This window comes from Capra hircus, chromosome 6 (genome assembly GCF_001704415.2).
Source record: "Capra hircus breed San Clemente chromosome 6, ASM170441v1, whole genome shotgun sequence".
Taxonomy (NCBI): domain Eukaryota; kingdom Metazoa; phylum Chordata; class Mammalia; order Artiodactyla; family Bovidae; genus Capra; species Capra hircus.
In genome coordinates, this window is record NC_030813.1 from 26,009,796 (window position 1) to 26,135,640 (window position 125,845).

General features: G+C 40.1%; 3 protein-coding genes across 3 annotated transcripts; 1 reads left to right on the top strand and 2 right to left on the bottom strand.

Annotated features, from left to right (window-relative positions):
• On the top strand, positions 4,029-20,145 carry LOC102186197 (alcohol dehydrogenase class-3). Its single transcript, XM_018049293.1, has 9 exons — positions 4,029-4,218; positions 6,799-6,900; positions 8,466-8,607; positions 9,120-9,207; positions 16,149-16,368; positions 16,519-16,779; positions 17,528-17,663; positions 19,575-19,713; positions 19,849-20,145. The coding sequence occupies exons 1-9, from the start codon at positions 4,207-4,209 to the stop codon at positions 19,871-19,873; spliced, it is 1,125 nt and encodes a 374-aa protein (XP_017904782.1). The 5' UTR covers positions 4,029-4,206; the 3' UTR covers positions 19,874-20,145.
• METAP1 (methionyl aminopeptidase 1) lies at positions 26,920-83,677 on the bottom strand. The gene is made up of 11 exons (XM_018049294.1): positions 83,501-83,677; positions 60,485-60,536; positions 54,368-54,480; positions 53,356-53,416; positions 48,163-48,254; positions 47,359-47,442; positions 44,091-44,229; positions 42,454-42,585; positions 39,477-39,620; positions 34,368-34,433; positions 26,920-31,636 (listed from the first exon to the last, which is right to left on the bottom strand). The coding sequence occupies exons 1-11, from the start codon at positions 83,612-83,614 to the stop codon at positions 31,473-31,475; spliced, it is 1,161 nt and encodes a 386-aa protein (XP_017904783.1). The 5' UTR covers positions 83,615-83,677; the 3' UTR covers positions 26,920-31,472.
• LOC106502180 (40S ribosomal protein S27-like) lies at positions 120,280-120,657 on the bottom strand. Its single transcript, XM_013964499.2, has one exon. The coding sequence runs from the start codon at positions 120,639-120,641 to the stop codon at positions 120,366-120,368; it is 276 nt and encodes a 91-aa protein (XP_013819953.1). The 5' UTR covers positions 120,642-120,657; the 3' UTR covers positions 120,280-120,365.

Genomic DNA, 125,845 nt, shown 5'->3' on the forward strand with positions numbered 1-125,845 from the left:
TTTAACAAAGCTGCATACCTGAGATAAATCCCACTTGGTTGTGCCATGTAAGTTTTCTATTAATTACTGGATTAAATATGATAATATTTTGCTAAGGAGTTTTTCATGTAGGTTCATGAGAGATATTGGTCTCTAGTTTTCTTTTTTTGTAATGGCTATGTCTGGTTTGGGTATTAAAGTAATGTCGGCTTCACAGAATGAATTAGTAAGTATCTATCTTCCTCTGTGTGTCTCTCTCTCTGGAAAAGACTATAGACAATTGGTATACTTTCTTTGTTAAATAGTTGGTAGAATTCACCAGTGAACCCCACTGAGCCTGGTGCTGTTTGGGAAGGTTATTAATTATTGATTTGATTTCTTTAAGATATAGGCCTATCCAAATGTTCTATTTCTTCTTGTGTGAGTTTTGGACAGATTGCCTTTTAACGAATTGCCCATTTAATCTAGGTTATATAATTTGTGGGCATAGAGTAATTCACAGTATTATTTATTATCTTTTGGATGTCCATAGAGATTTATCATGATGTCCCTCTTTTGTTTCTGAAATTGGTAATTTGTGTGCCTCCCTTTCATTCTTTTTATAAATTTAATGTTTTGACTGTGCATGCAGCTTGCAAGATCTTAGTTCTCTAACCAGGGATTGAACCTGGAATCATGTCAGTGAAAAGTACTGAGCTGTAACCACTGGATTGCCAGGGAACTCCCCTCTACTCTAAATTTTACTATTTCTTTTCTTCTGCTTACTTTGAATTTAAAGTGATCTTTTTACTTTCCTAAGATGGGTTAAATGATTAATTTTAGATTTTTTCTTTTCCAGTACCTGCATTCAATGTCATAAATTTTCCCATAAGCACTTCTTTCATTACATTCCACAAATTTTGTGTTTTCATTTTCATTAAGTTTAAAATATTTTTTAATTCCTCTTAAGAGTTCTTCTTTGACCCATGTATTATTTAGAAGTGTATGGTTTGATCTCATATAGTATTTGTAGATTTTCTAGCTATCTTTGATTCCATTGAGGTCAAAGAATATACTTTGCAAGATTTTTATTATTTTAAACTTATTAAGATGTGTTTTATGGCCCAGAAGGTAGTTTATCTCAGTGAATGTTCACTGATGTCAATTATGTCCAGGTGATTGATGACGCTGTTGAGTTCAACCATGTCCTTACTGATTTTCTGCCCGTTGGGTCTATCCATTTCTGGGTCTATCCATAGAGGGGTGTTGAAGCCTCCAACTGTACTAGTGGATTTATGTATTTCTCCTTAAAGTTCTATCAGTTTTTGCCTCATCTACTATGAAGCTCTGTTGTTGACACATACACATTAAGGATTGTTATGCCTTCTTGAATAACTGACCTCTTGATCATGCAACACCTCTCTTTATACCTCATACTTACTGCTTTGAATCTGCCATCTGAAATTAATATAGCTATCCTAACTTTATTTCAAGTAGTGTTAGCTTATCTTTCTCCATTCTTTTACTTTTAATTTATATGTACCTCTCTATTTAAAGTGGGTTTTTTCAGGAATTCTCTGCCAGTCCAATGGTTAAGACTCCATGCTTTCACTGCTGAGGGCCTAGGTTCAATTCTTGTTCAGGGAACTAAGATCCCACACTTTGTGCAGTGTGGCCAAAAGAAATTTTTTTAATTTAAAAAACTAAAGCAGATTTAAAAAAATAAAACATATATTTGATACTTGTTTTTAGATTCACACTGACAATTTCCTTTAGTTGGTGCATTTAGACCATTGACATTTTAAATGATTATTGATACAGTCAGATTACTATCTATTGTATTTGTTACTGTTTTCCATTAACATTGGTTGCCCTTCTTTGTTACCATTTTTGTCTTTTCTTCCTTTTTGGTGTCAACCCAATACTTGATTCCATTTTCCCTTCTTTCTTAGTATACCAATTGTACTTAAAAAAAAATTATAGTGTTTGCCCTAGAATTTGCAATATATATTTATTACAACCAATCCAAGTTCACTTTCAAATAGCACTATACTGCTTCACTGGCAGTACTAACACCTTACAAAATCAATATAATCCTAATTCCTCTCTCTAATCCCTTGTGTCATTGCTGTCATCCATTTCAATTATACATACTTCATAATCATGAAGCAGTTTTCTATTATTATTTTTGAATAATACTGTTTTGAGTATTTTTATTTTGAATAAAACTGTTATCTGCTATGTTCTCTGCTAAACCAATAAAGAAAAATAAAAGTTTTTATTTTACTATCACTTATTCATTCCCTATTGCCCTTCTTTTATTTGGATGAGTTTCTGACCTGACTCACTTTCCTTCTCTCTGAAGAAGTTTTTTAACATTTCTTCCAAGGAATGTCTTCTGGCAACAAATTTCATCAATGTTTATCTAAGAAAGTCTTTATCTCTCATTCACTTCTAAAGGATAAAGTTACAGAACACAGAATTCTAGATTGGAAGGTTTTTTTCTCCTCAACACTTATGTTTCATCCCACTACATTTTTGCTTAGATGATTTCTGAGGGGAAACTGGATGTAATTTTTACCTTTGCTCCTCTTTTCATAAGATGTTTCTTTCCTTCTGGCTTCTTTCAAGATTTTTTTCCTTTGATTTTCTGTAGTTTGAATATATTATGCCTAAGTGTATTTTTGTTTGGTTGGTTTGGTTTTGTGTTTTGGCATTAGGCTCCCTGGTGTTCCCTGAGCTTCTTTAATCTGTAGTTTAGTATTTAACATTGACTTGAGGAACTTCTCAAGTCTTGAGTTTACCAGAAGCCATCCTGATTCACAATCTAGAAGTTGTCTCTATATAAATAAAAGTTAAAGCCACAGTAAAGATAAATGGATGATGTGAAACATTTTGGACATACTTGTGAGAGCACCAACCCTTAAGGTATATACTGAGAAGGAGTCACTAAAATGCTGTTTAAAAAAAAAAAAAGAGCAGCGAGAAGAGAGTGGTCTGTCCATTAAAGGCATTTTAATAAAATCCAGCATCCCTAACAGAGTTTAAGAGGAAACTAGCAAATAATCCATCCTCTCTCTCTCTCTACACTCTGCTCCACTCTAAAAACACATCACCTGCATCCATTTCCCCGAGATTTTTCACTGCCCCGTTCTCCTCCTTGCATAGTTCTCTCCCCATGTTCTATGAACCACCACCATAAATCCTACTTACCCTTCAGCAGCAGCTGGAATAGGAGCCTGGCTTAAACTGAAGAATGTTGCCCACCATTCAGTTCTACAAGGCCTGAGTTAATTAGCCACAGCAATCACTGACCTGCAGTACACACTGAGAGGAATTCTGGGAAAAGATCAAGAAAGAGGTACTCTGTGCTCTGGCAAAATAGGCTTAACAGGCCCTTAGATAGTTAGAAATATTTCAAGAGAAACATTTTTAGAACCTAGATTCTCACATCCTCCTATATTTAGAAAAAAACACAAAAATCATTTAGGTATCTGTTCCTCAGGACTAGCAATAATCCTCCAGGAGATGTATGCTTGATTACAACCTGGCACCCCAAAATCACACGTACACTAGCCTTCCCCCACCTTTTCAGAATAGTTCCTCAGGATATCTGAGAGGCTGTCTCCAGGCCACAGTCCTCAGTAAGACACTGAAGAAACTCAACTCACAGGTCTTCCTTTGTGCTTTTTTTTTTTTTTAAGTTGATACTGGGACTTTTCCCAATAAGCCCCCGTTTTGGGGTTGCCGTTTATCCTCCTTCTCAAAGCTCAGCTGATGGAGACTCTTCTGCAGAGCTGTATCTCACTCATCTTGAGCCCTCAAGACGTGCCCACAAGGCGCGTAGAAGGTGCAGTCCCCTTACGGTTTCTCACGTACTTCCAGTGAAATTCCTGGTTCCTCGCCCTCCACATATCACCTTTATAAGCTTTATCTACGCTGCGTGGGCTACAGTTACACGGGGAAACCCTCATCTGACAGATACTTTACAGACAGTTACGTTGCTCACGCAGCGGCCGCCGCCGCTGCTTTCCAGCCTACTGGAAACTCCAACTTATCGCGAGACCACCTGGTATCAACTGGAGCTCCGGCCTTGCCAGGCTTCAAGCCCCACCCGCCGCGTTCCAGCCCCCGCAACCCCCGCCTCCACGCTCGCCCCGGCGCAGGCGGACGCATGCCCCGCCCACATCCCCGACCCTGCACGGCTGGTCTCAGTTATCTGCTTCACGCTCACTGCGGTCTGAGGAAATGGCGAACCAGGTATAATCAGCTGTTACACTGGCTGAGTCCAAGAAAGGGGGAGAGGGAGGGAAAGCATGGAGCTGAACCTGGCCGCTGGCTTGAGAGGAGTGGGGGGCGCGTGGGGCTTGGCCCGGAGCCTGACTCTGGCTGGTGGAGCTGAAACGCAGCCATGGGGAGCTAGCAGCTCAGCAGGGAGGAAGGGAGGAAGCTTTGATTCGGCTCTTTTCGTGGCCGGGTTCTGCTGCTTCGGGGGCAGCCGAAGCGGGATGGGGGTGGGGAGAACCGGAGAGTGGGGGCGGGGTGGGATCGGTATCCTGGTATTTTGGAGGTGGTTTAAGAGTCCCCACGCTTTGCGTACATAAAGTTACATCACTTGCTGTGGATCATACTTTCAGGTAGCTAAGCTGCAGCTGGAGCCCGTGCTCCTAACCCCTAGGTTGTGTTTCACCATAGTAGTTCATAATTGAGCTATTTTTCTGCCTCCAAGGACTGTACTTTTGGAAGGCTCCGTAAAGTTTTGGAGCACTTGGGCGCCAGAGCTTTATACACACCCTACTTTAATCCTTTTGTAACACGTATGCAAGATAGTACCCCATTTTAAATAAAAAACTTGAGAGTTACAGGTTAGTCGCGATTAGTGGTCACACTAAGGATAGTGAGCCGAGGTTGCACCCTGTGCAACAAACTATTAAAAATTCCTGAAAAACACATTAGCCAGTAAAGGCAGAAATGCGCGAGTAACAGGATTAACCTAACGTCGCTGTTCGTTTTAATGCTTTACAAAGTTAAGAAATTTTCTTGAAAGATTTGAACTTGACTAGAAATGATAAAATCTAAACGACCTTTAAGATTTAACAAGTTGGCAGCTGTTTTTCCTGTGATAGTTCAGATGTTGAAGAAGGGCCGTTGCCTGCGGATTTAGAGTGAGGCCTTGTTTTGTTTAGAATTGTTATTGAAAGGAAAACGTTAAACTTTCAGATATGCTTTAAAAGGGGGGAGGAGGGATTTAAAGCTTACATTGTGAATGTATTATTTATTCTTGTTGCTTTAGATCTCTAGAATATGTGATTTCATTGTTAGTATTTTGAATTTTACCTTTGGAGTTTGGGATTTATGGTACATTGAGGTGAAAAAAGTTTCTAATGCAGTGTATCAATTTTTTATCAGCATTTAATATCTACATTTTAATTTTTAAAAGTGATTATTTCCAGCCTCATAAGTTTATGCAAGCCACTCATCCCTCTGCATAGGTCAGCTCTTCTTTTCCTCCACTCTTTGTTATCTTGCTACTAATGGCTACTGACTTATTTCTGCAAAGCTGCATTTTGTTAAGGACTGTATTAGGGCCTTCATTTTCATATCCACAGCTCACAATCGTTCTATATGTAGATATCTTATCTTTCTGTAACTGTTGCTCATCTTTCATCCCAGTTAAAAGTGACACTTCCCCAAACCCACCAACCATAGTTACACTGTTACACTCTTTCTCCACATTTTGCATTCTGTAGCACTTTGTGCCTCTCCCTTTAAATCACACATTTTGTAATTATTGGCTTTCAAGTCTACTATAAACTCAGCACGACCTTTATTCCATAAACATGTTTCATAATCATTCTGTGAACTAATCAAAACCTTCCTCATGACACTTGATTCTCTAGTAAAGGAGAAGTATACCAACTGGAGTCTCTAAAGTGCACTATACTGTAGAAATACAGTATGAGTCATGTATATACAGTATGAGTCATGTATATAATTTTAATTTTTCTATTAGCCACATTAAAATGGTATTAAGTTGGATTAAAATTTAACCCAATATATTCAAAATACCATCTCAACATATAATCAGCATTTTTTTAATAGTGAGTCTTCAAAACCTGGGATTATTTTACAAGTACAGTTTATCAGTTCAAACTGGCCATTTTTCAAGTCCTCAAAACCTACATGTGGCAGGTGGCTACTGTATCGCATAGCACAATTGAAAGGGATAGGTGTGGGTTTTTTTGTTTTTTTTTTTTTTTTAGATTCCCCATTCTGATTCTCTTCCTTATACCACTTCCTGCTGTGCAGTTTTACAGCAAACCAGTGTTACTTACACCAGCCTGAGCAAAAAAATTTCATAGGGCACATCTTAAGCATTCAGAGCCCTTGGGCCCTATACCAGACTACTGAATCAGACTCTCTTGGAACCTGTATTCTTAACCTTCTCCTGCTTATGCGTTGTAGAGGGTCATTAAATATTTGATGAATGAAACTTTTTTTTGGTCATGCAGCTTGCAGGGATCTGAGTTTTCCCCTCCCTCGCTTCCCCAACAGGGACCCAAGCCCCAGCAGTGAAAGTGCTGAGTCCTAACCACTGACTGCCAGGGAATTCCTGAATGAAACTTCCACATGTGATCATCTCAATGAAAATTTTTTAATGAGTACTACTTATATAAAGTATAAACACATGCCAGGAGATTCTCAATATCACTTGGAGTTGTGTCATTGTGAATTGGTGATATACTCTCTAAGATTAGCATTCATCATCATCTAAATTAACTAAGTAGTTGTGATTAGTTCAGGAGGATAAGCATCGTGCTCTGTTTTCCCCCACTGCAGGTTATCAAGTGCAAGGCTGCAGTTGCCTGGGAGGCTGGGAAGCCTCTTTCTATAGAGGAGGTAGAGGTGGCACCCCCAAAGGCTCATGAAGTTCGAATTAAGGTAATGAAACATCTAAGGCACTGGAAAAGAAGGCCTACAATTAGGTCTCTAGATAGATGAGTCCTCTGAGGTCTACAGAGGAGAAATCCCCAAGGGCAGGGTCAAGAAGAAGGGACTGAGAGTCATCCAGCCTTGGAATCCCAGCTCTCAGTCCATCCCTCCCAGTTTTGCAGTGCTCCTCTCCTCTTTTCAGCTTTGGTGTTGCACTGAGCAGCCTTCTCCAAGGATCAGTGAGCGAGTGCAATTGATCTTCTGTAGCCTGGGTTTAGGGTGACTTTATAGGATGTTCCCCTTTCTGCTTAACCTATAACTTAAGATGTATTCTTAAGATTCTTTGGATTATTGGAAGAAACTTCAAATAAGATTTGGGAACAGGTTCCTAACTGACTGGATCAACAAACAAGTGAAGCAGGCTTGCTTAGAGAGCTTTAAAATGTACTGACCTTTGCAGACAAGTCCAAGGTTCAGGGAATTCATTATTCCAGCACCTCTTAATCTCTGTTGTGGCAGAGAAAGTGAAGTTACCCCTGGAGAGAGGCATATTGCACAAGGCAGCCAGCTGGATACTCTGGCATTCTACTCTGTACTTGTGATGTAAAATCAGTGCTTTAAACTAATGACCATTGAGTAAACTGAACCTTCTAGAAAAAATAACCATTTTTTGCTGTGAATTGGAGTATGCTTCCCCCATCCCACCTCCAGTTCTCATGCTTCCGGGGATCACATTTAACAAGTCGAGAAGCCAGGGCCAAATAACTTTTTCAGATTCTTTTAACCCAGGCTCAGGAATCTGAAATCTTTACAGAAATCAACCTGATTGTGATTTTGCTGCTAAAGAAAAAGGTGATCCTGGATATGCTAATATGAGCTGTACAGGGCTACCAGTCTTCCCCGGGAAACTGCTAACAAACAGCTAAGAATGTTACATTGTAATCAGGTTTAAATGTGAGAAGCAGAAAAAGGGACACCCCCAAGACTTTTCCTTTCTGTGCTTTTGGCAGTTTGAAAAGAAAAGAGATACTTGAAAGCGAGAAAAATTGGGATAAAGGGCTTATTTAAGCAGAAATTCTGTGTGGCTGCTGAAGAGGGAGTTGGTTCCAATAAAAGCTCTTGAGTTTTGTCACAGACCAAGCAAGCTGGCATATGTCTTTTTAGAAATCTCATTCCCCAACAGTCAGGAGAAGGCCAGCAGTGAGATGGGCTGTACCTGCTTTTGCACACAGGTGGTGTTCCTCTTCACACCCGCATAAAGCACCATGCCCATAACATGCCTTGGTTTACCTTCTCCTGCTAACATGTATTGAAAAGGAGAATAGATACACTATGTTTCATTGCCTATAAATGTACCATTACTTTTATGTACCACTAAGAAAATGCTGCCAGTTCCAATTGTTAAGATGCCATCGGTGATGAGCACGTGCTGATTTTAGAGAGGTTAAAATATGAAAGAAGTGTATGTTCTAATCAGTAAAATATGCTGTTAAGTAAAAATGTCTCTGCTTTGCCCTATGTGTCACCCTGAATTGCATGTGCATACCCTCAGACGCTATTTAACATCCTGTTAGATTATTGCCACTGCAGTTTGCCACACTGACGCCTATACACTGAGTGGGGCTGATCCTGAAGGGAATTATCCAGTGATCTTGGGACATGAAGGTGCTGGAATTGTGGAGAGTGTTGGTGAAGGAGTTACTAAGCTGAAGGCAGGTAAGGAGGGTATTAGAACCACTTATTTTACAATTTTGGCTTATTTTTATACAAAATTCTATTTCTGATAAACTGTACATTGTTTATTTGTGAATAAGTTACGGCCTAAGTAAGTTGTCAAGATTGATTTTATTCCTTATCTGGAAAACACAAATATTTGAGAGCTTCTTCCTTTCTGATTATGAGACTGCTACTTATATGACATGATTTTTGCCCAATTAAGCAAGAATTTTTGAAGATGCATCAAATCAGTATATTGAAGCACATGACTTCCTTGTTCTCCACTTGTTTTGAAAGTTTCATTTAGATAAGAAATTTGAAGCTTGTTTTTTGTTTCTTTTTTTGCATAGTCAGGCAGTGTCTGATGTTATGTACGTAAAATTCTAGGCCTTAAAGTTGTTAACCTGCAAAGCTGTGTGAGTTGACAAGAATGGGAATTTGTAGGGGCTGAAGTATTTGTTTAGAATCAGGTGCTACCAATTCAGGATAGTGTCCTTGCATTTGTTTTCTAGGTGATACTGTCATCCCACTTTACATCCCCCAGTGTGGAGAATGCAAATTTTGTCTGAATCCTAAAACAAACCTTTGCCAGAAGATAAGGTTAGTATCTTTTTATTTTATTCTTAAAACAAGAGGTAATATTAACCATGATAAGTAATTACGTGGCAATTTATACAGAGCATTCTACGTGCATTATTTCATTCTGTCTTTATGGCAACCTGTCATTATCACTGGTATCACTGTATTTTCATAGATGAGGAAATTTAGACTTGGAAATTAAGTGGTGTGCTCAGCATCATCAGCTGTTGGGAGAGATAATGCAATTTTCTGAACCCATTCTCTTTCCATAATACTAGGCTAAATTTGCCAAAATAGGTAGTAAGGAGGGACATGGTTATGAAATTGAATGAAGGAATTTTTATGAGCCATTTTATTGTCCATGACACTGAAGTAATAAAACTTAGCTCATAAGGTTTTGGTAAGACTCCAAGAGATAGCATAACCCTTTGACAAAGAAAAGGTGGTTATTTTATTGTAGCAAGGTTACACACTTAAAGAACTTCTTTGAGGCATTTAAGATCTTGTGTCTATTTTCCCCCTTTTGCTTCTTTTTTGTCACTGAAGTAGAACATACATATAATGAAGTAATTAAAGTGCACAAATACTAAGTGTACAGCTCAATAGATTTTTATGCCTAAAGACACCTAATAGTTATAACCTTCACTCAGATCAAGATAGGAAACCCTTCCAGCTGCCCACAAAGTTCTTCATGTCCCTTACAAGTAAACACCTACCTCCCTCAAAGGTAACCACTACTGTTATTTTTCACTGTAAAACTTCATATAAACAGAATTATGCAGAATGTGCTCTTTTGCCTGGTTTCTTTCATTCATAATGTCTGTTGAGGTGGCCACGCTGCTATATGCCTCTGATTCTCTTTTGTTTCATTCCAAATATCTCTGTTTACCCTTTCTCCTGTTCATGGATATTTACATTGCTCCCCACTTTGACCCTGCTATGGTTAGTGCCACTCAGAGCATCTGTGTGTGACTCTTGATGGATAGCTTGATGGACACTTATGCAACTTTCTCTTGGGTATTTCCCTAGGATTGAAGTTGCTGAGTCATGGGATATACTCCCATCCAGTAATATTTGGGAGATCTGTTTGTTTTTGCATTGTTTTCTAAAGCCATTGACAAAATTAGTTTCTTTTTTTGGAAGACAAAATTGCATTTATTTTATCACATAAACACAGTTACAAAACTAGAACCAAAAAAATGAAACTATAGTCATTTTGAAAGGGAATTCCAAACACTATCTGAAAGACTTGTGACATACCAAGTAGAATAATGGTTGTAGGCTTTTTTTGTGGCTGTCTGTAAGCTTTTAGAAGAACAAGTTCTTTCAAAGCTTAAAATATATCCCTTACCACCTTTTGTTCATGAGCCTCTTCTGAGAGCAGAGCAGGTTCTGACATTGAGAGCTAAGCAAATTTAACCTGCTCTCATAAAGATATGAATGTTATTGGGGTAGAGCTTTGTCACCTGTTTGTTTGTTTCTGGTCATATTTACATTTCTCTCAAAGGAAATGTTCTTGAATCCACAGGCAGTTGACTTTTTCTTCATCTGTATATATTTTATTTATTCATATATGTTCCAAAGGTTTATCCAAGACTGTACATCAAGTTCTAATGTTTATTTTTATTAAAAGTAACCTATTTATTAAGCACTCTGTGCCAGGCACAATGCTAATTTACATAACCTCTGATTTGATTTTTTAGCAATCTCTAAGAAAGATGGTTTCTCTGATTTTCTAATGATAGAATGAAGGCACAGAAGTTAATTCACTTGACAAGAGCCACATGGGATTTGAACACAAGTGTGTGTGACCCTCTGGAACTAACACCAACAGAAGATGTCCTTTTCATTATAGGGGACTGGAATGCAAAAGTAGGGAGTCAAGAAATACCTGGATTAACAGGCAGATTTGGCCTTGGAGTACAGAATGAAACAGTCAGCAAAAACAAGACCAGGAGATGACTGTGGCACAGACCATGAACTCCTTATTGCCAAATTCAGGCTTAAAATGAAGAAAGTACGGAAAACCACTAGACCATTCAGATATGACCTAAATCAAATCCCTTAGGATTGTACAGGGGAAGTGAGAAATAGATTCAAGGGATTAGATCTGTTGGGTGTCTGAAGAACTGTAGACGGAGGTTCGTGACACTGTACAGGAGACAGGGATCAAGACCATGCCCAAGGAAAAGAAATGCAAAAAGGCAAAATGTTGTCTGGCGAGGCCTTACAAATAGCTATGAATAAAAGAGAAGAGAGTGTGTTTGCTATGACCAGTGCATTTTCTTGGCAAAACTCTTAGCCTTTCCCTGCCTCATTCTGCATTCCAAGGCCAAATTTGCCTGTTACTCCAGGTGTTTCTTGACTTCCTACGTTTGCATTCCAGTCCCCTATAATGAAAAGGACATCTTTTTTGAGTGTTAGTTCTAAAAGGTCTTGTAGGTCTTCATCGAACCATTCAGCTTCAGCTTCTTCAGTGTTACTGGTTGGGGCATAGACTTGGATTACTGTGATACTGAATGATTTGCCTTGGAAACGAACAGAGATCATTCTGTCATTTTTGAGATGGCATCCAAGTACTGCATTTCAGACTCTTTCGTTGACCATGATGGCTACTCCATTTCTTCTTAGGGATTCCTGCCCGCAGTAGTAAATATGATGGTCATCTGAGTTAAATTCACCCATTCCAGTCCATTTTAGTTCACTGATTCCTAGATTGTCGACGTTCACTCTTGCCATCTCTTGTTTGACCACTTCCAATTTGCCTTGATTCATGGACCTAACATTCCAAGTTCCTATGCAATGTTGCTCTTTGCAGCATCGGATCTTGCTTCTATCACCAGTCACATCCACAACTGGGTATTGTTTTTGCTTTGGCTCCATCTCTTCATTCTTTCTGGAGTTATTTCTTCACTGATCTCCAGTAACATATTGGGCACCTACTGACCTGGGAGTTCCTCTTTCAGTATCCTATCATTTTGCCTTTTCATACTGTTCATGGGGTTCTCAAGGCAAGAATACTGAAGTGGTTTGCCATTCCCTTCTCCAGTGGGCCACATTCTGTCATACCTCTCCACCATGACCTGCCTCTACACATACACATCACCAGATGGTCAACACCGGAATCAGATTGATTATATTCTTTGCAGCCAAAGATGGAAAAGCTCTATATAGTCAACAAAAGCAAGACCAGGAGCTGACTGTGGCTCAGATCATGAACTCCTTATTGCCAAATTCAGACTTAAATTGAAGAAAGTAGGGAAAACCACTAGACCATAAGGTATGACCTAAATCAAATCCCGTATGATTATACAGTGGAAGTGAGAAATAGATTTAAGGGACTAGATCTGATAGATAGGGGGCCTGATGAACTGTGGACAGAGATTCATGACATTGTACAGGAGACAGGGATCAAGACCATCCCCATGGAAAAGAAATGCAAGAAAGCAAAATGGCTGTCCGGGGACGCCTTACAAATAGCTGTGAAAAGAAGAGAAGCAAAAAGCAAAGGAGAAAAGGAAAGATATAAGCATCTGAATGCAGAATTCCAAAGAATACCAAGAAGAGATAAGAAAGCCTTCCTCAGTGATCAATGCAAAGAAAGAGAGGAAAAGAACAGAATGGGAAAGACTCGAGATCTCTTCAAGAAAATTAGAGATACCAAGGGAACATTTCATGCAAAGATGGGCTCGATAAAGGACAGAAAGGGTATGGAGCTAACAGAAGCAGAAGATATTAAGAAGAGGTAGCAGGAATACCTGTACAGAAGAACTGTACAAAAAAGATCTTCACGACAAAGATAATCACGATGGTGTGATCCCTCACCTAGAGCCAGACATCCTGGAATGTGAAGTCAAGTGGGCCTTAGAAAGCATCACTACGAACAAAGCTAGTGAAGGTGATGGAATTCAGTTGAGCTATTTCAAATCCTGAAAGATGATGCTGTGAAAGTGCTGCACTCAATATGCTCCCAAATTTGGAAAACGCAACAGTGGCCACAGGACTGGGAAAGGTCAGTTTTCATTCCCATCCCAAAGAAAGGCAATGCCAAAGAATGCTCAAACTACCACACAATTGCACTCATCTCACATGCTAGTAAAGTAATGCTCAAAATTCTCCAAGCCAGGCTTCAGCAGTACGTGAACTGAGAACTTCCAGATGTTCAAGCTGGTTTTCGAAAAGGCAGAATAACCAGAGATCAAATTGCCAACATCCGCTGGATCATGGAAAAAGCAAGAGAGTTCCAGGAAAACATCTATTTCTGCTTTATTGACTATGCCAAAGCCTTTGACTGTGTGGATCACAATAAACTGTGGAAGGTTCTTCAAGAGATGGGAATACCAGACCACCTGACCTGCCTCTTGAGAAACTTATATGCAGGTCAGGAAGCAACAGTTAGAACTGGATATGGAACAACAGACGGGTTCCTAATAGGAAAAGGAGTGTGTCAAGGCTGTATACTGTCACCCTGCGTATTTAACTTCTATGCAGAGTACATCATGAGAAACGCTGGACTGGAAGAAGCACAAGCTGGAATCAAGATTGCCAGGAGAAATATCAATAACCTCAAATATGCAGATGACACCACCCTTATGGCAGAAAGTGAAGAGGAACGAAAAGGCCTTTTGATGAAAGTGAAAGTGGGGAGTGAAAAGTTGGCTTAAAGCTCAACATTCAGAAAATGAAGATCATGGCATCTGGTCCCATCACTTCATGGCAAGATGGAGAAACAGTGCGAGACTATTTTGGGGGACTCCAGAATCACTGCAGATGGTGACTGTAGCCATGAAATTAAAAGACACTTGATTCTTGGAAGGAAAGTTATGACCAACCTAGACAACATATTAAGAAGCTGAGACATTACTTGCCAAAAAAGGTCCATCTAGTCAAGGCTATGGTTTTTCCAGTAATAATGTATGGATGTGAGAGTTGGGCTATAAAAAAAGGTGAGCACTAAAGAATTGATGCTTTTGATCTGTGTTGTTGGAGAAGACTCTTGAGAGTCCCTTGTACTGCAAAAAGATCCAAGCAGTCCATCCTAAAGGAAATCAGTCCTGAATATTCATTGGAAGGACTGATGCTGAAGGTGAAACTCCAATATTTTGGCCCCCTGATGCGAAGAACAGACTCATTTGAAAAGACCCTGATACTGGGAAAGATTGAAAGCAGGAGAAGGGGACAACAGAGGATGAGATGGTTGGATGGCATCACCGACTCAATGGACATGAGTTTGAGTAATCTCCAGGAGTTGTCTATGGCCAGGGAGGCCTGTCATGTTGCAGTCCATGGGGTCTCAGAGAGTTGGACATGACTGAGTGACTGAACTGATTGACTGGGTCTGTTTTTAGGGCCCATATTCCTAAGCAAGATGTTACAACAACCATTTAGAATATAAAAAATAATTTTGAAACCATTGCAAGAGAGAAGATAACTTGAATCCATAGGGACTATTACACTTTTGAAATAGGCCTCCTAAGAAACCTGAATTAACCAGTTGGGACATCTTCTTTTATCTGCTGATCTGGATCAGTTCAGTTCAGTCACTCAGTCGTGTCTGATTCTTTGCCACACCATGAACCGCAGCACGCCAGGCCTCCCTGTCCATCACCAACTCCCTGAGTCCACCCAAACCCGTGTCCATTGTGTCAGTGATGCCATCCAACCATCTCATCCTCTGTTGTCCCCTTCTCCTCCTGCCCTCAATCTTTCCCATCATCAGGGTCTTTTCCAGTGAGTCAGCTCTTCGCATCAGATGGCCATAGTATTGGAGTTTCAGCTTCAACATCAGTCCTTCCAATGAACACCCAGGACTGATTTCCTTTAGGATGGACTGGTTGGATCTCCTTGCAGTCCAAGGGACCTTCAAGAGTCTTCTCCAAGACCACAGTTCAAAAGCATCAATTCTTCTGTGCTCAGCTTTCTTTATAGTCCAACTCGCACATCCATACATCACCACTGGAAAAACCATAGCCTTGACTAGACGGACCTTTGTTGGCAAAGTAATACCTCTGCTTTTTAATATGCTGTCCTGGTTGGTCATAACTTTCCTTCCAAGGAGTAAGCGTCTTTTAATTTCATGGTTGCAATCACCATCTGCAGTGATTTTTGGAGCCCAGAAAAATAAAGTCAGCCACTGTTTCTACTGTGTCCCCATCTATTTAGTTGCCTGTAATGTCTGCTGTGTGGATGCTATTTTGGCTTAATGGTGTTTGAAGTTATATTTGCTCACAGTTTCATGATGGTACTTTTTTTCTTTTTTAAAAAATTAATTTATTTAACTCATGTACACCTGTGGTGGATTCATGTCAATGTATGGTAAAACCAATACAGTATTGTAAAAAAATAAAAAAAATTTTTTTAATTAATTTACTTTAATTGGAGGCTAATTACTTTACAGTATTACAGTGGTTTTTGCCATACATCAACGTGAATCAGCCATGGGCACACATGCGTTCCCCATTCAGAACCTCTCTCCCACCTCGCTCTCCATCCCATCCCCCAGGGTCATCCCAGTACACCAGCTCTTAGCACGGTGTCTCATGCATGGAATCTGGACTGGCGATCCCCATCACATATGATAATATACACATTTCAGTGCTACCGTCTCAAATCATCCCACCCTCACCTTCTCTCACGGTCCAAAACACTGTTTTTTACATCTGTGTGTCTTTTGCTGTCTCACATATAGGGTCACATGATGGGATTTTAAAATCATTTCATGTGATCCATAAGTTGTACCTGTTAAAATTATTTCAGTACCCTTGACAGGTAATCTAGAAGGGTATTGAATGTTGGAAAAGATTCGTAAGATTATAATTCTTTTACAAGTTTTCCTAATCAGGCATTGGTGAAAGGTGCTAAATTGATTAATGAATACTTTAGAAATTAGAGTTTTGGTCTTAGCACAGTCTTCTAACTATTTACTGGTCATCATTTTTAAAAATTGATTTCTTTTTCTTTAGAGTCACTCAAGGAAAAGGATTAATGCCAGATGGCACTAGCAGATTTACTTGTAAAGGAAAGACAATTTTACATTACATGGGAACCAGCACATTTTCTGAATACACGGTTGTGGCTGACATTTCTGCTGCTAAAATTGATCCTTTAGCACCTTTGGACAAAGTTTGCCTTCTGGGTTGTGGCATTTCAACTGGCTATGGTGCTGCTTTGAATGCTGCCAAGGTAAGTGTTAGCCTGGGTTTTAGCTTCCACCTTCTAACTTCATACAGCAAACCTTTGCTGAAATAGTGAACTTGGCCCAACCTGTAAGAAACCTAATGATTTCGCTGACTCTTACGGAATGAGTACCTTATAGGCTGTCTTTAATGTTAGGTGGAGCCTGGCTCTACTTGTGCTGTCTTTGGCCTGGGAGGAGTTGGACTGGCAGTTATCATGGGCTGTAAGGTGGCTGGTGCAACCCGGATCATTGGTGTGGACATCAATAAGGATAAATTCACAAGAGCCAAGGAGTTTGGGGCCTCTGAGTGTATTAACCCCCAGGACTTCAGTAAACCGATCCAGGAAGTGCTCATTGAGATGACTGATGGGGGAGTCGACTATTCCTTTGAGTGTATTGGTAATGTGAAAATCATGGTGAGTATGCCTGGTTTCATTCCATGTGCTTGTGTGTGTGTGTAACTGCATTTTAAAATGTAATTTCCTTTATTAAGATAAAAAAATTGTTTTGTTTTGCAAAGGAGAAGTCTTAAATTCTCGGATAAGAATGGTTGCTGAAAGAAGGGAAAAATAACTATTGAACTATACAAGGGAAAGATGAAAGAAAATGTTTCTTTGCCTTTCAGTCTATGCTAAATCTTGGAAAGTGCATTTCATTAAATGAAAAGGCAAAACGATGCAGTTATAGAGAACATGGGCTTTGGAATTAGATACATATCCCCTTAGTAACTCAGTAACCTTGAGCAACTACTTAACTTCTCTAAATCTGTTTCCCCAAGTGTAAAACACAGATAGTAATCAGGTATAGGTATTGTAGGTATGTACTTGACAGAGTAGACACTCAGCAGAAGTATTACTGTTACTTCTCTGCTGCTGCTTTTATTAAGGTCTTTAGAATTTTGTGCTAAGACTTACTTTTTACAGTAGACAACAAATAACAGCTTTAAATTCTTTCAATTTGTGTTAATATTTAGCCAAGTTAGCAAATTCTTTTCAAAGTACCTGTTAAAATTGTTCAACAAAATTAAACAACTTAGTAAATACTTTGATCATTTTGTTGCCATTTTTCTAAAAAAGCTCTCTGTACCACTACCCTGTCCCCCGGCAGTTGCTGGGCAGTAGATCTTCTTAGCAAAATGCACTGACTTCTGTGGTTCGCCTGCAGAGAGCAGCACTGGAGGCCTGCCACAAAGGCTGGGGCACCAGCGTGGTAGTGGGCGTAGCTGCCTCTGGTGAAGAAATCGCCACTCGTCCATTCCAGCTAGTCACGGGCCGCACGTGGAAAGGCACTGCCTTTGGAGGTAATTTGATGGATGAGGACATTTTCTTCTATTATTTCCTTTAGCAGAACTGTAATCCCAAAGAGTACTAACCCTGGGGACTGGGGAGGTGCTCAGCTTCTGAAACACAAGGCTACTTTTTATACACTGAGAAAAAATACTAATAATCCATTAATGAAATAGCTGGGACTAGGTCAGAAGCTGGATACAGGATAAACCAGGCCAGCCACCTTGTGTCATCTGGTAGACTTATATAGGTTATTGGCTTTTTTTTTTTTATAAATTTTCCCAGAGAGTGCAGTGATCCCTGGATGTGATCATGCTTCTCTCTAAACAGTACTGATTTCAGAAGTAACCAGTCTGAATAAAACTTTAAGTTAGACAGAGCCTTATAACAAAATGGAAAAGCTTGCCAGACTGATCATTTTTCCCTTGAGTGATCTTAAAAGTATGTGGTTACCTGGGGTTGCCAACTACCAGGAGAATGCTAAGAAACAGTTTCTCTTTCTTAGGGTTGCTCACCTAGGGAAGAGAAAAGACATCAAAACGTGTTTATATGTCCCAACTATTGTGAGTGAAGGAAATCTTAAGTTTTTAATAGATTAAAAAAAAATACATTTGTCTCCTAAGGAAGAAGTATTACATAGCATGAGTTTCAAATGAAATGACCTGCGTCTAACAAAGTGTCTCATTCCCTGCCTCATATCATGCCACATTTTTTTCTCAAGGCCAGAAAATTGGGAAAGTATGAAAAATGAGGGGTTTGGCCTAAGTTTTCCTCTTTATACTACACAATTTGTCCAGGAAAATGTCAAGCTGACTAAACCCTCTTTTCAGAGCCCTAGACACTAGTATGCCCCACTTGAGTGTATTAGAATAGACTTGCAGAGCCATACATGCAGCTCAGGGGCATCAGCTGAGGTTCCAGAGCTATATTTGAGAATGTTCTAAAAATGTCTGGGAGACGGAGCCGGGGGGTTGGAAGTCACTTCTAACTGAAGCCTTGGGAAATAAGCTGGAGCCTTGGGGCCCCATGGGTGTTGCTAACCCATGACTCACAATGTAAATAGAAGTTTTGGTGTAGGGAATAGCAGTAGCTGTAGTTGTCTGTTACCCGGAGATGAGGGGAAAGAAAAAAAGGCACCGGTTTGGAATAAAAAGGTAATCTGTTGAGGATGTAAGGACGGCGATTTGGAAAAGGGTCAGAAAGATCCCCTGGAGAAGGAAATGGCAACCCACTCCAGTATTCTTGCCTAGAGAACCCCATGAAGAGAGGAGGCTGGTGGGCGGCAGGCCATGGGTTCACAGAGTTGGACACAACTGAAGCGACTTAGCACACACACAAAAGAAGCTTGAGATAGAGTCCAAAGAAACCCTAGTTTAAAAAGGGGGAAGGCTTATTTGTACATACACTGCTTCTTTTAATAATACAAGTGAAATACTGAAGGATCTGACTTTGTTTAAAATCTCAACATATAAGTAAAGGTCTTCTACTTTGCTTTTCAGTTCAGTTTTTTATTCTGAGATGTCATCTTTATTGTTGAAATTAAAAGCATAGAAATAAAGTCATGTATCACATCAATTTTGTTCTTCCTTGAATTTCATGTTTATAGAAATTTTGCTGTTTTGGACTTAAATAATCTTGTTCTGAGACTTCTAGAGTTCTGTCCTGTATAGTTTTAAAATCTCCATTAAGGTTTAATGAGATTTTAGTAAATCTTAACACAGAAAAAAGAAAAGTGCTCAAAAGGCATCTGCTTTTTTCTTAACTAAAGATGTGTGTTAAATTCTTGCTCCTCTCGTTTGATTCTGAAGTTTTTCATTCCTCATTATGAAAAAATTAATTCTCCTAGATGTCTTTGTCACCTACTAATAAGCATACTATAGAGATTTGTTGGGAAAAATAATGAATAAATGTATGATTTCCTTTAGGATGGAAGAGTGTAGAAAGTGTCCCAAAGTTGGTGTCTGAATATATGTCCAAAAAGATAAAAGTTGATGAGTTTGTGACTCACAGTCTGCCTTTTGACCAAATTAATGAAGCCTTTGATCTGATGCATGCTGGAAAGAGGTAAGCTTTCTCTTTAGCTGTGTAGTATAGACTATGGTAATGATTTAGGGCTTACGGAGGAAGAAGTATTAAAAAAAAAGTTTTAGTGGTGTTAAATGACTCTGAACTTTTGTTTATTGTTTTCTTCTCTTACAGCATCCGAACTGTTGTAAAGTTTTAAGTTCAAAAGAGGAGAATTCTTCCATCCTTGTAACTAAGTCTTGGGGTCTGATTGGAGCAGCCACAAAAGCAGAAAGGAGCTCTTTCAAGTTCACAGCTTGTTAGATCTTCACTAACCTACTCTAAGCAATAATGTTTTGTATGTAAATTCCTACATGTCTAATCAAGGATAAGGCTAATACTGTCATAAATCTGTTTTCTGATCTGTTCTTCACATAAATAATTGCTAGCTCATTAAAGAATATTCCTAACATAATAAAAGGAATGCCTGTATATGTGTGGGAGTTGTCAGCTGTTTTATGCTCAATTCATTCTCATGATTTCTCTGCCTGTTATCTTCATTCTTTAAAGGAAAGACGGAGAAGGCACAGCAGTGGTGAGTGTATGCCATTGTCTTCCCTGTCATTGGTAACATTCTTGTAACTTTTAAGGATCTCAGACCCATTATTAAAGAACAGATTTCTCCAGCCAACCAAAATCTGCTTCGGTGAGACTATTTTTTTTTTTTTGGCTGCACTGGGTCTTTGTTACTGCGCCAGCGCTCTCTAGCTGCGGTGCGCGGGCTTCTCACTGTGGCGGTTTCTCTTGTTGCAGAGCACAGGCTCTAGGGTGCTTGGGCTCAGGAGTTGCCACACGTCGGCTCTATAGAGTGTGCGGGCTTAGTTGCCCCAAGGCATGTGGAATCTTCCCGGACCAGGGGTAGAACCCATGTCCCCTGCATTGGCAGGTGGATTCTTAACCACTAGACCACCAGGGACATTGAAGATTATCTTTTTGAGGGCAGGTACCGTGCATTGTTCAAACTTAAAGATTCCCAGTTCCTGGTATGGCATCTGGCCCATATAGAGCACTAGAATTCATTACTGAAACTACCTGTTAAGTAGGTAGTTTTGTGGTGTTGATCACTCTGAACTTATTTCAAGTATATGGAAAATATTTACTTACTGAATATCGAAACTGAAGCACTTATTTTGTCAAATCTTAACATTTTACTCTTCCAGACCCCATTGCCTTTCCTCTGCTGTGGTATACTCAGCATCCAGAATCGTGTTTATCACTCTCACCCAGGTCGCCATACTTTTACTATACATACCTGTAAACCCGCCAGTCTTCAGTGTTGTCATACATGTGCTAAACTGGCTGCTATCTTACTCTGCAGCTTTTGCACTCATTACTGTGTGAGTAATTCCTGTTGTATGTGATGCTCCCATTCATTGACTACTATGCAGTAGTAGTCACCTGTCATCACCTATTCATCATTTATCTGTCTCCAACTGTGGCATATAGTTGTTTCCCAAATTGTTTCTGTATTGCTAACAACACTGGTGGAATATCCTTGTACATCGTGCTCAATGTCAGTCACGTAGGATGTGTATCACAGGATAACATTTTAAACCTTACCAGAAATTGTCAAATTGCTTTTCAAGTTCACTTCAGTTCAGTCGCTCAGTCGTCTCAGACTCTTTGCGACCCCATGAACTGCAGCACGCCAGGCATCCCTGTCCATCACCAACTCTGGGAGTTCACTCAAATTCATGTCCATTGAGTTGGTGATGCCATTCAGCCATCTCATCCTCTGTCGTCCCCTTCTCCTGCCCCCAATCCCTGCCAGCATCAGACTCTTTTCCAATGAGTTAACTCTTCGCGTGAGGTGGCCAAAGTACTGGAGTTTCAGCTTTAGCATCATTCCTTCCAATGAATACCCAGGACTGATCTCCTTTAGAATGGACTGGTTGGATCTCCTTGCAGTCCGATGGACTCTCAAGAGTCTTCTCCAACACCACACTTAAAAAGCATCAATTCTTTGGTGCTCAGCTTTCTTCACAGTCCAATTCTCACATCCGTACATGACCACAGGAAAAACCATAGCCTTGACTAGATGGACCTTTGTTGGCAAAGTAATGTCTCTGTTTTGAATATGCTATCTAGGTTGGTCATAACTTTTCTTCCACGGAGTAAGCATCTTTTAATTTCACGGCTGCAGTCATCATCTACAGTGATTTTGGAGCCCAAAAAAATAAAGTCTGACACTGTTTCCCCATCTATTTGCCATGAAGTGATGGGCCCAGATGCCATGATCTTCATTTTCTGAATGTTGAGCTTTAAGCCCACTTTTTCACTCTTCTCTTTCACTTTCATCAAGAGGCTTTTTAGTTCCTCTTCACTTTCTGCCAAAAGGGTGGTGTTATCAGCATATCTGAGGTGATTACTTCTCCCGGCAATCTTGATTCCAGCTTGTGCTTCTTCCAGTCCAGCGTTTCTCATGATGTACTCTGCATAGAAGTTAAATAAGCAGGGTGACAATATACAGCCTTGACGTACTCCTTTTCCTATTTGGAACCAGTCTGTTGTTCCATATCCAGTTCTGACTGTTGCTTCCTGACCTGCATACAGGTTTCTCAAGAGGCAGGTCAGGTGGTCTGGTATTCCCATCTCTTTCAGAATTTTCCACAGCTTATTGTGATCCACACAGTCAAAGGCTTTGGCATAGTCAATAAAGCAGAAATAGATGTTTTTCTGGAACTCTCTTGCTTTTTCCATGATCCAGCGGATGTTGGCAATTTGATCTCTGGTTCCTCTGTCTTTTCTAAAATCAGCTTGAACATCTGAAAGTTCACGGTTCACGTATTGCTGAAGCCTGGCTTGGAGAATTTTGAGCATTACTTTACTAGCGTGTGAGATGAGTGCAATTGTGCTCTTTAAAGTGGTTGTCAATTTTTACAAATCACATGGGTATGAAATTAATTTGCATTTCCCTTAATTACTGAAGTCTTTCATTCTTTCGGTCATTTGTATTTTTTTTTTTTCTTCTGAGCTTCATTAGGTCCTGAAACCAGGTACCATGGGTTTTTACTGGGTTTCAGTTCCAGCCATGTAGGTTCAAGTCCCATGCAAGGTTTTGGTGGGGTTCAGGTCCCAAGCAGGGTTTTGGTTGGGTTCAAGTCCCAGCACATGGGTTCAAGTCCCAATCTGAGGTAAATGGTTTCAGTACCTTTATTCATCTACTCTCAGAAAAGACAAGATTATGTGGTCAAAGTGAAAAAAGAAATCTAAGTGTATTGACAACATTCTTCTCCCCTCCCCTCTAACCTGAAGATTCTCTGTTCCTTGCCTGCCGGGCTTGGGAATACAGAGTGGAGGTGCCAGACTGAAGAAACCCAGGTAGAGGATGGATCCGTTTCTGTAGAAGGCACACAGAGGAAAAACCAGGAGGGGAGGGGGTTGGAAGGAAATAAAGACATCAAGCATGAGAAGATACCTGTCTTTCTCTGACTAACTTGGATTATATTCCACTAAAAGTTGTTACTAGACAATGGCTTTATTTCCCTGTGCTGTACAAAGTATCTGCAGTCGGGCAGTTCTGACTGGGACTTGACTCCACAGCCATTTAGGTGAGATCACACACCCACCTAGTCTCAGGACTTAATGTGGCTCAGGTTCTTTTTTCAATTGATTGAACATTTTTTTAAATTTTGTATTTTGGTATAGCCGGTTAACAATGTTGTGAGTTTCAGCTGAAGTTCAGGTTCTTGATGTCTTTTTGCAGAAAGAACACACTGAGAGACATAAGAAATGGGTTTATCTAGAGAGTGGCACATCCACAGACAGGGTGTGGGCCATCTCAGGTGACAGCTCATCTATTTCCTTTTTTGTAAGGTATCTCTTTACATCCTTTGCCCGTTTTTCTATTGGATCAATTCTTCTCTGATTAATTTTTTAAGACTTCTTTATTCTAGATGCCAATCCTTTGTAAGTTTTATATTTTAAATAAATTTTATTATTTTTAAATTTTTATTTTAGTATGGTCAAGCTTATCAGCGTTCTCCTGGTGCTATTGTTAAGTAGCATTTAGGCTTCTTTACCTTGAGCAGAATAAAGCAGCAAGCAAAAATGGTGCAGTCTTAAATCCCAGCAATCCGTTAACACAAAAATAAATACGTAAGAGCAATACATGCAAGAGTCAGAACATTCAAATAGTAGAGAAAATTACATGGGAAAGAAAAGTTAAACTTCCGTCTGCCCCCCAAAACGGGTGACTGCCGGTAAGTTTATGTACCTTTCCAGAAGTTTCTATGAATGAAATAACATGTATACATATATCTTAATTTATACAAATGAATACTAATTAACACTCTTCTGTGCCTTTCTACTTTTTCCACATTATATCTTAAGACTGTTTTTGTGATCAGGACACTGATATATATATCTTTGGTTGAATTGAAAGCATGTGCTTTTTCTTGTTTTAATTCTTCTGAATGATGTGGCTTAATTGCTCCCAAAATGAAAACAGAAAATGGCAGTTATGGTCAGGTCTTCTTTTTGGATCTTCGGTGCATTTGAAGGACAAGGCAGTATAATCTAGCTTCTCTCATTTTATCTAGAGGGCTAGAGACTCAGTAGGGGCCCAAAGGGCTCCAACCTATTGTCCTGTGTAAACTGGAAGAAGAAGAAATTAAAACTAGCTTCTACCCCAGCTATAAGAAATGTACTTTAATCTGGTTTGTTTTAGCTCAGCCTTCCAGGAACAAAGTATATTTTACTGCCTTAAGCAACTGCAGTAACAAAGAACATAAGAGGGTAATAATGGAGAAGAGCTAACAGTTCTTTTAAAATACTCTTCCACTCATTCATGTATAGTTATACATGAATGTATAGTTATACATGAATGAGAATGGCAAACATTTTATGTTCACCAATATGAGAAAGTAAAGCCATTTTAAGATAGTAAAACAATGTAACCCCAATTCTTGTAGCTGGTCAATTAGGAAGTTTACTTTTCATTTCTGTCACAGTGAAGTGTACATAGTCTTGAGCCAGCTAATTCAGTTTAACAGGTATGAGCATTTCCTGGATGAAAGCATAGTTGCCTCTTTGAAGGAACCAGTATCACCACGAAGATTCTTGGATCATGGGACTATATATAGGTTTAAAGTATTTCTTGTTAAGATCCTTTCAAAATATCCTCTTGGATAGCATCTAGGCTGTTATGTATATTGTGGAACCAAATAGTTTTTGGAAGAACATAGACAACACAGGGCTAAAAAACATTAACTATGTGCATGTAAGCAGATCTGTCCTGGCTGTTTAAAATTAGAATTCTGCCACCTTAGAAGTATTATTGGGAATTTTTTGAAGTTTAAACTGCTTTATTGGATAAATGGTATAAAAGTTTAACAAATGGCTAATCTCTCCACTGTATATTTTATGAAAGCTAGTGAAAAAAAATTTTTAAGGATCTAAAATTTTACAATACTACCAACTTTTAACAGCTTTTTGGTTCTCATTGAAAATGTTCATATACTTGGCATTTTTCAAATCTTGCCAGCTTTTCCATTTTCAGCATGTTGGGCTATTTTGCTTTCTATTTAACCCACCTAGTGATGTTCACTGTAAAAAATAGGGCATAAAATATATAGGCATGTCTGACTTGGAACAAGTTCTTTATTACGTGCACAGGGGACTAATATAAAGTGGAATGATGAGGTTTTTGAGGTGAGGGGACAAAGTTGCATTATATCCCAACTTTGTTACAGTGGAGCCAGTTAATGTGTGTACAACTTAAAAATGGCTATACATACATAATGCTACTTCCATTTGTCTCATTTCAAAGCAAATGTAGCTGGTGATTCTCAAACGTTTTGCTGACCTGGGGAAAAGGGAGAATATTTTACATGTGCAGAACGCTTCACAACATCTGCTTGGCTGCCAGTCTCCCAAGTAGGCTGATCAAAGCCTTCAAGTAACTAACAAGTCTTTGGCCCTAGAGATACTGTGTGACCCAGGAAAAATGATGATCTCAACCAATTTTGTTTCAGTTAACATGCAGGATCAGATTCTTTGTCAGCAAATACCCTTTAGAAAAAATACACCACAAACCATATTTGGAAAACATTTAAGTATATTTAAACAGTTACTCAGATAATAAGTGCATAGAACTATAACAAGAAAATCATATCTTTAAAGAAACAATTTATGAAGTGAACTGGCACAGTGAACCAGTACATACAAAGTCCTCTATTATACAGATTTCTTTTGGTGGAACTTTGTAAGAACAAAGCGGATGGGATGGGCTTTCTACTTGGGGCCAGGGCACGGCGGGGAAGATGGGCTTTTTACTTGGGGTCGGAGGGTGAGGGATGGGGTGGGGGGGGGGGGGGGGATAGGCTTTTAAAGCACACAGAGTTTTATCAAGCCGGACATCATAAAAGAATTCACTGAGATGAGCAAATAGGCACATGCTCCCTTCAGGAAAGGAGTTCACCACAGAACTACCCTGACTCTGCTGCTGCTGCTAAGTCGCTTCAGTAGTGTCTGACTGTGCGACCCCACAGATGGCAGCCCACCAGGTTCCGCTGTCCCTGGTATTCTCCAGGCAAGAACTCTGGAGTGGGTTGCCATTTCCTTCTCCAATGCATGAAAGTGAAAGTGAAGTTGCTCAGTCATGTCCGACTCTTAGCGACCCCATGGACTGCAGCCTACCAGGCTCCTCTGTCCATGGGATTTTCAGATCTAGATGGAAGACTGGAAATTTGCTTTCAAATACCTGTTGCTTTTTTTTGCAAATCTACATCTTAATACTAACAGTTCTTATCCTTACCTATTTTGTTTCCTCAGAACCACCCAGGGCTCAGATGTACTAGTAAAATTTGAAAAAATTCTAGTCTAAATTTTCTGTTGACCTCTGACCCAAGTACTGAAATAAAGTGAATTTGACTTAGTCACATTATATATAGAATAAAACAGTTGCTAAGCTCTGTGTCACTGCACAAATAGGATACCTCCTTAAAGAGATGGAAATTTGTCCAAGCCATGCAACTAGTTTAAAAAATTAGAGAACTCAGCCCTGGTGTCCTGCTTGTTGATCTTGTGATCTTCTGACACCACGATGCAAATGTGCCTGCAAGTGTGTGGGAGTCAACACTACCATGTGTTTGTTGTTGGAAGTGGGATGAGGAGGCTGGAGTACTAGTAAAAGGGCCAAGCACCCAGGAGTCAGAAACAATTATAAAAGCTCTGCGACAGTAAAAAGGCTGGACACGCACAAGAGAGATTATTTAAAACTTTACTTTGAACTCTTAACATAAGTGGTAAGTGAAAATCTTTCCAGGAAGCCCTTCTTGAGTGCTCCACATAAACTGATTTTTGGCATATTTTTTGGCAATATTGACACATATTTTAATATAATAACAGAATTACCATATACAGACAGCTCTGCTGTTGCTCACTTAAGTCCCCAGAATGAAAAGCAGCAGGTAACAGGTCACCAAGGCCACCTTACTCCTGCCTTTCCTTTGTAAGATGACCAAATGCAAGCCATTTTTTTTTTAATACTTGGCACCAAAAGGAAAAAGATGTAAGGAGAAAGCTGCCTACCCTTCTAAGTTGAGACTAAGTGGGGCCACAGAATTTCAATGCATGGAGCCTGTGCTGCCTTTCTTTAGATGTTCATTTTTCTAAATAAAGCAAAACATGTTAATAACTTCTAGAATATCAGCATAATGCAGCCTGTATTGTAAAACCATATCCACATGTTTTTTCCCAGTCTATTAGAAAATGGGCTATACATCCACATTACAAGTGGTACAATTTGCTCCTCTGGTAGCTAGAGAACACACACCATCAAATGTAGACAAAATCGTAGTATCACACTATCTCAATCAATTCCAGTGTTTCCAACTCTGAGGCCACTAAAATATCTCCACTATCTCTAAAGCATGCTTTAGCCCTCAAGATCACTGCATTTATTATTAAAAAATAGCTCATGGGTTTATGGGCTTCCCAGGGGGCTCAGTGGTAAAGAATCTGCCTGCCAAGCAGGAGATGCAGGTTCGATCCCTGGGTCAGGAAGATCCCTGGAGAAGGAAATGGCTACCCACTCCAATATCTTGCCTGGGAAAGCCCATGGGCAGAGGAGCCTGAGGAGCCTGGCGAGCTGCAGTCCATGGGGTTGCAAAAGAGTTAGATACAACTTAGCAACAAGCAGCACACACATGATTTATGCAATTTAGAATACAGCAGAATCAAAACAAATTACTTCAATTAACTTTTAAACCAGTACCCTCCTAGTGAGATATACTCCAAGAACAGGAGCAACCACAAATTTGGCACTTAGGTTTATTGTTGGTAGTGATTTTGGTGTTGTAATTCTGAAATTATTTTACATGTCATGTAGAATCAAGCAAATAAGTAAATATTAGTGTTGTTCAGAACCAAAATTCTCACCGTGGGAGAAGGAAAATACAAATATGAAACAGGGAAGGGTTAGGAAGGCTAGTATTAAATATGAAATCAAAGTATCAGAATGAATTCATGATTTATTTTTTAATCAATTTTTTAATTGGAGGATAATTACTTTACAATAGTGATGGTTTTTGCCATACATCAACATGAATTTATAAAAAATGCAGTTCCTGGCTCTGTTCCCTGAAAGGGCCAAGGAGCAATTAACACCCCAGCAGTACCCAGATCTTGATTTCCAAATACCATTCCTCATGAAGAGAAACCAGGGCTCCTTGGAAAAGTAGCCAGTTCCCAATCTGGGGCAGGAAAAGTATATGACAAACTGAGAACATATGGTGAAAATCAAGAACATGCCCTAAGACTGATAGGCATAGAGCAAAATGACCCATAAATAAGCTTAAAGGTGCTTCCACTGGCCAAACATGGAACATTTAGAGTGACCAACACTTTTAGAAACAATCAATAAGCTAATGCTGATACTCAAAAAGAAGTGGGCAGAGTGAGGGGGAGCCTACTTTTTCAAGTGTCAGTTTCCTGAGAGATCAAAAAATGGTGGAAAAGGGTTGTTCTACAGTTTAAAAAAAAACCTACAGATGACAACTGAATGCCATGGGTTTGGACTCTGCATTTAAAAAAAAGAGCACTCTGGAGAAAGCTGACTCAGTGTGAATGTGTACTACACATTAGACAGCTCTGAACATTCAGTTCCTTGGGTGTGACGACTGTACAATGATCGTGCAGGAAATGTCTTTACGTTTTAAAAGAGTTGTGCGACAGTAGCAGATAAAGTACGATGCCATTCCTCGCAAAAGGAAAACGCTTATTTTATCAAGAGATGAGGCACGGTAACAACTGCTGAATACAGGACAAGGTATGTGGGTATTTCACTGCACTATCAACTTTCTGTAAATTCGAAAAATCTTCAAAATTAAAAGCTGGAAGTTAAAAAAAAAAAAAAACGGGGTGGGTAAGGGGGCAGAAATAGCTTACAGACACAATTCGGGGGCTTCAGCAAAGTGGAACATCCGTCTCTCGAATTTAATCGGACTCAGTGAAAAGCCAGAGCGACGACAGGACAAACTGAGAAGTCAAGCTAAGATGGCAAATTCCTACACATCTTCTTCCTATCAATTTAGACACGAGGGTGACAAGTAACATAAAAGCGTTGGTGAATGGGTTCTAATTCGCCTTTACACATTTTGTCACCAAAAGCCATAAACTGAAGATAAAATGCAAACATGTTTCCCTTCTAAATTATCATTAAAAGGGGGCTGAACAACTGGCAGGGGGAAAAAAATATTTTAAAAGTTAATACAAAAAATAAAAAGTTAACACAATGACATTTCTGAGAAGTTGGCAGAATGATAAAACTACCCTAGATGTTTTCTTATCTAAATCTAATAAACATTTGTAATTAGACATATACAATTAGACTAGAGTCCCATGCTGTTTTTACATCTCCCGAACTGAGAAAAGCATCATCACCAGTGTGGTGTTTTAACAACAACAAAAAAACCATCCCACCAAGATTTTTTTCCTTGAGCTTGTTTTCTAAAAGTAGACACTGAATAAGCCCACACCGCTAATTCCATGATCAGTACATAAGATGCTGCACTACCTGTGTGGCAATCTTTGTCTTAAACAACTCTCAGAAACATGGTTACATCTCAAATACTACACAGGTACTCCTGAACTAAACACAGGACTGGAATTTTTACACAGTCATTCAACATTAAAAAGTATTTTTACTCAAATCGTCATGAGTTTATTTTAGATGGTGAAATCAGCCACTCCATTCCCATCACTTCTTTCTAAAATCTCAAACAAAATGCAGCAAAGTTAACGACCACATGGCAGAATAATCATTCACACTTTTTAATCTCCCTTTACACATTATAAACATTTATATTGCAAGGCATTCCATTCACAAATATTACAGTTTGATAAAAAACTTCACACACATACCCCCAAGAGTCTATACCAGATTCAGCCACATTACTAAATCACCAAAATAATAAAAAGTAATGAAAACATTATCGTGATTCCTTTAAAGCAATAAAGGTCTGAGGCACTCTGGGAAAGATGTTCTCTTACAAGTGTGACATGTCAGTGGACTCCAATTATCTTCGCATACAGTTTCCAGATACCCGGTAATCAAGTAATCTCCAGCGACAATGACTCTGATCTGTCTTTACTGGACACTCTTCCATTTGGGACTGAACTACTGAGAGCAGCACAGATGCTGGGCAGCAGAGGTCATTTCTGATGAGGCTCCCAACTGTGTGAAGGAGCAGTGTGGCTTCAGCACACCCAGGACAGCGCATCCCTACTCCTAGGGAACTGCCCAACCTCCAGAGACGTCCTTCTGCCCCACCACCAGCTTTGCCAGAGGTTAGCACTTCCAGACTCTGCTCCCTGCTGGAGAGGCTTCAGAACTGTCTCTTCCCCAGCTTCCACAGCGCAACCTCCAGCCTTCTCTGAGTATCTCTCCAAGGTATGCCCTTGAAGGAGGACAGAGAGGGGAAGGGAGCATTTTTCCTCCCATTATGACCAAAGAGAGGTCTGAAATAGCAATGTGTTACAAAAACATCATTCTCTACAACAGCCAGCTTCCGCTTGGAGCACTGCTGTTTCTGCCATAAACTTGACTTTTAAAAACCCAACCTTTGTCCAAAGTGGATTTTGCCACATACATTCACTCACACAGAGCCCACATTGGAGGGTCTCACTGACCGAGTGCTTTCTTATGCACAATTATAAGCGTAAATCATTAGCAGGGGAAGGAGGGAAGCCAATTTCGAGCTGGGAATTAAATCACTGCAAACGATGGGTCCGTTTATGACAGCACAGAACGCCATCAGGGCAGAATCAGTACAAACCCCAGGTCACATAGTATTCAGTAATTACATACATGGAATCTAAAATGTATATATGTATACTTCCACACATACATAATAATAAAAAAAAATTGGGAGCAATGTATGTCACAGGTCTCAAGGATTCTCTTCCCCAGCACTCACCTGGAAAGCAGCTGGCGGTGCTGGCCCAGCGGCGGCAGGGACAGAAGCAACTAGAAGCAGGTTTAAGTAAAAGTGCTCAAAGGGCAAGGAAGAAAAACAGGGGTGCAGAGATTTGGGGGGGGGGTGAAGAGGGGAGTTGAGAAATGCTTCCTTTCTTCTTCTTGACCTTTTCAGACCCAAGACAAGTTCTTGAGGACACACGTCAGATGTTGCAGTCCTTCCTTATCGATAGTCGAAACAAAACAAGTAATAAAAAAACTTCCTCTTCCATCCTGTACTCTCAATAAAATGCGGAGTACAGCCACAAAGTGTAACTGAGATGTGCCGTCTTGGGGGAAATTAAAACTGGGACATGAAGTGAGGCTGCGCGCTGTCAAGCCGCCGGGTCAGGATCTCACAGCCAGTGTCCGTGACCAGCAGAGTGTGCTCGAACTGGGCAGACCGCTTCCCGTCTCTCGTCACCGCCGTCCAGCCATCCGGCCAGGTTTCGTCCTGCCATCCGCCTTAAACAAACAAACAGCATCTCTCAATTCTACCACTCAGTCCGTTTTCTAAGTACACTCTAGGGAAATGTACTTGCCCGTGCCCCTCTATCCTTGGGTAGCTCAGAAAACTAATTTTACAATTCATTATTAAGATTCCTGCGTACATGTCATCTGTTTAAGCTAAAGCCTTTCCAACTTCATTTTGGTCTTTAGTTCAATGAAGCAATAATAACGTTTAAATTTTACAACTTCACGTTTTGTATACTTCTCAACTACTGAATGAAGATGCTGTTTCCAAAAATAAAGGCACTCAGCTTCCTTTTTGTAAATGTACTGATTACCACTCATCCCACGACTACATTAAAGAATTTAGCTCTCTCCTGATATAACTTTGGTATCTGACTAAACCATGGCCAGTGTATATTGTGAAGGAAATAAGGTAACTTTTTATACTTTTATTATAACATTTAATTCCGGTGTAACTTTTAAATGGTAGGCACACAGATGGTGAGAACAGATTATACTGTGAAATTTTTGTAGGCCACACCCCTGTAACCAGAAAGAGGGCAAAGGGAAAGAAACAGGAGTTTGGCAAGAGAATTTAAAAATTACGATGAGGCAGAATGGGTTAGAAAGGAAATGACAGTGAAAGAAGCTGGGAGACAATGAAGGAAAGTGAGAGAGAAAATGAGCATGAGATGTAGGGCAGGGAAGACAGCAGAGGAATTACAAGGTTCTACAACTCCAGACACTACCAAAAAAGCGTACAGAGATGTTCCTGTCTCCAAATTAGATGTTAAAAAATAATAGTAATATTCTTTATTTTGAATACTCTTTACCAAACATTAGATCTTACTGCCTCAGACAAATCCCAGAGTATAAAGTAGTGAGGTAACCTACTTCTGCAACATTAAATCCCAGTCTAAGAAGAAAATATGAGGCGGCTTAAAGAAAGTTAACTCATGCTTTGTCAACCATCTAACGATGAGTGAATAGACAGTTTTCAACGTAATGAATGATCTTTTCATAAATGGATTTAAGACATTAATACTTCTTTAATTTTACTGTTATCTACTGAAACAGATTCTTTACTAAATGTCAAGTCAAATATATTTGACTACTATTCTGAAGAAATTCCTCTTCAAATTAGACACTTTCCACTATGGAGCTGGGATTTAGCCTAGCTTAGTTACACTGAAGTATATCTCGTATAATTTGATGATTATCTGAACCAGCTCAACATAATGTTATTTGCTTACTCCAGGAAACACCACTTGGAAGTGAAGAAGTAAAGTCACTCAGTCATGTCCGACTCTTCGCGACCCCATGGACTGTAGCCTACCAGCCTCCTCCATCCATGGGGTTTTCCAGGCAAGAATACTGGAGTGGGTAGCCATTTCCATCTCCAGGAGACCTTCCTGACCCAGGAACTGAACCTGGGCCTCCCGAATTGTAGGCAGACGACTTACCCTCTGAGCCACCAGGCAAGTCAAGTGCCTGTTAATGAAAATAGGTACATAACCAAAATACACTTTCCTCTTGTCCTTGCCTTTCTCTGCCATCATACTTACTTATCTTGCAACTCTTACACAAGGTCATTGTTCTTCTGGGGAGTAACAAAAAAACAGTATCTTACATTTGTAGAGCCCTTTAAAGGTACTTTGTGTTAATATGAATCATCTCACTTAATTCTTACCACAGCCCTGGGCATTCAGATAAAAGATAAAGGTTATAACTTCCATCTTACAGAAAAGGGAACAAAGGATCCGGTTAAGAAGGCAGCCTCTAAAACAACCTCCAATGCTTCCCTTCAGTGTGGACTGGGTTTAGTGACTCACTTCTAAGGAAGAAAATCTGGTAGAAGTGATGGGGTATCACTCTCAAGATCAGGTTATAAAAAAGACTGGAAGGATCCTGAGGGGACCCCATTACCACAGGGGACGGGGCGTAAGGGCCCTACGACCGCTGCATCACTCTGCATCCCCTAATCCCAACAGAGAACTGGCGAAGGAGGCCCCGTTATCGCTCCGACAGCCTCGGTGAGGGCTCGAGTCGTGACACTGATCATGGCTGTCACGCGCCTGTCACAGCGACCCACAATGGCAGGGACAGAGAACTGCCAGTGCAAAGCACGTCCGGGCTGGGCCTTCTCCACGGCAGTTGTCTGATGACAGCGCCTGACGATCAAAGTGCAGGCCCTGAAGAGGCAGGACAGCTCATGACTTTAGAGTCCCACAAATTCTGCGACATAGCTAGCTAAGTGACTCTGGGCAAGTTATTGAACACTTAACCTCTTCAAAATTCAGTTTGTTCTCATGGATAATGGGGACAGCACCTCTACCTCATAGGCTGTGGACAATTAAACAACTGTGTCTGCCTCAAAAAAAAAGGCTCTAATTTCCTTTTCGCCCCTCTTTCTCACCCACACGAAGACACACAACAATTTCCACACTGCCTTGATTGATGGAGGCAACTAGTTATTACAACACACCCTTTGACAGAAGCTTTATGAAAAGGGACCAGGACTCAAGTACTTCAGCTTCTACTCACAGCAGACGAATTACCATGGAGAAAGTACCGCTTTCTTGCCATTACAATTTTCGGTTCTCTACATGATACTGAATCGAGTTCTAGAGGGCACAGGGAGGGGAAATGAAGCAAAATCGAGCAGACTACTAATCTGATCATGAGTAACCAAACGTAAATAAAAATTCAATTACAGAATGTTACGGCATCCCTTTTTCCTCACCTTCACAAATCATTGGCTCAATCGTAAATACATGACCAGCCTTCATCACTCCAACTGCCTTATTTTCTGAAATTAAAGAAAAAAAAATCTCAGAACACAGCAAAAAACCTACAGCATATTGTTAAACACTCCCCTGGAAAAAGTACACAACTTACATTCCCATAAGTGATTCTTATATTAATGAATTTCTCCTCTCCTGACTCCCCTTTCTTAAAGAAGATCATTCAGCAAACAGAGGTACTCTGAAAACCACTTACTCTGGGACAGGTATTGTCCTAGGCATACTTCATTTTGCTTGTTTTCTCTAGGAAAATACAGAGATGCCCTAGACTGGATTTCAGATGTAGTTAGCACTTCTATGAAAGCAAAAATACCTCCATTTATGTTATAGCAGGGTTAGAATAGCAATTATGTAACCAACAAAGTTCCATACTTATCCAAGTATAAAGGAGAACAAGATATTTCAGTCTATGCCAGAAGTTACGAATCTCCTGGCTGGGATAGGAGTGGGTGTGGATGTCAGGGTGGAGGTAGGGGCACAGCCCACAGAAACAACTGTACCATTTTTAAAAAGTTTTGTAAACTGTCTTATCTTGGGAAGGGAAAAAAAGCCCCTGCACACTAACCTACTTTTTTTTTTAATGCTGGCAGGATTATTCCCTTTTTTACTGGAAACAAAATTTCCATTTCTCCCTCCTATTTTGTCCAAATTTGCCAATACATATTTTTCAGGATCATCATGAGAAACTCAACTGTTGGTGTCCAGATTTGCCATCTCCCCAAAAAGGCCAAAAATTTGAAAGAGGTATAAGTCTTTTAGGACAATCTCAAAAATGGAGAAAGGTTAACTTTCAGAATAAAAATCAAGAGCTGGTAAGAGCATCAGTAAACGGGTGGCTGCACTTTCTAGGCCTGACCACCAGGTGGCGAGAGCATCGGCTTTCAGGCTTCCGTGATAAGATTGCTGCGCTTCCAGATGGTGACCCATGTGTCCACTGGGTCTATTCAACAGGCTGATTCTATTTAACAGCTCTGCCTAGGTTTGTTCTAACTTCACCCTCACGTTTATATTCCTGCCCATCTTTCCTACTGAACAGCAATCATGCTGCTTTCCACTATCTTAGGTACTGGCAAAATAAACAACCTACAGATTCCAAATTAGGAGTTTCTAAATTATTATAAAAATCTGAGGGGCAAAAACAATTTTGACTTTTTATCTCTAATTTCATGAACTTTCCCTCCATATGACATGCAATTTATTACATATATAGACTTGGTCATATGCCCTTGGGGATATCAAAACAGTCAGTGCAGTATCACAGAAATAAAAATGGATAAAGGAATCGAGAACTGTACTGGCAGATACAGCAGCACCTGGGTGCATGAGGCTAAACACTTGGAAAGTGGCAAGTCAGAGTGTACATGTAAAACATACGCCGATTTCAAAGACAAAAAAAGCATGTACTATATCTCAATGATAGTTTTACACTGATTAAACGTTCAAACGCTAATATTTTAATGTAATAGATTCAATTAAATGTAAGATTAACTGTTTCTTACTTTTGAATATGACAACTAGAACTTTTAGTATTACATGAAAGTGAAAAAGAAAATGAAGTCACTCAGTTGTGTCCGACTCTTTGCGACCCCATGGACTGTAGGCTACCAGGCTCCTCCGTCCGCACTGTAGGCAGACGCTTTCCTGTCTGAGCTACCAGAGAAGTCCTTAGTATTATATATGTGCCTCATATATGACTTCACTGGACAGCGCTGATGAAGAGAATCCAAGTTCCACTACTGTTCCTGACACTGATTCACTGTTCAAGAAGTCACAATTCCCAGCTCACTCTGGCTCATGGTTTCAGTTTCTCAACACAGCTCACTCAACAAAAACACACCCTCCGAGTGTCTACACCATAGCAGATGATACTGCTGAGTCATGCAACTGCTCTGCTCTCTGGCTCACAGTATGAGGGTGATCTATATTCTCAAGGTAGGGCAGTATCACCTTTACTTCCAAACCATAATGGTAAGGAAGCACATAAGCGCTCATCTTAACAAAGACTCTTTTATACAGGACGTGGAGGGAAGTTACACAATTTCCTGGTTTCACACTCAGTTGCTGAGGAATACAGAGTTACAAGTTAAAGAAGGGATCATTTTCATTCAAAAGTCTCTGCTGTACAAAGACTCCAGTAGCTTCCTTTAATGCTTCCCTAAAGAGACCACAACATATTTTATTTTAACCCGATTAACACTTGACTTTTCATAAATACAGCAAAGTGGATGAAATGAAGTATACATGGGTCCTTGTTTCTTTTTTCAGAATTGTTTATCTCTAATTAAGCAGCTTAACATGAAACTCAAGAGGCATATCTTATATATCAGTGGGGCCATACTGTGCTGACACTATCATCACTGACCCGTATCTCCTCCTCCCATAAATTTTATTTTCTTCAAAAAAATCTCTGTTCATGACATATACCCACTACTACACATAAAACAGACAACTAGTAAGAATCTACTGCACAGCACAGGGAACTCTGCTCAACGCTCTGTAATGACCTACATGGGAAAAGAATCTTAAAAATGAGTGGATATATATATATATGTATAACCGATTCACTTTACTGTTTCCTTGGGGGCTCAATGGTAAAGAACCCGCCTGCCAAGCAGGAGATGCCAGTTTGATCCCTGGGTCAGGAAGATCCCCTGGAGAAGGAGATGGCAACCCACTCCAGTACTCTTGCCTAGGAAATCTCATGGACAGAGGAGCCTGGCAGACTGCAGTCCATGGGCTTGCAAGAGAGTCAAGACACGACTTAGCGACTAAACAACATTAACTGAGTCCCTTTGCTGTACACCGGCAACTTGCACAACACTATAAACCTACCATATCCCAATAAAAATTAACATCAGTAAGTAAAGCCTCTCTTCATACAATCCATCCCTAAATCTGAGTGATACCTCTGCAAGTAAGGGTGCTTTTCTCATTCTCTCCCTTGCCCACACTTTTTCCACACGCAAAGCACACGCATGCACACGTGTGGCACACAGCAGTGCCATCCGAATAGCCACTGACACCCTGCTAAAGGGAATGCACAATAGGTGGCCAGGGCTGAGCAGGAAGGAACAAAGTCGGCTGCTTAGCATCTATCGCTAGCTTTTACTCTGCGCACAATTCCAGCTGAAATAAAAAGGACCCTGTGGTCTGCTAATAAATGCTTATTGATTCATGTCAAATGCTGTGCTCAAGTGACTTCTCTAGCTTCTCCTGTTGAGAGGTTTCTCACTCATTTCCCCTTCTCATCGCAACTGTCGTTATCTTGGATTTTACCACCTCGCACCTGGATTTACGGAAACAACTGCCCATTAGGCTGACAAGCCTGGCTGGCTCACACCTGCAATACATCCCAGACACCACTGGTCAGTTTATCTTCTCAAAATAACAATTTCACCTTGCCATTCTCCTGCCAAAAAATCTTCTGCAATTCCTTAAAAATGAAGTCAGATATCTTCCATCTGGCACTGCCCATTTGTAGCTCACATGTAACTCTAGCCTAAGTTTGTCTCTGTTCAGTCTGTCAACCTGAAGCACCTATGCATCTTTCCCCACCTGCCTGGAAAATCCCATGGATGGAAGAGCCTGGTGGGCTGCAGTCGACAAGGTCGCTAAGAGTCGGACACGACTAAGCAACTTCACTTTCACTTTTCACTTTTGTGCATTGGAGAAGGAAATGGCAACCCACTCCAGTGTTCTTGCCTGGAGAATCTCAGGGACAGAGGAGCCTGGTGGGCTGCCGTCTCTGGGGTAGCACAAAGTTGGACACGACTGAAGCAACGCAGCAGCAGCAGCAGCAGCAGCAGCAGCAGCACCATATGGAATGCTCTTTCTCATCTTCTCCAGCAAACCAAAATCTCATTCTTTATTTCTCAAACAAGACTCAGGGCCAAACTGCTTACATCCTTACTAGGCACCAAGGGAAAGACTGACTCTAAAAAGGCAGACAGAACCCAGGTACCAATCCTACCCCTGACATTTATTCACTAGTTTGTGTGGACCTAAGTAAAACAGACTCTGCTTTTTAAAAATAGAGCTAAGAAATTATTCATAGAGTTGTGATGCCCAAACGAGATAACACAAATCATCACCATCATCTTCATTCTAAAAGTTAACTTTAAGTGCTTTCCAAGCAAGATTTCCCTTAATCGCAGGAACAGTTCTAGAGTAGGTACCATTCCCTGATATAATGTATGAGCAAACCTAAGCCCAAGAAGGTACATGAAAGTCTCTACATAGCAGTGGCTCCTCTATATTTACTAAATTCCTTATGTTACCTAATGTGGATAGCTTTCATTTCCAGCACTAAATAACAAACTTACTCCCGTGTGTCTTATCTCTTCAAGAGAAAAGGTTCTGTAAGACTAATCATCCAACACTTCCTTGTTAATCTATCAGACAGCACTCAATTTGAGGAAAGGATACTTTGTCTATTCTCCTCTATTTATACCAACAAAGAACTCTGTATCTGACATGTATTAAGAACTCAAATCAAACTTAGTGGAATCAGTTTAACCTAGAGTCAGAATATATATGGCAGGAAGTGTTGGCTGTTCACCAAAATTACTGTTTTCCTTTTCTTCCAGAGTACTCAGCTAGATCACATTTCCCCACCTGCCTTGCAGTTAGTGTAGCCATATGACTGAATTCCTGCCAATGAAAAGTAAATGTGAGTGATCTGTGCCAAGTCCACGTTGGCCCACTAAAAGCTCCCAAGCATACCCCTCCATGCTTCTCCCCTCCTCCCCAATGTCTTTAAGATCAGAAAAGGAACCCCCAAAGTGACCCTGAAAGCTATGTGTCGAAAGTGACAAGCGCCTGCATCAAAGAATAACTGTCCCACCCACGCCTCACAGTGACCAAACACATAGGCTCTAGACTATTGTGAGCAAGATATGCGCAGAGTATACACATTTTGGGGAGCTATTTATAACAGCTAATAGATTATTTTAATAGATACAAAACAGTGGGTCCTATTAAATGTTTGGGAAAAAAAATATCTGCTAAATAAACAGTCAGCCAATACAAACTCTTTGGACAGTACTTACTGGCATAGTGGGGTACATTGGGGGCTGTATGAAAAAGCTTGTGGATTCCATGCCCACAGTAACTTCGAACAACTGAAAATCCATTTGCTTGTGCGTGCTTCTGGATAATGTTTCCCAATTCTCTGTATCGAACACCAGGCTTTACTGAAAGGAAAAGAGAAGATTTGTGGCAAAGAGAAAGAATAACTGATAATTACTAAGCAACCACTATCTATGCCAGGAACCATTCTGAAGGTTTTACACGCCTACACATAAGACTTTCAAGATGAGGAAACCAAAGCTCAGACAGGTTAGAGTGCCGGGAAACAATGAAACTGAGAGTCAAGCCAGCAGCACCTGGTTCCTCCGTTGCTGCAGAAGAGGAGGGTCTGTGCAGCAGTCAGGGGCTGGGAGTGGCACCACTTGCTCTCTGAACGAACAAAGAGATTAGAAAACACACTTCTCTTCCTCACCTTCTCTAAGGTCAGTGGGCTTCCCATTAAAGCGAGCAGGAGAGAGAAGAGAATAAAGAGCATCAGGAGAAAAAGGAACACTCATGAAGGAAACTGACTTGTCTTTAGCTGCAGTCTGGTCAACTTTTCAAAGAACTGCTTCCCCTGGGCATCTTTATCCCCATATAAGTGGTTCTGAAATTATTCATTTGTCTCTCAAGAAAATCTTGGGAGTAGGATGTAGAAAGGTACTTCTCACTATATACTTCCTGCCCTGTTTACTTTTTATGACTTTTACCATTGTTTAAATAAAAACCAGAAGCAGTGGTTCTTATTGCTGCTATGGCTCTCCTAGCACTGAGACCCCAGGATTTGGGTTCTGCTGGATTCATGGGGGGTCCAGCCACGGTACTGGGAGTCCCCCCTCCCTACAGTCTCTTTCTCTGCTGGCTGAGAAAGAGGTTTCAACCTGGGTTCAGACACACCATATCCTCTCCAGCCAATCACATTTCTGAGCAAATGGCTTAAGGAATCATTTTCGTAACGTTTACTTGCTCTTAACCATATGGACCAGCTTGGTTGTTTTTTTATTGGGAGGGGGGCGGGGGAGATTAACGATTTCTGAGGAACATGCTGACTTGCATAATGATTTTCTTGCATTCCCACCCAAGCCTTCTTACCAGCCCCAGTCAGCAGGGAGGAAAGCAAAATTTTAACCCATGCTGCACATACAATAAAGGAATTACCTGTTCAACAATAATGATGCAGTGTGAGAATGGAGACTTCTCCCTAATTCTCAAGCCAGAGGCAATTCTGGTCCCAGGGGTACACTTCATAGACTCTGGAGACATGTTTTTGGCTGTCACAACCTGGAGAGGTGGTGCAACCGGCCTCCAATGAAGACAGACCAGGCATGCTACTAAGCATCCTATGGTACACAGGACAGGCCCCCACGACAGAGTGTCACCACACTCAAAATGCCACAAACGTGCAGGCTGAGGAGCCCCATTCTGGAAAGCTAATTTCACAGCTGGCTCAGCTCTCCACAGCTCTGAACCAGGGTGGGCCAATTATCAGAAAACAACAGGCAGGAATGACCCATACGCAGGAGCTAACAGCGCTTTGCAGAGGTTAGGCAGCTTCTACTCTTGGTTGTCTACTGTTCTAAAGATTTTAGTTCCTTAGCAAGTTTCATTCCTGTGACTTTGTAAAACAACATTCCAGCTATCTGGTTATTTCGATCAACTCATAGAGAAGCAAAAGGGGTACAAATATTGAACACAGAAACTCTAAAAATTATTTAAACCTAAAGCTTCCGAAATAAGATAGTAAATATTAAAGTTCTCATCTCACAGTACCACCGTGAATATCAAAGGTTTCAAGTATAATCTACAGTGAAATAAAAGGAAAGGAAAATCTCACATACTGACGTATAAAAATAATCACATGCTTTCACTTTTCATTCCTCTGACTTTATTAAATTAGTAAACAATTACACCATCTCCTCCATTTGCCTAAGAACGCTGTCCTGTATACAGCGGTGTATATACACTGTAGATGACACATCAGATCTATTCAATGGTGGGGCAGGGCTAGATAACACACTGACCAATAATGCCGCAATGCTGTGGGTTCCACCTGAAGAGCGTTGGCCCTCAAGCTGTCCTTCTAATAGTCTGTTTACATTTGCAACAAGCCTTTCTTTCTCTTTCCTCACAAGACATTGCATAAATTTTTAAAAACCATGCATGAACTGTTTGTATGAACAAAGACAGACACAGTCTGAGAAAAACCCCACAGAAATACACCTCACCAAAGACATTATTCACGATAATAGCAAGACATCTGGAAAACACCCAAATCCAGTAGGGGAATAGTTGTAGACATTTTTATACTGTGGAATAAAATATAAAGCAATGAAAAGGATGGGCAGATCTATGCACGCAGGTATGTACATATTCTAATATGGAAAGATCTCGAAGATATTATTAGTTGAAAAAGTACTAAATTACAGAATACTACAAATATTATGATTCCATTTAACCTAACTAAACACATACATACAGTTGTGTGTAATAATGTACTATGGAGAAAAAAAACCCTAAATGTTAAAAATGGACACCTCTAGAAAAAAGACATTTTAAAAAAAAAAGGAAAGGCAAGTATAAAGGAAAATCACTCATGTTTTCCTCTCATAATCTGATGCAGGCTTATAGTTTTTTTTATAAGAGAACAGAACACTTATGAAAGAATTAAAAAGTAGAAGAAAAATTACAGTCCAGAACTATCCACACATTCTTCCCCATTTATCAGCGAATGAAAAGGAAGATAAATCATAGAAGAGACAAAGGAATAAGCCATAATCCAGTCCATCTTCATCAAGGGAGTCTCAAGTCATCTTTAAACCTACTGCTGCCAAACCCAAAGCTAACTCAGGCAGGGCAGAAGCACAGCTGGAAGGGACAAGGCATGCACGGTGTAATGACAGGTCACTCGAGGCCCACACTACTCAGCAGCTTCAGTGGGTGCCCAGCCCTGAGCCTCACCTGCGTCAATGGCTTGCATCAGGCACTCATACGTGGTCTGAACCAGTTTCCGAGCTCCCTCATCCACGTCACCAACAAAAAATGTCTCATTCAGGTCCCCATGATAACCATTCCGATAAAGAGTGATGTCCACTGCAAAAGAATACGCAAATAGAAAGACCACATTCGTTTTTATCTCAAAATTCAAATTTTGCTGACACGACAGAATCAAGCAGGTTCATGAAAAAGATAACTTCTAAGCAACACCAATGAACAAGTAACACCCAATAGATATTTCTTGTCTATAACACACGTAAACTCACTGCAGAGGACAGGTCCATGGTCACATAGCACAAGCCAGACGGTGGGCTTCAATGCTCTTACAGCAGTGATTAGATCATTTATGGCAAAAGAATAATGCATCCCCCAGGATACATTCCAGCAAGATCAATAACCCAAGTTAATAATATTAAACAAAGGACTCTGCCACACTGTGACATCAAACAGAAAGTACCGCTTTCTCTCATTATCTTTAACAAGTTTTTCCTCATCCTAGTCAACCAATAAACAGAAACATTTACACTGTTTTACAATTATTTTTCAAAAACTCATTTGCCTTTCACTTATTTGCGACTATTCATACTTCTCTTTGTCTTCATATTTAAAAATACAGATTACTACTACACCACTAAGCTACACTAAGCTAAATGTATCCTCAAGAGCACATTGAATTAGTATTTTTAAACCATAAATCTTCAATCAAGTTATAATATCACAGTATAGGTGTACTGGCTCTAGCACAACACACACATTCCTGAAAAACCTCATATAATATGCATGCAAAAAAAAAAAATAGAGCTTATATGTAAATTAGCATTGGGCAGACCCCTCAAAATCTAGGGAGTTTTATAAACTGATACTCCAACTGCAGCAAAAACAATTCATATAAAAACAGTGTCAGTCAAGTCTCCACTACCATTCACAGCCAGCATCACAGTTGGTCCACTCTCTAAAGTCTTTAACACTTGGGCTCATGCTTCCTTGTTTAACACATAGATTCTTAAAGGTATCTGATTATTAAAGAAACCAAGTTCATAAATATTAAAAATATCATCGAGGGGAGCCTAACTCATCAATTTATTTTTTAATTACAGAGGGAACCCACTTGGCAGCTTCTTTCTCTGCACTCACAGTTTCCCAAAACAGCTGAACACAGTGGTCCCTAAAGCCACTTTCGAAACTTCTTAACATCAAGGACAGTACTTCTGCAGAATTTTGAGGCTTTTTTCTTAAGGTCTTCACATATTACTATTCTCTTCACATATTACATATTCTCTTTATCTGTAATAGTGGACTAAAAGGAGTAAGAAAACAATCCCACTTGAATCAGTTATTAGTTCCACATTTCATTGACATCCTCCACTTACCAGTCACATAGTAAAGTTCTGCATTAGAGAACCTGTAACAAACACATTATACTAGAAGTATCTTGAAAGCAGTTAATGGAAAACCACAAAATAGGTTTCCAGAGATTTTAAATTTAAGTTTTAAATATGAAAAAAAATAAGGTAAAGACAAGTGAAGACGATGCAAGTCACTATCAGACTCCCAAAACCTTGTTTCTCAGCTCACAGCAACAAAAGCCACACATTTCTTACCATTAACAATATCACCTTCTTGCAAGGGCCGTCTGTCTGGAATTCCATGGCAAATCACTTCATTCACTGAAGTACAACAAGACTTTGGGAAATTATAATAATTCAGGGGTGAAGGATAGCAATTTCTTGCAATGCATGCCTATAATAAATTAAAAATAGAGTAATTTGGAATGTGCAAAAGAAAAAGCTAGTATGCATGCAATTAATCAGATTTTTAAATCTGAAAAATGTGGAAAAACTTGTTGTACAGATGTTCCTAATGAAAAACCCATTTAATATTTTATTTTAGAAATAAAAATAGATACTACCTTTAATATCAAACAGTAGGGTTTCTAACAGTCAGCAAACCAGTTTACTGATAATTGCAAAAGAAAAGCAAATTCACGCATTAAAATATTTACAAATATATACAAATGTCACTATATGAAGATTTTAGAATTACCAACTCCTTATGAAAAATATATTAAAATAAATATTAATGTGCACAGTTAATTTTAATTGCTTATATAAATGCCTCTATCCCTATAACCAAAAAAATGAATACTAGTAAGAACCTGCCAATCTGCCTGCAACATGGGAGACCAGTGTTCAATTCCTGATTCAGGAAGATCTCATGGAGAGGGGAATGGCAACCCACTCCAGGATTCTTGCCTGGAAAATTCCATGGATAGGGAATTCCATGTGTACTGGAATTCCTGGTGTACTACAGTCCATGGGGTCTCAAAGAGTCAGACATGACAGAGGAACTAATGCTTTCACTTTCAAAGTATTTCCAGAGACATTCATATAGAACATTCATGCGAACACTCACACGGAACAACAAAGCAATCACTAAGAAAATGATCTAGTTCTCCATAAATGAGTCTTACATTACTCGGATGTTTTTATACAGTGGTAGTCACAGCACACATGATTTCTCTTTCCACACTGCTGCAGTCTTCAGACTAGTAATTTTTAAACAGCTGCCTAAAATACAGTTTGTGAAATGTACTATAATTTTACTGGTAATTCTACTATTACTGAAAATTTAGTTTTCTCAACTGCAAATATTATAACCAGTAACTACATGCCTATCATTTTTCCTTTGGCAACCTGCTTCTATAGTTCTCACAGCAGTACACATAGTAGTTAAGAACACACAGAAGCAGACTGCATTGACTGAAAATGCCAGCTCCATAACTTTTAAGCTGAATAGCCCTGGGCAACTTAACCTCTCACTGCCTCAGTTTCCTAATCTATAAAACAGAGATGAGAGTAGTAACTACCTCAGAGTTGTTAGGAGATGAGATGAGTTGGTAAAAGAACCACGTAAGAGTGCCTGGCCTATAGGAAGCATTCAAACTGCTACTGGTACATAACCATATACAACCCTGGGCCATGGTGGGTGGCGGGGGGGGGGGGGGGGGGGCAGTGAGTGGGCACAATGATCCCCTCCCTGCCTAGTCCAAAATCCACATAAAACTTGACTGCCCCCCAAATTTTACTAACACACTACGGCTGATCTTACCAAAAACAGAAATTAACACATACTTTGTATGTTATATGTATTATATACTGCATTCTTACAATAAAGTAAGCTAGAGAAGATATTATTTTAAAAATCATAAGAGAAAATTTATTTACAGTACATATATATATATTTAATGAAAAAAATTCACATATAAGACCCATGCAGCTCAAATCCATGTTGTTCATGGAATTTATAATATACTGAATATCCCCAAATTGGGATTTATAATTTCAAATAAAAAAAATGTTACATACATTTTTATAGCTCAAGACACATTGTCAAATATCTTTCCAAAAGGATAGTCCCGATTTAAATACCATCACCATGAAAAAGAGTACCAGTTTCACCATCTTCACAGAGGTAATGGACATAAATATCTTTAAAATGCTTCCTAATTTAGAAGGTTTTATGACTTGCATTTGTTTGGTTATGACAGCAGGTTTAATTAGCCTTCCATGTAATTTAGTAACTAGTTCCTGCTCTTCTGTTATGAACAACCTAACCATATCATGTGTGCACTCATCTACTACAGGCTTTTTAAGGTCTCTCCTTGGTGGATAAGCAATCTTTCTTTTAAAGTATACCTGGACTTCCCTGGTGGTTTAGCGGTTAGGAGTCCACCTGCCAATGCAGGGGACATGAGTTCAATCACTGGTCCGGGAGGATCCCACATGCCATGAGACAACTGAACCCATGTGCCACAACTACTGAGCCTGCATGCCTAGAGTCTGAGCCCCACAACAGGGGAAGCCACCGCAGCATGAAGCCCGTGCACTGCATAGAGTAGCCTCCTGCTCGCCAGAACTGAAAGCGGCCTGTGCTCAGCACCAAAGACCCAGCACAGTCAAAAAAAAAATACATTAAAAAAATTTTTTTAATATCCCTATACTATATTTCCAGTGGTCATGTATGCATGTGAGAGTTGGACTGTGAAGAAAACTGAGCACCGAAGAATTGACGCTTTTGAACTGTGGTGTTGGAGAAGACTCTTGAGAGTCCCCTGGACAGTAAGGAGGTCCAACCAGTCCATCCTAAAGGAGATCAGTCCTGGGTGTTCATTGGAAGGACTGATGCTAAAGCTGAAACTCCAGTACTTTGGCCACCTCATGCGGAGATGGAAAAGACCCTGATGCTGGGAGGGATTGGGGGCAGGAGGAGAAGGGCACGACAGAGGATGAGATGGCTGGATGGCATTGCCGACTCAATAGACATGAGTCTGAGTGAACTCCGGGAGTTGGTGATGGACAGGAAGGCCTGGCGTGCTGCAATTCATGGGGTCGCAAAGAGTCAGACACGACTGAGCGACTAAACTGAACTGATACTATATTTACCACAAACATGTATCTGGTCTCTTTGTAGCCTTGTTATTGTAAATAGATTTAAAAAAGGAATACTTTTTACCACTAGTTTCAGAAGTTATATTCTTTTTGACTTCAGAATATTTGACACACGCGGTAGCATGATTTACCTAAAGCAGTAATAAATTAATCATCCTGTAAAAGCTAAACTAAAATGTTATAAAATGTGAGGTTTCAGAAACAAGGTACTTCGGGCTTACCTCAGACCCCAATATTGGATACTTACAGATGGGATAATGTCTGTTGAATATTTTTTTATATTTGAAACAAAGTGAAAAATTTGCCTTCAATTAGTTTTTAGCCAAGTGTAGATATTCAGAACTTAGGTTTACTTTATTTATAAGTCTAAGACATCTAACAGTATAAAAAATTTCTCAAAGCATAAAGGTAAAATTCTTACTAAGTGTACAGCATGATCTATTTCTTCAGTAGTTACACCTGGTTTAATCATCCCAGCGGCAATGTCCAATACTTCTCTAGCAAGCTGTAAAAGAGAAACACTTCATACATCAGAGAAGAAATGAAGTAGCATTAGAAACTGTACCCTCTGTACTTAGATTTTCGGGATACTGACAAAATGAATCTCACCTTGAATATTATAATCCTGAATTTTTATAACTATTTACATGTATTTCTAACATATTTTTACTACTCATTAATAAATGTGTATGTATGTCTGTGTAAACATAAATAAAATTGAGCTAGCTAGCAAATAGTTTAATTCGTACACTTGACGACTTCTATGTGAAAATGTACATCTCAAGTAATCTAAACAAATAATGAAGTTTGAGGCTTCTCACAATTCTACGGTGGAGAAGGAAAGGGAGGGAAATAAAAGAATAGATAAATGATTTTCATCAAAGAACCATAGCAAATAACTGTTACATAAGGAATGGATGGAGAACAGGGTCCTACTGCGCAGTACAGGAAACCATGTTCAATATCCTGGAACAAACATAATGGAAAAGAATATAAAAAAGAATGTATGCCTAACTGAATCACTTAGATGTACAGCAGAAATTAATACAACATTGTAAATCAACTATATCTTAATAAAAACTTTTTTTCCAAAAAAAATAAAATAAAATGGCCAGTCAGTCTTACTGTGTAACATCTGCCACCTTTGTACAAGGGCAAATCATTGACTTCATGTGTTGTAACTACTTAAACAAGTCCTATCCTAGAAGGAGGGGAAAACTCTTACCCTACATACAAGCCGCATCCCTTCTATATCTTCAGATGAGAGTAACTTAATTTGAGAAGTACCTTTAAGAGCTTGCTCAGATTCGGACATTCCTGGAAAAGAAAATCACTAAGTAAAACCAAAATGAACAAAAAGATGTAGTATATAAAAGCATAATTACTCCCCAATGATAAAATAATAGTCAAGTCTATTTCACACAATGGTATCTCATAATACGGGAGGGTCCAGGTCAGGGTTTCTGAAAAAATACTTTCAACATGAAATTTGCTGAACAAACTGAAGGAAGAATTCTAAAGAACAAATTTTCAGATTTATTAGAAATCAGTCAAGATGGCCTATTTATTATCTGACAGGCAGTGTGTTAATAAGGTCAATAAATGATCTACATTTGAATAGCACCATCTAATTAGTTTCTATCTGTTTTCATGATCATCTCCTATGTAGCAAGCATATACAGCACCTGATGAATTAATTACACTCATTTATTTTTTAAAACTGGAACCTAAGTCAGTATTTTTCAAACTGCAACTTGTGATCATTTAGTGGCTATTAGAGGGCTATGACTTAACATTTTTTTTTTTAAGTAAATAAACTGAATAGAAAATAGACTATATACAGGCTGTTGTGAAACGTTTGGCTATTAATTTACACACACACATATATACAGATTATGTTATAAAATACAGTTCTCACTCTGGTTCACAATCAAAAAAAGTTTGAAAAATATTGCCCTAAGAATTTTCACTAATAAAATCAGCTTAATTTATTCATATACTGAAAAGCATTAAAGTTAGTACAATAATAATTTCAAAATCTGACAAAAAGACTATAACCATAAACTACTTTTTATAAATGCTGATATAAAAATCCCAAATGAAATATTATCTAGCAAAATCCAAAAAACACAGCACACCATGAACTGAGTGAAATTCATATTGGAAAGACAGGTATAATTCAATATTAACTATCAATATAACTTGTCAGAGTCATAGATTAAAGAATGGAAAATAAATGATCATCTACAAAGACAGCTCTGATAACACAGCCAGCTATCACCTTTACATGATAAATACAAATCTCAAGCCAAGAACCAACATCATGGAATGCCCACTATCAGCGCTAGTATTGTTAGCACTGTTCTGACAATACTGCAGATATACTTAACTAGAGAAAGAAATAAGACATATAAACTTAGAAAGAAAAGGACAAAATCTTTATGGATTTCAGATATGATTATATATCCCTAGAACAAGGGAATACCTGGAAAATAACTAGAAATAAGAATTCAGCAAGTTGGCAGATTATAATATATAAAAATCAATAACTCTGCCATACACAAAGTGAAAGTGAAAGTTGCTCAGTCGTGTCTAACTCTTTGCGATCCCATGCACTATACAGCCCATGGAATTCTCCAGGCCAGAATACTCGAGTGGGGAGCTGTTCCCTTCTCCAGGAGATCTTCCCAACTCAGGGATCAAACCCAGGTATTCCCCACCACAGGCAGATTCTTTACCAGCTGAGCCACAAGGGAAGCCCAAGAATACTGGACTGGGTAGCCTATCCCTTCTCCAGGGGATCTTCCCAACCCAGGAATTGAACCAGGGTTTCCTGCACTGCAGGCAGATTCTTTACCAACTGAGCTATGAAAACATCAGATCAAAAAATACGGAAGATACTATATTCACAAGAATAACTTAAAAAGATAAAATATCCAGGAATAACTTAATGTTAAAAGACCTAATGAAGAAAATTTTAAAATACCATTGAAAGACATAAAGGAGACAAATAAAATAGAAAAACATACCCTGTTCTTGGATAGGAAGACTCAATATTGTAAAAGTGTCTATTCTTCCAAAGTTAGTCTATAAATTTAATACTATCCCCATAAAAAATGGTAATAGGACATTTTTAGAAACCAGACAAGCTGATCCTAAATTTCACATGGAAAAACAAACATGCAAGAAGAGTCAGGAAAATTCTGAAGAAGAGGAAAGATGGGCGCAACAAGGCCTGCTACTGCTAAGTCACTTCAGTCATGTCCGACTCTGTGCAACCCCAGAGACGGCAGCCCACCAGGCTCCCCCGTCCTTGGGATTCTCCAGGCAAGAACACTGGAGTGGGTTGCCATTTCCTTCTCCAATGCATGAAAGTGAAAAGTGAAAGTGAAGTCGCTCAGTCGTGTCCGACTCTTAGCGACCCCATGGACTGCAGCCTACCAGGCTCCTCCATCCATTGGATTTTCCAGGCAAGAGTACTGGAGTCGGGTGCCATTGCCTTCTCTGCAACAAGGCCTACCAAATATTAAAACACTCTATGCTGCTGCTGCTGCTGCTGCTAAGTCGCTTCAGTCGTGTCCAACTCTGTGCGACCCCATAGACGGCAGCCCACCAGGCTCCCCCATCCCTGGGATTCTCCAGGCAAGAACACTGGAGCGAGTAAAACACTCTATAGCTATAATAATTAAGAGTTTGGTGATGGCATATGATTAGACAAGTAAGTTAGTGAAACAGAACAGAATCCAGAAACAGACCCAAAGATATATGAAAATATAATACAGTGATATAGGTTACATCTTATACCAGTAAGAAAAAGACTGATTTTTAAAAACAATCACTGACGTGACAACCAGATATTCTTCTGGGAAAAAATTAAGTTGCAGCCCTACTTCACTCCTAATAATAAATAAGTTTCACATGGGCCCAAAATTTTATCACACACACAAAGAGTAAAATCACAGAAATAGTAGAAGAAATCATAGGAAAATATTTTTATTATCTCTGAACCAAAAAGGTCTTTCTAGGTTGTAAAGCCATAAATACCTTAAAAGAAAACAGACAAATTTTACTACAAAATAATGTTGAAAGTTTGTCATAAATGTAATGTTATAAACAAAGACAAAAATGTAACTATCTGCTTGGGAGAAAACATTTTATAGTACATCAATATTTTCCTCAATATAGAGATTATTTTCCTCAATATAGAAAGAAAGTTTATAAGTCAGTATGGAAAAAACTAAGTAATCTGAGAGGGGGGAAATAAGGCTAAGGATATGAATAGACAGTTCAAAAGGAAAAATACAAATGATTTTTAAAAGTAAAGAGATGGGGACTTCCCTGCTGGTCCAGTGGCTAAGACTTTGAGCTCCCAATACAGGGGGCCGAGGTTCAATTCCTGGTCAGGGAACTAGATCCCACATGCTGCAACTAAGACCTGGCACAGCCCAATAAATAAATTAAATAAATAAATAATAATAAAAGTAAAGAGATGCTCAACCTTACTCATAACTTAAAAATGCAAATTAAAACAAATGCAAAGTATCATCTTTCATCTTTCAGATCAGCACAGATCATAAAACTTGATAACATACTAAGCTGAGGAAGACAGAAGAAAATAGAGTCTCACATGTTTTTAACTAAAGAATCACTGAGATTTGTAATTATCTCTCAAAATTTTTTAAATGCATGTATCCTGTGATGTAGCTGTTTTACTTTAGACAATTTGCTTACAGAAATACTCTTGACACGTGCACAAAGATGCACATGAACAGGGTGCACAAAAACAGTTCCTGTGGTCAAACTGGAAGAAATAAAACCTGGAAATAATCTAGAAATAAATTGGAAAAAAAACCCTAGAAATAAATTAATAGGAGTCTGGTTTAATAAATTATAACACGTACACACAGTGGAATATTTCACTCATTAAAAACAAATGGTTTTATGTGAACTTATATGGAATATTTACAACATAAAATACAGTAACACAAGGTGAAAAGCTGTATATGCGTGTTCATTTTTTGTATAATTGGATGGACGGTGCTAATGTGTGTATGCGCAACAAAGACTGCTGAAAAGTTCTGCAAGAAGTCATTAACCATGATTATTTCTGGGGAAACGTACTCACTTTTCCCCTCATAACATTTTATCCCACCAGAATTTACCGTATCTATGTTCTTTTTTGTTGCTGTATTGTGGGGGGTGGGGGGGGAATGCAGGCTCTTTCGTTGCAGCATGTGGGATCTAGTTCCCTGACCAGGGATTGAACCCTGTCACTCTACACTGGGGGCATAGAGTCTTAGCCACTGGACCACCAGAGAAGGCCTTATCTGCGTACTTTTTAAAGATGCGATTTAAAACTATACTCTAGAATATGAAATACACTGTAATAAAATTAACAGTATTCTATCATTCAGACTCCCTTCAATTTATCTGAAACAATGGAGTTTAATTACATTTTCAAATTAGATTCGTAAGAACTTAACACAGTTCCTTTTTGTCTTGGAGAAGAAAAGCAACAGTAGCTTAGTTTGGTAGATTAAACCACATGAAAATGCTGACATGCAACCATTTTTGACATGCAAACTCAGTAATTTCACAGAACCTATGCTGCAAATTGGGCACCCCTGGTGGCTCAGTGTTAAGAATCTGCCTACAATGCAGGAGACTGAGGTTCAATTCCTGGGGAGGGAAGATCCCCTGGAGCAGGAAATGGCAACCCATTCCAGTATTCTCACCTGGGGAAGTTCCACGGACAGAGGAGCCTGGCAGGCTACAGTCCATGGGGTTGCAAGAGATGGACACTTCTCGACTAAACCACCGCCATGCTGCAAATTACCTATCTTCTCTATGTCTCATTATAATTAACTATAAAATGGAGAAGACAATAGAACCCACCAGAGGAGTGCTCAAAGTATAAAATGGAGTAATACACGTAAAGAAGTTGACACACAGTTATGACAAAATACGTATCAATTATAGAATCATCAGCATCACTATTACTATTATTATCATCCCATTACTGCTATTTCTATTACTGCTACAGTACAGAATCTTTAGTTAGGCATGCACTCAGAGCCTCCACCATCTGCTTTTATCTAAACAGGTATTATTTAATTAATGTAGGAGAACATGTTAAAATAACTTCTTTTTAAAAGCTATACTTTGATATAACAACACAAAATACAGTATTATGTTGGAGGTAGCCTGTAACAGCTATATAAACAATGTCTTCAGAATTGATTAGATTTCTAGTGTGAGGAAATAATTTTTAATTCAAATATTCTAGTTTATCTTGAAAAAAAAAAGCAGAAATGCAGCAATGAAAATTTTCTACTAAAAAAGGACTCTTTTTTTTTTTTTGTAGCAGTCATCAAGCTCATAAACTGAAAATACGAAGAAACAGCACAGCAGAATTTACCTAAAGGGTGATCGGCATAATCTGGTCTTTGAATATAACTTGGCACTGGCCTTGTTGGCATCTGAAAACAACAAAGAGGTTAGCTGGATCCGATTCAAATGTGACAGTAACTTTCATTATTAAAATCTACTAACAACACAAATAAAAGTGGGGTGATAAATACCAAATAAAAAATTCATTCATCTCATTTAAATGAAAAAAAAAAAAAAAAAGGTTTACAGGACATCTTAAATATCACAACATATGTATTTCGTGAGGATTGAGCTTTACTTTCTGGTGCTACTGTCATGCCCCTTCCCAGAATATGTAAGCGACAGAGAGTGCCAGAGGGCACTGAAGATCTGCGATTACACACAGACAAGACAGGCGCCTGTGTTGCTCCAAACAAATCGGTGAACCAAAGCAATAATGAAATGTTGTCTCGAAGTAAATGTACACCATTATGTTCCTGGTTATTATCTCTGGAAACTACAATTAAAGAGACTTTCTTATATTTTTCCAAATTTTAAAAATTAAGGATGTACTTCTTTAATAAAAAGATAACAGTAAGAAGAATTTATATATTTCAGAATGACAAATTTCAACTTAAATCAATTCCGAGGTTAAGACTGAAGTCAGTCTGCCGAAAACAGAGGAAGGAGCAAGGGGGGCAGAAAAGTCTTATCTAAATTAAAGTAGAACTATATCACAGTAAAAAAAATTTTAGAAAAGTAGTAATATATACTCCCATTATGCTGGCCTAAAAATATCTATTCTACCTCATTTTTTAAAAAAAAATTAAGGAAGTCTTGATCCTTAATCTAAAATTTCTTCTGCTTCACCCACGACTGGCAATTATCCCTACTAACTTGTAAACAACATACCATGAAAGCTAAAAAGCTACACTGTAACCTTAATCCTGATCACATGATTCATAATCAGAATACAAATTATAAGGACTATTTTTAGGAAACTGAAAATTATGAAGACTGGTTTAAAAAAATATTAAATTTTTATTACCTTATTTACTCACCAGTGGATAATGGGGTCTGAGTTTTCCAGTATATCGATAACCTGCCCATGGGTCAGTGTTGATATCACCTTCTACAGTCCAGGAAGACACTTCTCGCTTGGCCTTTTCATCTTCTGGGAGATGGATGGATGAATGAGAGAAAGAAATGCCTGAGCACTCAAGCTACTAAGCATCATCATACTTTTAACAATCACATACTTGAAAGCCAAGCCAAAGAGCCCAGGCACAAAATCAAGCAAACTTCCACCTTAACCTGAATCCCCAAAATACTATGTTCTTAACCTGAATCCCCAAAATACTATGTTCTTGCTCTATCCACAACCCTCTGACTCCTGAAAGATCTAAGCGTCTTGGGAGAAAAACCCCAAACTAAACATATCATCAGTTATTATACAATGTTGAATAGGAACAGCACGTGGTCAAACTCCTTTTCTCAAATGAATGCTAAATGCATTCTCTCTACAATGTCAATTTATAGGAAGCCTGTTTTTTGAAATATAAAATGTGAGCCTAGTCAAAACTTCCCAGCTGAGGGCAGACATTATCAATGGGTTCCATGTTTTTACTAAAAGAACAGATTCTAAATAATCCCCAAGCAAATTTAAAGTTTAAAAAATAAAAAACTTCTCACTCAGCTGATGACAGACTGTCAAGGAAACATTTTAAGTTGCTTTGAAAACTTTATGAGTATCGTCTGCTTTTTTTTTTTCAGGAAGAAGGTAACAGAAGGAAGTAGGTAATAGAAGGGAGTAGGAAAAGGCAAAGATAAGGGGAGGGAATAATCCATCAAAAGTTACTGAAAATTCATTAGAAACATAAGAACCAAAGACCCCACTACCAGGTTAGTTAATAATACATAATGCTGCATTAACTGAAATGCACCTAAAATCTTTTCACACAGAACATACCCTCAATGGTATCTGAGCACACTGCTCTATCTACAAACTAAAACAGAACTGTCAACCCGAAACTTTAAACAGCAGGAATTCAAATCCCTCCCACAGCAAGAGCCTACATACTTCTCAATGCATACTGATCTTTTCCTGATTACTGTGGTGCTATCACAGGTTTTAAAAGTCAGTCTTCAAATAATTTTAGAAAAAAACAAACAAAAAAAATACTCCCCTTTAAGTAATCTATTTAAAATACAAAATGGGAGAATAGACATTTCAAGCCAAAGAGGAATGGTGAAATGAGTGAAGGTGGTCAAAAGGTACAAAAATCCAGTCATGTGATAAATAAGTCCTGGGGATATAATGTACAGCATGGTGACTAAAGTTATCAACAACAACAGAAAAAAATAATCTAGTCTCATTTTCTCATTTTACAGATGAGGGAACAGGGGAAGTTTGGTTCACATGGGCAGAGAAATGTGGAAATGCTGGTTACTAGTAGAGTATTCTCTCCACAAAGCACGTGGTCAACTTAGGAGTGAAAGACCCTTGACGTGCAATTGACAAGAATGCAAAAATACAACCAATCCATTCACATTATTTTGGAAGAAAATGTATTTATAATAGTACATTGAAGTAGAATAATAGAAAAGAATAAGAAGAGAAAAGAGAAAGAAAAGCTCTACTATGCTACTGAATTTTAGGTATTTTTCTCCCCTATGAAGCTCAAGAAAGCCTCTGTGAATGCCAATGTCAATAGGAAAGCTGTTTTTCATTCCAGGACAAAAATGGACTCTATTCATTGCCACTGGGGTTAAACATTATAGTGAAGTGAAAGTGAAGTTGTTCAGTTGCATCTGACTCTTTGCGACCCCACGGACTGTAGTCCATCAGGCTCCTCCATCCATGGAATTTTCTAGACAAGAGTACTGCAGTGAGTTGCCATTTCCTTCTCCAGAGGATCTTCCTGACCCAGGGATTGAACCCGGGTCTCCTGCACTGCAGACAGACACTTTACTGTCTGAGCCACCAGCAAAGCCCCCAAACATTATAGAAACTAGTTTTAAATGCAGGCCTGATAACCTGCTTTGGCTGTGATAGCACCAAGTGCTTCTGTCTGAATTATGAAACTCAAGAATAATTTTCACCAGAAATATAGCACAGAATAGCAATGAAGATGCAGGCTTTTTGCTTTAACATACTCCAAGGGAGACTGCAGGGAAAAGGAAGGATGTAAAACCTTTCAAAGCTTCCTACTGATCTGGATTCTGAACTGTCCACAACCAATTTTCAAGAGAATTCAAAGCAGACCTCAAACAAGCATTATAACCCAAAAGCTAGCTAGACAAGAATGAAATATAGCAAGTTATTTTCTAATCTCTAGGTATAATTTACTTAGGGAAAGTCATTCTTCCAAAATAAATCAAACTATTTAAGGATAAATTTGATCTAAGTCTCTAAGTCCTAAACACATAACAGAAATCCAATAAACAGAGATTTGACAGGGGGTTGGTAACAAAATTGCACACTAACTGCTCTTTTCACAAAGACTGTGAAAGCATAGGCCAGCAGAAAAAAACACCTGTAAGTTATCTTTCACACATCACCATGCAACAGGGCCAGGTAAGCTGCAGGTGGTGTCAGAGAGCACCCGAAACGTACAAGGTCAGATCTCAAGTATTACACATCGTATTCTTCTTCTCTAAAACACGTGGCCTCCTCCAGTCAGCTTTCACAAAAAACTGCATGTATCTAAGCTCTGCCTGGGACAGAATTTTCTGACCACAATCCTGACTCAGTTCTCCCAACAAATGGCTGCTGAGCACTTACTAATTACTGCCCATTTAACCCTCACAACAAACCCATGATTTCGGTAGTTTGGAGGTAAGGCTTAGAGTAATCCGTGCTCACAAAGCTTGCTGCAACCAGTTCTGAAATATTACCTAACCTCTTCCCTGTACAGTCTAAAACTCAAGCATACTAGCTTGGAAGGGCAGTAGAGTAGAAGAAAAAGTGTTATTTAGAGGTGGTTGGTTTGTTCTGGCTGCGCCACGTGGCTTGTGGGGATCTTAGTTCCCCAGCCAGGGACTGAACCCCAGCCACGGCAGCAAAAGCACTGTGTCCGGCTGGACCGCCAGAGAATTCCCATAGAGATTCTCTTTTTTTAAGTGAGTTTTTATATCACATTTTTGGCTATCCGAAAGACACTTGTCAAACACATCCACCTTTTTACTTTAGGAAAATCAGCGACAAAGAAACTGAGTGTGTCAGCGCTAAGTGTAAAAGTGTACACTAATACAGTATTGAGGTGTGAAGTGCTACAACTTACACAGATCAGACCAAAGGCAAATGCTAATACTACGTAAACTCTGGCAGTAGGTATGCATAGGAAAAATACACCCAAGCATCAGCATTACAGGCTTTTCAAGATGTTACAGCCAAGTGGTCTTCTTCCCTAGGACACATGAAAAATAAATGTTGCTCTTTAACTCACACTTGGAACTTTCCTAAGGCCTCATTAACTTCTGCAACCAAGAAAACTCCTGCAAGTGCAAACTATTTCATTAGCAAACATTTTCTGGAGAAGGCAATGGCACCCCACTCCAGCACTCTTGCCTGGAAAATCCCATGGGTGGAGGACCTGGTAGGCTGCAGTCCATGGGGTCGTGAAGAGTCGGACACGACTGAGCGACTTCCCTTTCACTTTCATGCACTGGAGAAGAAAATGGCAACCCATTCCAGTGTTCTTGCCTGGAGAATCCCAGGGACAGGAGAGCCTGGTAGGCTACCGTCTATGGGGTCGCACAGAGTTGGACACAACTGAAGCGACTCAGCAGCAGCAGCAAACATTTTCAGAAGAAATAATATCAATACTACACAACCTCTTCCAGAAAAAAGAAGGGGAGGAGACATTTCCCATTTTATGAGTCCAGGATTACTCTAACGCCAGATCCAGTCAAAGATATAAAAGCAAATTACAAACCAATACACCACATGAACATAAATACGAATCAGTCATCTTTAATTAGAGATCAGTACACATAACTATTTGCTACATTATCTCACTATAATTTCTTGGACTAAGGAGCTATCTTTTAAGCCACCCTGGTTGCTTCCCAGCCCAACCCTACCTCTCATTTCTTTTTTCCCCTATTCCCTTTCTCAATACTCTTCTTAGCTCTGGAGATCATCTTTCCCCACACCATCCCCTCCTCTTAGACTGTCACCCACTATGGTTATTAGGGTGTGAAAAACACAGGACTGGCCAGCTGAGGGCTGACTCTACCCAACACCACCCAAAAGGATTAAGAATATTAGGCTCACCCAGTGAACCTAATCCCATCAGATCCACGAGGGCACAATCTGAAACATGGCATCATACTAAACTCCAGAGATATACATAAAATACAAGTAGTTTCAGTCCAATACAGTAAAAATCACCTAGGGAACACCAGCTGTTTAACTGTCTTGTAGCATAAGTCATAATAAAATAGTTCTATCTTCAGAAACTCAATATTGAAGAAACAAGCACACTTCAACGAGCTGGCAAACACCTGGAGAAGAGACTCATTTCAAGTTCTTTTAGTAGCATACTCTTTCACCTCGATCCTTCAGTTCCCTATGCTTTCCGCTCCTGGGTGCCTGCGTGCACGCTAAGTTGCTCACTCATGTCCGACTCTCTGTGACCCCAGGGACTGTAGCCCGCCAGGCTTCTCTGTCCATGGGATTCTTAAGGCAAGAATACTGGAGTGGGTTGCCATGCCTTCCTCCATAAGTTCCTGGGTAATAAAATGTTAATAATTGGCTCAAAGAGCTCTAAAATTACCTAACACATCTGATGCACAGTATCTAAAGAATGAGTAAATAAAATAAAGTGGCATATTTAAACCTATCTCTATCCTTTGAGGTAACAAATCCTGTCATTTATGTTTTTTTAAACTCATTTACTCACAATCACTTTTCCCCATCTTTAACCATATTTCCTCCCACAATAGCCTTAGCACTTCCACTAAATGCAGACTTCACTTTATATAACCACAGAATGTCTTTTTAAATTTTTATTTCCTTTTCCTTCAAATGGTGGTTAAATTGATCTCAATGAGATTTTGAAGGTATATAAACAAAAAACAATCTACCAAACTTTACTAAATCAGCAAACTCCTTAAAAATATAAAGTAGATGAACTAAAAATAATACAAAATCAATTAAGTTGAAAAAGAAGCCTTATACCAAGAACCATGTACCATCTGCCAGTCCTTCATCCATGAGGATGGCAATGCTATAAGAACAAAAAGCCCTTGTCAATTTTCAAGTAATTGTGATGAGTTGTCTTGAGCTAGCCACCCTAAAGGCTTAAATTTATAGGATGAGTCGCCAAGGCAGGAAAGATGACTTGAATCAGTGATAGATCAGTGTGGCTGACAGCAATAGCTAAAAAAGTAGCCAATAGTTTCAATTTGTGGTGTTTCACAAAGGAACTTCAAAAAAAAATTAAACATCAGGCTACAAGTAACAACATTAAAACACCAAAAAAACAAAGTGATACAATTCTGAGTTACACAAAGCTATTGAAATTGACACTGCTGCTGCTGCTTAAGTCGCTTCAGTTGTGTCCGACTCTGTGTGACCGCATAGACGGCAGCCCACCAGGCTCCTCTGTCCCTGGGATTCTCCAGGCAAGAATACTGGAGTGGGTTGCCATTTCCTTCTCCAATGCATTAAAGTGAAAAGTGAAAGTCAAGTCGCTTAATCGTGTCCGACTCCTAGGGACCCCATGGACTGCAGCCCACCAGGCTCCTCCATCCATGGGATTTTCCAGGCTAGAGTACTGGAGTGACACTAGGCAAAAACAAAAGCAATCTGATTAAATGGAGCTCCTGTACCCCTGCCTGCAACACGCAAATGCTTTAAGCACAGGAGAGAGATGGCGCCAGACGCCAAATCAGGACATTCTCTGGTACTGCTCAAGCCAATCCAACTATCGTAGCAACCATCTCATGTTTTCATGGTACATATGCAATACAAGATTAACAAAGGTATTACTCATTCTCATTTTACTTACAGGATTGAATACCGCAAAGCACAAAATTGTCCTAATTCTAGCCTCTGGGATTATATACTGTCAGAACATTCAAATACACACTTACAGAGCTGGAAGAATTCTTGTCTTCTGCAAGAAGTCACTTCTATGAAAAATAGTACAGAGATGCGTAACTTTACTTACTTGCTTTCTTATGCAATAACTTGTGAGTTGCCCAACTTCCTTTAAAACATTCCTAAAAAGAACAAACATGAAAATCTGTGTCACTTTCCTTAATTGGAAACATTTTAGTCATAGTTATATTTCAATTTTATGTTATCAAATTATTTTGAAGTATTTGAAAAGAATCCTGAACCAGTGGAGCAATCACACACTAGGAGGAAAAAAAAATAAGGAAAAATTTGTAGATTCCTCCATGATTTATAGTAGTTTGATTCCCAGTTCATCATATATCACCACTATGTTAGTATATCCCAACACAGATAACCATTTTTAAAATGAATTTTATGTTCTACAGACAATGCAGTAATTTTAAATGCTTGTTCAGGGCTATATATAATACCTTATATGTCCAAATATTCAAATGCAGTTTGAGACTGGAAAGCGAACATCTTTAATGTTTAATGATACCATCTAGGCTGAGTATTCATTTCACTGTATCAATTCCTATAGTGCAATATTCTACTTTTTCAGACCACTGAATTCTTTGAGAATCTTGGGAAAGTAACCATTCTTCTCCACAGGAAAAAATATATCTATGCACATATAATGTACAGAGTGCCCTGCGGGTATAACATGCACTGTATATTGATATGAATGAATGGACATGTATGCATATGCTTATATGTACCCAGGTGCTGGGCATTCGGTAGTAAACAATATAGGTCCATTGGACACAAATATTACACGGCTAATTATACAATTAAATACATCGTTTAATCCTAAGGAAGCCTTCCTTGGTGGCACAGATGGTAAAGAATCTGTCTGCAACACAGGAAACCCAGGTTCAATCCCTGGGTCCGGAAGATCTCCTGGAGGAGGAAATGGCAACCCACTCCAGTATTCTATTCCAGACACTTCCGTGGAAAGAGGAGCCTGGTGGGCTACAGTCCATGGGGTCACAGAGAGTCAGACACAACTGGGCAACTAACATTTTCACTTTCTTAAGTCCTAAGGGCTAAAAAGGAAAATACACAGTGCTAGCACACAAGAACTAAAGACAGAGGCAGGGATCAGATCACGTTGAAGAGTCTGCTCTATTTTAATGATAACGAAAGCCATTAAAGGGTTTTAAACAAAGAACAGCCTGATGACAACTTGGTTATGCATCCCTGATCTCCATCAACAAAACCAAAATTAAAACTCCTGTTAGTACACAGAATGGTTCTGAAAAACTCCAAAACACTGGCTTTTAATACAGGCAATCCTTGCTATGCACAGTAGTGTAGAACCATTAAAAACCATTGTACAATCTGTAAACGTAAAAACCAATCTTCAAAATCAACAGGAAAATTTTAAATTGTTCCATGACCTTCAAAACTTTTTGCCAAAATATTAAAAACTCTCTTACTCTAGGTTATAAATATACAGGAAACTGAAAATTTTGTTTAGTATACTGTAATTTAAAATATTAGATATGTTGATAATTAGAGTATTTTACTTTTTTATTCAAAAACTTTTCAGATGTATGGCAGAAAACAACACAATACTGTAAAACATTATCTTTCAATTAAAAATAAATAAGGTTGAAAAGAAAACTAATCAGGACTAATCTGAATCTGTGTGCCTTCTCACTGAATAACTCAGCAGATGGAGTGAGCATCTTTTTCATGCTTGGTATACTTTCGAGGTTTGCAATACCTTCCAAATTTTATCCTCTGCACTTTCAATATCTCTGCGAGTTCCTTTAATGTAAAGTTCTTATTGATGTTCCTTCCCCGAAGACATTATTGATTCTTTTCATCACAACCATTTTCCTCATTTATAATAACCAGCCTGTTTCTGAGATCCTCTGACTGCATGTCTAGAGTCTCTAGAATGGTGGGTATTCATTGGTGGGCATTCATTCAGTGTCAACATCCCCACAGCCAGCTATTTCTTCTACAATTTCATTTATATTCCACTTAGGTTTCACGTCCAGCACTAACACCTAGCGTTTCTTTGTTGCATTTTCTTCTTAGCCAATTCCCTCTTTCAATGATTCATTTTTGTAAAGTGTCATGTAAGTTTATCACTGGAGAACAAGAAAGCTAGGCAACTACAAGGCTCTGCTGTCTACAAGAGAACCACGTTACAGATGCCCAGGGACCAATCACTGACAGGCTTGAAAAAAGGAGAGGGGCTGGCCACTCACTAATCAAGATGCAGGGCTGTGATTTCCGAGGTCATCTGAGGAATGAATCAGATCAGCTCAGTTCAGTTCAGTTCAGTCGCTCAGTCGTGTCCGACTATTTGCAACCCCATGAATCACAGCACGCCAGGCCTCCCTGTCCATCACCAACTCCCGGAGTTCACTCAGACTCACGTCCATCGAGTCTGTGATGCCATCCACCTATCTCATCCTCTGTCGTCCCCTTCTCCTCCTGCCCCCAATCCCTCCCAGCATCAGAGTCTTTTCCAATGAGTCAACTCTTCCCATGAGGTGGACAAAGTACTGGAGTTTCAGCTTTAACGTCATTCCTTCCAAAGAAATCATAGGGCTGATCTCCTTCAGAATGGACTGGATGGATCCCCTTGCAGTCCAAGAGACTCTCAAGAGTCTTCTCCAACACCACAGTTCAAAAGCACCAATTCTTCAGTGCTCAGCTTTCTTCACAGTCCAACTCTCACATCCATACATGACTACTGGAAAAACCATAGCCTTGACTAGACGGATCTTTGTTGGCAAAGTAATGTCTCTGCTTTTGAATATGCTATCTAGGTTGGTCAAAACTTTCCTTCCAAGGAGCAAGCGTCTTTTAATTTCATGGCTGCACTCACCATTTGCAGTGATTTTGGAGCCCCAAAAAATAAAGTCTAACACTGTTTCCACTGTGTCCCCATCTATTTCCCATGAAGTAATGGGACCAGATGCCATGATCTTCGTTTTCTGAATGTTGAGCTTTAAGCCAACTTTTTCACTCTCCTCTTTCACTTTCATCAAGAGGCTTTTTAGTTCCTCTTCACTTTCTGCCATTAAGGGTGGTGTCATCTGCATATCTGAGGTGATTGATATTTCTCCCGGCAATCTTGATTCCAGCTTGTGCTTCTTCCAGTCCAGCGTTTCTCATGATGTACTCTGCATATAACTTAAATAGGCAGGGTGACAATATACAGCCTTGACGTACTCCTTTTCCTATTTGGAACCAGTCTGTTGTTCCATGTCCAGTTCTAACTGTTGCTTCCTGACCTGCATACAGATTTCTCAAGAGGCAGGTCAGCTGGAATGAATAGCTAGCGGTAAAGTCTCATTTACTTCATGTCATTACCCGTGTGGTTGGGAGACTAGTTTTAACTAATCTGTGGTAACTAAATTTATGCATATCAAAATTACAAAATAAGATCTTCCTTTATATAATTGGCAACCTGATACAACCTATTTATAAAGCTTTTCTAAATAGGTTATGTGAACAAAATACTTTTGCCTCACCCAGCATCTTTTTTTACCCTCACAGAAGCTGACGCATATTTCCTTAAATAAAATAACATCTCTATCTCAACTGATTCAATTTAGAGAACACAGAAGTTTACATACCAATTTAAATCAAGAAAGGGAGGGGGAAAGAACATCAGAGAGGAGAGGTAAAAGCAGCATTTAAAATGTTACAAAAATCCACTGCCACCGCCTCCTTATTACTAAGGATAATACATACTTCATAAAGGGCTTATAAGTAGGAACAACTTAAAACACATGATTTTCTAAACTAAGTTTCAGGCAATGGCAAAAATCATGCACTTTGAGGTCAGAACTGTACCCTGGCTGGATCACTTATAAGCTGTACAACATAGAGGGAAAAAATCTTAATATCTCTAAGTCCCACTTTCCTCAACTATATCGTAGGGAAAACTGTATAAAAATGTGTGGTCAATAACAAATTCTCAATTCTAATTATTACCCATTTTATTATTTTTAAAAGCAATTTAAGTTTGGAATTTGAAAAGACGGTACACCTATATACCTTCAGTGTGTCCATCAACGCTGCCCTGAATTCTTAGCTGATGAAAACTTACGGCCATTAGGCAGCTAGTGATGACCGTGGGCTTTGTAGCTAATGAGCATCACCGTTCCGGCTTCCCTCATGGCTCAGGCGGTAAAGAATCCGCTCACAGTGTGGGAGACCTGGGTTTGACCCTGGGTTGGGAAGATTCCCTGGAGGAGGGCATGGCAACCCACTCCAGTCTTCCTGCATGGAGAATCCCAGGAGGAGGCTGGTGGGCTACAGTCCATGGGGTCGCAGAGTCGGAAACAACTGAGTGACTAGGCACAGCCCAGCATCACTGTTCAGGGAACCTGCACATCATGGAAGGGGATCCAAGAGCGGGAACAACCTCAAGTTTGAACAGGCTTTCCGGCCAAAACAGCAAAGAACACCAAAACAACAAACAGCCTGCCAGTTCAAGGGGTGTGAGCACAGCCTGTGACTAACCTTCGGTGGAGTTATAGGCTGTGCAGACACAAAAGCAAATAGGAAGGCAGGTTTGAGGTTTTTTTTTTTTTAACTTAAAAAACACTGAGCTTGGGAACTCTGTAGTGGTCCAGTGGTTGGGACTCAGCGCTTTCACGGCCGTGGGTCAGGTTCCATTCCTGGCCAGGGGTCTAAGATCCAGCCAGCCAGGCGCATGGCCACAGAAAAGCACTGAGCAGAGACAGCAGGAGCCACGCTGCAAAGGAGACAAAAGCCAGACTCACGGACTTCGTGGAGCTCCAGAGCCCAGGCAGAACGTTCGGCACGGCTGTCTGAGGAGCCGCTGAGCTGGCGATGAGTTGACCGCTGAGGAGCCGCTGAGCTGGCGATGAGTTGACCACCGTCCCCCACCAAAATCACCAGGAGCAACATGGAGGCGACCACCAGGGCACACAGAGTGGTCCAGACGCCCTCCAATTCTGGCTCAAGGAGCAGAAAAGGGAACCCCTAGTGCTCAGAGTACAGCCCACCTTCTCTTCTCGTCCCTGTCCTCTCACATCCCCACACCCCAAGGGACCCTGGGGCAACCCACAACAGGAGCGTGCAGGAGCCAAAGCACTGAGCAGCAGGCGTCTCTTCTCTTCTCTCATCAGTGAAGCTGCAGCCCAGACAGCATGGGGCCAGACCCTCCACTTCCTTTTGTCTGTCCTGCCATCCAGACAGCATGGGGCCAGACCCTTCCTTCTGCCTGTGTCCTCCTGCCATTCGGCCCAGACAAAGCCACAGTCGTGACGGACAGCAAAGGTAGGTCCCTACAACCCCAGCTTTCTGGCCAGGGGACCAAAAACGAGAATTCCCAAGGAAGGAGCTCCCTAAAGTGACCCCATCACGTTGTTCATAATACAAACTACTGATGTGTGAGAGAGCAGAACTAACAGAGACCATCATGCAGATCTCAGGGACAGATGTGAACGGCGCTGCAAAGGCTTTGAAAACTGAACTGACACTGGAACCAAAGAAGGCAGGTTAGGACTTGCAGGCTGAATCTAACCAGATTAGTTAGTAGCCAGCTAAAACTTAAAATATCAACATTCTCCACACGATTTAAACAAGACTCAAGATTTCATAATATGCAAAACTTTCCACAGGATAAAACCTAAAATTATCCAGCATATAAAGAACCAAGACAATCTCAATTTATAAGGGAAGTGAGTCAACAGACACCAGTGCTAAGCTGACACCAATGCTGGCATTAACTGACAGAATTTAAAGCAGCTATTATTAAAACGCTCCAACAATCAACCAGAAACACTCATATCAATGGGAAAAAAGAAAATATTTGCAAAGATATACAGAAAAACCAAATGAAAATTTTAAAACCAAAAAAATACAATAGCTAAAATAAAAAATTAACTGGATATATTCAGTGGCATGGACCTTCCTGGTGGCTCAGCTGATGAAGAATCTGCCTGCAATGCAGGAGACCTGGGTTCCGTCCCTCGGTTGGGAAGATACCCTCGAGGAGGGAAAGGCTACCCACTCCAGTATTCTTGCCTGAAGAATTCCATGGATAGAAGAGCCTGGCGGGCTTCAGCCCAAGGGGTTACAAAGAAGGAGTCAGACCCAACTGACGGACTAAGCACAGCAGGAGCATCCAGCAGCATGATGGAGATGACAGAGGAAAACTCAGTGAGCTTCAGAGACCAAAGAAACGATCCCATGTGAACACAGAAAAGGTTTAAAAGGTAAGTAAATAAAAAACAGAGCCTCAGGACCAGTATGACAACAACAAAGAAAATTACTAAGGATAAAGAAGAAAATTACATAATGATTTTTTTAAAAGGTCGAATAACTAAGATGATATAAAGTTTAAATTGTATGTATCGACAGAGCCTTCAAAATATATAAAGCAGAAGGTAACATAAGTGCAAGATGAAACAAAAATCCACAATATAGTTGGAAACAAAAATCAACCACCACTCATAATAAAAACTCTCAGTAAACTAGAATTTCCTCAGCTTGATAAAGATTATCTACAAAACGTCTACAGATTACAGCAAGTCCCCTATATACAAACAAGTTCCGTTCCAAGAGCATGTTTGTGAGTCCAATAGTTAGCCCAAGCACCCAACTAACACAATCGGCTATGCAGTACCGTACTGTAATAGGATTATAATACTTTTCACACAAATAATACATAAAAAAAAAAAACACAAAAAATAAAAAAAATCATTTTTAATCTTATAGCACAGTACCTTGAAAAGTACAGTAGTACAGTACAACAGCTGGCACACAGAGGCAGGCACTGAGTAAACGGACAAGAGTTACTGACTGGAGGAGGGAGAGGCGGTGGGAGATGGCAGAGGGGAAGGGTCGCCAGCACAGCACGGAGGGAAGCTGCAATTTCACTCATGCTTGACATGGATGGCACAGGTGCTGGCTCCTTGATGCTTTCAGTTCTATCTACTCTCTTAAAACTACAATCCGGCGATGTCTAGGCAGTAGCTCTTTCTGTTTATCATCACAGATAATCCGAAGCACTGGATGGCATTCTGCAACCTTCATGTACCCTTCTTCGTTTGGCTCCTATGCCTCAAAAACTAACAGCGCCTCCTCAAATAAAGAAAATCCTCTTGCCATTTCCCACGTTGTGAATCTCTTTGGTTCTGCAGTTTCCTCTTCCTCTTGTCTCTCCTGGTCCTTTCTCTGGGCCTCCGACTCCATCAGGTCTTCATTAGTAATCTGCTCATGTCGCATGGCAACAGTACTTTACAGGAAAGTAAACAAAAGCACAGCCTCCTGTAGAGGATGCACATGACAATGTACACCAGACACATGCATTTAAACACAGCTGGACATGCAAACACATGTTCCCATCTTTGAAAGTTTGCAACTTTCCAAGGTTCATATATAGGGGGACTCACGACATAGAAAGCTAAGTGAATGGAGTTGTACAAGGAAGGAAAAGTAATTATACCGTGTTAATAATTCATAACACTTATGTAGAGCCTACTATGTGCTAGTCACTATTCCAACTACTTTACATGTGTTAAGTCCTAATCCTATGAAGTAGATACTATTCACACAGTACTCATTTTACTGATGAGAAAAGTTGAGCCACACTAAATGACCTGCCCAAGGTCACGCAGCTATGAAGTGGCAAGTAGACTACAAGAGCTTCCCTGGGGGCTCAGAGGTTAAAGCTCTGCCTGGGATGCAGGAGACCCGGGTTTGATCCCTGGGTCGGGAAGATCCCCCTGGAGAAGACCACATGACTCAAAACCACTTTACAAGTCTGAAGAGAGCCACATGGCAGGTGAGGAGCGTAACTGCCAAACTCTCTTCTTCCATTGCAGGAAACCTAGTGACAAGGCCTAAAACCAAATAATCAAGACAGGAAGATAACCGTGTGTTTCAGAGATATGGAACTGAATGCCAAAATAATCAGTTTAAAGTGGTGGAAAGAAAACCAAATTCTGGGGGTATAACATACAACATGATGAGTGTAGTTAACAATATTGTATATTTGACAGTTGTTTAAAAAGTTCTCATCACAAGGGAAAAAAACTGAAACTGTGAGGTGATGAATGATAACTGAACTTACTGTGGTAACTGTTTCACAAAGTATACAATGTCTAATTATGATGCTGTATACCTTAGTGGGCTCCCCCAGTGCCGCCTGCCAATGCAGAGGACCTGGGTTCAATCCCTGGGTTGGGAAGATCCCCTGGAGAAGGATATGGCAACCCACACAGTAAGAATCCCATGGACAGAGGAGTCTGGCGGGTTACAGTCCATGGGCTCACAAAGAGTCGGACATGACGTAGTGACTGTACAACAATACCTTAAACTTACTCAATGTTCTGTCGATTATTTCTCAGTAAGACTGGAAAAATAAAAATGGAAAAACTAACCCTAGGTTAAGAGATACCTGGAATTAGAATATTTGTTTCTAAGCCATATGCATGTTTTCAAGAATCAAAGCCATATTGAATACATATTAACTGGCATAATCTCTAAAATGTCCAGTGCACATATATTTAGGTTCCTTTTCTACAGCCAGTATTTCAAGTTGAATGAATGCCGTTTTCCAGCTGCAGGAAGATTCTATCTAAAAGACAAATTGTTTTCTGAGTTAAGGGATCTTGTCACTTAAAGTAGATTTAAACCAATTAATACAGCATTAAGGCAGTGTGTTTATACTTTCAGCTCACAGTGTGACCAACTGGACAGCCTACTCTTTGCTCCACAACTGGGTATCCCCCCCCCCAGTGGCCAAAATACACAGCTCGCCTCTTTCAACCTCTTCCTGGGGGATGTCACCTTATGGTGAACAAGGCTTCTCAGGCAGGCATCAGCAAAGACAATCATGTTACTCTTTCTTTTCACATCCGTCTCACATCCTTCCTAACATTGTCGTTCTGTGACTCACTTCTTACAGTGGGCACATCTACACGTTCACCATTATTTGTTGACTGTTCCAAGTTTCTCCACTCAGAAGGTAATGTTATTTACAACATGACAACATCCAAAAATTCAATCATCAAATCTTCTTGAATTTTAAATAAACAAAGAATTTTTTATTCTAACTGCAAATGCATGCCATCTGGAGTGTATCCGAGTCAGTGCCAAGTTTTGCTTTTTACCCCTACTGATCACAGAACTCCTGTAAAAAGAAATCTAGAACTCTTCAGTGTTTTCTTTCAACAGAAAAAGAGGGGCTCTGACTGGGACAGGAGCAGGGAGGTGGTACCACTCTGACCTATGCCCAATTTCATACATATCTTTCAAAGCAATTAAGCTTCAATAATCAGATGCCCTCCTCCCCTCCATTCAAACCATACTTTCCTTCAAGAGTTCAGAAGATAACAACAAATGATTTTAAATACAACTTTTTCTGTAAAACTCCTCCTGTCCACCAGTGAGAAATGACACATCCTCTAAACCCTTTGGCATTTACTGCCTCTACAATTCAATTAATAGTCTATTTCACGGTGATCTCTCTTAATTTGATTCTCTAGTAATCTGTGAACAAACTGAAAGCAATGTAAGTGTTTTAAAGGAACCATATTTCAAAATGCTTCTCCTTGATTGTCACTTCATACTGGGGAAAGTAAAAAGCCCAAGATGATGTGCAAAGAACAACAGTTACGTTTTGGTTCCCACCTTAAGTATTCATGGTAAACTATTTTCTTTTCATATCTACTCTAAAAAGTCATAGCTATGGAAAAACTGCCAAGATTTAGAAATAACCCTCCTTGATTCTATTTCAGGGAGAAAAAAATAAACCTAACAAGATTATCAACTTACTCCTAAAAAAGCACAACATGTTTTACATTTTTCAGACTACCTGGTGTTCTAAAGCAGCTTACAGTGCACTGGATCAATGCCAAACCATGTCAATTTCTCTCCCAATTAAAATTTCAATGTCGCGATCATCAACTATTAATAAACATGCTGAAATCCATCACATTCACTGAAAAGCAGCTATTCAAATAAATAGCCCTGTATTTTCCTCAGAGGATTTCAGAGTGTTTTGTACTTGGTTTGTGAGACCTACATCAAATCTCACCTTTTAAATAAGAGGACTAATAGGATTATTCTCATTAAATAAACTAGGAACTGTCTCACAAAACAGCTTACCTAGCTGAAGACTTGTACTTCAAAATATATGAATATTTGAGGAAATGAAGGAACCAAAGTATTCATAATAAATACCTCTCAAGACAGCCGCCGTCCTCTTACTTGCTGAGGCCATGAAGTAACAAGGGCACAGTCTTCAAAACCCCTGACAGCATCAAGTACATTCTGTACCTCCTAGTAACTCTTGAAGACTGAACAGTGTTCCTTCCTTAGACCACAATCTCATTCTTCTCCCATTTCTTTACCTGACTGCTACTGCTAAGTCACTTCAGTCGTGCCCGACTCTGTGCGAGCCCAGAGACGGCAGCCCACCAGGCTCCCCTGTCCCTGGGATTCTCCAGGCAAGAACACTGGAGTGGGCTGCCATTTCCTTCTCCAATGCATGAAAGTAAAAAGTGAAAGTGAAGTCACTCAGTTGTATCCAACTCTTAGCGACCCCATGGACTGCAGCCTACCAGGCTTCTCCATCCATGGGATTTTCCAGGCAAGAGTACTGGAGTGGGGTGCCATTGCCTTCTCCGTCTTTACCTGACTAGGACCACTCAAAACCCTTGAGTGAGTTATTCTCCACACCATGAAGAACCAATCTCTGACTCTTACCTGAGCAACCTTTCCTTCCTTATCTCTGAAAAATGTACCAACAACCTAACTAAACTAGGGTGAGAGTTCCCCCAGAGAATACCACACTGTCCTTTCCCTTGCCCGACCTCGTCTATCTGTTCCTGACACTCACATTCACATCTTGTCCTCACAAGCTTTAACCTATCCCTTCAGTGTGTTACAAATGCTGTCTTCATAAAGCGTCCCCACCGCACCCATCCCAGCCAATGCCTAACAGGGCACATGCATTTTCTCAGCACTCCTGACAGCTCTTTGTCTCACTACCCTGCTTTCCACCTATTTCACTGCACCAAAGCCCTGGCTGCAGAGTACCTACTGAAACTAGAATGGTAAAGTTTTTATCCCACTTTTTCTTTAACACCAAGAGATATCTACCAAGTTTTAGGAGCTGATATGGGGTAGTACGGTCTTCAGTACTGAATAGGCCCTCAAATCACCTGGAAAATGTTTCTTTTAAAATACTCATGCTGTTCTCCACAAGTAAAGCAGAACGGTGGTTATCAGGGCTGGGTGGAGCAAGCAAAAGAGAGCTGTTTAATGAGCTGTTTCAGTTCTGCAAGATTAAAGAAGTTCTTGAGATATGTTCTACAGCAATGCAAATATAATAAATACCACTGAAAAGTACCCCATAAAAATGGTTAGTATGGTAATGTCTCCATGTGTTCTTTACCTGTAGAAAAAAGAAATTCATTTTTAAATAAGTTAAGTTACAAAGCTGTATGTGATACAGAACAATGATTCTGGTTTTGTTTCAAAAACATAAAAACAACAAGTAACACATGAATGCTGACCATATACCAAACACTGATTTAGGCAGTACTATATGCGCCAACCGTTAATCCTCACAACTCTGCAGGGTAAATTCTATTATTTCCTATTTAACAGATGAGAAAACTGAAGCACAGAAAAATTAACACGTTAAAAAAAACCCACACAGCTAATTAACAGCAAAGCCTGGTTTTAAATGCATGCTTTCTTGAGACAGTTTCCATGCTCTTAACGTCTATGTAATAAATTTATAAAAGTCTGAAAAGATAATAAACCAAACTGTAACATACTCTTAGGATACGATCATGACACAGCTTTCACTTTAAACACTTCTGTTTTAAATTTATGCAAAGATCATGCACTGCTTTTTATAACAAAAAAACAAATGGAGGTATTTACATTTAAAAAAAATATACTCAGTGGAACACAAAGTCTCTGGCCCTGCTAACAATCATTTTATTTCCTTATATTTCTGTACTCAGACTCTTCACCACTGCAAGGTTGTGGTTACTTGCTGTAACACACATGCCTCAGCTTGCTCCTACTTCCATAAACATCCTTGCCCTGGAGAGAATGTTCTCTCCTCCTCACTAACAGACACCTTTTTACTTACCTTTTTATTTATTTTCTTCAGTGTACTCAAATCCATTTCTTAACCCCTCCTTCAGGAGGCCTTCTAGGACCTTAACTATACTGTTTTGCACCTTTTTACTATGCTGCTTTGAAAAACTGCCCATCAGCAGTTTTATCTGTGTCCTCCAGAGCCATCAGCAAACTTCCCTGAAGATGTCAGTACCCTTCTTCTCGAGGCAGGGACTCCAGCCAGTGGCTCAGTATGGAGCGTACTGAGCAGGCAGAACTAGATTTCTAAAGACCTTCCTACCAGAAACAAGGGCTCCTTGGAGACAGGCTGGACTCCAGATTTGGGACAGGGAAGCTACAAGGTAAACTTTTTTTGTCTTGGGCCAGAGAGCTAGGGAACAATCAGAGACTACTGGAGGAAGGTCAAAAGGACACAGAACCCACTGTCCTTCGAAGGCGCTACAGTAGGTAGTTAATTACAAAGTGAGAAACGTACAGCGAGCGAGCAGCACCTCCTAAGCAAGCGATCACATTTAGGAGCGCCTCCTGATGTGATAGAACATGAAGTACACAGCATCACTCACGAGTCCTGTCAAGGGAATCCTGACAGAACAGACAGGGGATAAAAGAACAACTTAAAGACACTACAAGGAAATAATCAGATAACCAAGAACATGTGCACTCAGCAAGACAAGTGACTAGTCTCCTCAAAAAGCCAGCATCATGAACATAAAGATGAAAGGACTGTTCTACACTAAGACTAAGAAATGTAACAACCACACGCTACTTGTGAGCTTTGAAAGGATCTTGGTTCCAAAAATTAACCAAAAACACAACTACTGAAGATGTTTAGGAGACAATTGATAAATGCAAACAGCATTGGCTATTAGAAGATATTAGGGAATTCTTGGCAATATTCTTACATGTAAACATGATACTGTATTAATAAGTAAGAAAGAATATCCCTGTCATTAGAAAATACATGCTGAAGATGATTACATGTAACCATGTAATGAATGGGTAACGTGTCACGTTGTCTGTGACTCAAAAGTTTTCAACTAATACATATACAAATGCAATACACGTAAGAACTCATAAATAAAGCAGTTAGAGCAAAGTATGTAGGGGACTGCTAAGTTGCTGCTAAGTCACGTCAGTCGTGTCTGACTCTGTGCGACCCCATAGACAGCACCCAACAGGCTCCTCTGTCCCTGGGATTCTCCAGGCAAGAATACTGGAGTGGGTTGCCATTTCCTTCTGCAATGTAAGTGATGGTATACTGCAATTAGTTATAAGACTTTTCTTTAAACTTTTCTATGTTTGAAAATCATCACAATAAAAAGCTAAGGAGATTCAATCAAGTTATGAAATAATTAAAAGAAAAAAAATTCCTTGTCTATAACTTTCACTTAGCATCTCCAGGTCACTTAACTTTTTTTTTTTTTAAGAGGAAAACAACAGAATAGGAAAGACTAGAGATCTCTTCAAGAAAATTAAGAGATACCAAGGGAACATTTCATGCATTTCATGCAAAGATGCGCTCATACAGAAATGGTATGGACCTAACAGAAGCAGAAGATATTATTAAGAAGAGGTGGCAAGAATACACAGAACTGTAAAAAAAGATCTTCACGACCAAGATAAGCATGATGGTGTGATCACTTACCTAGAGCCAGACATCCTGGAATGTGACGTCAAGTGGGCCTTAGAAAGCATCACTACGAACAAAGCTAGTGGAGGTGATGGAATTCCAGCTGAGCTATTTCAAATCCTGAAAGATGATGCTGTGAAAGTGCTGCACTCAATATGCCAGCAAATTTGGAAAACTCAGCAGTGGCCACAGGAATGGAAAAGGTCAGTTTTCATTCCAATCCCAAAGAAAGGCAATGCCAAAGAATGCTCAAACTACTGCACAATTGCACTCATCTCACACGCTAGTAAAGTAATGCTCAAAATTCTCCAAGCCAGGCTTCAGCAATACGTGAACTGTGAACTTCCAGATGTTCAAGCTGGTTTTAGAAAAGGCAGAGGAACCAGAGATCAAATTGCCAACATCCACTGGATCATGGAAAAAGCAAGAGAGTTCCAGAAAAACATCTATTTCTGCTTTATTGACTATGCCAAAGCCTTTGACTGTGTGGATCACAATAAGCTGTGGAAAATTCTAAGAGATGGGAATACCAGATCACCTGACCCGCCTCTTGAGAAACCTGTATGCAGGTCAGGAAGCAACAGTTAGAACTGGACATGGAACAACAGACTGGTTCCAAATAGGAAAAGGAGTACGTCAAGGCTGTATATTGTCACCCTGCTTATTTAACTTCTATGCAGACTACCTCATGAGAAACACTGGGCTGGAAGAAGCACAAGCTGGAATCAAGATTGCCGGGAGAAATAGCAATAACCTCAGATATGCAAATGACACCACCCTTATGGCAGAAAGTGAAGAGGAACTAAAAAGCCTCTTGATGAAAGTGAAAGAGGAGAGTGAAAAAGTTGGTTTAAAGCTCAACATTCAGAAAACGAAGATCATGGCATCTGGTCCCACCACTTCATGGCAAATAGATGGGGAAAGAGTGGAAACAGTGTCAGACTATTTTCTGGGGCTCCAAAATCACTGCAGATGGTGACTGCAGCCATGAAATTAAAAGATGCTTACTCCTTGGAAGAAAAGTTATCACCAACCTAGATAGTATATTGAAAAGCAGAGACATTACTTTGCCAACAAAGGTCCGTCTAGTCAAGGCTATGGTTTTTCCAGTGGTCATGTATGGATGTGAGAGTTGGACTGTGAAGAAAGCTGAGCGCCAAAGAATTAATGCTTTTGAACTGTGGTGTTGGAGAAGACTCTTGAGAGTCCCTTGGACTGCAAGGAGATCCAACCAGTCCATTCTAAAGGAGATCAGGCCTGGGATTTCTTTGGAAGGAATGATGCTAAAGCTGAAACTCTAATACTTTGGCCACCTCATGAGAAGAGTTGACACATTGGAAAAGACTCTGCTGCTAGGAAAGATTGAAAGCAGGAGATGGAGACGACAGAGGATGAGATGGCTGCATGGCATCGCCGACTTGATGGACGTGAGTCTAAGTGAACTCCGGGAGTTGGTGATGGACAGGGAGGCCTGGCGTGCTGCGATTCATGGGGTTGCAAAGAGTCAGACACAACTGAGCGACTGAACTGAACTGTCCATACAAGTTACCGTAAGCCTCTTGAGAACAGTAAATTTTAGCAGGTTTGCACATGCAAAAATAGCCCAACAAACATTATTATTCATAAGTAACACAACAGGCAAAAATCAAAATGTCTATTAAGGTAAAGTCCCAGCTAGGATATGGAACAATATAAAGTTTCTCCTGATGGGAGAAAAAAGACAATCACACTGGAAAAAAATCTGGCTCAGTCAAAACAGAGCTGAACACATACATATCCCATGACCCAAGAACTTGTCTCCTGGTGGTATACCCAAGAGAAACTCTTGCACATAGGCATCAGGAGCCAGGTACAAGAATGTCTAGAGCAGTGCTGTTTATAATAGTAAAAACCTAGAACCCAAATTCCCATCAACAAAGGAATGAATAAACTGATACATTAATTCACAAATACTATACAGCAATGAAAATGAAGAACTAGAGTGAGACGCAACAAGGGTGAATCTCAAGAAGAGAATATAAAGAAAGCAAGTTGCAGAAGAATACGTGCAGTGATTTATAAAACCTTCAAAAACACCCAAACGAAACAAGGCATTATCTAAGGAATCAAATACATGGAAAAGCAAATGAATGATAAAGGCAGCTCAGAACAGGGAGTATCTCTAGGGTGAGGGACACATAAGTGCTTTCTGGTTTTACTTGCTTCATTAATATATTCTTTTTAATAATTCAAGTGGTTAAGTACAGAGGCATTTATTGTACCACATTTCTTTAGATACTATGTTGACTTAGTGTTAGTTTTCTAGTCTATTCAACATCTAATAAAAACAAATGAGTTTTCTAAAAAAAGTACAGATCCTGACTTTCAGGTACCTAAAAACCTCAATTCAAAAGCAGTACTAAATCACATAACACCTCCATTTATATTTTCCTCTACATTTTAGTAGTGAACTATGCAAGGTTATCAGTATTCAAATAGTTAAAGCCCATCACTAGTACCAGTTAGTGAAATAATCAGTAAGAAAATAAATGCCCAGTCAGAGAGGGGGGAAAAAAAAATGCCACATCTAAAACCTAATGGCACTTACAATTTACCTATTTTACTGAATGATTTGAGCTCGGGGCTCGATTGATAAGGCAGGGCAACCTCCAGAATCTGATGCAAAGGGTTGCCCTTCTGCACCTTTTATCAAGGCAGGACCAACTAATACAAGTTCTCAACAGAGATGGAGACATCTCTGTTGCCTGCCACTTTGTGATAAGAAAATTGCTAAAGTCACAAAATCTCACTTATACCCTACCCACTCTTTAGAGGCCTGAGCCTATGGCCTAGAAAACGGCCACAATAGCAGACCCCATGACAGGGATTTTAGGAATGCCTTCCAACAGACACCACAGAGCTCTGGTATATCAGGAAGAAGTCCCCACTGAACCTGGCTATAAAACAGACAGGTTACTGGGAAAAAAAAATAGCCAGAACACCTTAATGTGAGACCTATCCTCTTAATAATTTCAAGTGTCAATATAGGTACGATGGTAAAGAACAGATCCCTAGAGCTTCTCCATCTGCAGGACTGAACTTAAATGCCTGTTGATTACTAACTCCCTGTTTCCCCCTTCACCCATTCCACTCTTTGAGCCTATGAATTTAACAATTTCAGGTACCTCGTGTTAAGTGGAATCACTTTTGATGATTGGCTAATTTCTCTCAGCACAAAGTCCTCCAGATTCACTCATGTTGTGGCACACTGCAAAATTTTCTTCTTTGTTAAAACTGCCTAGTATTCCATTATACGTTTATGCCACATTTTATTTATCCATTTATCTATCCATGTTGTTTCCACAACTTAGCTACTGTGAACAGTGCACAAAAAGAAAAATCATTTGCAATGAATAGTTGAGAGGACGTTTTGGAAGTCCCTGTCCCACGGTCAACTATTGCAGCTAAATACACACACTGAGAAAGGCGGACCTAGCTTACAGACTGTGTTAAACTGTTCTTTATTCAAAGTAAGACCCAAAGCTGATACCAATCAAAAGAAAAAAAAAAAAAGACATAATTATTGAGCTGCCAAAGCATGAATAAGCACATGCTTCATGTTAAAACTGAGTCAAGAAAGGTTCAGGATCCAGCAGAGAGGATGGCTGTATCTATATTTTGTTTCATTAGAACTTTAACATGGAGAGAATCTCAATGGTTGCTCTATAGAATATTCCTGCCCATGTTACATCTACTAAATGGATTTCCTATTAATACCAGAGACAACTCCTCATTTATACAAGAGGAGCCACCCACGCTACTGCTTCTCCCTCCTGTCTAGAGCTGCATATGTGTTTAGCCACGGGCTTACGTGGCTAATTAACTAAGACCAAACTAAAAATTGTGCAAGTATGCCAAACCTGGAAAAGACTCACCAAAAAAAAGGAAGAAAAAAAATAAGTGACTAACACTTCTGTCATAAACTATATGAACAGTATAAGCTCATATCTACTTCCAATAGCCCTTCAATCTCTAAAACAGTAACTAGGAGTTAAAGATTAGTTAAACTTTTGATTACCTACCAACCAAATGATGTTTGCTTTTTACAAGTTCTACAATAAAAATATAATTCATGCCAAAACTCCTACATAATCATTTATAATACAAGCATGTCAGTAAAAGGAGATCTCCATCCACCACCAGGTTCTCAAACTAGTTCTCAAACTAGTAATAATCCATTAACTACACTGTGAGAACTACCAGCACCTCAAGGTGGGTTCACTCCTTGGTTTATATACCAGCCCCACCATTACTCTATACTCTCAAGTAATCAAAATGATTTAAAATTTCACAAGAACGTTTACTGAAAAGCAGTCAAATGGCAGCTAAAAAATTAAAAAGAAAGTAAATTCAACCATACATGAGTAAATACAGGACAATACATCTATCACATTAAATATTATTCAGCCATTACAAAGGATACTGTAAATAGAGCCATTACACACATTCCAAATGTATTACTTAAGACATAAAAGAGAGCAAATTCCCTAAGATTATGTATATGATTAGCCATTTTGATAAAAATGCATACAAGTATATGCACATGAGTATATGTAGGAATACATAAATGTTTGTAAGACTACCTATCAAAAGACTTACAGAAATTATCACCAAGCAACCTTTCACCTGTATTTTCTAATTTTTCTACAATAAAAGTTATTTTTAAGAAAAAAAAATTACAACTAGATATTGCTATCTTACAGCAATATCTAGAAATAGTGTGAGGTAATGTAAGGAATTTTAAGAAAATCCCTAGAAATGTCAGGAACTTTGTTATCAAAGGAGAAAGTGTTTTAGAGGACAGGGCTACATTTCAAAGACCTACATACTGGAAATGCAAATCCTTCCTCCAACATAGGAGATGCTCACCCACGCATTTTCTTACTGAAGACCCAGGCAGTCACTTTACATGGCCACTACTTCTTTGAAAGAACCTATTCCAAGAATTTGTTCAAAATGTTCATAACAAATAAGGCTCCTCCTCAAACATTTTAAACCTTCCTTACGGCTAGCTGCAATGGTAGTAGACACAGGGCATGTGCAACAACACTATTTACTAAACACAGTGTTGAGGCGCTTTGCACGCTCTCACTCACCGTCACCTCAACTCTAGGGAGGGTGCATCATTAGCCCTCTCTCATAAAACAGGACACAACCTACCCAAGGACATGGTCGCAAAAAACCCAGGTAAGACTCCAAACCCAGGCTTCTTCCCTGTAAGTGCTTATGCCTTATAAAGGGCTGCAAATCACTCAGGTCCTTCTCTGCAGATCCTTTAAACTACAGTCAAGATAGTACCTGCCCTGGGGTGTTCACTAAGGGCTTCGACTGCTCTTTGCCTTTCCTTCTCAGGCCTAATGACCTTTTTTCTTTCATTTAATGAACTGAGTGCTTACTGTGTACAAGGTACTTACGAGAAATACAAAAATGAGTACAGCACAGCCTCCTTCCTCAAAAAACTCTTACAAACTCTTTGGGACTATGAGTAAACTACCAAGCTACTATTAAACCTCGTCAGCTACTAATGAATAAGACGGATAGAGCTACAAAGAAATACCATGAAACATCACAAACTCCAGTAAAGCTCAATTTCAAGTGAAATAGGTTTTACTCATTAAAAGACCAAAATGTGTCTTAAAATTAAGCATCTTAAGTAAAAACATTTCTATCTTCTTAAGCATAAATACAGTATAACGATAAAAAGAGCTAACACTGATTAAATGTATTGCTATGCTAAGTGTTTTATTAATACATACAAACCCTGAGGTTGGTACTATTCAAAGCCCCATTTTAAAAGGCTGTAACAGGACCTCCCTGGTGGTACAGTGGACAAGAAGCCAACTGCCAACGCACGAGAAATGGGTTCGATCCCTGGTCCAGGAAGATTCCAAAAGCCACAGAGCAGCTAAGCCCAGTGCACAACTACTGAGTCTGTGCTCTAGAGCCTGGGAGCCGCAACTCCTGAGCCTGCATGCTGCAACTACCAAAGCCTGGGTGCCCTAAACCCAGTGCTCTGCAACTAGAGAAGCCACTGCAATGAGATGCCCACTTGCCCTAACTACAGAAAGCTGCTGCGCAGCAACAAAGACTCAGCAAACAAAAATAATATAATTAATGTTAAAAAAAAAAAGGCTATAACGAAAAACAAAGGTTGCCTGCCTAAAGCACACAGCTAGTAAGTAACAGAACTGCGATTCAGTTGTGGCAGTTTACCTCTTTATTCTGGCTTCCCCGGTGGCTCAGTGGTAAAGAATCTACCTGCCAATACATGAGATGAGGGTTCCATCCCTGGGTTGGGAAGATCCCCTGGAGGAGGAAATGGCAACCTACTCCAGTTTTCTTGCCTGGAAAATTCCATGGACAGCGGAGCCTGGAGGGTTGCTCCTCTATGGGGTCCCAGAGTCGGACACAACTGCGCATGCATGAATGCACCCCTTTATTCTGCCTTTTGACTCAAGCATTTATTGACCACCTATTACATGCAGAGCATTGTGTTGAGAAATGAGGAGAGGGCAGTGAGTTTATTCGTGATGCTCACCTTCTGACTGAAAGACAGATAAACAAAAATCAAATGATCAGACTGTATAAAATGTTATAAAGGAAATAAGGTGGTGTGACAGGATAACCAGAAAAGGTTTATTTCTGTTCTCTTGTAGTTTTGTTCACAGTTTATTCCCAAAGACAAGCTGGTCAGACAATCAGCCTGGGGACCACAAAAGCAAGGAGAAGAGAAAAGACTGACCACTGCTAGTGAAGATGATCAGAGAAGTGGCAAGGAGAAGCCCCAGTTTCATCATAAACGTGGAAACTGGCTTAGTGACTGAACAAGGTCTCAAGCTGGAACTGAAAGAACATCTGTGATTTTAGAAGACAGGTGATATTCTGTGTTAAAGGAACAAGTATAAATACAGACTCTGGTTAAAGCAAGAGAAGCTGGACTCAGAAGAGATGCCCTGACTATGGGGCTAGAATCCTGCAAGCAATGGCAATTCTATTCATTATAGGTGGGGGAGAAACACAGTCAGACCGCTATCAGTTCAGTTCAGTCGCTCGGTCTAGTCCAACTCTTTGCGACCCCATGAATCGCTGCACGCCAGGCCTCCCTGTCAGACCGCTACGCTAGGGGATAAATAACTTTTGCACGAAAGGGTTTGTTCCTTTGATATGTGTGTGACTGTGAGTGTGTGTGTGAGTGTTTACTTGCAAGGTGGAAAACTACAGTAGAGAAATGAACTAAGAGAAGCTGGTGAGAAATTTCAAAAACTGACTAAAGGAGGAAGCAACAGGAATGAAGAGAGAGAGCTTGAAGCATCAGTCAGGATATATTTGACTACAGGCATAACAATGGAACAAGAAATATACCTGCAGAATCTAACATGAACTACCTACTGTACTAAATATACCCTGCGTGTTTTCACAAATGTGTTGGCATGTTCCCAAAAACCCCAATGAGCCAATGTCCTTTCTACTAAATAATACATGCCTAGGAGAGTATCACCTATCCTTGATGACTATAGCTTCACAGCATCTTTTCAGAATTTCAACAAGTGTCTATACATATTATTTCATTTAACATTACAAAACAACTAAATTTAAGCAAAACATAAAACACCACATTATTCTACTCAGAGTACATGATTTTCAAAAATAAACTACTGGATTTTTTTTTTAAGTCCCACACAGGCCTCAACAAATCACAGAATTTGAAAATTATTTTAAAGAAACAAAAGGACTCAGATCAGGTTCAGCATGTTGAGAAGTCCCAGTGCTATTTTTAGAAATAGCAACACTTCTCCAAGTGTAACTTTTTCCAAATGATACTAACAAGGTCAAGGATCATATCCTATCTGAAAACAAGACCTATACAACATAGCTAGGATCTTTTACAACGGCTTATCTTACAAGTGCTGGATCTCCGGGATTTTATTTACATCTTCATTTCACACACAGCTTTATGTTTACACATTTTATATCTGAAAGTTATATTTGTGTTTATTGCTCATATATGTTTTCCTTCATTTGTGTATATATACACATATATATGTGTTACGCCCTATTGCCAGCCTTAAAAAATACTACCTTTGTTTTATTAAGATTTCACATCCATTGGATACTTTGGGTCTCAGAACAACCTTGGGAAATACATTAGTAAAAACTTCATCTTCCCGTCTGTACAGTGGTGGGACTGAAGCTCAGAAAGATAAACTTGACTAGTTCAAGATCTCAGTCAATGGCAAGGACAGGGCCCTGTCGGTGCCTTTAGACTCTCTGTGCATGCTCTCCTCCCCTCAGGACACTACCAATTTCGTACCTGAATATTCCCGTACCTCTCTTCAACAAAACTGGATTGTAACTAAAAGCCGTACAAATGCCGCCAGGCCAAAACTCTGAGCGTCTAAATGCAGCCGGAACACTAGGGCTCTTCAGTAAACAAACACCAGCACACGTTTCAGTCCGGACACCATTCAATGCTGGCTTTGCTCCACTGCACAAAACTTGTTAAAATACGGCCTTAAAGCATAATCCTTAATGGAACTGTCTTTTTCGCTCAGTGGGAAGTTCAGTTAATCTGAGGTGACTCATACTGTTACCTTGGTTTTGTAAATCAATAATTCTGAGTGCCAAAAGAAAAGAATGAATTACACAGCTCCCTCTCCATCCGCAACTCTAAAGTTGCTTAAGTGTCAATGTGCGGTAGTAAAACCTAGGGACAGAGGTGGGTGGGGCTGGAAATAGCATTGCCCCTCTCAGAGTCCCCACCGTCCCAGGTAACCCTTCTCCAAGCCCAGCGGGTCTCTTCCGACCCCCAATCCCGTAGGACCAGTGACTACAGCCCCCACCGACCAAGACCAGAGCCCCGCCAGGAGCTGCAGCTGTGGCGACTCGCACAACCAGGGCTGGCCCTTTCCCCGGCGATCCCACCTGTCCCGCGTAGCCAGCACACCTGGCAGCCCCAGCCCGGCCAGAAGATGCGCGTTGAGAACTGGCTCCTAAACGCGGCGCCCTAGGGGCGGTCGGGGAGACCCGGGGCAAGTCCGCTTCCGCCCCCAGCCCACAAGGCAGCGCGCCCGCGCCCCCACCCCCACGGGCGCCCCAAGCGGCCGGGGTCCGGAGGGGCCTCAGATCCCCGGGAGGAGAGAGGGGCCGGCGGCGCGGCAGACTAGGCGGAGGAGGAAGAGCGGCCGGCGAGCCCGCCCGGGGAAGAGGAGGAGCGTGTCCCGACCGGCCGCGAGGGCAAAGCGGAGAGGGGAGGGAGGCGGCGGCGGGGCCGCGGGGGAAGCGGGAGTCTACCTGCGAGCAGAAGTACGAGCCCTGGATGCCCAGCTTGATGCAGGTGGGGCACTGGAGCTTGGCCTCGCTGCTGCAGCCGTCCGTCTCGCACACACGCGTCTCCACCGCCGCCATGCTGCCTGGCTACTGGAGGAGCGCCTCGCCGAGGAAGAAGGGGAGGAGGGAGGGAGGAATGGCTGGGCAGAGGGAGGGCCGGGGAGGGGAGAGAGGCCGAGCCGGGGGAGGAGCTCGGATCGCCGGGCCTGGGCGCGGGAGGAGGAGCGCGGGGCCTGCCCAGAACACGCTGCGCGCCCCGCCCCCGCCCCGCGCGAGCAGCTGGCCCCGCCCCGTGGCCTTCGCCCCGCCCCTCATCCCAGGCCCCCAGCCTCTCGGCCGCCAGTGGGCACGTGGTAGCCGCAAGGGTACCTGGCCTAGCCCTCGGCCTCTCCGCGCCGTCGCGCTGCTACCTGCCGCGAGCCAGCGCCCGGAGGAGGGGGCCATGCTCGGCCGACTAGGAAAGGCCCTCTCGGTGCCTAACGAGAAATCCCCAGTTGTCGCCTACTGACTGGATCCCAGGGTCTTGAACGTCTGCCATACTCTCAGGCCGTTGGAAAGGACGCTCCACTCTTCTGTGTTGGTCCACCGGCAGCTCCTTGGAAAAGGAAAGTAACTCCATTTTTAAGTTCTGTTTCTCGCGGATGGTGTCTGCTTTGAGGCCTAAGGACCGCCGCTCATTCACAAAGAAAGGAAGCCCAGAATCTGTTAATGAAGAAGTGTGCTGGGTTTTGTGTCAGTTTTCCCTCGTGCCCTCTTATTTTTCACACCACTCCCTCTCCATTAGCAAAGTACGGGCTAGTGATAGTAACACAACTCCTGAATATTCAATACATTTTTTTGTATTATACCAGTTGATTGTTTAAGAGGTAAATAGGGAAAGATTGTGTTGATCATGAAATGTCACAATTGAAAGAAGCTTTAGAGGCCACCCGTTAAGACTTCCCTGGTGGCTCAGACGGTAAAGCGTCTGTCTACAATGCGGGAGACCCAGGTTCAAGCCCTGGGTTGGGAAGATCCACTGGAGAAGGAAATGGCAGTCCACTCCAGTACTATTGCCTGGAAAATCCCATGGACAGCGGAGCCTGGTACGCTACAGTCTATGGGGTCGCAAGGAGTCGGACACGACTGAGCGACCTCACTTTCACTTAGAGGACATCTGATGCAAACCTAAGTCTCTTCGGCTACATCCCAGGTCTGCCGTTTTCTAATTGGTGCTTGAGTATGGTTCTCTCACGAGAGAGGAGAGAGGGACTAGTATTTACTGATCATCAACTTGGTAGTGCAAGTTCATGTGCCCAACTGCACAGTTGAGAGCAAAGAAACACTGTAGACAGACGCTTTACCGTCTGAGCCACCAGGGAAGTCTTGGAGTTTGGAGCAGAGAAAGGATTATTGTAGGACTGTGTAAGGAGATGGATGACTCCTTGCTCTAAACCGCAACCCCCCCAAACCACCCCCACCTCCATCCCCCGCCCCCAACCCTGGCTCCCTGAAGGGTTTTGGCAACACAGTTTTTTTAAAGCCTGGTGAAGGATGGAGGGAGTTGCAAGGTGTACAATCAGCTGGTTTACAATTTTCTGATTGACTGAAAGTGAGGTATCTCGGGTAAACTGCAGCCCTAGGTGACAGAAGGCCTGGGGCTCTGTGCTCAGAGTTATCAAGTAACATCTTCCATTCTGTGAAGGATTTTCACATCTGTAAAACAATTCAGGCAGTGTGCATTAAATACTATTATCTGAGTATTTCAGAGAGGAGCTAAAGCAGAGGATTTAGGGAAAGGCCACATGGAAGGCCCTAAATCTTTCCAAATTTGATAGATGAGAAAAGCACATACTTATTTTTAATAGTTTTGTTATATAAGTACATATAAATAATAAAATCATAAGTTGTCAAATATATACATTAAAAAATCAAGCACCAAATATATATATATATATACATAGATGTACATATATATGCACATATAGGCTTTCTTGGTGGCTCAGAGGTAAAGAATCCACCTGCCAATATAGTAGATGTGGGTTCAGTCCCTGGGTCGGAAAGATCCACTGGAGAAGGAAATGGCAACCCACTCCAGTATTCTTGCCTGGGAAATCCCATGGACAGAGGAGCGTGGTGGGCTATAGTCCATGGGGTCGAAAAGAGGCAGACACGACTTAGTGACTAAACAACAGTAAAAACAATATGCACATATAGCACATGTATATAGAATATTTTTAAACAAAAACTGGATCGTACTATGCAGAGTACTTAGTTACCTGTTTTGTTCAAGTTGTGAACTATATTGCCATCAAATATACTTTTTCCAGGAAATTCCTTTGTGGTCCAGTGGTTAGGACTCTGCACTTCCACTGCAGGGGATACAAGTTTGATCTCTACTTGGTGAGCTAAGATCCCATATGCTGTGTGGTGCAGTAAAAAATATATCATATATATAATGCATATTGAGCTTCCCTTGTGGCTCAGCTGGTAAAGAATCAGCCTGCAATGTGGGAGACTTGGGTTGGATCCCTGGGTTGGGAAGATCCCCTGGAGAAGGGAAAGACTACCCACTCCAGTATTCTGGCCTGGAGAATTCCATGGACTGTATAGTCTGTGGGACTGCAGAGAGTCAGACATGATTGAGCAACTTTCACATCATGCATATATATGTATATTTTATAAATATGTATATGTACTTTTTCCACATAATTTTGATGTCTGTATAATATTCTGTTATATAATTTACTGAGCCAAATTCGCTAATAATAGACATTTAGATTATTGTAAATTGTTACAGATTATAAACAATGCTTCCGTGAGTATCTTTTTAGTTCTAACTTCACATAAATCCTTATTTATTTAGGATATATTCTTAAAAGTAGGATTGCTGCATCAGAGGATTGTCACTGCTGTTTATTCTTTTTTATATAGTTTGCTAGGTTTTTCCTCAGAGAGTGTATAAAATTTACACTCTGGTCAGAACTATATTAGTGATCTTATTTCCTGAGACCTTGCTAGTGCTAGATATTATCTATTTTTAATGTTTTTCATTGGGATAAATAGATAAATCTATTTGTTATCAGAATATAGTAAGTCTGAACATTTTTCTCTGATTATACCTTTTTTATTTCTATTTTTATGTGTTTGCTTTTATTTGTTAAAATTTCTTTCTTCAAGAACAATGCTAAAAAAAGTCAAGACACAAATCGGCCATGGTACCATCACCTAAACTCATCGGTGTTTCATCTATCCTCAGTTCAGTTCAGTCTCTCAGTCGTGTCCGACTCTTTGTGACCCCATGAATTGCAGCACGCCAGGCCTCCCTGTCCATCACCAACTCCCGGAGTTCACTCAGACTCATGTCCATCGAGTCAGTGATGCCATCCAGCCGTCTCATCCTCAGTCGTCCCCTTCTTCTCCTGCCCCCAGTCCCTCCCAGCATCAAAGTCTTTTCCAGTGAGTCAACTCTTCGCATGAGGTGGCCAAAGTACTGCAGTTTCATCTGTCCTAGTTACCTTCAATACCTTTTTCACATGCGTATTAAATGTTTACATATTTGCTGTTATTGATGGAATATTTTGTTCTGCGTTTTCACATAGCACTATGCCATGGATTATTCTTAGATTTATAGAAAACTGGAAGTCCCATTCCCTTTCTATACGCTAACTCTTTGTGTATTCGTACTATCGTGTTTTATGGTTTGTAAGTTCTTACCATATTCCCTTGTATTTTATTGTATGTTTATATCCCTTGTCATCTTTGTCCATCTACTCTGGAGGAATTCCAGTTTGCTGGCTTCTGACAGGTTGTGTGCAAGATTGAGCAAATCAGATAGAGGAACAGGAATTTCTGAAAATTCTAGTTAAAAAGACCCTCAGGGTTCTTCTCAGGCACAGGGAGACTGGAAACTCCTGCTGGCCATCTCCTCTGGAGGCTGCTGTTTTCTTGATCTTTACTGAAGCCATACTGTAGGCCAATTAAGAGCACAGATGTTGCATTAAGATAGGCACTGTTCAGTCGCTCAGTCATGTCCAACTCTTTGCAACCCGATGGAGTGCAGCATGCCAGGCTTTCCTGTCCATCACTGATTCCCGGAGCTTTCTCAAACTCATGTCCATAGAGTCTGTGATGCCATCCAACCATCTTATCCTCTGTTGTCCTCTTCTCCTCCCACCTTCAATTTTTCCCAACATCACGGTCTTTTCAAATGAGTTAGTTCTTCGCATCAGGTGGCCAAAGTATTGGAGTTTTAGCTTCAGCAGAAGTCCTTCCAGTGAGTATTCAGGACTGATTTCCTTTTGAATCTCCTTGCAGTCCAAGGGACTCTCAAGAGTCTTCTTCAACACCACAGTTCAAAAGCATCAATTCTTCGGTGCTCAGCATTCTTTATAGTCCAACTCTCACATCCATACATGATTACTGGCAAAACCATGGCTTTGAATAGATGGGCCATTGTCGGCAAAGTAATGTCTCTGCTTTTTAATATGCTGTCTAGGTTGGTCATAGCTTTTCATCCAAGGACCAAGTGTCTTTTAATTTCATGGCTGCAGTCACCATCTGCAGTGATTTTGGTGCCCCCAAAATAAAGTCTCTCCATGTTTCCATTGTTTCCCCATCCATTTGCCATGAAGTGATGGGACCAGATGCCATGATCTTGGTTTTCCAAATGATGAGTTTTAAGCCAACTTTTAAACTCTCCTCTTTCACTTTCATCAAGAGGCTCTTTAGTTCTTCTTCACTTTCTGCCATAAGGGTGGTGTCATCGGCTTACCTGAAGTCATTGATATTTCTCCCAGCAATCTTGATTCCAGGTTGTGCTTCATCAGCCCAGCATCTCTCATGATGTACTCTGCATAGAAGTTAAATAAGCAGGGTGACAATGTACAGCCTTGACGGACTCCTTTCCTGATTTGGAACCAGTCTGTTGTTCCATGTCTACCTTTAGCAGTTGTTTCTTGCCCTACATAGAGATTTCTCTGGAGGCAGGTAAGGTGGTCTGGTATTCCCATCTCTTTAAGAATTTTCCACAATTTGTTGTGATCCACATAGTCAAAGGCTTTGGCGTAGTCAACAAAGCAGAAGTGGATGTTTTTTCTGGAATTCTCTTGCTTTGTCAATGATCCAACAGATATTGGCTGTTTGATCACTGGTTCCTCTGCCTTTTCTAAATCCAACTTGAGTTGAAACCTCTGCCTGCAAACCCCTTTCCTTAGTCATATTTCCATATCAGAAAAATACAAATTAGAGTACCTACTTTATAGAGTTCTGTCATAATTAATTTGGATCAACTTTTTAAAGTGCTTAAGAGACAGATAAGTTATAGTTATCATCAATATTATTTCCCCTGCTATAAGTTTCTCTTTGGTCCCCTTCACCCCCACAAGACAAGCTATTGAGTGACATAAATTTCCTTGACCACCATTCTGGCTGTTCTTAAGGCAGTCGATTTTATGCTTTTGTTTAATTGTAAAAAAGTAACAAAACAGATTTTTATGAAATTATGTCAGACATAGTCCCTACTTTATTCTTTTCTTCCTTCTGATATTTTTAACTCAAAATCCCTATTGGATATCAATTTCTGTTTTAATTCCTGTGGGCAAAGTTCAGGTAGCCCACTTATAGCCAAAAGCATGGACTTCAGAGTCTCAGATAAGAATGTGGTGTTTCTCAGAGTCCTTTGGCCCTAGAGGCACTTGTTTCTCTGAACTTTTACACACAGAAAAGCATTTTTCAGGTAATGTTTAAGCACATGCCCAAAGCTATCTCCAGCTAGCTACTGTGCTTCAAGTGTCCACAGACAGTTTATGTTCAATATGATCAAAAGGAAACAATTGTCCTCTATTGGGCACTTTTGTCGCCCCCTTTAAATCTGCTTTTCCTCATGAACTCATTATTTTGTTCAGTGACATCCTTCCTACTGTTGTCTCCCAAGTTAAAAATTAGGCTCTCTCAGGACTTCCCTGGTGGCCCAGTGGTTAGGATTCAGCACTCTGACGCCATGGCCCGAGTTCGGTCCCTGGTCAGGGAACTGAGATGTTGCAAGCCATGTGGCGCAGCCAAAAACAAAATTTGTGTCTCTCTTCTTCCCCATGCTCCAGCATCAAATTAATTACTCAGTCCTATAGGTTTTATCTTCTAAATATTTGTTTTCTGTATTCTCTCTATTCTTTGACTGCATTTTTAGTTTAGGCCATTTTAAGCCTAAGCTTTACAGTGGCCTCTTAATGACTTCTAATTCCATTGAATCTAATCCCTGCCATCAAACTGATTGTTCTAAGAGACAAATCTGATCATACCTTTCCCATGCTTAACATCCTTCGCTAATATGGGGCCTGTGGAGCTGGAGCCAAGATCCAAGAGGTAACCAGAGCTCGCAGAATTGGGGCCAGTGAAACAGTCAGAGCTAAGGGGATCTGTGGGAACACCAGGCTAAAGCAAAGGAGAAAATCAAGGATCAGGAGCTTGGTACATAAAAGGAAAATGAGAAAATAAGTAGCTAAGGATATTGAAAGCCAAATTTTCACTGTATAAGCAGAAAGTTTTAAATATGGGAAGGCTGAAGGCTAGAAAGAATTGTGTAGGATTATACTGGAAATAGAAGTATCAGTGTGAACTCAAACTTTAGATAGATAATACAGTTGTATGTGTATATGTTTGAGTAACACTTCGCCCACTAAGAGAACCTAGTAGCAATGAACACATCTAATTTCCAGATCTTGGTTCTAAAAACCATTCCCCACTGAAAGGAATCAGAGCTTCTTGGAGAATTAGCACATTACAGGAGCAGGGGAAGTACAAGGTAAGTCTATAAAGTCCCACTGTACCAAAACATAAAGTGAAGCGCAAAGGTGATGGAGAGTATAAAAAGGACATTGGAGCCAGTTTGAAGGAGCTCCCACTGGCCAAACTGGAGGTAATCTGAGCATTAGAATAAATAATGGTACTATCAGGTTATAAGCCATTTTAAAAAATGGTCATCCATGAACCCATACTGATAAAAACACAAACACACAAATGAGAAACAAAAGTAAGCACTTCTTTATAACAGAATGTCAGATAATAAATGTGGAAGAAATAAAGTTGTTAGAAAATTACCTTTTGGTAACCATTATAGTAATACTTGAGCTTCCCTTGTGGCTCAGCTGGTAAAGAATCTGCCTGCAATGAAGGAGACCTGGATTTGACTCCTGGGTTGGGAAGATCCCTTGGAGAAGGGAAAGGCTCCCCACTCCAGTATTCTGGCCTGGAGAATTCCATGGACTTCCGTGGGATCCAAAGAGTCCAACACAACTAAGGGACTTTCACTTTCATAGTAATACTTGGGCTGCCAACAAGCAGGAGACACTGGTTCAATCTCTGGGTCAGAATGATCCCCTGGAGGAGAGCACGGCAACCCACTCCAGTATTCTTGCCTGGAGAATCCCATGGACAGAGGAGCCTGGTGGGCTACAGTCCATAGCATCACAAAGAGTTGGACACGACTAAATCGACTTAGCACAGGTGCGTGCATAGTAATACTTTACTCAGGCAAGTGCTAAATTGATTGGGAGAAAATTTGTTAAGGGACAGAATAGTTACATAACCTCAGTGTAACTCTCTACAAAATATATACCATTTAAAAAGGCAAAATAGAAACTTCACAGCTGAGAAACCAGTAATAGGACAAATCAACTTTGTGCATCTCCTAATATGAAACACCAAGAACACAGTATATCTTTTGTGGTGTTCCTGCCAAAAATGCATAATCGACTCTAATCATGAGGAAACATCAGACAAATCCAAACAGAAGACAGTCTATAACATAATTAACCTGTGCTCTTCAAAATGCCAGTGTCCCAACAGGGAAAGGTTTGAGGAACTATTCCAGATCTGAAGAAACATAGCAATTAAATACAACACTAGAAACTGGATTGAATCTTGGACCAAAAGAAAAAAAAAAAATGTTTTTGCCATCATGGAAATTGGTTGTATTTGATTCCTATTTGATCCCTTGGTGAAATTACTATTTCTTCAAGATCCAACTCAGGTATCACTTCACCCATTAAATTTATGTTGACCCATATGACTCTGACTTCCCTGTGGCTCAGACAGTAAAGAATCTGCCTGCAATGCAGGAGACCCAGGTTAGATCCCTGGGTTGGTAAGATTCCCCTAGAGAAGGGAATGGCTACCCATTCCAGTATTCTTGCCTGGAGAATCCCAGGGACTGAGAAGCGTGGCAGGCTGCAGTCCATGGAGTCGCAAAGAGTTGGACACGACTGAGCAAGTGACACTTTCACTTTCACTTCATGCAACTCTGGGGCTTCCGAGGTGGCGCTAGTGGTAAAGAACCTGCCCGCCAATGCAGGTAGATGTAAGAGACACAGTTTCAATCCCTGGCTCCGGAAGATCCCCACGAGGAGAGCGTGGCAACCCACTCCAGTATCCTATCGGCTTTCCTGGTGGCTCATACAGTAAAGAATCTGCCTGTAATACAGGAGACCCAGGTTTGATTCCTGGGTTGGGAAGATCCCCTGGAGAAGGGAATGGCAATCCCCCCTAGTATTCTTGCCTGGGGAATCCCATGGACAGAGGAACCTGGCAGGCTAGAGTCGATGGGGTACCAAAGAGTAGGACACAGCTGAGCGACTAACACATGCAACTCTCCTCCGTCAGTGCCTTCCATTGTGCTGCCTCTAAACCAGCTGCAAGGTGTTACTATTGCAATTAACAGTAATTTTAAGTAACATTTATTAAGAACTTACCATGTGATAAGATATGGTCATGTGTGTAAGTACGTACTACTACATAAGTATAAGTAAGATGCTAATGCAGTTACTTTTAATCCTCACAAGGACTCTGTGAGGTAGGTCCTAGTTGTTGTTCAGTTGCTCGGTCATGCCCCACTCTGCCACCCCATGGACTATAGCACACCAGGCTTCTCTGTCCTTCACTATCTCCCAGAGTTTTCTCAAACTCATGTCCGTTGTGTTGGTGTGCCATCCAACCATTTTATTCTCTGTCGCCCCCTTCTCCTCTTGCCCTCAGTCTTTCTCAGCATCAGGGTCTTTTCCAATGAGTTGGCTCTCCACATCAGGTGACCAAAATATTGGAGCTTTAGCTTCAGCATCAGTCCTTCCAAAAATAGGGCTGATTTCCTTTAGGATTAACTGGTTTGATCTTGCAGTCCAAGGGACTCTCAAGAGTCTTCTCCAGCACCACAGTTCAAAAGCATCAATTATTCGGCACTCAGCCTTCTTTATGGTCCAACTCTTTCATGACTACTGGAAAAACCATAGCTTTGACTATACAGACCTTTGTCAACAAAGTGACGTCTCTGCTTTTTAATACACTAAATTTGTCATAGCTTTTCTTCCAAGGAGCAAGTGTCTTTTAATTTCATGGCTGCAGTCACCATCTGCAGTAATTTTGGAGCCCAAGAAAATAAAGTCTGTCATGGTTTCCATTTTTTCCCCATCTATATGGCATGAAGTGATGGGACCGGATGCCATGATATTAGTTTTTGGAATGTTGAGTTTTAAGCCAGCTGTTTCATTCTTCTCCTTCTTCATTAAGAGGCTCTTTAGTCCCTCTTTACTTTCTGCCACTGGGATGGTGTCATCTGGATATCTGAAGTTATTAATGTTTCTCCCACCAATGTTGATTCTAGCTTGTGCTTCATCCAGCTCGGCATTTTGCGTGATGTACTCTACATATAAGTTAAATCAGCAGGGTGACAATATACAGCCTTAACATACTCCTTTCCCAGTTTTGAACCAGTCTGTTGTTCCATGTCTGGTTCTAACTGTTTCTTCTTGACCTGCATGCAGGTTTCTCAGGATGCAGGCCTGGTATTCCCATCTCTTTAAGAATTTCCCACAGTTTGTTGTAATCCACACAGGCAAAGGCTTTAGCTTAGTCAATGAAGCAGAAATAGATGTTTTTCTGGAATTCCCTTCCTTTTTCTATGATCCAATAAATGTTGGCAATTTGATCTCTGGTTCCTTTGCCTTTTCTAAATCCAGTTTATACATCTGAAAATTCTTAGTTCATGTACTGTTGAAGCCTAGCTTGAAGGATTTTGAGCATTACCTTTCTAGAATGTGAAATGAGCTCAATTGTGTAGTAATTTGAACATTCTTTGGCATTGCCCTGCTTCGGGATTTGAAAGCCCAAGTCCTAGTACTAATCCCATTTTTTGCCCAAGTTGACATAAACAGGAGGTGGCTGAGCCTGGGCCTGTGTTCAAGTCTGTCTGACTACAAATCCCATGTTCTTAACCACTGTATCCATTGCCTTTAATCTTTCACCTGTCTCTCCTACTAGTCTGTAACTTCCTTGTGACTGGAGAGTTTATATCTTATTTTTTTTTCTATTCCCAACCCTTAACCTTATCACAATTCTTGATGTGTAATAAGTGCTCAGTCAATATTTTTTCTCCTTAAGTTTTATGTAATGTAACTATAAATTATCTCAAATGTTCAAAAGAGAAAAAAGGTATGTGTGTGTGGTGATTGAAAGAGAGTCAGGAGTGGAAGGGAGAACACTGGTTTTATCAGAACCCTAAAAGAAGCAGATGATACTCTCAAGCTGGGTGATTTGAGAAAAGTAAAGAATTTGACAAAAGGACTAGGGACTTCCTGGTGGTGCAGTGGTTAGGTCTCCATGCTTCCACTGCCGGGGGCACAGGTTCTATCCCTGCTCAGGGAAGTTCTACAAGTCTCACACTGTGGCAAAAAAAAAAAAAAGGACTATATACTAAGGATTGGAGAGGGCCTTGGAAAACCAAAAGAAATGGTACACTAACTGAGAGTTAACAATGGGAAAATATTTACATTTCTCAATCTGAAGGAGTAAGAGGACAGGGCAGTAAGTTGCAACTGTCCTGGAAAATCAAAGCCCGAAGGTTTGGTATTCAGATGCAGTGGAAAATGGACCAATTTAGTTTTCTCTTTCCAGAGTAACATTTTTATTGATGGATGCTAAAGAACATTTTGTGTCTGCCAAAGAAATATTTGTAGCCAAAAGTGAGAAGTTTATTAACATTCACCAAAATTTAGTTTTTTGTTTCTCTCTGCTCCCCTTCATGGGCCCACAGTATGGAAACTGATGTTCAGGATTCAGCAGATTCGTGCATGGTGACTTACTGGATATTTCCAGTACTCGACGCAATAAATGCAAACACCAAAATCCAGAGTGAGCTGGGAGGAGAAGGCCTCATAGCAGGAGTTACGACTTTTGGTGAAGGCACATAGCCAGCCCAAAGTCAGTAATCTAGGACCTCATTCTCTTCCTTCCCTTCAGTCCTCTAAAACTACAAGGATAAGGAGCCTGTTGTCTACAGTGGACCATACAAGTTGACCTCAAAGGGTAGAGGGCCAGACTGAGAAGGAATTGCGAAACAGTCAGACATGACTTAGCAACTAGACAACAGCAACCACCAAGCCTCTTAAGAAATGAAATACTGGCCAATACAGTTGAGGTCCTCAGTGTACCCCTCCCTAGTCACATCTCTCCACTACCTCTCCTACAGTGCTGCCACAAAGGCTCTTATACTTCTCCATAATATATCTTTTAATTGAAATTGAGTAACAGGAGTTTATGACAAGGACTAACACTTTCCCTGCTCTGTCATGTGTTTATAGCTGAGAAGCACCATGGTGTAAACAATGGCTTGGGAGTCAGAAAACTGATCCATGTGGCTAGTTCCAAACCCTTTGTCTTGTGCAACGCACTTCAGATCTTTCAGCTTTTTTCTCCTCATCTGTAGAATGTTGTTAAGAAAATCAAATGAATTTGTACCTATGAAATCATTTTGTAAACCATAAAGTGCCATATGAACGTAAATGATCACTGCTTATGCCTGCCTCCCTTCTCTATATGACATATCCTGTGAGAGCAGGAACCTTGTCTCTCTTGTTTTTTTGCTGTTATGTCCCTAGTACCCAGAATAGGGGCTGGCACAGTATAGGCCTGGCACTAGTGTTAGTCAGGGAAGGCTAACTGCTATAATAGACAATCCCAAAACACTTACTAACTTAAGAAAATCAAGAGTTTATATCTCCGTATGTCAGAGTCAGTTATAGATCAGTTGGGGAAGCCCTGCTTTCTCAGTCAATCTGATCTCAGATACCAGATCAGTCTTTTACGTATATATACCACATCCTGGGTCGTTGGAATCCTTACCTGAGAATAGGTTGCCTAGTCTCCTATTCATGAGAACTCTCCTATGCATGAGATTTCACAGGTCACCGCTGGAGTGGTGTAGTTCACTCTAGCGCATTCCACTGTCCAGAAGTCAGTCCCCAGCCACATACAAGGGATGCTAGAAAACATAGTTTATCTGTAGCCTCAATATAAGAGAAAATGAGTTTGATCAGCATCCTACCAATCATTACTATGACTTTCACAATATCTGTAGAATGAACACATGAAGAAATGGAAGTATACACATATGAACGCAGCCTAGGATGCACTTTCGTTTATCAGCTTCTCAGTAATGACATTTTTTTTTAACTTGAAGTATAGTTGATTCAGGAGCTTCCCTGGTGGCTCAGTGGTAAAGAATTCACCTGCTGATGCAGGAGATGAGGGTTCGATCCCTGGGTCAGGAAGATCCCCTGGAGAAGGAAATGGCAACCCACCCCAGTGTTCTTGCCTGGGAAATCCCATGGACAGAGGAGGCTAGTTTACTCAGGAGTTGTAAAAGAGTTGGACATGGCTTAGTGACTAAACAACAACAAAAACAACAAAAGGTAATTTACAATGTTGTATTAATCTGGGTACGCAGCAAAGTGATTCAAATATACATATATTCTTTTTCATTATGTTATTACAAGGTATTGAATATAGTTCCATGTGCTATACAGTAGGTCCTTTTTTAAAATCTATTTTACAGGTAGTAGTGTATATCCCAAGCTTCTAGTACACTTTTTTAGATTCCACATACAAGTGATATCATTTGTTTGTCTTTCTCTGACTGACTTCACTTAGTATGACAATCTCTAGGTCCATGCATGTTGCAGCAAATGGTATTATTTCGTTATTTTTATAGATGCATAGTATTCCATTATGTGTGTGTGTGTGGAGGGGGGGGGGTGTTTGCCATATCTTCTTTATCCATTCGTCTGTAGATGGACGTTTATAGGTTGCTTCCATGTCTTGGCAATTGTAAATAGTGCCACTATTGAACACTGGGGTGCATGTATCTTTTCAAATTAGAGTTTTCATCCTTTTTTCATCTATGCCAGGAATGAGACTGCTGGTTCATATGGTAAATCTGCTTATAGTTTTTTAAAGAAACCTCCATATTTTCTCCCTAGTGGCTGTACCAATTTACAATCCCACCCTCTCCAGCATGTTATTTGTAGATTTTTTGATGATGGATGGCCATTCTGACAGATGTGATGTGATATTGCATTGTGGGGTATTTTTAATTTTTTTAATTTATTTATTTTCAACTGCACTGGGTCTTCATTGCTGCATGCAGGCTTTCTCTAATTGTGGTGAATGGGGGCTACTCTTCGTTATGATGCATGGGCTTCTTATTGTGGTGGATTCTCTTGTTGGGGAGCATGGGCTCTAGAGCTCAGCCTTAGTAGTTGTGACGCACAGGCTTAGTTGCTCTGCGGAATATGGAATCTTCCCAGGCTAGGGATCAAACCAGTGTTCCCTGCGTTGGCAGGCAAATTCTTAACCACTTTACCACCAGGGAAGCCCCTCACTGTGATTTTGACTTCCATTTCCCTAATGTTTAGAGATGTTGAACATCTTTTCATGTGATTGTTGGCCATCTGAATTTCCTCTTTGGAAAAATATCTAGTTAGGTATTCTGCCCATTTTTTGATTGGGTTATTTGTTTGTTTATTTGTTTGTTTTTGAAACTGAGCTCTATGAGCTGTTTGCATATTTTGGAAATTACTCCTTTCTCAGTTTCATTGTTTGCAAATAATTTCTCCCAGTATGTAAGTTGTCTTTTGCTTTGTTTATGGTTTCTTTTGCTGTGCAAAAGCTTTTGCGTTTAATTAGCTCTCATTTGTGTCTTTTTGCTTTTATTTCCATTACTCTAGGAGACAGATCAAAAGAAATATTGCTGCAATTTATGTCAGAGTGTTCTGCCTATGTTTTTCTCTAGGAGTTTTCTAATATCCTGTCTTATATTTAGGTCTTTAATCCATTTTAACTTTATTTTTGTATATGATGTTAGAGAATGTTCTGATCTCATTCTTTTCCATGTAGCTGTCCAGTTTTCCCAGCACCACATATTGAAGAAACTGGGTTTTTTATATTCTTACCCTTTGCTGTAGGTTATCCATGCGTTTATGGCGTTTCTAAGTGGGCTTTCTGTCCTGTTCTGTTGCTCTGTGTGTCTGTTTTTGTCCCTGTGCCACACTGTTTTGGTTACTATAGCTTTGCTAGTTAACTTTTCTAATGCATAGTATGATAAACTTTTTTCTTTTTTTAGTTGTAATCAGGGCCAGTGCTTGACCTCCAGGTATTGGAAAAATTGCCTTACCTGTTTCGAGGAGTTCAGTTCAGTTCAGTCGCTCAGTCGTGTCCGACTCTTTGCAACCCCATGAATCGCAGCACACCAGGCCTCCCTGTCCATCACCAACTCCCGGAGTTCACTCAGACTCACACCCATTGAGTCAGTGATGCCATCCAGCCATCTCATCCTCTGTCATCCCCTTCCCCTCCTGCCTCCAATCCCTCCCAGCATCAGAGTCTTTTCCAATGAGTCAACTTTTCACATGAGGTGGCCAGTTTGAGGAGTTAGCTTGACCTTAATTAAAATACTTTAATTTTAACATGTACATATTTTAATTCTACTAGAAAGTGGTTTTTACAATGAATATTAACATTGTATACACTCTCTTTAGGTTTATGTGTCTGTGTACATAGCTGATGCTGCTGCTAAGTCACCATCAGTCGTATCCGACTCTGTGCAACCCCATGGACGGCAGCCCACCAGGCTCCCCTGTCCCTGGGATTCTCCAGGCAAGAACACTGGAGTGGGTTGCCATTTCCTTCTCCAATGCATGAAAGTGAAAAGTGAAAGTGAAGTCACTCAGTCATGTCCAACTCTTTGCGACCCCATGGACTGCAGCCTACCAGGCTCCTCCATCCATGAGATTTTCCAGGCAAGAATACTGGAGCGGGGTGCCATTGCCTTCTCCCTGTGTACATAGAGTAGCAAACTAATAGAACAGGATTACAGAAATACACATTTCAGCCATGAATGACATAAAACATATCCCTGTGTCCTTCTGTACAATATGTATGTGTTCATCAGACAATAGATACTGTAAATTACATCTCCAATAATGATTTTATTCATGAAATGAAATAGAATTAGCATGTTTTGCTGAAAACCTCTCTAGAAGCCAGTATTTCCTTTACTGTGTTGCCATAGATAGCTTTTATGCAATATTCTTTTTCAATTTTTAAATAACCAGATTTTAACAGGCTGTTTAAGATTCTAAGCAATGACATCTTTTCCTTTTTATTAAATTATAAGGCACTCAATGCATTTTAATAAATGCTTTGATAAATTGTTAGTATGAATAACAAAAGTTCTGTTGGTCTTAATTTGCCTACGTATATGTGGAATCTTGATGGGGGAACAATTCCCACACTTAGTGTGTACATAAATACAGAGGCTCTTAAAATATTTTAAATAAGACACATACTTAAAGCTATATTTTAAATAGACACAGTAAATATTATTTGATAAATACTTGTAAATACTTCTAAGAGAAGAATTTTCTCATTTGATACATAACATCTACTAGAGATAACAAGGGGAGCCTGGTGGGCTGCCGTCTATGGGGTCGCACAGAGTCGGACACGACTGAAGCGACTTAGTAGCAGTAGCAGCAGCAGCAGAGATAACAAACTAGAAAATATAACAAATTTCTTTTATAAAACCAGTTTTAAAAAATACCAACAAGTAGCTTATCATGAAACGTATTAATATCAAGAAGAAGAAATTTAGAAAACCTTATTGAAAGACTTAAATAAATATAAAGACTAGTATCGTTGACTTCTTACAATGTCATGCTAGTTCCAGGTGTACATTTTTTCTGATTCAGTTTATCCCAAGTTAACATATAGGTTAGTTATAATTAACAGTTAAAATCAGTGATATATGTTATTATTGTTTTGTTAATTGTTGAAATGATTTTTAATTTTATTTATTTTTAATAACAGTAAAAGATAGTCACAAAATTATGGAAGGGAAGTAATAATTAAAAGAGAAGTCTAATTTTACCATGTATAATATATCCCATAGGACAAAGTAGTCTAGAAAGCAGAATGATAGAGTCCAAAAAATAAGAATATCTGAATTCAAATTCTGAATCTCCTTTATAGTTAGTTTCTCCTTGTCTCCCTTCTATGTTAATGGTTTAGTCACTAAGTTGTGTCCCACTCTTGTGACCCCATTGACTGTAGCCTGCCAGGCTCCTCTGTCCATGGGATTCTGTAGGTAAGAGTCCTGAAGTGGGTTGCCATTTCTTTCTCCAGGAAAAAGTGAAGTGAAAGTTGCTCAGTTGTGTCTGACTCTTTGCAACCCCATGGACTATACAGTCCCTCGAATTTTCCAGGTCACAGTACTGGAGTGGGTAGCCTTTCCCTTCTCCAGGGGATCTTCCCAACACCGGCATCAAACCCAGGTCTCCCACATTGCAGCCAGATTCTTTCCCCGTTGAGCCACAAGGGAAGCCCAAGAATAATGGAGTGGGTAGCCTATCCCTTCTCCAGGGGATCTTACCAACCCAGGAATCTGACCAGGGTCTCCCACATTGCAGGTGGATTCTTTACCAACTGAACTATGAGGGAAGCCCCTCCTATATAAGAGGATTTACTCACATGTGATGTATGATGTATATGTGCTAAAGTCATTTCAGTCATGTCCAACTCTTTGCAACCCTGTGTACAAATCAATATAAAGGCGAGGAATTATTGAATAAATAACCTTAGGAAAATTAGGTAGAAATTTGGGAAAAAATAAATTGAAAAATGGTGAATTAAGAACAAATGTAGGGCTTCCCTGTTGACTCAGTGGTAAAGAATCCTCTTGTCAAAGCAGAAGATACAGGTTCAATCCCTGGTCTGGGAAGATCCCACATGCTGCAGAACAACTAACCCCACCACCACAACCACTGAGCCTGAGCGCTATAGCCCAGGAGCCACAACTGCTGAGCCCATGCACCATAACTACTGAAGCCTGTATGCCCTAGAGCCTGTACTCCACAACAGCAGAAGCCGCTGCAATGAGAAGCCCTTGCACTGCAATGAAGAGTAAGCCACCGCTCAGCGCAACCAGAGAAAAGCCCAGACAGCAGTGAAGATCCAGCACAGCCATAAATAAATGAATAAAGTTATACATAAAAAAGAACAAAAGTAAAAACCTAAAAGTAATAAAGTTAGCCAAAGAATAACTGAAAGAAATAAAATTGGATATTTAGAAAACCTCTGAAAGATTTTCTAAAATTATGTTTAGAATTATTTCAAACAGAAGACTAAGTCCAAATTCAACTTTATCATGTATTTATTGAGTACCTACCGTATCATAAGCATTATTATAGAATCTCAGGTTAGGTCAGTAAACAACTGACAACACAAGAGTTTGTAACCCTGAAGGTTCCAGTAAGAATCAAGTATCAAGGATAGATAACTGTTCTCAAGAAAAATAAAGAACTGTGTGGTAATGGTTTATAGACAGACATATAAATAAGTGAAACAGAATTCAGAGTCCAGAAATAAACCCATGAATTTATTTTCCAAAATGTTGAAAACCACACAAATGTCCATCTTAAATGTCTACTGCTTAATGAATTTTTTAATGTATCTGTATAATGGAATAGTATTCAACCATAAAAAGAATGAAGTACATGTTACAACATGGGTAAGCCTCAAAAGTATTATGCTAAGTGAAAGAAGTCAAACACAAAAAGCCACATATTGCATAATTTCATTTATATGAAATGTCCAAAATAGGCAAAACCATAGAAATAGAAATTAAATTAGTAGTTTCCTGGGGACAAGGAAAAGAGAGACTGGGAAATGACTGAGGGTTTCTTTTTAATTGATGGAAATGCCCTGGAACTAGTGGGGATAGTCTTATTGTTCTTTGTCCCAGAGGTGATCTTCTTTGTATTTAACCTGCTAAGTCTAGAGTTTATTGGCTCAATGGCTTGATATCTCTTGTCAGATTGTGATAATTCTTAGTCAATATCTCTCATTTCACATATGTTAAAAGTAAATTTCAGTTATATATATATTGTTTCTTATCAGTGTCCCATATGATTCTTAATATTTTCATTAAGAATTTTTAATATTTTAAAAAATATTTTCTATTCATTCTCTTCTCCAACTTTCTGTCTGAATGCTGGGAACTCCAAATGTAATTATTTGGTGGTTTTTTTCTCCTGATCTTAAATCATTCAAGAAAATCGTTCTCCTGTCTCCTGCCAAGGAGGTATGCTTATCTGACTGCCTCAACCCCCAGGAATGAGTGTGCATATTTTCACTTTATTCTCCCAGTCAGCTCCTGGACTCACAACTTCCTCTTGTCCAGATCTCATGTTTTCATTCCCATTTTCTTTGACCTTGTGGGTTTTAATATATATTTTATTCTTTTACTGCCCCTTTCAGGAAGCCTTGAGTAGAAGAAAAAATAAATGATTATTCTGCCATGCTTAACAGGAAGTCATATGTACAGTACTATTCAGTGTTGATAAGAGTGTCATGAGGCTTAAAGCTCAACATTCAGAAAATGAAGATCATGGCATCTGGTCCCATCACTTCATGGGAAATAGATGGGGAAACAGTGGAAACAGTGTCAGACTTTATTTTTGGGGGCTCCAAAATCACTGCAGATGGTAATTGCAGCCATGAAATTAAAAGACGCTTACTCCTTGGAAGGAAACTTATGACCAACCTAGATAGCATATTCAAAAGCAGAACCAGTACTTTGCCAACAAAGGTCCGTCTAGTCAAGGCTATGGCTTTTCCAGTGGTCATGTATGGATGTGAGAGTTGGACTGTGAAGAAAGCTGAGCACCGAAGAATTGATGCTTTTGAACTGTGGTGTTGGAGAAGACTCTTGAGAGTCCCTTGGACTGCAAGGAGATCCAACCAGTCCATTCTGAAGGAGATCAGGCCTGGGATTTCTTTGGAAAGAATGATGCTAAAGCTGAAACTCCAGTACTTTGGCCACCTCACGCGAAGAGTTGACTCATTGGAAAAGACTCTGATGCTGGGAGGGATTGGGGGCAGGAGGAGAAGGGGACAACAGAGGATGAGATGGCTGGATGGCATCAGTGACTCGACAAACGTGAGTCTGAGTGAACTCTGGGAGTTGGTGATGGACAGGGAGGCCTGGCGTGCTGCGATTCATGGGGTCGCAAAGAGTCAGACATGACTGAGCAACTGAACTGAACTGAAGAGTGTCATGAAACAGCATTCTCATAGATTTCTGATGGTGGTGGCCTTTTTATAAAAGATCTTTAAATCTGATTTCTCTTCTGAGAAGAAAGCCTAAATAAATAATCTAAGATTCAAAATTTAGAATATTTTCTAGGGACCTCTCTGGTAGTCCAGTGCCTAAGACTCCACACTCCAAATGCAGGGGGCCTGGGATTCAGTCCCTGGTCAGGGAACTAGATCCCACATGCTGCAACTAAAGAGCACATGTGCAGCAACTAAGACCTAATTCAGCCAAATAAATAATTTTTTTTTAAAAAAAGAATGGTTTCTATTCAGAAGGATATTCACAGTAGCATACTTAATGATAAAGTTCAGATTAACCTAAATACCTAATGATTTGATAATAGATCGATAAATTTTAGAGCCTACATCTAATAGAAAATTGTACAGCCCTTAAAAATTGTTTGTCAAGATATGTATTAACATAGATAAATGCTGTTACATTATGTTAACTGAAAAGGACACAATTTTTAAAAATTTTCTGGAAACAAACACAACTCAAAACAGAAGCATATAAAAGTATGTTTCTGTATGGAAGTAACTTATCCAAATATGGATAAGAACAATACTTACCTTAGGATGGTGGAACAGTGACAAATGGGTTTTTTTTTTTTAATATATATATACTTTTCTATGTTTTCCATTATGCCTAATGAATGTGTACTTTCTTACAATAGTGAAGATAGGGGAAACACCATTTTTAAAAGAAGAAATATTATTTCTTAAATTTACACACGATGCTATTTATAATATTAATAATATGAAGCCCACATTATTTGTTCAAAATATCATATTTCTTTTAAATTCATTACAAGTCCTGGTTTAAGTTCAGTTATAAAGATGGAGAGTTTTCAACATGCATTTCTTAAAAATAATGTTTGAGAAAGAATTCTGGACTCACAAACCTAACAAACCCCTAGATCATATTCTCTACATTTCATAGAAAACATGTTTCACTTACAATTCAGCCTCAAAATTAATTGATTCAATTTCTGTGCTACTACAACTCTAAAATGCAGTGCCTTAGATAAATATCAACCAAGCACTACAGAGTTTAATTTGAAATACGTATTCCACGTTACCATCTGATCTCCCTCAATACTGTTTAACAAATTAAAATGGCAAATGGCATCATCTGCTAACCCTTTGAGGCAGCAAGAGATTCTAAAGAGTTGCTTGAGTTTATCTCTGCTGACATATTCTACAATGTGTTGCAAGACTGTTCTAAGATTGATTTATACAAGTTGAACCAGAAATGATTTTTTTAAGTGGATTTAGAAATGTGGTGTAAAATAAGCATTATTCTGGTTTTCTGTTTTGAGTGCTTGAGATAAATCTAAAAGAAGTGAAATCTTTGAGTAATTAGAATTAGACAACTACCACATTGTCAATTGGCTATACCCCAATACAAAATAAAAAGTGTTTAAGAAAATAGAATTAGACAACTATCCATAAGTTGTGGAACATTTGAAATATACATTAACACAAACGCCGCTTGCAGATTCTGAACTTAATTTCTCATTTGAACTATGAAAATAATGCATCATCTACAGGCTAGCAGGATCTAAAAGATGGAAACTTCATTACCAAGGAACATAACATTTATAGGCAAGAAAAGAGCCTTTTGTATTCTGTTTATGTTCACAGCAACCCTCTTAGGAAAGAGAGAAGCCCAGAAAAGAAGCAAAGTATAATTCTTAATGTCTTTCCATTTGGGCTCAAATTACACAGAATGGTTTATTCTGCCTTCCAGTAGATGGCTGGAAAGACAACTACTACACCAAGCCAGTTTGGAAATGAAAGACAAGCATCTATTTGTTTTACAGATTTATATCAGCTTCTTCTCTGATAGCTCACCCAAGCTTACTGGGGGGCCCTCTACAGCTGCTATTTTGCAGTGCTCAGTTGGACACTCATTCACGTGATATGAACTTACAGATTTCTGTTGCTTCCTTTCTTAGCAAAAAGGTCCTTTCCTATCAGTGCTTTCCAAGTTACTCTGTTTGCATAGCTTCATGACTCTCAAAGGAACACACACCATGTAGCATATAAATTAGGGAATTTATAGTATCCATTCATAGAGCTTGATTGATGGCAGGACTCCCATTTCAGCTCTGTTGTGGGCATGTCTGAAAGCAGTGAAAGAGGTGAGATTCTACAGGGGCTAGCAGAGAAACCTCAAAGGAGAGGTCAGATGTGCTACCAAGGTCAGAATGTCTTTGTGAGAAAGCTACTTCATCTAGCTGTGAGTTCAGCAGCTCTTATGAGAATAATCAGTGTAACTGTGTGATACTGTAATACTTGTTTCCTGATAATTTAAGAAGTGTCCATATGCAACCTGGATTGCATAATCTGTCTACTTTGCTTTTCCCAGTGTCATCAGCATCGAAATGAATAATGCAACTGAATAATGCAGTTCACTCATTTCTTATCTTACTGTTAAGCCATATGTCTTCTCAAATACTTGGTATATTTTGGCAAATTTTTTTTCAATAATAGTTTTTACAGCAAGAATATTAGTTCTCTAATAGTAAACACCCTCTTCCAACAACAGGAGAAGACTCTACACATGGACATCACCAGATGGTCAACACCGAAATCAGATTGATTATATTCCTTGCAGCCAAAGATGGAGAAGCTCTATACAGTCAACAAAAACAAAACCAGGAGCTGACTGTGGCTCAGATCATGAACTCTTTATTGCCAAATTCAGACTTAAATTGAAGAAAGTAGGGAAAACCACTAGACCATTCAGGTATGACCTAAATCAAATCCCTTATGATTATACAGTAGAAGTGAGAAATAGATTTAAGGGAGTAGATGTGATAGATAGAGTGCTTGATGAACTATGGACTGAAGTTTGTGACATTGTAAAGGAGACAGGGATCAAGACCATCCCCATGGAAAAGAAATGCAAAAAAGCAAAATGGCTGTCTGGGGAGGCCTTACAAATAGCTGTGAAATGAAGAGAAGCGAAAAGCAAAGGAGAAAAGTAAAGATATAGGCATCTGAATGCAGAGTTCCAAAGAATAGCAAGAACAGATAAGAAAACCTTCCTAAGCGATCAATGCACAGAAATAGAGGAAAACAACAGAGTGGGAAAGACTAGAAATTTCTTCAAGAAAATTAGAGATACCAAGAGAACATTTCATGCAAAGATGGGCTCGATAAAGGACAGAAATGGTCTGGACCTAACAGAAGCAGAAGATATTAAGAAGAGGTGGCAAGAATACACAGAAGAACAGTACAAAAAAGATCTTCAAGACCAAGATAATCACAATGGTGTGATCACTCATCTTGAGCCAGACATCCTGGAATGTGAAGTCAAGTGGGCCTTAGAAAGCATCACTATGAACAAAGCTAGTGGAGTTGATGGAATTCCAGCTGAGCTGTTTCAAATCCTGAAAGATGATGCTGTGAAAGTGCTGCACTCAATATGTCAGCAAATTTGGAAAACTCAGCAATGGCCACAGCACTGGAAAAGGTCAGTTTTCATTCCAATCCCAAAGAAAGGCAATGCCAAAGAATGCTCAAACTACAACACAGTTGCACTCATCTCACACGCTGGTAAAGTAATGCTCAAAATTCTCCAAGCCAGGCTTCAGCAATACATGAACTGTGAACTTCCAGATGTTCAAGCTGGTTTTCGAAAAGACAGAGGAACCAGAGATCAAATTGCCAACATCCACTGGATCATGGAAAAAGCAAGAGAGTTCCAGAAAAACATCTATTTCTGCTTTATTGACTATGCCAAAGCCTTTGACTGTGTGGATCACAATAAACTGGAAAATTCTGAAAGAAATGGGAATACTAAACCACCTGACCTGCCTCTTGAGAAATCTGCATGCAGGTCAGGAAGCAACAGTTAGAACTGGACATGGAACAACAGACTGGTTCCAAATAGGAAAAGGGGTATGTCAAAGCTGTATATTGTCACCCTGCTTATTTAACTTCTATGCAGAGTACATAATGAGAAACGCGGGGCTGAAAGAAGCACAAGCTGGAATCAAGATTGCCGGGAGACATATCAATAACCTCAGATATGCAGATGATACAACCTTTATAGCAGAAAGTGAAGAGGAACTAAAAAGCCTCTTGAAGAAAGTGAAAGTGGAAAGTGAAAATGTGGGCTTAAAGCTCAACATTCAGAAAACGAAGATCATGACATCTGGTCCCATCACTTCATGGGAAATAGATGTGGAAACAGTGTCAGACTTTATTTTTCTGGGCTCCAAAATCACTGCAGATGGTGACTGCCGCCATGAAATCAAGACGCTTACTCCTTGGAAGGAAAGTTATGACCAACCTAGATAGCATATTCAAAAGCAGAGACATGACTTTGCAACACAGGTCCGTCTAGTCAAGGCTATGGTTTTTCCAGTGGTCATGTATGGATGTGAGAGTTGGACTGTGAAGAAAGCTGAGCACTGAAGAATTGATGCTTTTGAACTGTGGTGTTGGAGAAGTCTCTTGAGAGTCCCTTGGACTGCGAGGAAATCCAACCAGTCCATTCTGAAGGAGATCAGTCCTGGGATTTCTTTGGAAGGAATGATGCTAAAGCTGAAACTCCAGTACTTTGGCCACCTCATGCGAAGAGCTGACTCACTGGAAAAGACCCTGATGCTGGGAGGGATTGAGTGCAGGAGGAGAAGGGGATGACAGAGGATGAGATGGCTGGATGGCATCACTGACTCGATGGACGTGAGTCTGAGTGAATTCCGGGAGTTGGTGATAGACAGGGAGGCCTGGCGTGCTGCGATTCATGAGGTCGCAAAGAGTCGGACATGACTGAGCGACTGAACTGAATTGAACTGAGGGTATCTCAAGTAATTTTGTAATCATAACTGTTTTATCTATGTATTCTGATATATTTTACAGAAATGAAGAGGATATGTTTTCAATGTCTCATGTCATCTCTTCTTATTTAAAGCACTGATATGATATATAAGTACTTGATTCTATAATGTATAAAAACTGAATTAAGGCATGACCATAAGATGCAAAAAACTGACTCATTAGATAAGACCCTCATGCTAAGAAAGATTGAAGGCAGGAAGAGAAGAGGCTGACAGAGGATGAGATGGTTGGATGGCATCATGACTCAATGGACATGAGTTTGAGTAAGCTCTGAGTGTTGATGATGGACAGGGAAGCCTGGTGTGCTGCAGTCCACGGGGTCACAAAGAGTCAGACATGACCAAGCAGCTGAACTGAATTGAACTGTAAGGTTCTTTTAGAGGGTTCTCTGAAAAGTCTGATATTAGTGAACCTGTACTTTTAAGGCTTCTAAAAATAGAGATCACCTACAAAATCATGTTATATTCCTGAGAGTCTCAAGTGTTGAAAGAAACTATTTGCCATAAGCTCTCTCTCTTCTGTTTCACTTAGAATGAAAGCCTTTGATGAACTCATGAGATTGTCAAAAGAATGTTTCTAACACTTTTAGATATATTCAAAGATTGAAATGCAATCAACAGCTTAGTGGGGATATTCCTACTTATTTGATGAGTTGGATTGTTTGTCTCAACTCAGAAAATAAAGTATCAGCTTCTAATATACAAGGGTTTCATAGGATGCAAGAATAGAACTCTTGCCTATGGGATTAGTAAAGTAAAAATATTTGCTGTACAAATTTAGAGATTGACTCATGTATAAAGAATCCTGCCCACACTGTAAAAGATTATGCTTGCCATGAGTTAAGAGATTTGAAGAAGCAGAATGCTGATTCTGAGGTCATAGGGTCTTTGGGGATGTATTTATTTGCTTTATTTGCTTACTGAGATAACAAAATACCGTGAACTCGGTGGCTTAAACAACAATTTATTTTCCCATGGATTTGGAGACTAGAAGCCCACGATCAAGTTGTTGACATATTTGGTTTCTTCTGCATCCACTCTCCTTGGCTTGTAGATGTCCAAATTCTTGCTGTATCCACACGTGATCATCCCGTGGCCTGTGTTGTCTGTGTCCTAATCTCTTATAAAGATAACATGTCATATTGGATTAGGGCCCATCCAGCATGGTCTCATTTTATTGCCTGCGGAGTTGCTTCATTCATGCCCAACTCTTTGTGACCCTGTGGATTGTAGCCCACCAGACTCCTCTGTCCATGGGATTCTCCAGGCAAGGATACTGGAGTGGGTTGCCAGGCCCTCCTCCAGGGGATCTTCCAGACCCAGGGACTGATCCTGGGTCTCTTATGGCTCCTACACTGGCAGGCAGGTTCTCTACCACTAGCGCTACCTGGGAAGCCCATTTCATCTTAATTACCTCTTTAAAGGCCCTGTCTCGAAATACAGTCGCATTCTGAGGTGCTGGGGGTTCAAATTTCAATAAATGAATTTGAGGGGAACACAGTTCAGTCCATCATATTGGGAAATACGCTATCCTGGATCTCTCAGCATATAGATCCAGGAAATGTGGAAGTAGTTTGCAGTATTTCCCAATACAGGATCTTGATTATTCGCATGGTAATGCTAGAAGACCCAGGAGAAGATGCCTGAGCTTACAACAATGTTTGCACATATTGTCACACATTCAGAATAGAAGTCAGTTACTGCTGTTACTGGTTCATATATCTATAATTTTATTGACATTTATTTTTGGCTATGCCGGGTCTTCACTGAAGCATGGGCTTCTCTCCATTTGTGGCAAGCGGGGGCTACTGTGTAGCTGGACTGCAGTTACATCTCTTGTGGAGCACGGACTCTAGGGCCTTCGGGCTTCAGTAGTTGCAGTGTATGGGCTCGGCAGGTTCCTCTTCCTGGGCTCTAGAGCACAGGACCTAACCGTGGTGCAGGGGCTTATTTGCTCTGATGCATGTGGGATCCTCCGGGACCAGGGATAGGAGCCACAGCTCCTGCGGTGGCAGGTGGATTCTCCACCACTGAGCCACCAGAGAAGGCCTTGTTATGGGTTTTTTAATTAATTTTTTAGAAACTTTTTGTTTTATATTGGAGTATAGCTGATTAGGGCTTCCCACGTGACTCAGTGGTAAAGAATCCACCTGCTACTGCAAGAGATGTGGGCTCAATCCCTGGGTCAGGAAGATTCCCTAGAGAAGGAAATGGCAACCCACTCCAGTATTCTTGCCAGGGAAATCTCACAGACAGAGGAGCCTGGCAGGCTACAGTTCATGGAGTTGCAAAAAAGTCAGACACAGCTAAGCAACTAAATAACAACAATAGCTGATTGATGACATTTTGATAGTTTCCAGTGGCCAATAAAGGGGTTCAGTGATACATATACATGTATCCATTCTCCCCCAAACTACTCTCCCATCAAGGCTGCCACATAACATTGAGCAGAGTTCCTTGTGCTCCTGTTAGGGGTTTTTTAAGTTAACCTTTATTGGAGTATAGTTTTTAAAATATTTATTTATTTATTTGACTGTGCCAGGTCTTAGTTGCAGCATGTGAACTTACTGAAGTAAGTGAAGCAAAATGAATCAGTCATACTTATGCATATGTCCACTCTTTCTAAGATTCTATTCCCATATAGGTCATTACAGAGTATTGAGTAGAATTCCCTGTGCTATATAGTAGGTCCGTATTAGTTACCTATTCTATATATAGTAGTATGTATATATCAATCCCAATCTCCCAATTTATCTCTACCCCTTTCCCCTTGAGACTCTTTGCAACCGCATGGACTATACAGTCCATGGAATTCTCTAGGCCAGAATACTGGAGTGGGTAGCCTTTCCCTTCTCCAGGGGATTTTCCCAATCCAGGGATCGAACCCAGGTCTCCTGAATTGCAGGTGGAGTCTTTACCAGCTGAGCCACAAGGGAAGCCCCAAAATACTGGAGTAGGTAGTCTATCCCTTCTCCAGGGAATCATCCTGACCCAGGAATTGAACTGGGGTCTCCTGCATTGCAGGTGGATTCTTTACCAACTGAGCTATCAGGGAAGCCCTTTCTTCCCAGAGCCTTTGTCAAAATTGTTTGCATCATCTCACTTAATATCAGTTTCCAAGACATTTGTTTGGTTAGAACATCTCAACCACATATGTATCAACAAATTTGCAAGTTTTATTCAAGAAGTGGGTGTTTACATGATGCATTTGTCAGAGCTGGCTCACTGCTGTAATAAATAAATCCCACATCTCAGCACTCTAAAGTTTATTTCTACTTTCTATAAAGTCTAGTCAATATTCCTGATCATGTAGCTCTTGTAGGCAATTTTTCTCCAAGTGGTTGCTCAGAGAACTAGGCTCTTTCCATCTTATAGCACTACCATCTTAAATAGGTAGGTTCCAATGTTTTCTGGAAGGGAAATAGAACATGCAGAAGGCACTCCAGATGTTTACTTCTGTGACCCAAATGCGAAAGAACATCACTTCTGTTCAAGTTGGCTAGAACCAGTCCTTAGTTTCAGAGAGACTAGAAAACATAGTCCTTGGCTGGACAGCTGCTTTCCAGTAATAGCTCTCCACTGTGAACACAGAACTTCAGTCTTTGGTGGTCAGCTGGCCCCCTCTGCTATGTACAGCAACTCCAGCATAGGTTTCTTTAAATACAGTTGCACTGAAAATTAAATGACTAAAAGCCAAGCTGCCCAGCTAGAACCCTGTGTCTGCTGTTTATTGGCTGTGTGACCTTGGAAATACGTCTCACCTCTAACTACCTCAGCTTTCTCATTTATAAAATAGGAATTTATTCAGAGGTTTGAACAGACTACTGTAAAGCATTTGAAATATTGCCTAGCCCACGGTCAACACTCAGTAGATGTTAGCTATGATCATTATTCTCATGAGTATGTCCCCACCACACTCCTTGTGAAGTAGGCTGTAAAAGTTTCAAGAACCCATGGCCTTCAGTGCAGTAAAGATGACCCAAGTGAGAGAACTTTGCCCAACAAAAGTGGCCATGACTGAATGAATGGACCAGTATTCTCTCATGTAACAGCTGAGTGTTTAACACACAAGGTAAGTCAGCAGTTTATTACAGGGGTAGAATTCAAAAAATGAAAAGAACAAAACCAAACAAACACCCAGAGAAAAGACAATGATCAGAAGCCATGAGACAATAAATGCCAAGAGTTGTCAGACACCATGAATGGGAAAAGCTAAGAAACACAATGGGGAGAATGGAATAGCAGGAATAGGGGGCTGCAAAAAGTAGCTGAGTCGCCAGAATGGTATAGGACTGCAATAGGGACCCATGGCATCATGAGAACACAATGACACAAATGGCTAACATCCCAAATGACCTTCCTGCTTCATTCCAGTGGGAGGAGGGTCTGACTGTAAAACAGATACTTGTCTTCCTTACTTTAAAGCCCCATCACTTAAGATTTCCTACCTTGTCATTTTGGCTTGTGATTTGAAAGAGCCTGTCATCATAGCCACTGTGATTAACTTGAAACTTATAAGTGATCTTGGTACTTTCTTCTGATAATATGAATATCAGTTCAGTTCAGTCACTCAGTCGTTTCTGACTCTGCGACCCCATGAATTGCAGCACGCCAGGCCTCCCTGTCCATCACCAATTCCTGGAGTTCACTCAAACTCACGTCTATCAAGTCGGTGATGCCATCCAGCCATCTCATCCTCTGTCATCCCCTTCTCCTCCTGCCCCCAATCCCTCCCAGCATCAGGGTCTTTTCCAATGAGTCAGCTCTTCGCATGAGGTGGACAAAGTGCTGGAGTTTCAGCTTTAGCATCATTCCTTCCAAAGAAATCCCAGGCCTGATCTCCTTCAGAATGGACTGGTTGGATCTCCTTGCAGTCCAAGGGACTCTCAAGAGTCTTCTCCAACACCATACTTCAAAAGCATCAATTCTTCAGTGCTCAGCTTTCTTCACAGTCCAACTCTCACATCCACACATGACCACTGGAAAAACCATAGCCTTGACTAGACGGACCTTTGTTGGCAAAGTCATGTCTCTGCTTTTGAATATGCTATCTAGGTTGATCATAACTTTCCTTCCAAGGAGTAAGCGTCTTTTGATTTCATGGTGGCAGTCACCATGTGCAGTGATTTTGGAGCCCCCAAAAATAAAGTCTGACACTGTTTCCTCTGTGTCCCCATCTATTTGCCATGAAGTGATGGGACCAGATGCCATGATCTTTGTTTTCTGAATGTTGAGCTTTAAACCCACTTTTTCACTCTCCTCTTTCACTTTCATCAAGAGGCTCTTTAACTCTTCTTCACTTTCTGCCATAAGGGTGGTGTCATCTGCATATCTGAGGTTATTGATATTTCTCCCAGCAGTTTGATTCCAGCTTGTGCTTCTTCCAGCCCATAGTGGCTGTGATTTCAGTTCACAGATACAGGTGTAAAAGAAATGTTCTACAACAAGGGACTTCCTGATTCTGAGCACCACCAGCACCCTTCCTCCAGTGTGTTGAAATTTAACCTTGTTCATACTTGGAGCTTGACCCCAACATACCCAGGATGGTTCACAGTTCTGGAATCTTATGTAGTGCCACAGCATCCAGCAGGTGGAATACAGCCCACTGGTTGTTGGTCGTCTCTTCACAGCCCTGACCATGCTCTGTCCACAGCATCCCCTCAAGTCCAGCAGCTCTGAGCTGCTTTTGCATCAGGTTCGATGCATGGATATTTTTACCAAGGCTGTGAACTCCGTGCACCCTGGGGTCTCAAGCACCGTGTGATTGTGCCTTTCTGGGGTCTGTCTTGCTCCCTACCTTGCAATACTACCCAAAAGTATGGTCCAGGTTCCCATGTCCAAACCCACGCCTCTGGCCCTCATTGAACCTAAAGAGTCTTTTTAACATTATTATTAACAGAGAGAAGCTCTTTTACTTCAACTTTTCCAAGTCATTTTGTCCCTACCTGTACTTTCTCTCTTCTGCTGAGGTTTAAACTTTTGAAGTACAAACCAGAAAGTTTTCCAGCTGACTTCCATGCCCATCCTTACTACACACACTTCATCTTGATGAAAAAAGCAAAGACCTTCCCACCTACATATATGAGAGAAAAGGAAAGGGGGAAATAAAGAGAAAAAAGTTAGATATTTTTGGGAATTCACTAGCAGTCCAGTGGTTAGGACTCTGTGCTAACTCCATGCTTCCACTTTAGGGAACTAAGTGGGAACTAAGATTCTTCAAGCCACTCAGCACAGCTGAAAAAAAAAAAAAAGTTGAACATTCCAAAATACTTTTTGTTCTTTTTTTTTTCTTTTTGCTATAGATACCTGGAAGCTCAGGTTCAAACTTTATGCTCAGTACAATTACAGACCCTTGGAATGAGGATATTTACAGTTATAGACCTTTGGAATGAGAATATTTACAAGTTTTTTTTTTTCCTTTCCTTTTTTTCTGATTTCAGGTTGTCATTCTCGTTTTATTAACTTTATTTGGTATACCTTGTAAACAAATACATTTTCCTACCTATTCAAATCCATATTGATTTTTTAAAAAAATTATTGTAGCAGTGTGGAGGATAGCTGGGGTTTACCAATGGAGACATACTCGTCAGGACTCAGAACTGGAAGATCTGTCCTGATGTCCAGCAGTTCTAGTGACTCTGAGCTTCCATTGACCTCTGTTGTATGCTCAACCATAGCAGAGACTCAGTTACTGTCTGTTTCTGATTGTCCTGCTCTAGGTCCCACCAGTAAACTGACCATCTTTCTTTCATCATGATGGCATCTGTTTATTTTAGCTTCTCCTTATTCTTGACTTCTCCTACTTATAGGCTTGTACTAGTTACTTTTTTCAATCTTTGTCTTTCAGTTTTTGCTTTTGCTACCTTTTGGACACCTCCCAAAGAAAGATAATATTCATCAGAATAATTAACTGCAATTATTCCCAGTTGAGTTTTCCTGATAGATCAACTTATAGGTTCATTTTTTTCTCACTAGACTACTGATTTGTTTTAAAATGATATGAAAGGATATAATCAACAGCCAGATGAAGAGATATATAGGGCAAGGTCCCGAACAAAAGAGCATCTGTCCTCGAGGAGCTTGGGGCCCAGCATGGTGGCCTGAGGAACCCATGTAGAAACCAGTTCTCCCACATGGAAACTCCAAAAAAGGGCCTCAACTCATATGTCATTGACTAAATGGGTTATTGACTTTTCTTGGATCTGGTAACTGCCTTTATTTGTGACAATGAATAAGGTGTCAAAGTCCTTTCATACAAGAGAATTGTATGCAGAAGTAAAACTCGAGAAGAGGGTAACAGGGAAGAACCTCTTAGAGGGCACTGTGGGCAAACAGGTATCCTAAAGCTTAGCTTGTTCAATATTTTACCATTAATTAAAGATAGGGTAAATAAAACAAATATTGCTCTCAGAATATAAATATATCCTTCCCCTTTGAGGCTTCCCTGGTGGCTCAGACGGTAAAGTGTCTGCCTGCAATGTGGGAGACCCAGGTTTAATCCCTGGGTTGGGAAGATCCGCTGGAGAAGGAAATGGCAATCCACTCCAGTACCGCTGCCTGGAAAATCCCATAGACAGAGGAGCCTTGTAGGCTACAGTCCATGGGGTCACAAAGAGTCGGACACAACTGAGAGACTTCACTTTCCTTTCACTTTTGAGGATAAAACCCCACCCTGACCCATTCAGACATTGTTTGGTTCCATGACCTTTTTGATACAGTGACCAGAGTCCAGATTTGTACATTTGCCATAGTCTGGGTTATCAGGTCTGAAGTAAGACCTTAAGCAACATGGTAGCCTGTGACTACAAAATGAGATTATACTTTCTAGTGGAAGTGAAAGTCGCTCAATTGTGTCCTACTATTTGCGACCCCATGGACTACGCAGTCCATGAAATTCTCCAGAATACTGGAGTGGGTAGCCGTTCACTTCTCCAGGGGATCTTCCCAACCCAGGGATCGAACCGAGGTCTCCTGCATTGCAGACAGACGCTTTAACCTCTGAGCCACCAGGGAAGGTGACTTATATATATTCATTTGTCCAGATTCCACTAGCTTGTAGATGCAAATAAAGTCATGTTAAGAGAAATAATCAACTAGTGATCAACTGACGTCATCACCTACATAATGCAGGACTTCAGTCTCCGTTTGAAATCTCACTTTCTTGAAGTGTTTTAGGCATCTTCACTAGGTGTCTCACATATGCTCACAAACCCACCCCACCAGGTACCACATTCACTTGCTGGAACCTGGAGCTCTTCCACCGAAAACATGTTTCCCTGGCAGGATTTGGCCCTGCTCTGCCGGCATGGTAATTCCTGCCGGGTTTCGCTGGTGTTCAGGAATGCCTCTGAATCACGTGATGAGGACTACAGGTACCAAGTTCCCTGCGGACACTACGATGGTTCCGCACGCATCTCAGCTTCTGCTTTGCTCCAACGTGCATGGCCGTTCTTGCTCTGCCTGGCAGTGTCTCTGACCAAGTACCACCCAAAGGCACTAAAGAAAAATGCTTCTCCCCTGTCTCTTCTCATTGGGGAAGTCCAAACCAGCAGTGTCCGGGTCTCAACAGATTTTGGTGAAACAGCACTTTAAATTTTTGCTTAACACCCTTCTTCTCCCCAGGTCTCAGACACCCACTCAGGAGACATGTAAATGAGAATGTGCTTAATGATAGCCACCAGGCTGCCAAGATCACTATTTTCTTAAAACTCAAGTCCATTGTTTCTGACTTGACTTTCTTCAAGATGGTTTCTCCCAAGAGGCAACTTTGTCCTCATCCAAATGGTTCCGTGTGGGCCCACCTTACCAGTTTGCCAGACACTCCTGCTCTTGCCTGAAATTCACCTAATTACAACTTTCTCCCCCAATTCTATCTGCCAGATAAAAATGAAATCTCAAGTAATTGTGCATAAATAAGTACGCTCTTTCCACCTCTAAAAGAAAACCAAAGCAGCTCTATAGACATTAGCAAGTGCTAACACAGTGACAAAAAATACTGTAGAGATGAGAAAAACAAACCCACTTCATGTCAGAGCCAACTGCTTAGGCTAATATATGTAATTAATTATAGACTTGCCAGCTTTCAGCAACTTTGCAGAAATTATTGCATAAATAATAAATCATTGAAATCCAGAATCTCAGAATCATTAAGAAAGCTGTCAGTAATTCATGGGACTGAAGAACAAAGAAAATAAAGACTTGAATCTATCTTGCTAACCTGTTTTAGCTTTGCTTAGAGCAAATTTTTATGTAAATTAAACAGAATAAAATAAAATGTAATTTTGAGCTAGTTTTGTTGAGAAATGTCAAAAGCGTTCATTACAGATTCAAGAACAATTTACCATAAACTCAAAAGTTAGTTACAAATCTGATTATAATAAATCACTAATATAATTGATTAAACTATTTCATCCTTAGTTTAAACATTTTTCTATTTTGATAGCACTTGTTGGGTTTGTTTATTTGGGGTTTCTTTTGCCTGTACTGGGTTTTAGTTGCAGCATGCAGGATCTAGTTCCTTGCTCAGGAATTAAACCTGGGTCCCCTGCATTGGGAATGTGGAGTCTTAACCTCTAAACCACCAGGTAAGTCCCAGTGGTTGATTATTTGTTTGGTTTTTAATGTCTATACCATTCCCAGAAGACCATTTTCTTTTTTTCCATAGTATGTTCTCCAAATAGTATGATAAATGAAGAAGCAAATGAATGACTGTCATGTATAAAAGAAGGACTATTTCCCAAATATTCTGGGCTGCCTTCTTGCAGCATCATGTCAAAGCGACTAGGACCCATACCAGAGCCAAATAGTTTGGATTCTGGTTCTGACTCTGCATCTGTTACCACGGTGAACCTGGAAATGCACTCAACATCTCTGCCTCAGTTTCCTCATTTGAAAATGGGAATAATAATAGTGCCCATCTCAGAGAATGTGATGAGGATTAGATGCAATTTCATGTGTAAGTCCTTGGAACAATGTGTGACACATGATAAAGCATAATTGATTTCCATCATTATTCCCCCAACTTACATACGAATACTCCATTTTAAGTAAAAAAGAAACTAAAGAATTTTGAAATCTCAAAACTGTAACTAGTTTTAGATAAAGTGGCGACTAAACCTTAAGAACTTTGCGGGGACTTCCACCATGGTCCAGTGGTTAAGACTCCATACTTCCAGTGTAATGGGCACAGGTTCAGGAAACTAAGATCCCACATGCCACATTGCATGGCCAAAAAAAATAAAATAATTTTGCAGGTTACAAAATGTCATGCTTGCCAAAGAGGAAGAAGATACCCAGGAGATGCGCCCATGAAGTAGGAGAATTCAGAGGTTTAGGGGGAAATCCTGGTGCAAGAGATAATACTTACGGCAAACCCAAATCACAAGGGGACTAAAGAAAACCAAAACAAATATTGCCAGTAGACATACCACAGGTCTGGTCACCATGTGAACGTGACCTTAAAAGATTTCAGCTCAATCTTTGAGGAATTTCTTACCTAAGGAATGATTTCTTCTGTTTCATATATGACCAGTGTTTACAGATACCTATGATCAGTCACATCCTTGAGACCCACCTCTGATTTGTTCCACAGATGGGGTTCACCATGATATGCAAGTTAAGACTCAGACTAACACAGTCCCATCTCCAGCTCATCTTATGTATATGTTTTTCTGCTCCTCCCTGAGCATCGTGCCTGAAAAAGCAGTCACTTGCTCAGCTGGCAACTACCCACATAGTTGGGTCAATGCAGGAGACACAAATTCAGTCGATGGGTCAGGAAGATCCCCTGGAGTAAGAAATGGCAACCCACTCCAATATTCTTGCCTGGAAAATCACATCAATAGAGGAACCTAGCAGTTTGCAGTCCATGGGCTGCAAAGAGACATGACTGAGCACGCACTCATGCACACAGTGCTTTGCCCGTCTTCTCAAGTTCTGTTGTTGCTATTGTGTTTAGCTATGGCTCTTCTTAGCTAAATTCTTTGATTTTGTTTTTTTTTTTGGCAATAAGTTGTATATAACATGTTCATGTAATTTTTAAAAAATCTCTTCCAGATTTTTGGTTACATTCCCTTTCTCATTTCTAATATAGGTATTTGTTTTTTCTCTCTTTTGTTATAATTTAAGATCATCGGCTGCATTTGAGTGCTTGAGATACCATCTACCCAACAGGAATGATCTTGTCAATAAAGCCTCTCCACTGGCCATGATTCTCCCTCTCTTGGACAGAGCTTGAATGGGTACTGCCTGAATTTGTTTCTCTGATTCTTCTCATTCAGCACTTCAATAACTGACCAGACTTCTGCTCTCCTACACATTCTTTCTTTAGATATGTTAAAGACTTCCCTAGTGGCTCAGTAATAAAGAATCTGCCTGCAATGCAGGAGACCTGGGTTCAATTCCTAGGTTGGGAAGATCCCCTGGAGAAGGGAATGGCAACCCACTCCAGTATTCCTGCCTGGATCATCCCGTGGACAGAGGAGCCTGGTGAGCTACAGTCTGTGGGGTCGCAAAGAGGTGGACACGACTGAGTAACTAACACACACATTGTCCACTTAGGTTGATCTGGAAGCCACTCTATTTAAGGTGACTTTACCTATTATTGGTTTTTGCTTTTGGTATGAAAAATAGTGTTTATTTTCTGATTTTGAAAATAATACAAGCAAGGTTACAAAGCAATTAAATACTCCAGAACAGCTTAAAGAATGTGAAATTGACCAGAGGAACCGCTAACCAGTTAAAGCCATTGTTGACATTTTGGTAGACATCCTTCCAGATCACCCTCAATTAAAATGAAAAAAGTATATTATACATGCCTTTTTATAACCTACTTTTTTACTCTACAATATATATAGACATTTTTCCGCATCAATAACTATAAATGTTTGTCATCATTTTCAGTTCAGTTCAGTCACTTAGTCATGTCTGACTCTATGTGACCCCATGGACTGCAGCACACCAGGCTTCTCTGTCCATCACCAACTCCCAGAGCCGGTGGTCATCATTTTAGCCATCATTTTAGCAGATATATATTGTTACCTTGTATGAAATATCCCACAATTTATTTTTAATTTTACCTGCTTTGGTTATGCTGCACATCCTGCAGGATCTTAGTTCCTCTTCTAGGGATTGAATCTGGGCCACGTCAATGAAAGTACCAAGTCCTACCACTGGAATTCACCAGGGATTTCCCTATTTGTTTAAAACTTTCATGTTAAAATATCAGAGGAACGTCTTACTTTGAAATTTCTTGAAAGTTACTTCACCATCATGTCCCTAGAGCAAATGCCCACTTTTCTTTGTTTACCATGGGCTGGTTCTCTGCTAAGACTCTATATGCATGAACTTAATTCATTCTTCTCAGAAAAGCAGAGAGACTTGAGGGAAAACCCAGTTCATCAACTGTTTTCCAGCTGACAAGTTACTATAGATTTTCCACAAAAAGGTAGTTTTTTCCCCCACTTATTTTTTTGTTTGTTTGTTTTTGTATCCAAAATGTGTTTATTGGGATGGTTTCCCATTCACCTTGATACAGGGTACTTTTGGTGCTGCTTCCATCTGAAGGAGCATCCTTCTGTAAGCCTTGCTTTTCTTCCTGTAGGCTGACAGAGGACGGTAGAGCAGCCAACACACAAAACTACTGTTTGTGCATGGCTAAAGACAGTGGTGATTTTATAGCATCCTGGGCATTTTGCATCCATGAAATAGGAACTGGGGCTCTGCACCAGGCACTTCTTCTTGTGTTTCCTCTTTCTCTCTTCTGAAGAGGGATGAAGAAGATCCTTTGCGAGAGGCATGTTCTCATGAGGAGGTCATCACCACCAGAAAGACACTTGTTTTGAAAGTGCTCTTGAAGGCATCATTGACTTTTTTGGCTGAATCTTCACTTTCACTTCAACTAGCTTTTATTGTGCTCCTTCCAACACTGATTTGAGATCCAGTTTCTTCACTGATAAAGTAGACGGATGAGTTGTTTCTAGGAGTTTTTTTGTTCTAGCTCTGACATATTTGATTCTAGCTAGAAGACAGTGTGATGGGTGGGTTTGTGCATTTTCAGTGGAAGGCATAAGACAAAATGATTAAAAACTTTCCCTTACCATCAAAATGTTTATATCAGAGAAGATAAATATATGGACCATGCTTAAGGTATAAAAATTAAATCTTTTAAAGGGAATTTTATGAGCACATATAGGAAAACAAATTGACTAAAGAAGGCAAAGAAGGCTTCATGGAAAAGAAAATTAATCTGGACTTAAAGATTAGATGACAGCTAAATATGCAAATCTACAGATGTATGGAGATATAATCTGTAATTTAAGAGTTAAAGTAGATGGGATGGAGGGTGTATCAGATAACTTGTATTTGCTCTTTTCCGTCCCTTCTTCACTGTGCTCCACTTTAAATATTCGTGCTCTTGAGAAGAGTCCTTATGCCTGGGGAAGTTTACCTGCACTGGTAGACTTGCTTTCCCTCTGGCTTCCAGATGGGTTCAGCTAATTTGAAAATATGAGAGTGAGGGAAGACTGAAGTAGAAATATCTGTTCCCTGACCCCTCCCTGCCATGTCTCCATGGCTTGCTTCCTCTACTGAAGGCACAGCTCTTATTTAGAATCCAGCTTAATACTGGGCCCTCTATCCTATTTCACTGATTTGTTTATCTGTTTTTCTGCCATTATCATACTGCTTTGATTACCATAGCTTTGTAGTATAGTCTGACATCAAGGTGCATGATTCTTCAAGCTCTGTTCTTTCTCAAGATTGTTTTGGCCATCTGAGGTCTTTTGTGTTTCTATGCAAATTTTAAAATTATTTTTTCTAGTTCTGTGAAAAATACCATTGGTATTTTGATAGGGATTAAATTGAATCTGTAGATTGACTTGGATAGTATGGTTATTTTAGCACTATTGATTCTTCCAACTGAGAAATGTGTAGATCTTTCCATCTATTTGTGTCTTCAGTTGCTTTCATCAGTATCTTATATTTTTCTGAGTACAGGTCTTTTCCCTACTTAGGTAGATTTATTTCTAGGTATTTTATTCTTTTTGATGTGATGATAAAGGAAACTATTTCATTAATTTCTTTTTCTGATAGTTTGTTATTAGTATATAGAAATGCAACAAATTTCTGTATATTAATTTTGTGTCCTACCACTTTACTGAATTCATTGATGAACTCTAGTAGTTTTCTGATAACATCTTTAGGATTTTCTATTGTGTAGTATCATGCCTCTTGAGAAACCTATATGCAGGTCAGGAAGCAACAGTTAGAACTGCTTATTTAAGTTATATGCAGAGTACATTATGAGAAACGCTGGGCTGGAAGAAACACAAGCTGGAATCAAGGTTGCCGGAAGAAGTGAGAAATGCTGGGCTGGAAGAAGCACAAGCTAGAATCAAGGTTGCTGGGAGAAATATCAATAACCTCAGATATGGAGATGACACCACCCTTATGGCAGAAAGTGAAGAGGAACTAAAAAGCCTCTTGATGAAAGAGGAGAGTGAAAAAGTTGGCTTAAAGCTCAACATTCAGGAAATGAAGATCATGGCATCTGGTCCCATCACTTCATGAGAAATAGATGGGGAAACAGTGGAAATAGTGTCAGATTCTACTTTTTGGGGCCCCAAAATCACTGCAGATGGTGATTGCAGCCATGAAATTAAAAGACACACACTCCTTGGAAGGAAAGTTATGACCAACTTAGATAGCATATTCAAAAGCAGAGACATTACTTTGCCAACAAAGGTCCGTCTAGTCAAGGCTATGGTTTTTCCAGTGGTCATGTATGGATGTGAGAGTTGGACTGTGAAGAAAGCTGAGCACTGAAGAATTGATGCTTTTGAACTGTGGTGTTGGAGAAGACTCTTGAGAGTCCCTTGGACTGCAAGAAGATTCAACCAGTCCATCCTAAAGAAGATCAGTCCTGGGTATTCATTGGAAGGACTGATGCTGAAGCTGAAACTCCAATACTTTGGCCACCTCATGCGAAGAGTTGACTCATTGGAAAAGACCCTGATGCTGGGAAGGATTGGGGGCAGGAGGAGAAGGGGACGACAGAAGATGAGATGGTTGGATGGCATCACCAACTCGATGGACATGAGTCTGTTTGAACTCCGGGAGTTGGTGATGGACAGGGAGGCCTGGCGTGCTGCAATTCATGGGGTCGCAAAGAGTCAGACACGACTGAGCGACTGAACTGAACTGAGTATCATTTCATATGTAAACAGCAGCAGTTTTAATTTTTCCTTTCCAATTTAGATTCATTTCAGTTCTTTTTCTTCTGTGATTGATATGTCTGGGACTTTCAAAACTATGTTGAATAAACGTGTATGCCATCCAGTTTTTGCTGTTGTCCTGATATGGTATCTGTGATAATTGTGAAATCATTATATCTTTTCCATGATGTATAGGGGCCACCTTGCCACCTGGACTCATACCCCAAAGCTGTATTACATCAATGATGTGTCATAAAATCAGTGGTATCTTAGGATGGAAGAACTATAGTATATTGTTCTATAGTATAGTATATTGTATATATTGTTTTGTAGTATAGTGTATTGCCTGACATATTCTTAGGTAAGGCTAAAAAGGTTCACTTCAGATTCTTGTGGAAAAAAAGACAGCTTGAATTTTATTCTGTAGGCAAATGAGGGCAATTCTTGGGCTTCTAAACAGACTGTCGTATTAGGCTTATGATATAAAAATGATCTTTGAACAATATGAAGGGTGGACTGAAAATAGATGTTTGAATATGGGAAGACCAATTGGGCTGCCATTGCAATAATTTAGGGGAAAAAAGTTATGATGGCCCAAAGTAGAGTAATTAGAGTGAAAACAAACAAACAAAAAAAAAAATGGGACAGATGTGACAGCCAGGCTGTTACTGTTGCAGGAAAAAGCAGTTAAATCAGAATAGCACAAGTTTTGGATTTAAGACTTTCAGAAAATCTAAAAAGATATGTACAGACCCATGGATCCTCCCTTTCCTAATAGTTTTCTCCCTTGCTAGAACAATATTCTCATTTGTGTGGAAACCAGGGAAAGGTTCATACCAAGAATTTTGAAAGCCGTAAATTGATAACAGTTGAAGCTGGGTTATAGGCAAATGAGATTTGTTATTATTCTTACTACTTTTGTGTATGTTTGGGATTTTCCACATTAAAAAATTGAAACACACACACAAAAATTAAAGTAGCCATCCCTCAATATCCACAGGGAGTTGGTTCCAGGACCCCTCACAGATACCAAAATCTAATTATGTTCGAGTTCTTTATATATAAGGCATAGATTTTGCATATTCTATATCTGTGCATATCCTCTCTTATATAACTTTATTTTGCTGTGTCAGGTCTTCATTGCTGCTAGGCTTTTCCTCTAGTTTCCGTGAGCGGGGCTGCCCTCTAGTCGCACCGAGCAGGCTTCTCTTGTTGCAGCGCACAGACTGCGGCACTCCGGCTTTGGCAGGTGCGGCACATGGGCTCAGTATCTGGCGTTCACAGGCTCTAGAGCACAGGCTTAGCAGCTGTGGGGCACAGGCTTAGTTGCTACGCGGCATGTGGGATCTTCCCCAACCAGGGATTCAACCCATGTCTCCTGCGTGAGCAGGTGGATTCTCTACCACTGAGTCACCAGGGAAGCCCTCCTCTTGTATACTTTAAATCATCTCTAGATCACTTAAAGTATTTAATACAATGTAAATACTATGTAAATAGTTACAGGCATTCAGCCATGGGGCAAATTCAAGTTTTGTCTTCTGGAACTTTCTGTAATCTATCCCATATGCATACTTACATGTGAAATGACTTATATATGAGGAAGTTTATTGAACCATTCTTTACATTAGAAAAATGTTTTTCAAAAAAACAAGCAAAAGCCTCTAGGATACTGGTTAAATAAGTTTTATTTTATCTTTAAGATGGAATAATTGTCAGTCAATGGAAAGAATGAAACTGTTCTATATACAGTATATTTATATGGAGTCATCTCCTACAAATAGTATGTGAAAAAACACACAAACCCAAGTGAGAGTAAATTGGTGTATTATATATATACACTGCTGTTTATTAGATATACTCAAAATATATACACATACCTAAATATACTCAAAAATAACTGGCAGCCCAGAGATAACATTGTGGTAGGTGGCATTGAAAGAGATACATGTACCCCAGTGTTCACTGCAGCACTATTTTACAGTAGCTAGTACATGGAAGCAAACTAGGTGTCCATCAGCAGATGAATGGGTAAGGAAGTTATGGTACATATACATAATGGAATATTATTCAGCTCTAAAAAGGGATGCATTTGAGTCAATTCTAATTCGGTGGGTGAAACTGGAGCCTCTTATACAGACTGAAGTAAGTTAGAAAGAGAAACACAAATACTGTATATTAATGGATATATATGGGATTCTGAAACATGGTAGTGACAATCCCACATGCAGGGCAGCAAAAGAGACACAGATGTAAAGAACAGACTTTTGGACTCTGGGAGAAGGCGAGGGTGAGATGATCTGAGAGAATAACATTGAAACATGTATATTACCATATGTGAAATAGATGACCACAGCAAATATGATGCATGAAGCAGGGTACCCAAAGCCAGTACTCTGGGACAACTTAGAGGGATAGGGTGGGAAGGGAAGTGGAAGAGGGGTTCAGGAAAGGGGGGACACATGGATATCCATGGCTGATTCATGTTGATGTGTGGCAAAAACCATCACAATATTGTAATTATCCTCCAATTAAAATAAATAAAATAATTTTTTTTTAAAGATGGCTGTAGGTGCATGCAGGGAAATCATCCGCTCAATACTAAAGGGTGCACGTTTCTTGCAGTTCTCTACATTCCTACATTTCTCCCTCCAAATTGGCTTTATCCTAAAACTCGTTCCCTTGTGGTCACGAGATGGCTGCAACCATTTAAGTGTTTACATGAAGACACAGCTTCCAGCAAGAATGTCTCTTTTTGGGTTCACTTTCCTGTGCTGTATTGTGCTTAGTCG

Excerpts from the sequence above, each read along its gene's own strand:
- LOC102186197 (XM_018049293.1), top strand. Across the intron at positions 8,608-9,119 it reads AGTTACTAAGCTGAAGGCAG|GTGATACTGTCATCCCACTT; the intron begins GTAAGGAGGGTA and ends TTTGTTTTCTAG. Across the intron at positions 16,369-16,518 it reads CTGCTTTGAATGCTGCCAAG|GTGGAGCCTGGCTCTACTTG; the intron begins GTAAGTGTTAGC and ends CTTTAATGTTAG.
- METAP1 (XM_018049294.1), bottom strand. The coding sequence starts at position 83,614 with ATGGCGGCGGTGGAGACGCGTGTGTGCGAGACGGACGGCTGCAGCAGC. Across the intron at positions 53,417-54,367 it reads TCAGACCCCATTATCCACTG|ATGCCAACAAGGCCAGTGCC; the intron begins GTGAGTAAATAA and ends TGTTGTTTTCAG. Across the intron at positions 47,443-48,162 it reads GGATGCGGCTTGTATGTAGG|CTTGCTAGAGAAGTATTGGA; the intron begins GTAAGAGTTTTC and ends TCTCTTTTACAG.
- LOC106502180 (XM_013964499.2), bottom strand. The coding sequence starts at position 120,641 with ATGCCTCTCGCAAAGGATCTTCTTCATCCCTCTTCAGAAGAGAGAAAG.